The 144,179-nt window shown below is 41.7% G+C and overlaps 1 protein-coding gene across 9 annotated transcripts; it reads right to left on the reverse strand.

Annotated features, from left to right (window-relative positions):
• Nucleotides 1-16,661: 16,661 nt before the first annotated feature.
• pbx3b (pre-B-cell leukemia homeobox 3b) lies at nt 16,662-72,985 on the reverse strand. 9 transcript variants are annotated; one of them, XM_029439740.1, is made up of 11 exons: nt 71,577-72,985; nt 70,902-70,975; nt 28,676-28,920; nt 27,565-27,755; nt 26,387-26,522; nt 25,588-25,617; nt 21,561-21,726; nt 20,882-20,959; nt 20,338-20,450; nt 19,422-19,502; nt 17,665-17,881 (listed from the first exon to the last, which is right to left on the reverse strand). In XM_029439740.1, exons 1-11 carry the CDS (start codon nt 71,822-71,824, stop codon nt 17,789-17,791), a joined length of 1,455 nt encoding a protein of 484 aa, XP_029295600.1. In that variant the 5' UTR covers nt 71,825-72,985; the 3' UTR covers nt 17,665-17,788. The 9 variants fall into 9 exon arrangements, with proteins under 9 accessions (XP_029295604.1, XP_029295603.1, XP_029295605.1 ...); XM_029439739.1 differs by having other exon boundaries at nt 70,902-70,981; XM_029439744.1 differs by lacking the exon at nt 20,338-20,450 and having other exon boundaries at nt 16,662-17,881.
• Between the last annotated feature and the right edge of the window lie 71,194 nt (nt 72,986-144,179).

Raw genomic sequence — 144,179 nt, forward strand, 5'->3', positions numbered from 1 at the left:
GGGAAGGAGGGTGGAGGGTGGAGATCAGAGGGTGAAAGAAATAGAAGGAGAGAAAAAGTAATTGAATCTTTTGGAGGCACATTCAGATGAAAGCCATTGGCTGTGTGGGAGATGCTTTTCAGTGAATGACATTTAGATTACAGAGGTGCCCTGTTCACCATCACGGTCAATACCTCCTTCTCCATAATAGCACTCCTAAGTCTCGGCAGCAGGTGTTTCAGCAGTGATGTGGATTTTGGGGATACAGAGTTCTCAGGATTTAGGAGGGAAACACGGGCGCTGCATTAAAATACTGTTCGTTATCATTTCTACAGTAGGTCATCTGTTCTGATTGCAATGTATGATCATCATCATCATCATGCATCTCCACTACCCGAAAGCATTGTTACATTCACTCTTCCTGCTGCGTACGGTCATTTGAAATATTCATTGAATCGCCTCCACAAAAATGTAACCCATGGCAACTTTCTCCCCATCACCCCCACCCGCTTTTATCCTTTCTATCTCCTGTATTGACACAGACCAGCATATTCCTAATATTAGAGGGATCACATATTGCCCCGGTGACACACTTCAAATGTATCTCAGATTAATGATATATCACGGCAAGGGATCTACAAAAACCATTAGTAAGCCTGACACTTTGACATCAGATTTTAAAAAATTTCCAAGTAATCTTTTTGATTTATGAAAGTGTGTCCAGGTTCATCGGGAGTGATTCCAGATTTATCACATCCTGGTTAGAATTATTAATGATTTTCAATTTGTAAATCTGATGCTGCCATGTTCGGAGGAGCTCTGTGGAATCACCAACGGCTGATATCAGAGTCCGAGCTCTGCTCCCGAAGCATGATTACTTTATCAAAAATATTGCTACATATGACTTACATTTCACTTATTTTCCACTCCTGCACAGCCTTTCCCGCTGCCTTCATTTCTCTCTCCTCACGTACGAGTGCCACACACATTTTTCAAAAAACGGCTTCTAAACACCAGAGCAGCCACAGTTTACGCCGCTGCTTGGCTAATCTTCTAAACTTAGACATTGGGCTATTAGTTCCGAGTTCCTGACACATGCACTTTTAAGGACCTACTATGTCAACATGTCAAATGGATGTGGCGCGCAGACAGCTGTACATTGCAATCTTTCTCACTGTTGATGAGAAGCACAGCGAAGATCATCATCACTTTCCAAAGATAGCCAGATATGTGTTGATGTCGAGGTTTGCTGTGATGTCACGGCAATGCATCAGTACAACTACTTTAGTTCTACTTACGCGGTGACTAGAATCAATTCTGTGTGAGGTGCCCTTTGTGTGGCATATGCCCAATCAGACATGAATAAGACTGGCACTTTGCAAGTAAGCACTATGACCACACAACAAGATGTATTGGTGTGACACCGTTTGCTGAAATGTGCTTTTTCCATTGAAGCCATTTAGAAACAAACCAGTTGACGTGGACAATAAAAATGAAAGACCCTCGCAGACTGGCTTGTCTTGTGCTAACACCTCAGTAATTACTTCAAATGCTTTCCTCCATAAATAATTACAGGATGACCATTTTGTTGTTCCTGTTCTTACGTCTTTATTGTGCATCTCGCTTCAAAAGGAATCAGTGCATGTGTGAAGCTGTTGATAACCCTTTTCAGTTCCTGTCCTGTTCTCAGATAAATACAGCTCTCCGCCACATCCATGATTAATTGCTGATAGTGCCAACATGTGTTAGTAATAGTGTCTCTTTACTTATTTAACAGACTCCGTTGCATTGTTTGCTCCACTGAATACCACAGGCACTGGCAATATCAATACTTATAAACTATGTAAAATGAAGTAATAGCTTAAAAAATGTCGATGGGAAATATGCTTGTTCACATTCTTGCTGAGTGTTAGGATACCGCTCTCATATCTGTCCGCTAAATACAAAGGCTACAGCCAGGTTAGCTTAGCGTAGCTTAGCAAACAGCTAGCAACAAAACCGTAAATGCTGCAGGGAAACAGCAAACACTCCAGAGATTACTGTTAATAGTCTAACCCCCCCGTTAGAAACATGTATACATGTTTGGTACTCTCGTGTAATCAGTGAGCTTTAGCTTTAAGTCTTATTTACCGTTTGACAGAGTCAAGCTAGTTTCCCCTGTTAGTATTTGCACTAAGCTAACAGTTGGTGTTAATCAAGGACGGCCAACCTTTCAATTTAGTTTGGACTGAGATTTGACATGACAAAATAACAGCAAATTTGACATGGTCATAGTCAGGGTCATCCTGAACATGACTCCATTGGACATTTCAGCAAACATCTGGAGTAAAATATGTATTAATTTATTTTACGAGAGTTTACAAATGTGTGTTACAATATCATTTGAGCTAATCTCCACCGTACAGTGGAACTAGATATGGTCATCTTGACAGAAGAAAGCGAAAGCGAAGCGTATTTCCAAAATGACGAAGTACTACTTTAATCAAGTAGTTTTTAAATAAAAACTTTACATTAACTAAACACCAAACTGTTCTATTACAGTCATACAAATATTACAGAAGTTTAAAGCCCACATGACTCCATTATTTCCTGTCTTGCTCAGCAATTTACACACAATATTAATGCTTTAAAACAGCGATTGAACTGGAATGACAAGAGTGCTAATTAGTAAACAGACAACTTGGCATTTATTTCTCTGCTGCAGTGCTACCACAGAAAGCTCAACCAGAGCGCGTTGAAGTTGGAACAAATTTACTTACAGACTAAAAAGTACACAATATTCTCTGTATTAGTCGCAACGCTGCCTGCTGGGCTGCTGGTTGGGTTTCCAAATGATAGAAAACAATGAAGAAAATCTGCCATTTACTTGAAATGGTCCAGGTCTTTGTGTTCTCCTTTCACATGGCTGCTTTTCGGCTTAATCTCGTTAAGATTAAATAAAGCGTGCACGTATGCAGGTGAATTTGTTGTAAACAGTTAGCAAATGATAAACTATTTCCAAATAACATAAAACAATAAGTCTACAAATGAAAGCAGATACATGCAACACTGAATTTGTTTCATTGCTCCGGAAACCATTTTCCCCCCATAATGTAATAAACGATGTGTGAGATTTTGCACATTGCAATAGAGTCGGAGTGCCAACATGTGTAAAATTTGAATCTCATGTTTTTCTCTATTGCCTCTGTATTAAATTCCCTAAATCTAAGACAAAACAGCAACCGTGAAATGTGAAGAAACTGAATCATCTAAAACTCGAATTTGAGGAAAACATAATAATTGTCCCCTACAGAGTTTAGACTTGGTTACATGTCTAATAAGTTAGCTCCAGATTGCTAATATAAGGGAAGAAATAGCCTTTATACTGAGAAAGAAAACTGCAGAGTTATTACTCAGAGTCAATAGGGTTCTCGTATTTGTGCAAGTTACACTGCCAGTTGCACACATACAAAATGCTCTTAATGATCTTAAAGGCATATTTATCGGTTGCTGGAATTAGATGAGAAGATTAATAATACTCTGGCATCTGTCTGTTAGCTTGGCTTAGAACAAAGACTTTGTAGTAACAGGAGGAAACAGCTAACCTGACTCCCTGAGCACCTTTATTCTCACACAATTGCATATTATGAGGTGTTGAAAACGCACCAATAGCATAGAAACCTGTAATAGCGTGTTAATAGATGTCATATATACAACAAACAGCCAATATCGAAGCTATTTTCATAAACATTGTTGTTTTGCAATATGAAAATGAAGCCATGTAGAGCATTTATTTGGTGTCTTGAGGTCAAATACAGTCAGAAACCTAAAAGTGTTACCAATTAGGGCAAATGGGTTTTCTGGTTAATTGGTTACTTTTATTTTTGTTTGGTGAGTCAGTGTGTGATACAATGTTTATTGCTTTTTGGTATAAAAACCCCCGGGGGAATGTGTATATTGCTGTGAAAGTAATTAACAGAGATAGAGGGGGCAGCACAATCATTTCAAGTGAAATGACGGCTGACTCCACACCATCAGACATTTAAATCTTTTCTTCTCTGCTGCTCGTTTTTGTGTTTCCTCTTAACGCTGTCCTGTAGTGCAGAGTATTATTTTACCTGCTTTATTATGTGCAAAGCTATTTTTAGATGCCATAGGACTTGCATGTTAATGCTCTCATATGTTTCGTGTTGACTGTGTCAGTTCTTTGGTCAGGATGCAGAGGGGGTGATTGTACCAACCCTCTCATCCCATTTCCATTATGTGTGCTTGACTGAGGACATATGGCTGTTAACCCTGAAGAGCTTCCCACAAGAATCATAATATGTGTTACTCGGCTTCACTGTGTTAAAGCTTAAGATAATCTAGACACGCTTAAGAACATTTATATTTGCTCATTATGACCCAGGCAAAAGGAAAAGAGTGTCCGACCCTTCAGTTAAACCTAAATCTGCATATGTTCTGTGGATAAAACCTTCGCAAATCACATCTTCTACAGCATCATCAAGCATTTTCACCCCTTATTCAATTTTACTTGGTAAGCATCAAAGTTGTATTTAATTTTAATTTGCGTTGTAAAAGCCAGATGCTCAGAGAAGGAACAGAGACAGGTTGATTCCCCCCAGGGGGAAGGGGGGTGGGGGTGAAACATAGAGACAGGAAACATGTTCTCACCATCAATAAAATCCTGTTTCGAAACAGGGTTTTAAAGCCCAAACAGCATCCTCTTACATTTGGTATCATATATCTAGTCTTTCCTCTATGGCTTCCTGAGAAATGTAGGAAGGGAGAAGGTACAACAAACATTTGCAAGGACTGTATTTTACATTTTGGCTGAGAGGCAAACAGGAGTTTTGTGGGGATTGTAGGTGGAATCAGTGTGTGAAAAGTGTCTCTCTCTCGCTCTCTCTCTCTCTCTCTCTCTCTCTCTCTCTCTCCGCCAGTCTGTGCAGCCCTGACAGGCTTTGACAAAGAGGCTGCAAGCTAACAGACTTGACAACAAGTGCCTGCGACAACCATACAAATTAAGGATGACTTATGATGAAGTATTGTGGTCGGGGAGGCAAGACAGAAAGTACCAGGACTTAATTTGTGTCAGACTAGCAATGATGGTAATGAATTCCTGCGGTTGGGTTGGAGTCAGTGCCAAGGTTCCTGAAATTCATGCAGTGAAGATCCTGCATGTAGATGCCAAACACACAGAGCAAGCATTTATTGCATTACATGTATTCCCTGTGTTCTTTTACGTGAATCATTTCTTCGATTTTATGTTCTGGTCAATTTTGTAAATATTGTGCAATTTTTGGTCGCAGGTCTGACCCTGATTTTATACTATAAGGCTCTCAGGCTCATAGAGGCTGATCATTTTATCCATACAGTAAATGACCTTTTATTGAGAATGTCAATAGGAGGATCTGGTTACCTATGTTGAGGGAGAGGGAGGAACTTAATTGCTCCCAGTGAGTGCAGTCTGAGGACTTGATTAGACCTTCAACCACTTCTCATGTTTTTCATTTGTGTGGTGACGACCTTCCTGCTGACTGAAATCAGCCCGGGCTCATTCCATGTCCACTGCTCTCTGGAGATTCATGCCCCAGTGACTCCAACTGCCTGCTGAACTCAATATGTTAAAAAAAAAAAAATAAGAATCTGTTAACTCTTTAAAAAGCACAGAGAAAAAAACATTTTATTATTCTTCCCATGACCAGTTTGGTCTGTGCAGCACAGATACAATCTAAGTGCCACTCAAGCGCTTAAATTACCTAAAATCCTTCCCTAATTTGGCACAATTTGAAAAAAATAAAAAAATAACTGTGTATTTCAGTTCGGAATAAAAGTCTTTAATCATAAAACCAGTTCAACCAAATATGTTTGGCATTGGGAAAACACTGAACTCTGAATCTTGACAATTTGTCATTTTTTGCTTTCAACTAAAAACACAATTTAATTTGCATATCTTCCTAATGATATGATAAAACATGTTGATGGCAGGTAGAGCTGTCTGCTTTTAAAGCTGGTTCTGCTATTTGTATTTGATCAAGGAAATACAGCTGCAAAGAGAGAGAGAGAGAGAGAGAGAGAGAGAGAGAGAGAGAGAGAGAGAGAGAGAGAGAGAGAGAGAGAGAGAGAGAGAGAGAGAAAACGGAAATCACAATTATAGCGTTCAACTGACCCACCTGCCATTAGCAAGATGAATTAGCTGGGTCCATGCTAGTGACAACAGCTACAGAGGGAAAATGATCCTGGTGCCTCATAGACCTGGGCTCCCAGACACCACCAGGAAGCAGACAGGGGCCGCTCGGACCCCTGAGACCCAGAGAGAGAGAGAGAGAGAGGGAGAGAGAGAGAGAGAGAGAGAGAGAGAGAGAGAGAGAGAGAGAGAGAGAGAGAGGGGGAAATAAACAAGATAAACACATTTACTAAGGCTGCGATTGTGTGGAAGAGTGATAGGGGTTTACTTCTTGTGCAATAAAATAAATTATGCAGCACAGTGGTGCAGACTGTAGCACAGCTCTACACAGTAGCCACACTGGTTACTCTGCCTTCTGAGGTGATTCTTGAAGCACGTTGAAGCTTAATGCAGAGAAATGTGAAAAGTCCCAGGGGATTTCTGATGAATGCAAATGTACACAGTGTTGTTTGAATGCCACTACCTGGTTTACCAGTAAGCTTACAGTTATTCCTTCTCTGGTTTTCTTTTTTATAATGTTATGATGATGTCAGTTCCTCAAAGGACTGCAGTGTTGCTTTGTGCTGCTGTTCGTTGTCTGTGGCGATAAATGACGTTTAATGTGAGCTTGCCTGAGGACTGTTGTCTGATGCTGTACTCTAATGCACAGGGAACTGCTTACTAAATCAAAAATAATAATAAAATGTACAATTCATAAACAATGTGTATATTTAGATCACATCTACGGTGTGTAAGAAAACATGAATAGTTCCAAATTTCTCCGTCAAACAGGAAGTTATGTCAGTGGTTCATATCTAGATGGTTAAATTGCATTTTTTTTTACTTGTTGACTTTTAACCTACACTTCCCATGATGCAGTTTGTTAAAATCTTTTGTTACACTTGCCCTGCCTGGTGAATGCACATTTATAAGGCAGCGTTATCCTGTAACTACCACTCGTGGCCATAGTGGCTGATTCGCAGCAAAACACATGTTGTATACGCTCACCTTAAATGAGCCAATCACACGTCTTCTGGTCACATATTGTGCACATGGTTAGGATTAAATCATACACTTTGTAATCCCAAAGCAAGCACACACTGAGTCGCTGAACAGGATGTAGCCCAAAGGGTCGATTGTTGCTCATCACTGGATTAAAGAGACAAAAAGGCCAAACGTCATACTGGGAAATCTGTCATACTAAAAACAAAATGTCCGCATAAATGCGTGCTCATGTTTCCTCTTCATGATCTCAAGTGTTCAATATCTGTATGCTCGTCAGGTTTGATGGCCAGAGGTGGTAGAATGACTGATGGCATGTAAAATATGACATCACGCCAGTGGGCAGCTTCTCCGAGCGCTGCACCAGTGAGGTCACTGGTCTCCTAATGACTTCCTCGGGGTTCAGAATCGGCCTCCTTCCCTCCTCTCCCCGTCCACTCGGAGCATGGCGCTCCACACTTCCGCTCATTATTCTTAATCAATATTTGAGAACAGAAAACAAGACGTATTTATGAAGTAATAAAATATTACGTTTTCTCTTTAAATTCCACATTTCACACCACGTAGACCTGAATTTCAACATGTGTGCTTTTATTATGTTAACTTTGTAATGGCGTGTGTAATGATGATTTATATAGGATTAAATGTCCCATTCAAGTCCCTGTGAGAGACAACTGCGTGATGGTGCTTGCTCGCCAAAACTCTGGTTTGCTGGACAAATATGTCCTCAGTATAACCGCCTCACATCTGTATTTGTTCTGCTCTGAATCATAGGTGGCCCAAAGCTGTCTTGATAAATAGCTACTCCAGGCAAGTATGGTGTATGCTCTCTGACACTATAGGTCACATAACCTTGTTGTCGGGACTAAGACTAATGCAATGTGAAGTGTCAAGTTATTATACTGAAACTAGACTGTGGAGCGGAACCTGAGCCACTGTGGTGATAGCAAGTAGGTGAAACAAGGCAAGGTGAATGTAAAAAGGTCATAAAAGGAGTTGATACTGAGCAAATGAGGGGGTATGGAGTGGGAAATATTCAACACTAAGTGGGTCTTGTTGGTAGTGAAAAGGGGCACTGAGGTTCTCGGTAGTCGACGTAAATCATAATTGGCTGCCTCCGAGCCGGAGCGATGCAAAACACAATGCTGACTTGGTAGTCGCACATGATGCCAGGAAGGGAATGTGTTTGTTTATTTCAGGAGAACTAAATAATGCAGTAATAATCCTCCTCTCCATGTCTCCCGAGCAAATGCCTCAGCACCTGTCAAGAATTTGCAGTATGTTGTCTATTGAGAGAGTTGCAAGAAGAAAACATGTTATTATTACAAAGCCAAGTAAACTAAAGTAATTGTCTGCAGATGGCAAAAACAAGCCACAGCTGTTAATACAGTGTGAAACATAAGATATGAAATATAAATGCAGCAGCGAGGGACTGAGAACAAACTGCATCAGACCAAAAGCTAATGACTTCCCATTACACAATGTAGCCTATAGCCACACTGCACTAGAGAGGGCATGGAGGAGGTAAAATGTGCTGCAAAAATTAGTTTTCATTTCAAGTAATTACCAGAATCAAAGCAGCTGGGTGTTGGCTTCCATGTTTGGATTGGTTTCAGTAAAATGAACAATGTTCCTTTATGTTCTTGCTGAGAGATGAAGGATAATATTGTTACCACTCTCCTTGCTGTCCTCTAAACAACCAGCAGCAGGTTAGCTTAGCATAACCACTTGAAAAACAGGGAAACCGCTCGTCTGGCTCCGTCCGAAGGAAAATAATCACCCTACCAACAAGTCTGAAGCTCACGTATTACCGTTTTATATGTTTCCATGTTTGTTTACAATGTGGTGACCAATTGTCATTTTACTGGGAGTTACTGCTGGAGCAGCAACTTCCTGGAGTCTCCGCTGGTTGCCCTGCAGCTACACGAGTCAAGAAAAAGACCAACATGCATCCTGAAACCCCAACCTAGCGTCGGACATAGCCAGGCTTGCTGTTTCCAGTCTTTATGCTAAGCTAAGCTAACTGGCTGCTAGTGTAAGCCTCGTATTTAGCGGACAGAGCGATATCGATCGTAAGCAAAGCTCATTTTTGCCGTGCGTCATTCACGCAGGTGCTGGTCTGTTTCTGCAACCCGTGTTTATCCAACCCAAACATCCAAAGTAGCAGCTGCATATTTACAGTTTTTAATTTGTGCAAAACGCGAATTTCTGATATATTCGCCTCTTTCCATTGACTTTGTATGCTATGACGCCAACCTCTACAATTCGCCTCACATGAACACACAGTGAAACAGAGCTTTTTGCAAATTGTTGGGTGTACAAGGAAGTGAGGCAGAACGGTCACGAGGATCAGCTTTGTGAAAGACTCATTTCTTAACGTAAAGCTCTTTCCGCTGAATTGAATTGATAGTAGTTGTGATCTGATGATGCCACACACTACAGCACAAAGAGCAAAGCACACGGTGCACTGCTTACGAAGAGACGCAGGAGAAAACATACAGAAGCGTACCACGTTGCAATGATCCGTGCTGCTGGAAAGAATCAATGAGACGATAGGTTCGGTAAAACTCCATAGTGTGCTCATTTCAGAGTCTAGTTGCACTAAGAAGAAATGACAGCTCTCTGCAGACTCTTGCAGATGTAAACCTGCTGCTGGAACAACTCCTGTGTTGCAGCAGCAAACAATGATGAAGGTGAACAATAAGGTTCATCCAGGTTCTAGCAATCAAATATAAATCTCACTGTACAGCTCAGAACTACTGTGAAAGCACGCAGAAGCGTTTGATAATCTTTCTCAGCATGTTGTCATCCTGCTTTGAATCAATCTAAACGAGAAAAATGTAGCAAGGATATTTAACAGGCCATTTTATGTTTTTATTAAACATCAGAGGCATCCAGTCACAAACATGTTGTCACTTTAGGTAGACTTGTCACTTTATACCTTTTTTTAAAGCCTTTACATGAATTTAGTCTGTTGTCTGGTGTACTTATTCAATGACCCACTTGCCAAATCTTGGATAACAAATTGGTTCAGCTGCTTTATCTGTTTTGCAGAAGTTGACAACAGGAATCATTTGTTTTTTGGATGTCAGGATGTATATACAAGCAAAGACAGGGAGACAAGACATGCTGGCAGAGAGACCAGGTGGTATTCAAACACAGGACATTTACATGTTTTGCTTGGATCTTTAAGCCACATGGAGAGTAACCTTTTATCACTTTACTGTAAGCCGATAGTTACAATATTATTTAGGAATATTTATTTCTCATGACATATCCGCTACTGTTATGAAGCAGGATTCTGTAAGCGCCGTAAACTCACAGATATATCCATGCGTCCCATTCTTATGTCGTCACCGGATCTTTCTCTAAACATGATTTGTAATACATTTTTCATGCCACAGCCGCCGGCCCATTCACAAGTTAAGGCTGTGGCCTTGACTCAGCAGTCGTTTTACCGCGCACTGCCAAGCTAATCAAATTTTTCCATCAGCCTTAACAGGTATGGAATTGTCCATGGGCATGCCCTGCCAACTCTTAGCTGACATACCATGCACCAAAACATTCACAGTTAATACCCACGGCCTTCCAGCAGTGTTGTTTTCTTTACACAACACTGTACAAGACATTTAGAGCCCGGTGAGAGCATTGGAGTTTAGATTTTAAACAAATGTTGAAAGGTATTTGATCCACTTATGCCAATTTAAGACCATTGCAGGAATATTTTGTGTAACAATATACACTTTTTAATCCGTTGTGGACATAGAGATGAAAGTGAAACGCTTGCATGCCATGATTTGTTTATTAAAGGTGCATTGCAATTGTCTTGAACCAACAATGAAAACACATGTTTACAGTCAATGTTTCTCCCCAGAATGCATTGTGTGCAGGTCTAACAAACGCACTGAATGCATCATAAAATGCCATAATCTTAACATCATTTTAAATTGCACATTGTTTACATCCATGTTTGCCGTCCTACAGTCGTCTTCTTCTTTGCCTTTGTTGGTGCATTGATATGCTCTCGGTGTGTTACCGTCAATCGGATAATAGTGGGAATAATAACCTGTAAATTTACTCAGAATAAGACACACAAACTACAAACATTTTCTTGCATTCTTCTCTTCAAATAATAACCAGCATTGTTTTTGATGCAAATATCAATTGTTGTGTTTTATTTCATGTTTTACATTTAGTAAGCAGTTGAAACAGGACGATGGAAACATTATGCGTGTTGAGGGTAACTGTAACATGACCCACATGTTTGCATTATGTCTGTATTATGTGCTCATTTAATGCTGTGTGTGTTTCTTAAATAACACTAAGGATTAACTATGAATGAAAGACCAATTTGAATCAAAAGCAGATGCTGCACCACAATCAGTTTCATGTTACCGTACGTGAAGCTCTAGTGGCTTTATGTGAAACTGTGCTTCGTAATGTAGGTGACATCTATCATGTTGCGCCTGCTTCGTAAGTTGTGCAGTTCAGTGAATGATGACGCACTCGGCTCCGTAATGAAGTCTTTATGAAGCCAAATTACAGCAGAAAGGTCCACACCTTAAATAAATGCAGCTATTGATTTAATAGAGTTACATGATATAATTATTGAATTTGTTTTGTGCAATGTGTGTGTGTGTGTGTTTGAGAGATAGACAGACAGATACCGCTGCTGTTTTTGTGGCTTTCTATTTTTTTTGTGACTTGGTGTCAGTATATTTGAGCAGCACAAAGGCAGCCCTTGCTTGCTGACACGCGTCTGCTAAGAGGTAAGGCAAACATCTGTCTCCTGTCACAAGCCTTCACATACTCGCTTTTGCCCAACAAGCTACGATAAGCCTCCATTGGTTCAGAGATGAGGCTGCGTGTGATCGTAAAGCAATCTGCGAGGACGGAAATGGGCTGAAATTAAATTGAAAATGAACTTGGTAAGATGTAAGGAGAGGTAGGATCAAATGTTAATTAACTCTACTGTTTTAAGCTCAAAGGCCACTCAGGACTCATCTGGTAATATAAGTCAGTGCTGCTGAAGAGATCAGTGCAGGCAGTCTGCGGTCCATTATACTCCTGCTGAGTAAATCAAATGTACACTACTCTCAGGCTCGTGGCTTTGTAAGAGTCTCATGAAGCAAGCTGTAAGAAAGTAAACGATCGTTATGCAAAGGGGGGGGGGACGAAATAGCATGTTAACCACATCTGTTGAATAGAAATGAATACACAAATATACTCACGGAAAATGAACACAACCACTTTCTTTGATTCACAATTAAAATGAGGTTTGTCATTTTCGATCGCCGTCACAATAGCATTCTCACCATTAACTCGTATTCAGATGCAATGTGGGCTGAGGAAGAAAAATTGGAATTTAAAAGGGCAGACATCCAACGGCGAAGGTTTATTTAAGTCATTTCCTGTCGCGTCGCTGGTAGTTCACACAAATCATAAAGCACTGTTGCATTTAAAGTTGTTGCGTTAAAGTGTTTTGGTTACACTTTACTTTAAGAGATACAGAAAGATTTAATAAATGGTTTATAAGCAGGCTGATATATTAACATATATTGAATGATAATATAGTAAAACACAGTTGGTACAATAAGTCACAGGCGAATGTTAAATGCTCAACAGGGGGAATTAAAGTAAAAGGTTAGCATTTAATATCTACTTCTTGTAACTTCCAATACAAACCACACACAGAGGATCCAAGTAGTAAGACACAAGGCTTTACCTCATGTCTGTTCTGTCAGATCTGACCAGAAACAATATCAATAAAACATTTGTCTTCTTCTTTAGGAGTCGGTGTTTTGTGGTTGGCATCCCAGATGTTTCTCAGACAACAGCCTACGTGTTTTGAAACAGGTGTGTAAGCGTTTCGATAATGTTGCAACAAATGAATCAGCTGTTGTACTTTACCTAACCCTAACCCCTAACCCCTAACCCTAACCCCTAACCCTAATCAGCTTTCTGATTCTGATACCACTGAGGCTTTTAGAAAACAGTCATTATTAAGTAAGTGAAAAACAAAGTAGTCACAGACACTAATGATGTTTTTAAGGGGTTAGTGTGTATATAGAGTCACATTTAAGAATGAAAAATAGATATGTGCCAGCTTATGAATTCCTGTTTGAACCTCCTACCAATTTAATTTAGCGATGGTAATGCAATTACAGCTTTTTACATTTTAATATAAACAATCTCTCTATTGAAATCCAGAATAACATGGGTCTGTGAACAATGCACCACAAGCTATAAATCAAACCGTGAAAGAATTTCATTTTATATTTAATCTAATATGAACTCTACCTTAATAATATAAATGATATCTTTCTCTAATTTAATTGGCAGTAGCTATGTGCATATTGCTAATATAATTCTGGATTTCCATATTTAATGATGCATGCTTTTCATGGAGAATTTTACTTAGAAAATGTCGTCTTTAATGAACCTTAGGAAAAATCTCTAATAGGCATAATCTCAGAAAATGTAACTTCTTTATTTAAAAGGTTCTGGGGCCAATTTTGCTGAGTGCAGTACTTAAAATCCTATAGTTGAAGTCGTGGGGAAGCAAATGTATCTATTTGTAAAGGAAGAATGAGCAAATAGATTGGAATTCAAATGGCAGAGTACAGCAGTGCTTCAAACTCCAAATGCTTTCATTCTTCCTACGAGAGGAAATATGCATGCACACAGTATGCACACTCCATTTTATTAGGAAAAAAAGCATTAAAATGTAACAAGCTAGCTTAGCAGAGCCACTAAATGTTAAATAAAACAACGGTGCAAAACCTCCCTGCAATAGAATCATTATTAAGAACTATAACAACAAATATCAGTATGCTAAGCTGTTTCCATAAAGTTTCTTTATTTGATTTACCTCAAAGGCTTTTAATTGAAATTGCTTTGATGCATTTGGACATGTGTGGCATGGGTGTGTGATATCCGGATGAAGATATGATTTTCAGAGAAAGGTGTTCAATGAAGTTCTGCACTGGTTGAGTGGACAAATACGCTCTCTTGGGAAACCGTCTGTGCTCTGCGCTTGAATTAAACTCATGCTAGGCTGTTACATCTCTTTTCTCTTCGTCCTGTCTATCTGCACTCATATGTTGAAATCAAAACAAACACACACGCATGCACACACACACACACACACACACAAATTAGCTGCACATTGTGAGTGGGGATATGCAGCAGTGTACAGACACACTGTGCTTCAGGAGTGTCCGTGAGAGATGCAAACACTGGACACGAGCACAAAAGGAAGACAGGAATGAAGAACTCGGCTGAGGAAAATGAGAATAAATGGATGTCAATCTCCATGTGGAATTGGTAACCAATGATCCATTTAAGGGAGCCTTTCCACAACAGACCGACCAAATAGCCTGAATTAGAAGTGCCTGACATTTCAGTTAATTGCGCTAACCATGTCAGCTCCACAGTCGCTGCAAACCAGGTTAAGTCGTAGCCTTCTATTCACCATATGCAGCCGGAGCAAAGGTCTTATGTAGGGCTTATATGTGCAGGGATCACTGCAAGCAAGTGATGAATAAATTACTTTAAATATTAGAGATTTATATTTGATAAATAATTAAATAATTCAAATGCACATCAGCGCACAAAGTTGTGTCTTTCAACACAACATCATTTCTGTCAAATGTTGTATTTGTACTATGTTGTTTATCCTGTACACACGACATCTATTGCACGTCTGTCCGTCCTGGGAGAGGGATCCCTCCTCAGTCTCTCCCTGAGGTTTCTAACATTTCTCCCCCTTTAATTATGGGGTTTCTTTTAGGAAGTTTTTCCTTGTGCGATGCGAGGGTGTAAGGACAGAGGGTCTGAGGACAGAGGGTCTAAGGATAGAGAGTGTAAGGACAGAGGGTCTAAGGACAGAGGGTGTAAGGACAGAGGGTGTAAGGACAGAAGGTCTAAGGACAGAGAGTCTAAGGACAGAGAGTGTAAGGACAGAGGGTCTAAGGACAGAGCGTGTAAGGACAGAGGGTCTAAGGACAGAGGGTGTAAGGACAGAGGGTATAAGGACAGAAGGTCTAAGGACAGAGAGTCTAAGGACAGAGGGTCTGAGGACAGAGGGTCTAAGGACAGAGGGTCTAAAGACAGAGAGTCTAAGGACAGAGGGTGTAAGGACAGAGGGTCTGAGGACAGAGAGTCTAAGGACAGAGGGTGTAAGGACAGAGGGTCTAAGGACAGAGGGTCTAAAGACAGAGAGTCTAAGGACAGAGGGTGTAAGGACAGAGGGTGTAAGGACAGAAGGTCTAAGGACAGAGAGTCTAAGGACAGAGGGTGTAAGGACAGAGGGTCTGAGGACAGAGAGTCTAAGGACAGAGGGTGTAAGGACAGAGGGTCTGAGGACAGAGAGTCTGAGGACAGAGGGTCTAAGGACAGAGGGCGTAAGGACAGAGGGTCTAAGGACAGAGGGTGTAAGGACAGAGGGTCTAAGGACAGAGGGTCTAAAGACAGAGAGTCTAAGGACAGAGGGTGTAAGGACAGAGGGTGTAAGGACAGAGAGTCTAAGGACAGAGGGTGTAAGGACAGAGGGTGTAAGGACAGAGGGTCTGAGGACAGAGGGTCTAAGGACAGAGGGTGTAAGGACAGAGGGTCTGAGGACAGAGGGTCTGAGGACAGAGGGTCTGAGGACAGAGGGTGTAAGGACAGAGGGTCTGAGGACAGAGAGTCTGAGGACAGAGGGTCTAAGGACAGAGGGTGTAAGGACAGAGGGTCTAAGGACAGAGAGTCTAAGGACAGAGGGTCTGAGGACAGAGGGTGTAAGGACAGAAGGTCTAAGGACAGAGAGTGTAAGGACAGAGGGTCTGAGGACAGAGAGTCTGAGGACAGAGGGTCTGAGGACAGAGGGTCTAAGGACAGAGGGTGTCGTATCCTGTACAGTCTGTAAACACTGAGACAAATGTATAATTTCTGATATTGGGCTGTACAAATACATTTGATTTGATTTCTCATAGGAACAAGCAGATGTAAATGCATTGGCAGCGATGGAGAACAGTGCCAAACTTCTCCCAGTGACTCAACAAAAAGAAAGCACAACTTGCTGTCATGAAAGCAAAAGGTTTATTCATGTTTGAAATTACACAACTACCACAAGGAAGACTTTTCAGTCCAGGGTGTAGTCTGGTTAGAAAGTAACACTAAACATCTTTAATACATTAGAATCACTGCCACAAATCATTTGTCATGACTTTTTCAGTTTCAGAATCACATACAATAGAAAAGAGAGAAAAGAAGTTTTGAACCCTGTTGAACAGAGCTGGAAATGTACAGTTCTGAATACTGAAACCTCTATGCATTACGCTTTTTATAGTGAGTTTTTTTTTTTCCTCTTTTTTCCCGCGCATGATTTAGTAACAAGATGAGCAACATTCAAAATGTTTTTTTTATTCAGTATTTACAACAGTTTCACTGTTTGGTGTTAATTTATCAACAATGTTCATCGCACACCCTCGTAAAAGCCACAGAGCAACAACTTCCTCTCCCTCCCCCCCCCCCCCCCTCCCCCCTCCCAACCCATCTCTTTTTCATGGTATTAATATTATCATTTTCATTTTTTATATTTTTGTCATTTTAAGTTGCGGTACAGCAACGGCATTTTATTAAAAGATTAAAATATACATTAGATTACATAGAGGATGAAGAGTTACACGATGGAATCAAAGTAACTACAAAAAGAAACATGAACGTGGTGATGTTGTTTAGAGGTAGTAAGTGAGCACTCTAATCTACTGAAATGTGGGAAATTATTGTTTTTTTATGAATTTGAATGAGGTAATAAAGCTGTGTATTGATTGGTGGGATGTATAATTACTCTTAAGCTATATTATGTACAACTTTTCCTGTGTAACGGGGGCCTGCTCCTGTGTGCCGTGACGGAATGATATACTGTGTGGGATCTGTTGATAAGCAGTACAAAAACAATTGTTTACATATGTACATACTAAACATCAAATTATAAAATATGGAACAGTGTCATGTTGTAGTCGAGCAATCAATTACACTTCTTTATGTTCCCGAGTTTGAATAACCATTTCCTTCTACTAATGTATACGGCTGTACGGCGAAAATAAATCTTGAAAGTAAATACAAAGCTGCCATTGAGCTGTCAACAGTAGCATTGTTGAGTTGCTGGACAAGAATGCGAGCACATTAAAGTCAAAGAAACAGCTGCTTTAATCTATGTATTGTAAGAACTGAAAGAGAACCCAATTATCAAAATGGGAGTCGTAATTAAATCAAGAAACAAACGAATGGCCGTTTAAAATGTCACATGAAATGCGCGGGTGTCATCCAGTGTTTTGAGTCGAGCGGAGCTAATTATCCTGAAAGTTTACCGAGTGTCATCTGAGAGCTGTTTTTCTGTTTGTACATGTGTGTGCTTACCCCTACGACAGACAAATAAGAGCATGGTGATTACATCGGATTGGTGTGGACGGAAAGTAAACACTGAACGATCAGCAAACACTCGGTGTTAATGATGGAGGGTGTCGTTCGTGGTTTGAGGGACATTTTAAGGTACAGGAAAAACCAATCTGTCGTGAAAAGTGTTTTTTTTTTCGTCGTATAATCCTCTGCAGTTGGTGTAGCCAGTGAAAAGAGTCCATGCCCAGCTTGAGGCGAAGATGCATTAATAGCGGATCAATTCGAGGTCTCGGAGTGCACACTTCCGGGTCCTTCTGTCGGAGATATTACAGAAGACGGAGTTGTTGCATCTTGCCACCCCCCATTAGCCTAGGACACACATGGGAAAGGTTTGAGATTACAATCACATTCTCTGCAATATGAGCTTGGTACATTTTTATCTCCAAAATTGTAACACTTCAAAAATGGAAATGAGACTTCTGAGATTCTGGTGGCGCTAACGTGTCAGCTGATGTCAACATGTTTTACATACGACGATGTTGTTGCGATTAAGTCTGTGCGTTACAGTAGCATCAGCATCTTGGAAACAAATTTGTCTCGTGTCCCGACCAATGGGAAGCAGTGCCTGAAATCTGTGTCTAAGCAGATTTCGGCAGCGGCAGACAGCTTGTCGCTACATATTCTCCTGTCAGTCAAGAATAGGGAGGGCTCGGGCCGGGTGAGGTGGGGGGAGCTGAGCGAAAGTGACAGGGCAGGGGCTCTCCAAGAGAGCCAGTCTTAGCCAGCCTGACTTTGCTTTGCTCCAGGCGTGACCTAGCCTTTACTGGATCCTTCTACGTCACCACCAAGAAAGCTAAAGGTTAGTCTATACTAATATATCTATGTGGAACTTTAAGGTTTGTCTCTGCAAAATAGGAGCTTTGCCACAATTTGACTTATTCGCAATATTTGCATTACTGTGTTTTGTTCCTATGCTCTCCTGTCACAGGAGTTCAGTGCCGTCAGTTGCTGTTTTGGTCGGGATCACGCTGGGCTCTGGTGAGCCAGTAGGCACAGGTCTACACTGCGCACTGGAAGTGAGAAACCTTGTGAGAAAGTGAAAAACTGCTTGATCCTGGTATGAGTTGACATGTCTAAAGAGCTTATAGCAATACAGCTTCAGCAAAGCTAAAATGACACCAAAAGCATTGAACGCTGGCAACAGCCCCCACCGTTTGTTTGCATACAATGTGTTATATTTTTTCAAATTTCAAGCTGTACATCTAATACCTTATTTTCGATGCTTAAGCTTCGAATGATATTAAAGTGTGATGATGTGTGCATTTCACCCAACAGGCGTAACAATATGAAGAGAACACATACTGAGGTTCTGATACAGTGCAGCTGTCTGATACTACTTCTCTCCCTCCTCCTCCTCCTCTCTCCCCATCCTCCCTCATCAACAAAATTAATCTTTACTCTGATAGCTTCAGATTGTGGCGCTGCTTTACAAAAAGGAGCCATATCAAACCTCATCAAGGAAGAGGGAATTTGTGTCTGGGAAGGGCTGCGGGCGATCACATGTTCATATTTTATCACAAAGATAAGGCTATGGAAAATTCTGTGAAGCATTTCAAAACAGCTAAAAGCAACATTGTCGTGAAAAGCCCCTTTTTTTTTTCCTCCCCCATCTCATTTCTGGTTTGAGTCAAACAGTATTAAAAGATGTTTATTAAAGTAAAGCTGGAGATTGTATTCCCCTGCTGTGTAATGTGTTTTATTAAACGCGACTTTTATTCATCTCAGGTGACAAAGGTTATGTCTCTCTGTATCTGCCGTGCGTGTAATGCAATATAAAGTTCTGCACATTAAATATAATTAAAATATAACCTGTGCAGCCTACATGTAAGCCATAGAAAGCTTTACTTACATGTGGACTATACATCGTGTTCCTCCCGAAAGCATCATTGTATCCTGCCGTCTGACTGATAACATGGCGCAGAGTATCCACCTGAGGGGACAGACAAGGTGGACAAGCTGGTCAACTCAGTGTCTCGTCGCAGGTCAACACTAACTGTAAACATGCTCAGTGAGGCAACACATACTGACTAGTGTGAAATCACAAAGGGAGTCCTGAGACAGCGCATTTGTAACACAGCTAATACATTTCCTAATGAAACAACAAAAGGCATACCGACATTACTAGCATGCTCAGATTACATTTTCCGTTAGCGGCTATGGAATCGTAAAACAAAAGGCATAAATAGCCAAAAATGTAACAAAATACATATGTGTGTGTTTAAAATTAGCGTTTATTTTTTGACTTTAATCAGGTTTAATCATAGATTTGTTTGCATGTCGGGTGTGCAGCTGCTTTAAACTTACAAAATGGAAGACAGCAACAACAAACAATAACAAGATGAGACAGGAAGAGAGCAATAGAGAATACAGAAAAAAGGGGAAAACACAGTACCAAAGACCCAAAACCAACCCAAGAGTTCAAGTCAAAGCCAAATGCATTCACATAATGTTTTATTTAAGATGTTTGGAATAGCAACCAGGATATTGTTTTGTGGCATGATAGCAGTGGGGTGGATTATATTTTGGCTGCCAAAATATTCCATCCAAAGCGAAAAAGTCAGCAAACACTTTAGTCAATGGGAGGTTATAGGACTCCTCGCTGTGGTAATTTGAACTGTCCCCTCGCATGGGCAGCGTGTTTCTCTTATTTTCTGCTTTTGTTTGAACGTGCTTCAGACTGCACTGTGGATGGCTCAGTACACAGGCAAGACAAGGACAGCTCTCTGCGCTGGTAGTCAGGAACTGTCCCTGATTGTTGATCCTACCTGTGACTGTACATTGGCTCCGACTTGTGCCCCTTGGTAAGAATCCCCATTCAGACTCTGCATGCTCAAGAACATGTCCCCAGAGTTTGGGAGGTTAAAAGAACCTGAAGAACCTGGAAAGGGAGGATGTAAGTAGCTGAATACATGAGAAGGCTATAAAAAAGGAAAGCACACGCACAAAGTAACGCACACACACGCACCACGCACGTGTCTGCATACACAGACCCAAATCAAGCAGACAAATACACAGAAGACTCCTATAAAGCAGGCAACTACAAGGGTGAAGGAGGGGCAGGAAGGGCAGCAAAGAAACAAACAGAAAGGGACGATATGCAGAGGGACTGAAGAGGATCTTTTTACAAATGCAGTCGACTCAAATGAAATGAAAATCACACGACACAAAGGGGTGGGGGCCAGTTCTATATGTGGTTGGTCGCTTAAGCTCCCAATTGTTCCACATCACCTACTTCCAATCTAACGTTGGCAGGGAGGTATCACATGGTAAATGACAAGGACAATAAGAAGCTTATGAAAAGACCAGTACCAGTAAACATGTTGGTTAAAAGAGTGTTTTTGCTCTCTGCAGAATCCAGCTGAAACTCTTCATCTTTCATCTGGAATCCTGGGTGCAAGAAAAAGGGACCACTTCATAAGCTTACCACATCCCGACGCAGGTCAACCTAGTCCAAACTCAGCATTACATCACTCACTAAACATGCCCTCCTTTTAGGCTCCGTGTGTTTACATGACTCTCATTCAATATGAACTGCATATTATAATGCCATGTTGATGTACTACTAATACTGTAGGTAAACATGCTCCCAGCAATTATGTGTCATTTTATTTAGCAAAAAAAAACACAAATCACTGCCAGTCAGTGGGACTACATACCATTACATTACAAATGACAGGAAGTTGACACAAAGTCAAGGGAAAACAAATCCCACTGGCATCCTTCTGAATTCTCGTTTTCAAATGTTTTTTTATTTTGCCAAAAATACATGTGTTCTCGGTTCACAAGTCAGGAACGCTCTCTTTATGCATGAGTTTGCTTGGCATCAACTGTCTTATAGACAGGAGACACTGTGATCCCCAAGCTGGGAGCAGAGCCTGTCACTCTCGGCTGTGTGAATCGTGCATGAGAGAGTGAGGCAGGTAGGCAGTGGGTTAAGGGCTGAGGTAAAGGGCAATCTTTTTGTTTGTCTATATGCAGGAGTGCCTACCGGAGTTGGGTGTGGTAGGGGAGTTGGCCTGGCTGTTCTGCACTGCAGCGGCTGCAGCGTGTGCTGCATTTACAGCAGTCTTGGCAGCATACAGGTTGGCTTCTTCCTGAAACTTGCCGATATTTTTCTTGTACCGGATCCTTTTGTTGCCAAACCAGTTGGATACCTGTGTGGTAGAGCAGAAGGAGGAGGAGCAGAGGAGTCAGACGTCAAGCAGCCACAGCACCGTGCACTGAGCAGTGTGATTGTTTCAAGATGTCATGTTTGGGTCCATCAAGTACCCAATTCCCAGCCCCTGCAGTAATGTCCGCCGGGTACACAAGCTAATTAAGCCATAATCAGGAGCCACTTGTGTCTTCTCATGGATGGGAGCATGACATGCTCTTGGTTCTGTCTCCTGACAAAACTAAAACACAAGGGGCTCCTATTGCACAGACACTTAAGTCAATGTATGATATACATTTATCATATCAGGGCTGATATGATCCTGACGTTTCCCTCCGTGAAATATATGAGCGTTAATATTTCACCTTCCAAAGAGTGCTCACTGATTCCAGATCATTGAGTCGAGGTGATCGACACCTTATATAAATACAATTAGTTAATTAAAGTGATTTAATATTAAAGAGCAAATATAAGGTAGCATTTCAAATTTCACATGGACAGAAAAATGGAAAACATGTGTGTTAAATATTTATTAGAATTAAAGCAAGCGTACCACCTTATAATCGAATAAACAGCCGGCTTTAATCAACGGCTGGCTGAGCGCTTTAACTTTGAAAATAATGAAACATTAATACAGCAATGAAACACTTGTGTGTGTGCGTGTGTGTGTGTGTGTGTGTGATCAATGATTCAGGTAGCAACTTTTGTTTGTAATTATCAAAAACAAGAGTTAGAGGGTAAAGACCTGCAGACATGTGAAGCAGTAAACACAGATTATCGGGGCAATCAGTGTCAACTGACGCGTTAAAAAGAAATACATATTACACCGAAGTAAAATGGAACTGTAAAAGGCAAATTCAAATTAACGTCTGAAATTGAGTATATTCAGATTTAGAGCAGTTGGACATTTTGTTGAATTGAAATGATGACATCCAACATCAGTCAGACGCTGAGAAGTTGCATGAGGGGTGAACCGTATGTGTGAACGCTGGCTCTGCAATAACAGTGGAATAATAATGAGATGATGCTTGTTTTTAATGCTTCTATAAATTAGAGTGTCTTGTCGCTGCGCTGCTGCCCCCCTCTCAGACCCTGCAGCCCACGGCTGGACCAGCCAAAGAGCAGCTGCCCCTAATGACGCTTTATTTAATTTCCACACATGTGCTTAAATTTTAATATCCCCAGCAGCCCGCCAATGCTGTGGCGTAAAAACTGACTGGATTTGCAGGACATCAGATCATTTCTACCCTGCACGTCTCTGTGCTCTAAATCTTTAATATCTAGGCAATTAAAATTAATGACCATTCAGGCGAGGCCCACTGTTGGCAGGGTTTCCTTGACATCAATTGTTTGATGGGTTTACCTAGAGGTTAAACTAACAAGCAAGGTTTAATTGGAAGCAATGAAAGCCCTGGCCATCATCCTTTTTACTTAACCTGCTTACAGAGGATTGCAGAGCCAAAGACGATGCAATCCTCTCGCTCTTTTAGACAGCCCACAAACCGCTCGGAATCATACAAAATGTTTGGCTGAAGCTCATCAGTCTGTTTAATTTAACCGAAAGGCCTTGCAAACAGTGTATTACACATAACTACATTTATGAAAACGTCAGTTGCGGTGTTTGCACATGAAGACAGATCTGCATCATTAAGTCTGAAAGTTGACCGTGCTAGATCGACACTAGTTCACTTTCTTTTTACCCAAATTCAGCAGTGATGCATGCTAATTCTACCGTTTCGTATTAAAACGTGAGCATTTCATAAGTTAGGAACAGTTGAAAGATGAACTTGAATTACTTTAATCTCCTGTATGATTGAGTGTGTTATGACTGTATTCCACCACTATATGGTGTTACAAGCCTGGACAGCGCTCAGCAAGTGTCGCTATCAAATCCTCCGCTCTACACACACACATTTTTCTCCTGCCCACTGAACTCTGGCTTTAGTGATTCTCGGGTTCAGCTAAATATTGAACAAATGCGCGGCACTGTGAGGTGTGGAGCACAACCCAATCTACAGAACTAATTCCCTTTTATCTTGTGGCAGGCCATGCATTCAATTGACTCCTATGTGTGGTGAGAGCCAGGTTGTGAGATTGAATTACCTGACATCAGCAGCCTCAAAGGCAGCGATTGTATAATGACCATGCAGACTCCTTTCAAGAACACGATACCGTTGCCTTCATTGCTGCCCACTAGAGAGGCCGTGGAGCTGCGGTTAATAATTCAAACTATTTCACCCTATTTCAGGTCAATACACCTCGCGAGTCAACGTAAGGCAATGCATGATCTGTATATGATGGCAATATATCTGAGATTACAATGCCATGAGCCTTAAATACAAATACAAAGGTGGTCTCTGTAGCTATGATACCATCAATTATACAGGACACATTAATAATACATAGGAGCTCAAGTCTTCTCTAAATTCACTATGATCTGAAATATTGAAAAGTGTCACTCAGAAGAGAAATGTAAGCAATGAGTCTCTGCGCAGGAACCATTCGGACACGTTATATCAAATATGACCTCCGTAAACTCTGACACACACCACAGCCATCCAATCCCATGCCTTCATTCAGGACAGCGCATGCACAGTCACAGAGGGAACAAGACGGCATCCTGGGTTTAGGGTAATTGTAACAATGTCAATAGCTCATTGTACATTCAGGACTCAGTATTAATCAAATCAGACACATTGACACAGTTTTTCTTTTGTCGTTCAAGGTTATCACTGCAGCATTTAGATATAACTTAACAGATGCAGGGATCTCCTGAGGTAAAGAGGCTTTGCTCTCAGGGAAGACGATGCATTTTAAACGATCCCTGCTGAAATGATGCGGGTGTGGGGGGGGTTCGGGGGGTTTCGTCAGTGATGATGCATCGAGGACGGCTGAGGACTGATATCGGCAGACCGTTCAGGACGGATGGTTTCTACCTAATGAACTGCTCGTGCAAATTAACGAAAAAAAAAAAAGTATTCTGTGGGTGTTTGAAAAATTAGAGTGGCCGCGGCGAGCGGTTTTGCGACTGTGAAAGGCCAGGGCACGGTGAGGGATAACACACTTACGGCGCACTCGGCATCACGTCGAGCCTCCGACTTTGTTACTCACTTAAAATGAGCCAAAGCACTAAGAATAAGTCAATAAGAATGTCTGCTGTGGCCTCCGCCGGTCGAGGAGTATGCCGCTAATGGGGCCTGAGATGAGTTCAAGTGAATTTTTAAAAGCTCTCTAATTTCTGCATAGACTGATTTGTTCTCATGGGAACTGGAACGGTGGCCTGTTTTTTTGTGTGTGTGCGAGGCACTCAGAAAAACAGAGTGGAGCTCCATTCGTGGGGGTCGGTGGCCATTCCTTTAACCGCTATAAAGCACACAGCGATCACGGAGCCGGTGTGTGTGTGTGTGTGTGTGTGTGTGTGTGTGTGTATGTGTGTGTGTGTGTGTGTATGGGGGGGGGGGGGGGATAATCTCAGAGCGCAGTTTAAAGATTCAAAAAGACCACACAGTTAGTCAACGCTCTACAACAAACAAAAAAATAAACAAATCATGTGGTAAACAATAGCCAGAAAGTAATTCATGTGACACATGTGTACACACATAATATGGTGATAGCATGAGTAGAGGTTAAAAAAATGTGAACATAGTCTAGTTCTTGTGTGACTTAAAGGTGGGATATAAATGCTGATTATCCACTCTTTAAAAATAAAAATACAATACTGTAATTCATGATAACATTAGCATGATCCAGTACGTGTAAGGGAGGGAGGTTCTGTGCAGTGGAAAACTGTGAGGCTATCACATACATGAACAAAGGAGGTACAAAAAATGAAAACAGTGGATCAGGAGAAGTTATGACATACCTGTGATACTGTGATGGTGCTTCCCACCCCCTGAAGGCAAAAAAGAATGGGCTTTTACAGTATCTGACTCTTCAGGACTACACTCAATATACCCCTCAACACCCCCTCCCAACACAGAGAAAAACACTGCAGATTATTGTATAGATTCATGTTTCTGTGATATGTCTCATGAGGACAACCATAGAACAATAGAGTATAAAAAAAATCTAGATAGTAGTCACAATCACAGCAGAAAAAGAGAGCACAGGATAATAATACTCTGGATGTGGGGGTTAGGTGTGAGAGATATTGCCTTCAGGTTTACCCGACAAGGAGGCTGTGCCATATATAAAGTGGGAAAGTCTGAAATGGAACTGTGAATTAGTCCTGCAAGATTGCTTGAACAGCAACATACACGTAAATAGCCAGTAGCATGTAAGTGTTTCGAATCACCAGACTTCTTGTCTTAAAGAAATGGATGGTGCCATTTTTTCTTCTTCTTCCTAGCTTATGACCTGAGCAACAGAGAGAGCACACATGGTGGATGGGAATGAGAGGGGGAAATGGCAGGGGACCCAGCGTAAGGAAGGACAGCATAGTGCTTTGATTGAGGCCAAGATGATATAGGCCTCCCCTCCCTGTGGCCCTGCTCTGACTGACTGGGACCAGCCTTGACTGAAGCATCATTAGGCAGCCACAATGTCAAGGTTAGCTAAGGACATTGTGTCTTGGTGGTGTGACCTACGGTAACTATCCCTCTAGGCTTTAGCCTTTCCCCCCCTGATTACCCACCAGCTACTGTTAGATGAGGACTACCCACCTGGGAAACTGTGATGCTGCACTTCTTGGCCAGCTCCTCTTTAGCCTCCTCGCTCGGATACGGGTTGCTGAGGTGCGAGTAGAAATATTCGTTCAAAATTTCCGTCGCCTGCTTGCTGAAGTTTCTCCTTTTCCGCCTGAGTGGGGAGCAGAACGAGAGAAAGGCAGAGGAAGCCTATTAGCAGGACCAGCATTAACTCCTCCATTTGGATCGCACAAATTGCACAATCAATCTCACACATAAATGGTGAAAATAATGAGGAATGGGCTCTAAGGGCCCTCAGGAGCAGAATATCGTGTCCTGCTCCAAGAGTCTCGTCAACACGCAGAAGAACAGACTCCAACCAATAAAGTGACAAGCGCACGCACGCACAAACAAACACACACACACACGGTCACAAAACACATACAATGTTTAATTTGGTCTGTTGGTCTCCAATCTCCAGTCCAAGCGTGTAATGTGTAGAGTTTAGTGCAGCGGATGGGTGGGCTTCGTGATGGAGCGCAAAGCCCAGTCGGAGTGCATCTCGGTACATTATAGAAATCACGGCATGCACAGTTGAGCATTGTTCCTGAAGTGCCACAGCCCCGGGAACCTCCAGTAGAAACAAGCCAACTCTAACTAGATCTGGGTCCCCCTTCCCTCCCAAGGGCAATACTTAGCATGTTGTTGAGCATTTGCTTATTTTGCCTTGTTTACTGCGCTTCACGCAGGCAGTGGGCAAGCGAAATGTGCTTCCACTTGGCTCGTTTGGCCCGGACTTGTGCCGCTCTCCTCCGAGTGCCCAAACTGCACCACACTGTCAGTGATTAGAGTAATCCTCAACACCTGCTGATGACCTCCCCTCCATCCATTACACATGCCTCGGCCCCCCCCGTTTCATTTGGTCTTAACTGTTCTCAGGTGGAGGGGCCATGCTTGTCTTGGAAATGGATAATGCGTGGAACATGGACATAATTAAAATCATGCATCTTTGCAGCGCTCATACTGTGTGCCGTGCCAGACGATTGAGAGGGAAAACAAACTTCCGACCTGCACACAGCCAAAACAAATGACCTTTCCCACTCAATTTGCTTATTTGGGTCATACGGAAGCAAAACAAGTGTTTCTACACACACACACACACACACACACACACACACACACATATATATATACACACTACACAATCCACTGACCTGGCATCAAGGAATCTGGAGCGCAGGATCATGACAGCTTCGCAGGTGCTCTGCTTCAGTTGCATCTGGATGGAGCTGAATTTACGGTGGATGATTCCCACCATGCGCTCAATCTCTTTGGGAGAGATGGGCCGCGTGCGAGACTGTTCCCTCAGCAGGTTCATCACATGGGTAGTAAATTCGTTACACGCCTGCCAAGTGACAGAGAGACACAAAGTGCAGCCAACGTGAGTTCTGTAAATGTCCCAAGTCACAGAAGTGAACTTGACTGATATTCCAAAGTTGTGCACAGGAAGTTCATTGCGTGCCATCTCTTTTTCTGCTAAAAGCTCCAACAGAGTGCACTTGTTTGCATATTACTTTGATGACACAAGAGGTGAAGTCATCTTTGCATATAAATGCACATTTGCAATTCGGCTTGGCCCTAATGCAAGGAGAATTTAAACAGCTTTTCGTTAAACCAGTAGTTCATACATGATTAATTAGAATAACTCATTTACGTAGTGCACACTTTAGCTCATTACTCTGAGTAAAATTCGTTAAGTATTTACATTTAGATAATTAAAACCTGGAAACACCCTTAAGAAAGATGCATTTACTCCAGGCGAAGTGGTGTGTGCCCCCGCGTACCCACCTCCTCTCTCAGAGAGCACGGAGTAAATTAGTCTAAATTACCTCACTGGCTTGCTGAGGCATCACTGTTACACCTTCTATTTCCCCTGTAATGCGTGTGTTTAATGGCAGGCTCAAAGTGCTAGGTGAAGGAGCTGATCATACTTCCATTTAACACAGATGAATCAGACTCTCCTTTGGATCTTTATAATCAGCTTCAGTGAATGATACTGCAAAAGGAAACACACTCTCCCCCATCACGCATATTCTCTGGAATGTTCTTGCTAATGCAGGGAATACGCTGTTCTGGGTCTTATAAAGCCATGTGGCGCATAAAGAATGACTCAATGGGTCTATTTGAACCAAAACATGTCATTTCAAACAGCTGTGCACATGGTTACTTAAACCTTTTGATGGTGAAACTAAATTGTTCTTGGAAGTAGTGCACGCAGCGGTGTGGGAGATCTTAACTTCAGGATTGCAAAGCGCTCCTCCTCACCTGTTCGTATTTCTCCAGCTCCGTGTGGTAGATCTGTCTGATCTGGGTGAGTTTGGCTCTGTAGTCGGAATGTTCGATGGAGTTGTCTCCCGCCGCGCCGGAGGCCGCGGCTGCCGCTGCTGCGGCGGCAGCAGATCCGCCGCCTTTCTCTGGCCCCGCCACGCCCTCTGCCAGCAGCATGTTGTCTAAACGCATGAGCTGGGGGTCTGGGGGGTCCTCCTCCTGGGAACCACGGATGCTGAGACCTGCAGCAACACACACAACACAGACAGAAGGTCAACTATAGGCATCCAAACTGGGAAAAAACAGCACTAATAATGACAAATGAAACCGATCAAATAGGTCCAGACTGAATTGTTAGCAGCAATTAGAAGCATTATGTGTGCGTCGTCTGCTACAGTGTGATGTTTCCCCTGCACGTATGAACTGGGTGCCTCCTGTGTACGTGCTGTGTCTTTGCCTGTTCCCTTTTATTTACACACTGCGCTGCACACTGTGTGTACGGGGAGGCTGACATGACAGCAACATCCATAAACTGACAAATGCTCAATGGTGAAGTGGCACTTCTACTCTGCCAAAGGATGCTAAACAGAAAACTATACCTCCAGTGAGTGTCTCCGTCGTTGACACAGTGAATGCTGGGAACTCCAAAAAGTAACCTCATTTCTATTTTGCTTATACGGTTTGAATCTTGTATTATCTTATTATCCTGATTTTTTTTGCAATAGTCTAAGAAGTAATACAAATGTGCTGCTGGAATAAAAATCTACATACAGCAAAATGAGTGCAGAGTCAATTTAATGTAAAGTGCTCATTCATAAATTCTGCTCTCGCTCTGAGACCCTGCTGTTTATTTCCTCTGGTTTTCTGTCTCGCCGGTCTGTCAGCAAGTCGTAATCACCCAGCAGATAGCACACATGCACACCTTGATGCACTGGCAGTGAAATTGCAATGCCAGGCTTTACAGAGAATAAACAAACAAAAGAACACTGCGGGTCAGAATTACAACACAAACAAGCTCAAGCGATCCACTCTAATAAGTGGATAGAAATGTGGCTCAATGGGCAGTAAATACTGAGTGGCTACTCGAACGTTATGATTACCAAAGTTGTTTCAATTCAATAATCCCTGCCGCAATTCAGGGATTTTCAACAGCTCATTACAGCTTCATTAAGATATGGCCGGCAACTGGATTCTAAATAAGAAGATTAGTGGCTCTATTGTGGCAGCCAGTAGGCATGCAATCAGAGGAGCCCTTTCACCACGCTTTGACCGACTGACCCAGCACGCCATCCACGGGAGGAAACACTTTTCTTCTTTCTGCCTTTCTTATCAAAACATTCCCGACTAAAACTAAATGAGGACATCATATTGTAGCCGCTGCTCAGACGTTTTCATCTCTGTTGGTGTTTCGTTCGACTGCGGTGCCACTGAAAAACAAATTTGCCTCTATTTATGGATCGGCTGGCTTTGAGTCTTTTAGGTGTAATGGTGTGAGAGGAGTGGATGAATGTGGCTATTTGTGTTGGAGACATTGAGATGCTGGACAAGGCTCCATCAGGCTTACAGAGCCAAGTCATCCATGTGGACAATATGCCGCTGCTCCACTAACCCTCATTCACATCACACTGCATCTGCGCTACTCCACCCAAAGCTCTCGTTCTGGACGGCCTCGACTGTTTCTATTCCAGTTTGTGCAGCAGGAAAACAAAATGGCACATGATTCAAATGTTGACTGACCAGATGCCTGGCTACATATCTCAACTCTAGCTCTAATAGCTGGTGGTTTGTCTGCCACTACACTTCATATTTTCCTAATTCAATATTTACTCCCACTCTCTGATTCGACTCCAGCTCAGCAGGCTGCACTTTCCTTTGTGTGGTGGTGGTAAGTAGGTAGGCATGTTTTTCATGTCAGGTATATTAAATATAACTCTGGGACGCAGCGTACATTTCCACACCAAACCCAGTTGTCACTTTCACTCCACTCACTCTATATCCAGGGGAAATGCAGCTGAGGGAATTTACAGGGCTTTTCAGCTAAATGGGCATAAATCACTGGCTTCATTCAAACTAAATAATCACAGGCTATAAAGAGCTACTAGTCTCTTACCATATATTACCTCAAAAGTTCCTGTGTGCAATAATGTGGCCATTCACGGCAAAGGAAAACAGAGCGAGACATTAGAAAGTGACATGTAATCCTGTTAGTCCACTGACATGCCGAGTGGCCGTGACATTTTTATCATACATGTCCATTTCTATTTGGGAAATCAGCAGGATAAAAATGATTACTGTGCTGCTCCCGAGAAGCAGACGGCCTCGCAGGAGTCCACCAGGGGTCTATTTGTGCCACAGCAGCTATGGCTGGACATTCATAACGCACATGTCGGAAAGGATGATGCATCCGTCTCAAGCACACACACACACACACACACATATATATATATATATATATATACAAAGAAACAGAAATATAAGAACACATAGCCTACGGTAAAGTCTTTTAAAAACAGGTGCAGTGTATCTCGCTGTGCACCTTTGTTGGAGGAGCTAAAGATTGGGGATTCACTGTCTAAGCTCGGCATCATCACAAGACTTCCACAAAATAGGCTGGAGCCAGATAATATCTTTAATTTGCTGTGTGGTTGACAAATCTGTAGAGTAACTTGCAAAGCCACAGTCACATTGTAGCGCTGCGATGCTGCTTGCCTGCTCAAATCTTTATCCTGTTTTTGTCTGGTGATATGGGTATTAAAACAAGTTTGGGCACCCGAGTTTAGCTCTAATCCACCTCCGCAGTCAAAGTGGGATTAATCTCAGAGCAAAAGGGAAAGTGCGGGAGTCGTGTCACCTTGGTAAAGCCTGCGAGCAATTGAAAATTTAAGAATGAAAAATCTATATATGGTCTGGTTATTTCACATAGCTCTGATGATGCCGGCTCACCTAATTACCTGAACCAATTTAATGATGTAAAAGAGAGGAGAAAAAAAAAAATCTGGAATTGTTATAATAATGTAACATGTCCTTAACCTGCCTCATTTGTCATTCAAACAATACAGGTGGAGTAGCTGGGGAAAGAGCACTTGCCTATATGATTGTTCCTCATTTCTCCTCTGTTGGCTGAGACAAAAGCAGACACTGTGATTAATCCATCCCTATCAGTCAGGGGTGCTTCTTCTTTTCATTTTTTACAGGTGTCACCGTCCGTATCAGATCCCAGGAAGTAACAAATTTGACAGATAAAGACAATGCAGCCCTTTTCTCTCATATACTCTCCCCTGTTCTCTGTTTATAATCATTTCCAGTTCTGGGCTGTTGTCTCGTACATCATTCCCTGCTTGAAGACCTGACAGTGATCTGAGCACTGCCTCGGGCCGCTCTCCTTTCCTCCCACCTCTTTTTCCCCCTGTGCCCTCTTTTATTCTGTGGGCTTAGCTGACCTTTGGCCCGCTGCTTGTTTACTCTCATCACTGAAGTGTGAGCAGGAGAGCCATAAAGGCAGAGCCCTGCTGGGTTAATGTGGCCTGCTGAAGAGGGAAGGGGTGGCTCTGGGCTTCTTCTCCACCTCATTCTGCTGCACTGAATGCACTGTCAGATGCCAGACAATATACTCAAAGAGCAGCGCTTTTCTGCAGATAAAGCCAGAGACTTCTCTCTTTTTTCCTTCCTGGTTGCAATTTCTCTGTGCTTTTGTGAGTTGCTCAAATGTTGCCGCTTGCAGAATGTGCATTGCGGTAAACTGTGTTTGACGATACACACTGTGTTAGTTCCACCGTTGTTTCCATAACATCCTGTCCGTTACAAGTAACCCTGACCTCCTGCAGCTCCTCCCCTGCCCCGGTGCCTCCAGTGAACGTCTCCAGCCACGTATCGACACTCTGTTCATCTAATTGCATTGATCTGCAAAGGTCTCCCAAAGCTAACAAATCGAAACAGAATTTATTTTCTGTCAATATTTGCAAAGGTCATCTCTCTTAAAGCCATGAAGTAGACGGTGTGAACAGAGAGGCAGCTCAGAGGAGGAGGAGGAGGAGGAGGAGGAGGAGGCAGAGGAGGACCGTGGCATCTAGCCTGTTACTGAGGCTCGTCCAAGGTGAGCTTTAACTCTGACTTGGCACTCAGGATCCAAGGCTTCTAATCCACCGTGTTATTAAAACCCGCTGCCAAAGCAACACACTAGAGACTACAGAGGGCTTAGAGTATCCATTTCACAAAGAGGCCAGTGTCACTACTGCCGCGTTCCACGTCTCCTTTGACTTCATATCATCTCCTTTGTCGTGGCGCCTGGATCAGTGACTTTCAGCTCCAGAAGCGGGGAGCTGGATCAAATTACCATTGAAAATCTTTTGTTCTGACAAATGAAACATAAGGATCCTCTTTCATCGACGTTCTTAAAGGCTTTTTTAAGCTTGGCCTACATCCACATGGCACAAAGACTCTGAGAGAATGCCTGCGGGCTCGCTCTAGCATGTACAGTAATTAACATGCCATTAACACATTAATACACATTAACTATTCCCAATGTTAATGGCAGAGTAATTACCATACCTGATACCGCACTGTGGGGAAGCCAAAGCACATTTGCCACTTTGTGTTTCACTTTCTTTGTTGAGTGAGCTGAAAAGAATCATTTGGGATGATGGCTCATTCTGCATTTCCTGCACACAGAACATATAGCAGTATCCTTGCATGTAACCCTACTTTTACACACATAATGCAGCTGTTCTGCTCTTACTTCAAACTTACCTGAAAGGTATAAAGTTCTCATTGAAAACAGTAAAGATTGGCTTTAGAGGTGAGGCTGAAATACTAGGAGGGGACAGAGCGTCTGGTGATTAAATGCAGAGTAAAGGGAGGCAGGGAATGGGCCCTAAACTGGGGAATCCCTGTCTAGAATGATGATGTATTTCCTCCCAGTGCGGTGAGTGATAAGCTAATCAGCCGCGCTGACAGTGAAGTGTTACAGCCCCTCAGTGCTAGGTCAAGACTTCTCCCATCATACACCACCAGCACACCCTAAACAGACAGCGGGATGGAGGTGGTGGTGGGGAGTGGCTTTGGTCAGAAAAGAAGATCTCTGTCAGTTCAGGTAGCCTTTGTCCCTCGATGATGACGAGCCCCCCCTTCCCCCGTGACAGTGGGGGCGAAGAAGAAGAAGGAGAGGAGGGGGGGGGGGGCTTGCCACTCTCGACCCCACGACTCCAAGACATGCATGGTGCGGGGGTGGGCGGAGGGGGTGGGAAAAGACAACCCAAACAAACATCTTGAAGACATTTTGCCAAGCACACCAAAATTAATCACTGTCCCATGGTGGCAGTGACATTTGTGGGAAGTGACACACAACATGACAGACTAGAAGGGAGAGGATGAAAGGAGAGCGAGGGAGGTGGGAGGGCCGGGTAAACAAGAGCCACTGTCACTCGCTGTGATCATGCGTGCATGTGTGTGTGATGTGTTTTTATATGTGGACGTGTGACTGCCCGCTTTGTTTCCTGCCCTTTAAGACTCAATGTGGGCAAACGGCCAAGTGGTGTAGTGATGGCTGACCAGGCCTGGCGGTAGCGGCCGCACGCAGCGGTTGGGGAGACTGGCCAAATGAGTGGACAGGACCTCCGCTACAGATCAGCACACTGACTGACCCTACAGGACACATACAGCATGGGGCTCCAACATAGGGCTCACATGGTTCACATGGTCTGCTAGTCACAGAATGAGCCGCAATCACTGAGACGCTTGTGTGTTATTCAAGGCGGGCATCCCAAATCTAAGCTGAACATAAACGCAAACATACTCAACAGAAGAGTCAAAGCATATTTTAATATCTGTGCTGTAGGTAGACATAGACCGACGGAGACAGTTATTGTGTCTCAATATTTCACGTTATCCCTTTATATTGTGTTAGCATGTTTTGCTTATTTCTTTTCTTCACTTTCATTTTATATTTCATGTACTGATGGTCTTTAGCTGCTAGCCTCAATTTGCTGCAAAGGTAGGCTGATTTGTTATTCAGACCCCAAGCAAATAATGCAAATGTGGCACTGAAAGCCACTTATGAAATACCCAAAGGCAACTAATCACTCCTCCTCTCGTTCCAGCCTTTCTGCAGCCTCCTAATTAGAAGATGGAGATTGCATGAAACCAGGTCACACAGCAGGTCTTGTACACACCGACAACCATGCAAATACACAGGCAAAAATTCATCCAGACAGCAAGCCAAGCATGCATTATTTTAAAGGCTAGAGGTGAAAAAAATAATGCTGTTCACGTTATTAATCCCATATATTTCACTGTATGCTCCCAAAGAAAGGATTTAGGCTTGAAGCACTTTGTGTATGTGTTCTGTGTGTTCTGTGTGTTTCTCTGTGCGTGCGTGCATATGTGGGCATGTGCATACGCTCATGTCTGCATGTGAAGGCTACATGCTCGCGTAAACAAAGAAACGGCATTGGGAGCATACAGCCAACCATGATCCACTGCCAGAGAGATTATTCTTTGCAGTGGCATTTCTGCAAGAGAGTTGACAGTCCATCATTTAGATTTTGCAGTGTATCCACGAAAAGGCTGCATTGCCTGAAGCAGAAGGAGCTGCTCTTTCCTTCAGTGTCTTTTATGGAAGAGAATTCAGCTCCAAATGGTAAAGCCACAATCCTTTACTAGCTGTGCTAGCGTGTAAGGACTGAGGTTACACGGGAATAAGAGTGAGCTTGACGTGTTGATTCTCTGAGCATCTCTTGGTGACGACTGCTAAAGCTCACAAAGACACTCCAGCGTCTACAGTTGCACACACGTGAGCAGGAGAGCTGTTTCTGCAAGCATCCAGAGCCTGATGTTGCAGGTTACTGCTAGGTCTGCAGAGTGCAGTGCAAGGAGAGGCTGTGCAGATCAGGTCCGGGCCAAACAACAGCTTGTGACAGAAGCAGGCCAAAGAGGATGTTGAGACGCGCGGTGACTTAACAGGCAGCCGGCCTGCCATCCACTCTTTTTCAGCTCTCCTTATTCTCAACACATCACTTCGGATCCATCGCGAGTGTCTCTCAAAGAAACACGGCAAGAAAGGAGTCTCACATTTCCATAAGAAGGGAGTGAAATAACAGTGGCGTTTTCATAGCAAATGATGCTAGAATATCTTCTCCCTTATGTCATCTGACCAGCTGAATCCTTTTATTGTACACCTACAGATGATGCTCCACTTTTTTGTTGTTGTGCGATAACCCGCGAACAACGTAGCAAAGAGAAAAAAAGGTTATTTGGTGCTAATTATTCCCAGCATGTACTTTACACACCATTTAATGAGTTAGACTGGAGGCGTGGCCATCGGCTGTGACTTGCTCGCCCAGTTATCCAAGATGAACCGTGCAATCTCCCTCACGTCACCCCTGTCATGTGTACCAAGTCCCCCTCCGCATCCAATTCCCTGCTAGGGCTTCACTGGAGCAGAGACGAGGCGCTACTGAAGCAACACAACAGCTCCCGTAGCGTCTCCGCACACCGGCAAGGGAGGGGCGGGAAGGAAGGGAAGGAAGGGGGGGGGGGGTAGGGCTGGGAGCTCGCTCTCATAATTACAATAATTAACAGTTGCAGATTTAATTGGAAGGGAAGGCATTAACAGGAGGAACATTGTGGCTGCGCGTGCAGAGGGAACCTTTGCTGCAAGAAGCTTTTGTCTTCTCTGTGCCTAATGGTGCCTCGGCTGCGGTCGGCGAGTGCTGACACAACACAACACAACACAACACAACCGAGCTGAGGGTTCAGACGGTGGGGCTTGTCAGGACTCAGACTGGAGGCAGATAATTAGGTGCCAGGTTAATGAGAGCACGGGCTCTTGATGGCATTTGGTTACTGTATGTGGGCAATTAATGACTTTGTTTGTGTGTTTTTATTGCCCACTTGAGTGGAAAACATAATACATTATTCACCTCGGGCCTGCGTGCGTGGCGTTTGATGGAGTGGCAGCGACTCTGGCTAAAGAATTCATTGTGGCGTATGGTTTATTCAAAAGAATGTGGTATATGGACTTAGCGAAATGAAATCTCAGTGCAGTTCGTGGCTACTGCGCCGCCGGATGACCTTTTCACGGCGTATCGCCTCATGTCGAGCAAACGTTGAAGGCGCAGGTCAGGCGCAGGACGGTGTCGTCTCAAAAAACACAGCAGAACAAAGAAACCAAACCCCGTGGCCATAAGTGTTCAGTTAATTCAGCGTATCACATTTCATAATGTATTTGCGAAATTCCATACCCCCCAGAAAAGCCCTGCTTTCATTCGAGAGGATTTATTGGCAATGAATCCACTGAGAGGTCTTTAGACATCCTCTTCTTTAGCCCAACCACTCGACGCCTCCTATTTTGGAGTTAGTTGTTCTCTTGCCTGTGGTGGCCAATTAGAGTGCTATAAGATAAATGGGCACCCACAACTTTGATGTCCATCTTTTTAATAAGCTTTGGTTAAGATGACATCTGTGTGAACGAGTTCAATATCTTCACAGTGGGAGAGAAAAGAGGTTTATTCTAAAATGAAATATCATCTAAATACTGCTGGAGGTTTAGGCTGGGTGTGTGAGTGTGTGTGTGTGTGTGTGGGGGGGGGGGGGGGGCATCGTAGTGTTGGCTGTGACTCTGGTGCTGGCATTCATTATCTTCCGCTGCAGTTGTGCAGATTAGTCAGCGAAAGATGATTTTTTTTCCTCCTGAAATCTTTGCTTTTATACAAACTGGATCAGTTTCAGCCGAAGAAAACAGGAAAATGTGTTTGTTTTTTTTAAACTAGTTTTTCTTAATTCACTTTTAAATTAAAGAAAGTTATTTAATTAGCATAAACACAACCTAAAATGATTCCACGTTGGGCCGTAATAGGAGTAAAGTACAGTGTAACAATATCTAAAATGGTGGGGTAATAAAATGGTGCATGAGTCCGTATGAATGCGAGAGAGAAAGAGAGGTGGAGAGGGAGCATATATCTAACCTAGCCTGCGGACGTGCTCCTTTATACGTGTGTGTAACTCAGTCAGGAATAATGTAAATGTCTGGAGAGTCTTAAGACTGAGCAGGCCCGTATAAAAGCACCCTGTTTCAGGCTAGTAAAACAAGTCAATAAATACAGCAGAGAAGCCGCTGCTGTCTGCTGCACTCTCCTGAATGAAAACAGAGGTGAACTGCTTATTTTCAGTCTGGCACCAGAGGTTGACAGCGGCATAATGGGCTCTCATACATTCTGACTATCACTCGTCACAAGCTATATCTGTCAACATTACACTCAAGTGCATTTTTGATGTAAAACAAGCGTTCCCCGGGAGGAGTATTTACGACTCGATGTGGTCAGCTGCTTAAACGAACTCAACGCTTTCCCGCAGCGGCGACTTGACCACATTATGATGTTTTTTTGTTTTTTTTGAAAGACTTCTCTCTGTCCAATCGATTCGTCAGTTTGTCTTTTTTGTTGATTCTCCACGACAGAACAAACAGTGAGCCTCGCTGGGGCCGGCACTTACTGCGTGAGAAGGCAGATCCTTTTCTTGCCTGAGCTCCAAATGGGAAGCCGATGACACAGACTCACACAAAATGGAAACACCATTAGGTAGGCAAACACTTCGCTGCGATAACTGCTACCTGATTACAGCGGGGGAAAGCACAGCCGTGGTTCTCCTTTTCTTTTTTTTTATACTGTGTCAACACTTTGGGAAAGCAAATATTTCAGTGACTACCCTCGCTGCGCTTTAATCCATATGCTGCATTCTGTTTGTCACCGCAAATGTTACACTCCCGGGATGGGGTTTTTCCCCCCGAATAGGAAGAAGTACTCTTATACAAGCGGCGCTACACAATGAATACACAGAGGTCACACACCATATCACACCGGGGCCAGCGTCAATCCTTTATTAAATTACCTAGCTATCTTATTTTCTGTCACCACACTGATATCAGGGTTATCTTTTTCATTTATGTTGTGGATTTTCAAGGGATTATGCATTAAAGATTAAGGGTGTGTACACCTAACACCTCAGCACAATAAAATGCAATACCTCAGCCGGCGCATTGGCTGATGTGTGTAAAGGCAAAAGGAGGTGCTATAAAACAAATCTTCAGCAGCCAGAAGCAGACAGGGTTTATTCTCCTCAGACAATACAAGCTGTGACTATACAGAGTGTTTCAACCCTAAAATACTGTGGTAAGCAATACAAATCCCTTGGACAAAATGAAATGTATTAAACATGTGGATTTCATAAATCTCCCTTTCCTGGGTCAGAGGTATATTCACTGTGGAGCTCAGCAGGCACTTTTCCCTCAGCATTGTTACTGAGAGTTGCAAGTTGCTCCGAGTGGTTTCAAAATGAATGTCAGCAGAAGCTGCACGTGTATGGCAAGCAGCAGATCCTCACAGTAAAATGGTTCAAATCACTTACCCCTGCTACTTTATGAGAGTATTACAGCGGTGTGGGGATTTAAAGGTCCGCTGTACAGCCGGAATAGGTAAACCAGGATCCGAAGATGAACAGTCGTGTGTAGTTTTTCAGGCTCCACATTGCAGATAGTGTCACAAAAAAAAAAAAAAGGAAAAAGCCATTGGGATCCGAAGCACAACACTGTTAAACACCCAACTGGGATGCCTTTAACCTTGAGTAGCATACCAAAGGTAGAGGCAGCCTGGGGCTGTGGGGGGGACTGGCTACCACAAGTCCCAGTGCCATGCTGTTCCACAGTGGGGGCCCAACATGGCCAGATTGCCAGAGAGGCCGGTAGAGAGGTGGTGCTACAGAGTTAGCAGGAGCAGATCATTCATCTGCTGCAACGTTCATTTATGTCGCTCCATTATCTATTTGTTTTTGTTTTTCCACAACAATTCTTTTCCGGTCACCTCGCTGAGGAGAGAGGTCGCCCGCGTTCACCTTGCGGGTGTCGGAGCATCTGTCGGCGGCTCGTTCGTGAGACATTCCCGCTAATTATTCCGCTGCCGTGATGGATAATCTGTGATCATTAAAGATCAGAAGAGCTAAGAAAAGATTGGGAGTAATTATCATTGCTCTGTGGTTCCCACTAATAAGTGAAGGGCTTTGGAACGGCAGCAAGTAGCATGGAGACACAATTAAATGTCTTTTTAAATACTCCACCAACAGGCTGTGGTGTTTTGATCTGCTTCAAACTAAGAGCTAGTAAACAAAGTATGAATGATGCATGAATGTTATACATAGCCCTGCCTCGTGTGGGAGGCCCGGGAGAAAAGATGAATAAAGATGGAAGATAAATTAGTGTGTGAAAGGATATTCTTTCCCTCCAGCTCACGTTAGAGCCGAAGCAAAACAGATAATGAAGCCTACAACCTATGAGTCACTTCGATACCATTGAATAATTCAATCATTTGTGTGACAGCTGACTATTACTTCATCATCGCATAAAGACAGATTAAAAAGTTGTCAAATGAAATATTAAAGAGGGACTGCAGGCAGCCTGTGTTAAAGGAATAACACAGATTGGAGATGAAATGAGGGACCTATATGCATATTTGATGCCATAGGGAACAAATGCATATATTTTCCTCTAGGCCACCTACTTTGTAATAAAGAATAGCGAGTGTATAGATGTGGTAATGCAGCACAGCGGAAATGATATGAAAGAGAAATTGGTTTTACATAATGATGTCAAAAGGAATATGGCTCCGCATGGTCATGCGGAATAAAGATAAGATTCTCTTTCTCCGTGAGTGAATATTTCGTTAATGGTTTCTTCATTTCCTTAAAGAATAAAGAAGTCAGGCTTTGAATGAACCTTGAATGAGGTTTCTATTGAATGAAGTTAACATTTATCTTTCAGCAGCATAAGAGATCTGTTGAAAATACCCATGTGTGGAGCAGAATAGTGAATGTAAAAGCTTTGTCATCTGTTGAAATAAAGAGAAAGTGACAAGTGACAGTAATGCTATCACATTTTCAGCTGAAGAAAGGTTTGAAGAGGAGAACAAAGTGGGGAATTGCGACGCGAAGAGGGTTAAATCTGTGCGAAGAACAGAGAGGACGGTGCATTTCGCAAAGTCGCCGTCGATTGGAGTAAACAATGACTGATCAATACACACATAAAGGCATCCGTCTGACAAAGACTCGCATGTAGATTTCATATATCATATCTCACCAGCAGATACTGCGCTCACAATGTTTTCTCGAGCCTGTTGAATTAGCCGCACTGACCCTTTTTATTAACACCGTTCTATTCAGCACAGATACACTCCTGTGTCCATACACACTTACTCATGCAATAAGCATCATTGTCACAGAGGCTTCCTTTCCAAATGGTTCAGCCTCCACCATCTGCAGGCGTTCCCAGACACACCGCTTTGAGTCTGCCATAATGATGCATGACTAAGTACAGTTAAAGTGTTGCAGTCTGTTGGCAAAAAGCAGTCAAGCACTTTGCTATAGTGTCACTACGGATAAACCATACAGCTGAAGGTTGACGATGGATAAAAGGCAGTGACAGGCCTGGTGATGTGACTCTGTGTGTGTGTGTGTGTGTGTGTGTGTAGGTGTGTGTGCTGCTGCGGATTCACATGCCTATGAGAGGTTAGAAACCATGGCACAGCAGATTTGTAAGTGTACTTAACTAGGATGTGAAATAGGGTTGGACACAGTGAAATAAAATGATGGAGTCTGTTGGAAACTGGGACACGGTTTAAAAGTTATTCCCTCTGCCAATAAGCAGGCGTCTCCCTCTGCTGCTGTGGGGTTTTTTTTAGGGGAATCACAACCGCACGGATTTGCTAATATTGTTCGTCACGCACGTTTTTCTGAAAATTCTTGTTAGCCGGCAGGAAATCTTCCAATGCAGCACATTTTCTTTGCTGCATTTGAATTATTTCTTCTGAGAACATCTTATTTTCCTAATTTAGAGAAGCTTATTTGACGTTGAGTGTGAGTTCCCTGTCAGTCCAGAACTGTTTATTTGGCCTTGCACACACACACACACACACACACACACACACACACACACACACACACACACACACACACACACACAACTTCTTTGGTTGAATTCAGCAATAAGGTACTCGAGCCTCCCTCTCAGCTCCAACCCAGTGTCTCTCCTCCGTTCACTGTCTCCTCCACTACTCTTCAGGGTTGATATTCAGCGTACAGTGAATACAGAGGAGACAAAGAACTCTCCATTATACTGTACTCTGTTTGCCAAAGTCTTTAGTGTCAAAAACGCTCCGCAGACTTTGTCGAGTTCACCGCTTGCAGCCCCTTTCATGTAAATGATCTTGAATGTTATTTTCTAAAGAATGCATTTTAAAGAGAAATTCTCATTTCTGCCTCTGCATCTTGTCACAAACCCTTTTCTCTCCTATCTCCTCCCCTCTCTCTCTCTCTCTCTCTCTCTCTCTCTCTCTCCCCCCCCCCACCCCGCTCCCTCCTGCCGCAGCTGTAGACTGCATAATTGATGCAAATACTGTCACATGTGTCAGGAGTGGAGGCTCTTCTAGTTTACTTCTGTGCTACACTTTATCGGAGAACATTAAGTGGAGAAAGCAGCCTCATGCCAGGGGTGGAAAATCAGCTTGTCAGTGGTCTTATTCACGCAGCCATTGCTCCGGGATTGTTTCATCAAGGTGATTGAGAACAAAAAAATTCCAGCTTACGTTTAGGAGGCCTGCCACATACATTATTTATATTTGTTGCCCACCCATAGTCTCTCCAGCCATCTGAATACATCATTGCCTAATCCTCAAATATTTCTTCAGATTTCCTCCTATTTGCGCTACATCCTTTCCACATCAACCACGCCGAACCATTAGGCTTGTAGAGCGCGCTTTTTGTGTGTGACACAGACCTGAAATTATAGATAGCTGCTTTCAAGGAGTGCTAGGGTCTGATGGGAAAGCTGTAATGGCTGTAGAGTAACTGGAGTGCAGTCAGAGACAGAAACAGGATTTCATTTACAACAACGATACAGGAGGAATTATGTAAAATGGCAACATTCCATGCCATTTAATGAGCCATATTCACTAATGTCTAAGTCTACGGTCTCGCGGTAATAAAATGCACCGCCTGCCAGAGCTCGCCTGCGACACTGTTTCTGTCTATTTCGAGCTCTGTACGAAACAATGGTGCATAACAGAACAGGCAGACATTTGCAGTTCTTTACCCTGCACGCTGAACACTCTGCCCTCAGACAGAGTGAGGCGCTTGTCTGCTACCATTCCTCCCCCCCTCCTCCTCCTCCTCCTCCTCCCTCTCCCATGCTCTCCCTGTCCTCTTTTTTTCTGGCCTTAGTCTGTGCTACAGATTAAGTGACTTGATCCTGCAAACATCTGAAGAATTCAGCTCCACAAAGGGGTCAGACAAAGGCCAGGGGATAGCCTTACAGGTCCTCCTCCATTAGCAGATCCACAAAGGTGTCATTAGGAGGGCTCTGCAGGCAACAAAGACGCCTCAAAAAGAGCAGATTGCCAATTGATGTTTATCTCTGGACTCATTATTAAAACACTCGCAGTCTGTGCCTTCTTGGACATTACATCTCTGAAATTAATAGGGAACATTGATTAGCCTCGTACAGTGAGCACGCCACGTGTGATGGGTTGCATTATTGGACTGGTAAACGGACTCCTGCATCTTCGCCGTACGTCGAATCTTCACCATTCTTTCTTTCGCGAAAAACAAGTTCTCGCTTGTGAACTGCGATACTCACGCCAAGTAAAGCGGCAAATGCTGACTGTCTCTTTGTTCAAATGTCTCTTGATATAGACAAACAAACAAAAAAATACTCCATATTTTCCAGCATTCACAAAGAATATTTGGGGCTCCTAGAAAAACATTTCAACTGTAATAAGCTTTCTCCACGAGAGTCTGAAACACTTCGGAGTGCTCCTTTGAAGATCTCACTGTGTTGACTGTTCGTATATAGACAGTGCTTGGAAAGCCTGAGCGCCATATCACTGTAACCTCTCAGTGCTTCTGCATTAATAATTAATTGCCAATGTGAGTAAACACCACTGTAGATACAAGAATGCCCCTAACAACACAAACCCTGCTGCTCCCACTTAAAGCTGTATGCTCAATAAATGTGGACGAGTCTCCAGATACATGCTAATGCTGCAAATAAACTGCATCCTGTCACATTCATCATGGGGGGGGACAAATCTAGTGTATATATTACAATTCAACCAAATATGTACTTGGAAGGATTTGCTGAATTCTGCAAAAGAAAGCTTCATGCAGGACACATGTGATTCAAGCAGGTGGCTCTATCTTTCATTGTGCAAAGTCAGACCTGCTCAGGAGGAGATTTGGAGGTGTTGCTGTTGCACACTTAGCCATTAGCTTACAGGCAACATGCTGTGAGTTTACGGCTAACACAGCCTCATTTATATTACTTATAGTGAGGAATGTATGTGCGGGGCCTGTAGAACATGCTGACCTTGTCACCGTTAGCAGCATCTCCCCTGTGCTAGTGAGGAGCCTTGCTGGTGTTCAGGTACTGTTACCCCAGCCGCTCAGTGGCTTCCTGCTCGTGTTATATATAAAGGAGAAGCTAAGGGCCTCTGAGTGTGACAGCAGAGCAGTTGCTTATTGAATGGCTGAGCAACATAACATGCCCATTGAGCTATGATTAAAAGATTTTATTACATATACAGCGTGAGTGCATATCATAGCAAAAGGCGATCGCTGCTTGTGTTTGAATACAAGAGGCAATGCAATATATAATATAATGCAAACACTAATCATATCACTGTGCTTGTGTATGCATCACCAATGAGCCTCATTTAGCTTTTGGGGGTAGAATATGACCGGCTATTCAGAATTCAGGAGCAATGAGAGCGTCTTTTATCTTACTATAAATCCTCATTATTTCTAATAGCACTTCAGAAGGCTAAAGAGTAGAGCAGAGCATGTTCTCTTTATTCTGCAGTCACTGACAGACATGGCCAAGCACTATGGGTTAATGTAATATCACAGTTGGATGCCTCCTCAACTCACTTACATTCCCTGTTAGCTTAAAAGTCCTTCCGTGTGAAAAAAAAAAAAAGAAAAAGAAAGAAGAAGTATGCAGTGCATGAAAGGAGGTGACGAGTGTGGTTCCCTATAACGAAGGACGGCCCACAAGAAGTCTGTATGATTTACTCAAACAAAAAAATCTTTCATGAGGCCCAATGACAGAATAAGTGTGATGGATTAAAAGCATATCATATTCAAATGTTTTCAATCAAGCAGTACATAATTATAATGCTGTAAAATAACACTGGAAGACAACAAAAGACCAAAAGAAGCCTCACATCTGTGATGTCCACGCTCCCATTTTGTCATGGAGAAACGTTCGTCTAAGAATAGAAAAATGGACTGTAAAAAGTCCATGGTTCATCTACTGAGACTGGCATATCAATTAGGATTGTGAATAAGAGTGTAATTGAAAGCAACAGGAGCAGAAAGAAGCGGAAATTCATCAAGGCAAGCATGGAGAAGCACAAATGAGTTCCGAGCGAGACACGGAGAGCCTCGTTCCCTATTCTTCTGCGCCGTCTCTACCCAGAACAGATCCACCTAATCTCCCTCGCCATTACCAAACAATGAAATCGCCAACCAAACAACTCTGCCTGCCGTAGTTTCCTTTAACAATTCTAAGCAGGCTAATTGTTTTATTAGAGGTGCAAACAGATATTTCTTGGAGTGTCTCTCCTTCCGGCCAAAGCAGATTCATAAACTTGGTGTTAACAGCACGTCGGGTGCTAAAGTGAGCAGCCTCGGGGGCCCCCGATAAGTGGTACATCTAGCTTTATAAAAGTGGAGGAAAAAAGGGGCTGGATGTGTAGCATTAACCAATTACCGTTAGCTCATCAGTCACAAGCTGTTGAAGTGGTTCGCTACCTCTTAGCATGTAATTTTGAGCAAACTAGGAAATTTAAGCGGTGTTGAGGTCAGAGGTCACGCTGCTGAGACATTTATAGTTGGCTTTTATTGGGTGTGTTGGTGCTCTGTGCCTGTGATTGCTTTCCAGGCCTGGCTTACCATTGAAAGGTTCACTGGCCAGCAGCATCTGTGTCTTCCTCTGCTCTTATCTCTGCTGGCAAGCGAGCACACCGGCGCAGGCCTGCCACACAATCACTGCACCGCGGCTCCTCTGTCACTAAATGGCACGTTCTCTCAGCCTCAGTCCTCCCTTTCCTAGGCACGGGCTTCTCCAGCTGCAGCCTAATTTCCTGTGACTTGCCTAATTACTGTAATTAAGGATTAATTGCCATTAATTATTCACACATAAGCTCATCGCAAATCATGGGGTAAATGTCTTATGAAAGCTGCCATACAAGCCATGTATAAACACACTAGGATGCTCCAGGCTGCTGAATCGATCACTCAGCCCTCCAGCAAATCTCCACGCCACACTTAGGAAAACAGCGATAACTCTCCCCAAAATCAACAGCCTATCCAGGTGATGGAGGAATCAATTCACATGCTTTATTCGTCTCAGCTACATTCGGTTGCTTCCAGTAGCGCTTCCAGGATCTCCGAGACACGAAGCAGACGGTGGGAAAAGGTCTAGAGAGTATGCTGTAAAGTTTTGATAAAACAGGGTGTGACGTCTTGAAACACAAGATCGTGGATGAGGATGAGGATGAGTAAAAGCTCATTCTAATCTACCCCCGTCATCTCATCCCTTCTGTTAGCAGCATAAGGATCCGTTCAATCTGCTTTCACAGCAAAGAGGTGAGTAACATGAGACTTTGTCACGATTAAGGTCGTTCCCTGAGAACTGGGAGGAAATCTGTTCACGTGGCACTTTATTTTTCATTGTTTCTCTAAATTCTGGGAAGTCCACTTAAACCTGAAGGATTGATTTTGGGTCAAGGAGAAACATGTCATTAACCCCCATCGGGAGGGAAGCTTTTATCTCTTTGAAAAAGTGACCGCTGATATCTGAGTCTGGGACCTTCCGGCTTTTGGTGGGAGAAAAACTCAGACGTAGCGTAGGCAAATATTTACACTCGCCGATTCACAAGCATTTTTTAGGGAAATGGTTTTCAAGGCTTCAGCATCATAAAATCATAATAATGGCCATAATGTAAATCTGCTGAGTATGAAATGTCTTCCAGGGGCCCGCATGCAAACAGTATTTAAAAATGAGACATTTTTACAAGGCTTTAAATCAGCAGTGGAGCCATGTGTTGATAGAGAGAGAGAAAAAAGAAGAAGTAAACTGTCTGGTGCTTCACCCCAGGTCTGCAAGACCTCACAGTGACGCCACAAACTCCATTAAAATATACATGACTGACAATTATTTTCTGAATCCTGGTGGGCTCTCTGGAAGCTGCTGCCTCATTGCCCACATATCTGCTACTCCTATAAACACTGGTCAGCGAATGAAATGTTTGGATGGGGACTAATTGTCGGACCAAAGGCAGATGTGTGCAGATTAATGCAGGAAACATCTTCATTTCGTGGGCGCATAAGTTTTTGTGTCTGATTTAAACATTTATGTTAATGGGCCTTCTGGCAGCTCTTTAATGCTCTACACTCTCTCTTGTAAACAGCCTCTTTGCAAATCCATCATTGGGCCATCCTGCAACAAAAAAACTCCAAGCTGCACAAGGAGAGGGGAAGAGATAACACCATTGCACATCAAGACAAGGGGATAACAAGACTTCAGACATACACAGGCGGCTTGAGCCAATGCTGGCACAATTTCCCCTGATCAGCATTATTGCAGCCAAAGTTTAATTTATAGAGCTGAGCCAGTCCAGTTTTATGCATTTGTTAGATTAATGTGCAGAGCCATACTTTTTTTTATTGCTATAGTCTTTGATCAAGTTCAATTTATCGGGATTAACCTGAGGTTCAAGCACGATCCATTTCAAGTCCTTATAAGAAGACTCTACTTTCTCCAGCTGCGATTGACTTTCTTGTCCTTATAATTAAACACAAGTTTAAACTGTCAAATCTGTCCTCCATTTATGACGATTCTTTAATGACCCTTCGCTGTAACATATTCATTTCTTCCTGTTCTGAAGCAACTTTTATACCTTTTAACTTAGCAGCAGGCGCCTACATTAGCATGTGGTAATTGTTACCTTATAAGCAGCGCAGCGCTGTGATAAATACTACATTTCACTGAGACAAAAGGGAAGTGCCTGATTGTGCTGTGGTGTTAATGTAGAAATGTGTTCTCCAGTCAACGTGTCACCACGCTGCGTGAGTTACAAGACCCCACGGCCTGTGCAACTTTCTGTGGACCCTGCTGCCCCCACACATTTCACACTCCCACCTCCCTCTGTGTGACACCTCCCAGTACGCACATGCATCATCACGTCATTGATGCCTAATTGATACTTCCCTATTTATTGTCACCTTCCCTCTCTGTCAGCTGACTCGGTTCTCCGTGTCGCTTTGCATTTATGGACTCCCGGCTGCCTAAATCTCGGTAATTAGAGTTTATGTGCTAATTGGTGTAAATACAAAGATGGGAGTTGCAGGCGAACACTTCACACCGCAGCTATAAATTGTGGCTCTGATAAGTGTGGGTTGTAGTGCTGAGGGGATAGAAGTGTCTCTAGGAAACTGATATTTCTGTCACCAGCCCTCATCTTTCCTTACACATTCAAAGCGCAGTACAGCTTGAAAAATATTTGGACAACTTAAGACATCTTTGCATGCTCTGGATCTGAAAGTCTCATTTACCTCTGAATGTTAAGTGACACAGTTACTATTTTAAGGCCAAGTGTGTTATATATATTATATATATATATATATATATATATATATATATATATATATATATTATATATATATATATATATATATATATATTTATATATATATAATATAATATATATATATATAAAATATATAATATATATATATATATATATATTATATAATATATATATATATATATTATATATATATATATATATATATGGATATATAGTTCTGCATTTCTATCAGATCTGCAACTACTTCATTCAAACAGAGTAATATTAAATATAATGCATGCAACTATACATGACAAACTAAAGTAATAGCTTGTGCATCAACATCACTGGCAGTGAGCCATGTACAGGTATATGTATGGTAACAGATGAAATGATTCAAAATTGTGCATGATCATAAATTGTAATGAATATTGACCAACACCACCAATTATTTCTGTCGTTTTAAGTCAACAATAGTGGTTATAGTACAGATTTCATTCTACTTGTTAAGTATTTCTGTTAAATTCTGACTAAATGCAAGCTGTAAGTATAACAGAAGACAACGGTAATTAATTATCTTAAAAGTATAATTGCCTAGACAACAGTGCAATAGAACTTTAGATGGAGTACAGTTGCTGACAGTGAAATGTAATGTTTTGTAATTATATCCTTTGACAGTTCACATCCAAAACACAAAAACCCCCAGTCTCTGCGAGTCTTCCCATTACTATATAATATGTTTCTTAAGCCATCTGCTTCAAAATGCTCCATTTCACTGAAACATAAGAAACAATTATGCAGATATCAAACAGCAAACTTTTTCGCTGATTAAAACCGCGGTTGAACCATGTGCTTTTCACATGCAAAGACGCAGATGCATGTTCTTTCCCCCCCTTTTCATTTTCAACTTGCTTCTTTTTAAACTCCGTGTTGTCAGCAGATGTCCTTCTAACGGAGACAAAGAAAATGAGAGGGGGCTGGATATCATCAGCATAGAAATGAGCCTCCTCTCGATGCCCCTTGTAAGGCACAGCCACAGCGCCGCTCCAGCCATTGCACTACCTTTTCAACTTGCAAATGACAGTGTCACCAAATGCTATCCTTCCATCAATCAAGTCGAGGGGGTCATGAATATACAAAAGGCAAAGCGGAGACTGGCTGCCTCCCGCAGCTCTACTTGGCCCAATTATACAGGCTCAGCTTTCTCCTGTGAGCTTCCACTTTTTGTTTCAGTCTAAAGGGTACAGTCCTAGGCAGCCCCGGGCTTAATCAAGGTAGGTCACGCATACTGGACCTCTCAAGTGGACTGCAAATGCAAGTTAAATGTGGACACCAAATGTCATCTTTCTTTTACATCATTACTGCTGGGGGGCAAAGACAGCAGGGGTCAGTTCTGCACCCCTTTTTTTGTGTGCACACTCTGCCACATCCCATGTACTGAAGTCACTTTACCCAAACACAAGACCAGACCACTAGGCCTCTGCAGCCCCCTCCTCTCCTCTCTCTGCGGCAGCCTGCTTGCCCCTTTCTTTACCCCAGCTGTCAGATCATAGTAGTGAATTAGCATTCTAACGGATACGCCTCAACCCAGGGATGAATTAGCACACAGGAGTAACTAATGACCTCCCTGCTGAAAGTGGACCTTATAGTCCATGGCACAGCTGATCGATACCACGGATTGAGCTCAGCTTACCCTCTCTTTCCTCTTTTTACAGTCTTAGAAAAAGACTTTAAAGAATTAAAGCAAAAGCATCACAGAATTCACACGTGTTAATGCTTATTACTGTAAAATAAAATGAAACTCATCAATGCACCTGAATGGTGACTGTTGAATACAAAGCATTCTTCAATAAAGTCTGATTGTAACGTATTCATTGTGCTGGAGAATGTAAACAAGACAAATCCATGTGTTAATGTAAGTAATGTTACCTGATAGCATCAATCACTGAATACAGTGATTGTGTTCCAGCTCTGTGTTGACAAAGTGTTGCAAGAGCTGACTAATCAATCATCTCATTATAAAACTGATGATTCTAATTGTTTTTGATGAGTGTGGCACTGATGCAAAGGTTAAGACCATTTTGTTACATTGAAAGCCGGCTCGTTGAACGGATGCGTTATAAATTTGTCACATAAAAGTGTGACACTGATGAAGCAGGACTGGGCTTTCTCTCCACAACACTTTAAGAATGACTTATTTCTGAATAAACTAACTACGTAATGGACATTTTCTGCCTACGACAGAGTAGCCAGTGACAGTGTGTACTGTAAAAACATGAAAAGAACTCGCTGTCAGTTTTGTTTATCACAATTTAAGACCTTCTGAAAACAAATTTGCAGATAAAATACGTTCAAACCCGAAATAGATGCGACAAGCAGTTTTCAACAAGCTTTGATCAGCTTTTTTGATGTGTTAATGTGTCAGCTGAGGCGCAGCAATCAAGCCACAATAAGTCTCAGAGGAGTGTGAGAAAGCAGAGGGTTAATGTGGGCCTACGGCTGAGAAAATAAATTACTCTAAATATGTAAGTGGACGTTGGAATGGGCCCTGCAAGAGCAGAGTGGGTTTGGGTAAACCAACAGTCTGTCTGCAGTAATTTATAGACGGCTATGATAAATACTATTTGTCCATGACAGTCACATGAAATAATAAACCATGGATGGCGATAAACATTGCTAAATCCTGACACTATTGATTTATAATGTCTAACAGTGACATCAAACCAAACAACTGACAGAAACAATGCCAGGGCTTTAGGAGCAGTTTGTCAACTATTAATTCTGTCAAAGGGGGTTTCGCTCTAAGCTGAGAGAGCTTGTCTTGCAGTTGTCAATCCCTTCGCTGGAAACGACTACAGCACGTCCGCGGGTAAGGGCCCTAGGCACTGCTCCGTTAGCCCTAATTACCCCCATCCCTGCTTTGGCAACGACAAGACCAGCCTCTATTTAAAATGCATGTTAATTATGCAAATTATTAATTGGGCTGGTGCTTGAGGATTTGTGTTTATGCCCGGATTAGAGTTAATAACTGTATCAAGCTACGTTTTAAGCCTGACCTATGACAAGTAATGCTGAGGTGCTGAAAGGGATATTTTCCAATACATTACCCTCTCTTCTCTTCCAAGTCCATTCCCCATTACAGCAGGCGGAATAAATGACACACAGATTCTCCTAACTCGGAACAAGAACAAGACAGTTTGGATTTAAACCGTGCGCTTTATAACATCGTACAACGCTGCCTGCTCCACAGTGCTTTTGTTGAATGGAAGTACAGCAGTTTATATGTACTGGTGACTATGCACATGTACACACTCAAAAGGCAGACCCCTGAACACACACACACACACACACACACACACACACACACACACACACACACACACACACACACACACACACATACACACACAGGCACATAAACAGTTGAGGGTCTTTATTCACGGCAATCCAGGGTTAGCTGTCAGGCTAATTGCACACACCTGTGATGGGGCCAACACTTGCTCTGTCACCACCTGCCACGGAGAAGAGTCAACAACAGTCTGCACTCTGGTCATCCAGTTATCATCAAACTCAAGTAGAAATCACAGGAGAGCCAAATGTCTTGTGGTCACAGTGGTCATACCTACTCATACCTCCTTCCTGAGCATATCTCCAATGTTCTCCTTATATGTACTTTACTACGCCCTGTGTAATTGTGTCTGTATGTTCATCATGGATTAGCCTCAGCTCCACACAGTCCTCCACATCCTGTCTGAGCTTGCCAAAAACCTATGGGAGCTCTGGGAGCGCTCGCTCGATAGGATTAAGCTTGAGTTTGTGTGCCGACAGTCATGCATGAGCGAGGAGCTGCTACACAATACCCAAGAGGTATGAAAGGTGTATCAACTGCCAAAAGCCTTGGCATTAGAAGACCAGATAAAGATTCATTCATCATTTTTAGGTTGTTTCTTTTTTTTCGCAGGTCAAGGCACAATGTATCGACATTTCACCCTGGTTTGATGGTCGGTGAGTAAAAGGCTAGCCTTGTACTGCTGACAGTAGCGCTTGGTATACTGAACAGCTACAGGTGACGTTAAATAATGTTAGCGAAACGTTTTGCTTAGCTAGATGTACCCAAACTCTGTGCTCACGTCACGTCTGTGCAGCAATGTTAGCTAGCTAAAACAGCAAGCTTATGGTTTGCTCACTAAAACAGCTTACGTTAGCTTAATACAAGTTAAACTCTGTCATTTCCATCCACCTCAACAATCCTCATTCCGGAGTATTTTTCATAAAATCTGATGCAATTTGTTAAACAATAAACAGACTGCAGAGGGTGTCCTAGTGTCAGCCAGTCAGCAGTCTTTCCACTTCCTGCCATGACTGAAATGGTTAAGGGCGCATTAAGCTGTTTTGCTCAATGGCCCTTGACCAATATAAAGAAGTACTGAGATAGCATGTTCTGATTTATGCCCTGTGAAGACATTATGAATGCATGCAAGCACATGCATGAACACCAGAACACACAGTTGCTCAAAAATAAGTAAATGTAAAAAGATAGATAGATAGATAGATAGATAGATAGATAGATAGATAGATAGATAGATAGATAGATAGATAGATAGATAGATAGATAGATAGATAGATAGATAGATAGATAGATAGAATAAAACATAATATGTGAGGCTAAGAGGGAATAGAAAGGTAATAAACCTGATAAAGGACAAAATATGTGCAATTGCAAATACAGTCGACTTTCCATTTATGTTCAACACAAGCTTTTGTTTGTTGCATCTAAATTATAGCTTGATTAAAGTCTAACAGAGGGCTACAGTAAATCCTGTGTGAATATTTGCTGCAGTTCTTCTAAAATGGGAAATATTGATCAGTATGATTTCCCTGGGTGCTAGGGAGCTGTAGAGGAAGAGTGAGAGACGTTATTTAAGGGACATGGAGCCTAAGTTGAAAAAAAAGGAAAAGGGAAAGAAGAAAAAAAGGTGACATTATGGTCTGTGCCTTGAAACATGACTTAGTCTGAGTGGCCTTTGATGGTAAGGCGAAAAGGTAGTTCATCATTGTCTGCATGGGAACCAGGGGGGTGGTTGTCTTGTGTTGATTTTACATTATTAATTTGAGGCACACAAGGTCATTGGGGCCGCTATAGTCATGAGAACCAGTTGTTATCTTAACACAGCTGTCAGGCTGAATCTGCATTGACTGATTATGCCATTGATTGGTAACACTGTGCGAAGGGAGCCTTTAGGACACGGCTCTGAATTCGGAGCCTTTTCAACGCCATGATTGCATTTTGGTACAAAAGACATCCCCTCAAAAACAGGCCTTATTATTGTACTCCACAGTCTCTACTGTGTTAACTAGCACTGTAGCTCCAAGAGTATTGTATAACCATGTCTCAGACACCTTCAATCTGCTGTAAGCAAATCAAATGCAAACGTCAAATTGTTGCAAACATATGCTAATGCCGGAAAAAACCTCATGTGTGGGGGAAAAGGGGGGTATAAACTAAATGGAAAATAAACATTACAAAAACTGTGAAATCTTAAACAAAGGGGGTTGAATCCTGAGCAGCTGGCATGGAATGAACTCTTCTGGAGAGGGAATGCCAGTTTCTGAGCGCCCCGAGCATCGATTTGGAGCCAAGGCAGTAAACAGCTTTTATCAGCAATAATGATGGCATAATCCCAGCTAAAGAGGAAAGTAGCATATGGTGCAAAGCTTACAACTGCAATCCCAACAAAGTAGGGGGGATTTTCATCACTTTGTCCACTTGAAAGACACACTGCCAATTCATTTTTTTTTCTCCTACCAAGGATGATAATCTACACAGTAATATTAACATAACTCGTGTAAAATACACACATTTTCTTTGATTTATGGATTTCCACAATGTCAAATTGTACTGCAAACACCATAATCATATGTACACATTAAATTACATATAGACTTTGCAAGGTGACAATAATTGCCCTACAAGCTACCAGGGAGTCATTGTGATTCTGCATTATTCTGCATATATGTATGAAGTATCGCTGTGGAAAACCATCCCACAGCAGCAAATTAACAAAGGATGTCAAACAGTGCACGTGGCTGCCACCTATGTTGAAGTCAAACAATGTGTCTGCAATGTCTATATTTCCATTGTCAGTTTTATCCTCCTTCATTAAACCTATCAAGTCTTCCTTTTGATCGGACAACCAAGGCAGGAAGACAGCTCTTTTCCAGGACGAGTGCAAAGCTGCCAAGTAGCACTCTAGACTGGCTTCAACCTCTGTCATTGATTTTCCTCCAAGCTGTGACCATTCATTGTTTGTGACATTCTCCTGTCGGCTCTTTAACACCCTTCAACCAAATCAATTTCATATTTTTGTCAATGCCTTGCAACTGGATGAGCCAGATGGGAAGGGACGTCACATGATTTAGGATGTCGATTTTCTTGCAACAGTTTTATCTGCAGTTTTCACAAGACTTAGAAAAGCTGGCACGATGGGTTTATTTAAAGACATATAAGACAAATAGCCTGGAGCGCATTGTGGTAGAGCTGGAGCGATTTGTCATGAATTGATTAGTTAATGGACAGAAGATTTAAAGAAAAATGTTTTACCAGGCGATTAATCATTTTAGTAATTTCAGTTTCAAACATTACCTCACTGCAGCTTTACCACACTATTTTATGACATAAAAACAAAAAGTCTTTTTCCTGCTTCCCAATTTTAAGTCTGCAAACATTAAAGCTCAGATGCACATTTGTTGGGTATATTTGTTAACCCATGTGTATTATGACATCGCAATTTGAATCTGTCAGTTTGACATGAAACCTTAAAATTGCCTCAAATAGGCGATGTGAAAGAAATGGCAGTTATATGTCAGAAAATGATGATGATGATGATGATGATGATGATGATGATGGCTATTGGTGCTGAGTGTTTTTGCACAACATCTGTATAAGCAGCAGTAATAGTAAAGTAAAGAAGCCAAACAGCAAACAACTTTCTTTCCCTCAACTCTAACAAATGACGAAATGTATTCTCTGCATCTTCATAAGCCTTGCAGACCATATGGCTTTGCCCTCTATTATAGTCCCAATATCACACACTAACAATGACAACAATAATAGCACCAGTGACCTTGACTTCCCGTCTGGACTCTAAGAATAATATTTGATAGCAATATTAAGTGCAACAATAATGAGATGAATATTCCCCCATTTAGTGTAGACAGCTTTAGGACAAATTCTGAAGGGAGAGCTGCCTGCTGCAGCTACATGCTGGTCACTCTTAGTTGTCAGGGCTGATTTATTGCCTCCTAGCTGTTCAATTTCACATTTTGTCCTCGTCATATCCCCGACTCATGATCATTCTGCACTGACCCTTGTAGGGCAGGCAGGGAATATTGATAAAACAATTATCTGCTTGCCGTTCATTTGATTTTCCATTTCAATTACGGATTGGAGGAGGCAAAAAGAAAAGATTGCGGAATTGATTTTTTTCCCCTACCTTACAACAGGAAAGAGGCAGGCTTTGATGGGATGCTTTGGTGACATGGAATAGAGGCAGAGGAAGTGCGCAGTAGCTTTAGGCGCTATGCTTATCTTTTGCTGTTGCTTTGCTTTATGGACCGTTTGTGAATTAAGAATGATTTAGCACGGCCGACTATTAGTGTTTCAAAATGTACGAAAACGTAAACAAACACTTTCATTATGTTATTCCAGACACATGCATCTCATTTCAGTGAAGGTTATCTGACTGATTATTGATTTTGCTGATTCAAATTGCAGATAAATGCAATAGGCTGGGCTTTCTCTCCATGTGGGACCAGCATGTTCACGCTGCTGCTGACCTGAGGTAAACACTGCATGTGCCTTACACTCTGGAGGCCAAAGGACCCAAAGGTCATAGCAGTTTGTCAGCGACACCATTCCACTCTCTCCCCCTTTCTGATGGTCTGCCACTGTCTATTTGTCACTCTTAAATGACAACAGAGTTGCATCATACTTGTTTCTCCTGCAGCACTGACACAATGCTCCACCACCTCTACGATGGAAAGCATAGTGTGGGGACGATTTGAAGGCATACGAGACAATCGCCGATGTAGCAGATAAAAATAAACCAATTGTAGAAAAATACAGAAAGGGATTCAATTGGGGTAAAGTGCACGTTAAATGCTGAGTTTCTTTAGAGCAAGCCATGTCAAATGAATCCATTACCACATAAAGTAAATAGATTCTTCTGTAAATGATTTGGAACATTGGTAATGGGTAAGGACCTAATGGGAATCCTGGTAAAATAGCCTTTGGGGAGCCTGGGAAAATCTGCCTCAGTAAAGTGGCCGGCTCTTGGCCAAAAACCCTGTGTGGAGGGGAAAGGGGGGGAGGAGAGGAGGGGGGGGGGGGGGGGGGGCATAGACTTCACAGAGATGACAGAAAGTGAGAGAGTGAGAGGAGGACAGACAGAGAAGGGTAAGAGAGAGAGAGCAAACTTTCAAGGAATCTCCACCCATGGATGATGTTAAGTTCCACTGTTGAGCATAATCGCGAAAAAATGCTGAAGACTTGAAAGGGCTGATGATAATGCTATTGCTGTCCAGTGATCCAGCACGGTCACAGGCAGCAGCAGCAAGGCACAGTGCTGTACTACTTCCTATACTGCAGTCCGCTTCGGCGAACACGGCGGCTCCCAGGGGATTTCACATGGCTGACCTTAAATAAGTTTGGCTTTGATCAAAGTTTAGCACGATCGGCCTGCTTGCTACAGACCAGGGGATCAGGGAGATGAGACCTGGGCTCGGAGGTCCTGGCAAAGACTCCTTCCCAGAGCTCCACTGCACCCTTCCAACACCGGATTATGTTAGGCAATTAAGGTAATGAACTGGCTAACGTAACAGCGCATAATGATCCTTTTTATCCTCGTTCTCCAAGGTGCCTCTTGTCGTCTCTCTGACACATCTTTCTCTGTATCACTAAGAATCACTTAGTATCATTTTGTGTCCTGCCGGTCGGTGTTCCTAATACAGGAAATGATATCACAGCTAGCTCAAGACAAAAGATAAAAGGTACGTCTGTGAGTAAAACGGACAGTGATCAAGAGTACAAGTGGAACAGTGGAGCTCTTGTTCGTGGCGTAGGCACCAAGGAGAGGCCAGAAGAAGTGAGCGCAGGCTTGGTTGAAGAAAGCACCTGTGAGGACGTGCACTGGTGTACATACTGTCTATCTGTGTGGCAGTGAAAGCCTGCATTCCAGTTCCCCCAATCAACCTCCCACCCCATCAGTGCACAACTTGTCTGCCCCGCTCCCTTTTCATTTGAACACATTTTCTAGCCAAAAATTTCACTTCAATCTCACCTCATCTCTCCATACTACATTAACCCCTGGCAATTGCCTTCCAAATGACCCCATTAAGCTGTAATTGCCTCAGCAGGCCTGCTCCCTCGCTTGTAATTCTGTGCAGCGAACCCACCAGACGTTCCCCCGGCATTGTTTCATGTTCTGGCTCCCATCAGCCAGTTCAGACGCTGACCCTCCCCCCCCCACCCCCCCCCCCCTTTACTCTCCACCTCCTCTCTGTCGTGGCCGGATCTGTTGATGCTCACCACTAGCAGTGCCACTGGCAGACTCTCCTCGTCTCCACAGTGAGCTCACACAGGAGGCGCCGTGCCCTCACTTCCTCCTCACAAGCTACACTCACTGTCAATTACACGAGCACATACACTCACTACGAGAGGCCCTAAACTAAATAAACCTCATCATGGCTTTTTATTATGTCATTCTCCCGCCTTCGTAAACACAGCACATGCACCGAGCACTTATTATCTGTGTGACTCGTGATAAACACCAGAAACAAAACAAGATATTTGCTTTTGCCGTTCTAAATTTCTCGCCACGTGTCGTTCACAGAATTAACTGTGGCATAATGTTTGTATGTGGAACCTTCATTCCTCTCTTCAGTTGTCATTAGGATGCTGTTGGGTGCATGGAGTAGAGCTGGCGATGACACCCGCCGTGGCACCTCCCAGCACAACTTCACCTTTCCTGTTCCCACTAGGGAGCTGATGTCAAAACTGCTCATCTTTTTGACGAAGGCCTCCGCGGATAACTAACGCACAAATGCGGATAGGTGGAGAAAGCGATCCTGACAGTGATGTATTGCAACTAGTTGCAGGTGTCAAAAAGAAGACGCTCTGCCAGCTAGTGCCGTGCATGCACTGTATAAATGCATGCATGCACACGTCCGTGCCCCTGCATGTTCTTTCCTGAACGTGCGTCCCTTTGCACATCGTGTATGTGTACATGGGTATGTGCACTCGCAGACGTTTGATGTGCGTGTTCACACATGGCTGTTTATGATGCCTTTAAGCCTTTACATGTGACCTGCTACGAGGGGACTTGGACTAATAATCCTTTCAACACTCCCTCCATCTCAAGCAGCACATCCTCCCTGCCGCCCAGAACAGATTGGTTGGCTCATAAAGACTCTGCTCTGCCACAGATTCACACACTGCCTCTGTCTGCTCGTCACCCTATAGTATAATCACACCATATACTTTTATAGATTTAAAAATAAAAAAGGCTCTTTAGGAATACGCAACAACGTATCGACGTTATACAGATACATTGATATTCCCTTTTTGCACAGCAGCAATTTACCGAGATTTGAAATGTGGTTTTCTAAATTAATTCTAAGCCGGAGATACACAAGCCTTCTCTGAACACACAAACCTTCAGAAGTGCTTTAGATCATTTCGTTCTATCGTTGCCCGTTTATTTAAATTCATTCTTTTTCCTAAGCAAATGTTCCCAGGAATATCAAGGTGTTTTTGTTGCAACGCTCTAACTGATCCAGGGGGATTTGCTTCCAACAGCCTGTCTCTCCCTCGCCTTTCAACACAAAACTCTGCGCTCCAATCAAAATGAACCACCAGGGACCCCCCCCCCTTCCCTCCCCCCTGAGCTACGCCTGCTCCGAGTGCTGTGATAGCAGCCTCTCTGCCATTGATCGCGGAGTTTAGCACAGAGCATGCATGCCACCGTTAGCAGAAAAACAAAGACCTCTCTTCCTTTAATAGTGGCGCACGCCGCTAATGCAGCTAACGTCTTGTGTTTTCCTCTGCCCTGAAGAATGAATGAAAGAAAGCAGATAGCAATTAAAAAGGTTAACTAGGGTCCACGTCGAGTCACTACTCATCTTTTTCACACAAATCTTTTTACCTCATAAACAGATTGATATCTTTTTGGGAGCGCAACATTTACTTGCCACAAGTGATAAAAACACGCATTCATGTCTTACTTATAATTGTGTTCCATGTTGCAAATCTAATTGTAGACACTGAATTCAAAAAGGAAAAACACAGCTTTATTGATCCACCTAACACAGACCAGGAGGATCTCATGAATTAGGAATGAGATAAATCACCATTAACCCCGGAGAACCCAGCTCGTGGTCGACCACTGACATACCGCACTGATTTTTTTTTTTTTTTTTTTTTTATAAATCGGGATAATTCTTCCTGGCAAAGTATAAATATAACTCTTCAATGAATACAGCATGTGTCTGTTTATTTAATCAAGGGCTGATTTACTTGTGACAGAGAATAAATTCTTCTATTTTCTGTGAGCCTCTATAAAATTGCCATCATTTTTAATTAATTCTTAATTAAAATATATTACACCACAGCTTCTACCCATCTCTCTTGATATTCTAACATAATCAATTCAGAACCATTTACATATCATTAATTAAAAGCTTTCCTCTCTCATCCTTAAAATCATAATGAGGGCCGATTCCTCATTAGTAACCTATAAGGGAGAAAATAACAATACAGTAGAGAATGGATGGCGCATTCCACAGTGAGTCCTTTGTCTCTGAGTTTCTGAAAAACGCTTTTTTTTTATGCTTCTCAATTGGATTTAAGAATTAACTAAGTCAATTGTGTCGACTTAATGAAAATAAGTAAAGCAACACGAGCTCCTTTAGTATTTATCTGTGTCTCCGTGCTGCTTTAAAAAAAGTCAAACAAAGTCAATCAGTGTCATCAGTCGCACCGGATCTGACTATTCTATTAAATACTGAGCACTACAGTAGTAGTATTTATCATTACGTGTTTTCAGCTTATTTCCCAGCGAAGAAATTCTAAATGAGAAGTTTTTTTGTCATTTAAAAAAAAAGAAAGATATGTTACACATGAATTTGATTATGTTCTCTAAATAATACACCTGTGAACAATGATGCTGGACTGGAATAAATACATGTCCTAACCTTGGACGTTGTTTACAATGAGCCCGCAGAAGAAATAATTAATACACAATTGTACATGAATATAAAAGCCAGCTCAGTACTTGTTGATATGCCATCAGACTGCAAAATTAAATGCATCTATGCAAACGATGGACTGAGATGATTTATTATCCAGACTTTAGCCAACACGTGCGTGCTATCTTTCCATCTTGAGCTCTCTTTTAAAGAAGAGTAATAATATCAAGTAATGATAGGTATTGTTATGCCGAGGATCAGGCATATCCTGATTTGTATCGCCTGTCTCTCACAGGTGCTCCGCCGTTACTTGTCAGGACTGCATGTCTGGGTCTTCCACATGTCAGATAAAAATCGCTGCACTTGGTGTTTCGGCAGCCTGACAGCAATTTATTTGAATGTTTTGTCACACTGGTGTTGGTGCATTTTGTGTGGGCTGCTCACCAGAATGGCAACAGCTCGTAGCTTCCTGACACTTGTGCAGACACACACACACACACACACACACACACACACACACACACACACACACACACACACACACACACACACACACACACACACCTGGACTAGCACAAAATCACAGCTGCATACTGCATGTGCTGCATTTGGATAATTAAAACCTGTGTATGTTAAAAAAAAAATGGTGGTAAACTGAAAGTGTTCATTAATATTTACCGCCCAATATAGCAGGTGACACTACTTCATTATCACTCTTTTAAAAATATACATTTTCATTTACACCTCCATGACCACACACACAGTCCCCTGTATGAACCCAAAACAAAATGTCACACCAGCCAGTGAACAGCCTTCACTGAATGAATCATAAAAAATATACATTTAAATGCAAACTTACTTTTCTACCCATTTTAAATGGCGTCAAAATTAAATAACGCACTTGAGCACGTTAAACACAAACCTCGATGCAATCTTGTGATTCTCTGAGCTGACATGGAATATTGAGTAAGTTAATGAAATCCTCTCAAAGACAGGAACTCTATTTTTACACCATGATAATTAAAGTACGACACAGTTATAATTTACAGCCCTCGCTTAATTGCATAGGAAAAGTAAAATGGGAGAGGTCTATGAGAGGAGATTAAATGTGTGTGTGTGTGTGTGTGCGTGCGTGCGTGCAAAAAACCAATGTGTGTGCGTGCCTCTTCACTCAAGAAGAGTGAACGTAAAAGAGCTTCCTGTGCATCTAAACAACGGGGTTGTATCTTTTAGCATCATGGAACGTATCAGAGATTAGGTAATGAAATATGCACTGTCCTATTTCTCTGCTAGCAGGCCCTTTGACAAATCGAGTACAATCCAAAATCTCCATAAATCACTATTAAAGACAAGTATATCATCACCAGCGCATATATCTTCCCCAGCCTGACCTGTAGACTAATGAGAAAAGGCCCAGACTATCTTGTCTGATTAATTAATTCAAAATGTCGGCTGTTATTCAAATGTGAGGCTGGTGTTATTTGAATAACACTTGACAGCGACGCCTGAAGAAATCATTTCTGGTTTGTGAGGCTGCTGCGGCATTACTGATGATGGCTCGTGGAAATGTTAGAAGCCGAGGAGTATTTCTTTCCCTCTCTTCGCCGGGTCCTCTCGCGTTCCCCGCCTCACCTTCTCAGTCATGATAGCTCCAAGAAGTATTTCATTACTTCAGCCACCCCACCCCCCTCTTCACAATTATGGCTCTTACCGTTTTTTTCCACTGTCTGTCCTTTCTCTGTGTTTGTATTCCCTCCCACAGCCAGCCCAGATCTACAGGGCAGAGCTTTGGCTCTGCAAGAGACATGCTGGCAAAGAGGAAGGTCATGGTTTTTACAACTGCAGCTCCCCAATGCTGACAGCCCGTGCTGCCAAAGTGACACACTCTGTTTGGCTTTCCCACGTTCATAGAGCTCCACAGCACTTCGTCTTTATCACGGAGCACGCTACACACACACACACACACACACACACACACACACACACACACACATGCACACACACATGCACGCATTTAATCAGCCTCAGAGTTGCATTTCCTGTCAATGTTCAACAAAATGATCACACGTAAAGACGTAATCGCAAAATATCACAACAGACAGACGTGGAAATGATCCTACTCGGTGGTGCATTTTTCCTTTTCCTTTTTTCTTCTTTTTAAAAGCGGCTGAATTCATGGAAGGGAAAAAAGGCACTGGAGAAAGAAAACCATGAGCGTACGTGCTAGGGCCTAGGGGCAGTGCACACCCCTCTATCGCTTCCCTCATCAAGCATGGATTCTAATCAGGGCTGGGGAGATATAAGACGCTCAGTCATTAAATAAATTAACTCTGCCACTCCATGCTCTCCTTCAGCACCCGCGAGAGGCCCGCCGTGCTCTGCATACTTACAGAGGCTCCGAGCATCACGCACCTCACCTTCACACCACAACCTAGCAGGCCTGCCACTACACGCGCACACACACACACACACACACACACACACACACACACACACACACACAACCAGGTTAAGAACTAATCTTAAATATTTAGAGAAGCAGAGAAAGCCCACCTCCTGTCTCTCAACAACTGATGTTCACAGTCACATGGGAAGCTTTTACATAATTGCATTAAAAGACCAAAAAACAACCTTCGGGACATTTCCTGCAAAGAATGCAGGTTTGCATGAAGAAATGTAAGCGTGCACGAGTGATAAATAATCTCTGAAGACCAATGCTGATTCCCAGGGTCGGCGAGACGGCGTAGACATGAGCTTTTTTTTTTTTTTTTCGAGGATCTGTGCAGTGTGCTGCCATTTTTTCAAGAGGAAGCAAGTGCAGTGACGAACAGTAAGAGAGCTCAGTGTCGGCTCGGATCACTGACACAAACAATCAAAGCTGACACAGTCTTCGTACAGCACCTGCCACTCCGGCAACACAAATAGATCAATATGAGGGGAACTCAGCCACTGTTTAAAACTCATATCCTTGCACCCACATCATCTTCCACATGTAAAAAAAAAAAAAGTGCATGCTTAATACATATCAATCACTCTGACAGAGGAAATGCTTATTTGAGGAGCCAACGTCAGGCAAATAAGCCATGTCAGCAGAATGTCCGTTGTCAAAACTTGTCATTTGAATTTTCACCCGCATTGTGCGTAGACAAATGTCCTTAGAAATCCCTCACATTGCAATTTATATCATTTAATGCGTGCTTTAATTCTCCATTACTAAGAGGGGACGTACCTGGGAGGGTGGAAGCACATTACAGAAAGTAAGAAATGAACAGAAGGGTCTGGGGATCTCTCTAGCAGACACAATTAAATATTCATGTGTCTCCTCCTAGGACACAACAGATACAGATCATTATCATGGCAACAGCACACCACCATTTTGTTCACACGTTTTGGCTCCGAATCAATGTGTGTGTATGAAATTCCATATGAAAAGAGGACACCGGCAGAACGTCAGATGTTAACTCCATTATTAAAATAAAAACTGCTTTTTTTTTTTGTTATCACTTGGAATGATCCTGCATGAGTGATGATAAATGCATCTGTAATTATCGGCGGTATATCCAGCCTGTTAATTATTACAGTGAGAATTATGAGTAGTGTGAGCGTGATACGCGAGACAAAACACCGGCTACACAATTTTAGGGAATATTTCCAACGAGCGCTCGGTCCTCTCCCGCCTCCTGCTTGAGGAAAAGGCAGGAGAAGAATGTACTCTGGGTGACCTCCACTTTCTAAAGAGAGGAGAAACCTTTTTTTTTTTTTTTTTTTCCTCCGCTTTTCAATCCCCATCAAAGAGGAGCAAAAAGGAGGGACAGCATTCCCCTGCTCGCCGTCATTAATCATAGCTTTCTGGGAGCAAGCGCATATTAATTTCTGTCATCCCAAACATCATTTGGTATTGTTATGGCACGGCTTAGTCCTCATTCACCAGCAGACGCCGGCCGTTCCTCCTGGTTTGAGGGAAGACAGGGCCTGTGTGGCTGTGTTTCAGAGCAAGAGGCCTTTATCCCTGGGGCTCTGACACCAATTAAGCCATTTCACCGAGAGACGAAAACAGGGCCCGCCGTTTCACTGTAACATGAGCCAGCACCTAGCTGCTGGCCCCTCGCCATCTTTCCATTACTTAAGACACGAGAATATACTTCAAGGACTTGAGGAAATAAAAAGATGTTTGCGAACGGTCCTACTTTACTGACCGTTGGGAGGATTCTTTTCAGGTGTCTTGCAGAAGCAGCTTCTCTATCATTAGCTCCACTAACGCGAGTATTTAAAATGATTGTAAACTTATAAATCCACAAACAATATCAAAACAATGGGGTAGTATTTTGCCATGAATTATTAAAATAAGATGCTCGGTGTGCAGTTCCCTTTATATCTTTCTTTTCCCCACAGTAGCCTCTTGGCAGGCAGCAGAGTGGAGCTTGTCTTAGGGCTAAAGCAGAATAATGCAAGCTTTGTTATGAATTAAATATTAGAAATCTTAACACAGCAGCCAATAAGAATTATTTGCCTTATTAAAGCAGCAGAAGACGCTGATTAAAATTTCATTGCATTGCAGTCTTTTTCCCATTTCTGCCTTCAATATATCATCGTAATGTATGAAACATGTGGAACAATGGCATCTGGAACAATGGGAAGAGGAGGCTTTCGTTTCCAAGCTTGCAAATGAGGAGAAGATTCCTTTTTTCTTCCTGTTTTTGGAAAAGAAAGGTGACAACGACGTATCTTTCCGTCCTTGTCAAGTAACAAGCCGCAGACCGCTGCGCTGTCAAAACATTACAAACGAGATTAAAAATGTGTACATTTACTGACTTCTGCCTCTAATTCCTTTATCGCTTCATCTACAGAAATCCATCACCTGTTGGAGTAACAGCTCCACACACACACACACACACACACACACACACACACACACACACACACACGTGACAAAACAGTCTAAAATGCAAGCATTTAACCGCCTACTGTAAGTAACAGTACGTGTGTCGAAAAGATTAAAGGTTACTGGAGTAAAAGTGAGGATTGTGTTCAGTGTTCTTGCACTCACACATGATAGGTCATTTAGTTGTCCACGTGTAATGTGTACAGAGTAAATGAACATCATGGTGTCTACTGTCCCATGAGGAAAACTCTTCCCTGAAACACTAGAGCTAATGAAATAGGGACCTATAAATAGCAGAGTCATTACTGAGAGAGGACTTGCTTTGCACCAGTCTTTCACTCTAACCCTTTTTACACTAATAACCGGCTCTATGGCATTACATGGACTCGGCCACTGACACAGTAATGAACATCATGATACGAGAGGCTCAGGGAAAAGTTCATTTTTATATATATATATATAGCTGTACATAAACAGAGGTTGTAGCTGGAAGCTGAAAGTCTCAACCCCATCAAACACAAATACAACACATTTGTTTCTCATCAGAGCATTACACGTTGATTTTATCTTGTGCAGCTGCGCCTTTCATTAAAACAGGTTGATGGCTTTTTGCTTTTCTTTCTGGTGCCAAAAATGACAAAGAAAGCACTTTTTATTTGATCGCATTTTTTGTAGGTAAAACTGCTTCATAATATCAAAAGGGTCACATTTTAAAAGTGTGTGTTTATTTAAAGCAGGTTTCCATATTGTGCGCGAGAGAAAAAAAAAAAAAAAAAGGAACATTTGCTTTAACTGCGTCTGTGAGGTCAAAGGTCTTCAACTGTTGCGTGTGACAAGAGTGCCGCCCCAGTGATGCATGGAGAAAAAAATCCTCGCTAACTCATGCCGACAAGACAACAAGTTGTATCGTTCACGTTTAATCTATTTCTACAGGGGGTCATAGTTTGAACTAGCTTCTCCCTGTCTGCTTCAGGTTTATATTTTTACACTCAGTGACAGACAGACGCTTCAAAAAGCAAAAGGGGCATGCAAAGAGTGTCAAACAGCCTCGCTGCTGCTGCTGCTGCTGCTGCTGTAAACTCATTTCAATCAATCCTTCCTTTTTGCATCCCAAGCAGCCTCTGCTGGCTGCCACCGCCTGAAGATAACTATTTCACCACCTCTGTCATGCCTAATTAACAACTCAGATGTACAATTCAGAAATTTCGCAATTAACCTACTAAAATATTGTTGGAGGATGCTAATTGTTATGCCAGTTGCCATAAAGACTCATTTGCATAACGTATGTGCAAAAAACAATTACGAGCTGTTGATCGCGCCGGAGCCCGCAGAAAACCGCTTGGAGCGATGGAGGGGGAGCGAGGGAGACGTTTGCAAGATGGGTGCTTGTGTGTGCAGATGGAGGGACAGCACTGGATCATCGTACAAAAAAAAAAAAAAACAGATTTGAGGAGCCGTGCGCGCAGACACCAGGCAGCGCCGGTGCAGAGGCATCTATCTCCCCAGCACTAAAGCGTTTACCCTTCCAAATGAAACTGATGTGTATTCTCTTGTTTTGTTTTTTTCTCCCCTTTCCTCTTTGTCTGGCTCTCCTTCTTTTCATCTTTGCTGATGGGGAAATGGAGGGTATTTTGGGAGCTACTTAGATAATAGCCACATCTTCCCCGGTCCCCCTCGTGCTTTAGAGGAGGAAGCACTAGTGGCCCTGCCATTGAGCCAGTCAGGAACCCAGCTGTGCGCGAGCCATTCGGCACAACACTATCTAGTCACTGCAGCCGCATCACTGGGGCTCTCTGAGACAAAAAGCAGCCAAAGTCAATTGTCTCTCCTGCTGAATAGCTTTCTGTTCTCTGTCATGCATTTACTGGAGCTGGTTTAGCCCCAAGAAAAACCCACAAGGTAGAAAACTCAAGTCAAATATATTTTTATGTTCCCTGGATTGTAGAACAGATTATTTTATTTCAGCTCCAGCTGCTATAATATAATAAATAATAATAATAATAATAATAATAAGTGTGTATTAATAATAACAACCCAATTGGAATGAGAGGGGTCATTAACTTTGTCAGGCAACATTGAAATGAATGTTTCCTGTAGATTTCAGAAATGCTTACCTCCTCTGTCCTAACTCTATTTACTCCAGGTAATGCTTTTAGTCGGCCTTGCATGTGGTTAATTACAGGCTCATCCTGAACTGTATTTAATTAACACAGTTCTTTCCGAGCTCAACATTGCACATAACGCAGACAAACCCATAAACATACATGAAAGCAACGTCCGGTGCTTTTTCAGAAGCCAAATCAAAACGTGTGCAACAAAACGACCGACATCGGTTTGAACTGTGAGTGTAGTCCCTCCCTAATCCCAAGCTTTAAACACTAGATCAGAGCATTTATCATGCTGAATCTGCCACGCGCGCTGCCTCTCTCCCTCCCCTACCTCTCCAGACCCCCTGTTTCTGAACCTGATGAGTCAAAGGTCAGGAAAACAACAAGTCAATACGCAGCCAAAAGAAGCGCCATGCAGCTGAGAGAGCTGTGGAGAGGGCTAAGCCTCTCTGTGGCACTCTGTGATTTAGCCTGTAATAGTTTTCTGTAATCTCTTTCTATTGATTAAACCTCACATCAAAGAGGAGTCTTGCTACAGAACCTCTCTTTTCCTGGTCAGAAATACCATATGGAGGTAATCTTTCACCTTTGTTATTCTTGCCGCTCCCGCTGCTGCTGCTGTGAGTCTCTCTTCCAAGCACGAGAGCAAGACAAGGGAGTAGCCAGCAGGATAAAACAAACCCAGCACAGAGGAATAACTGCAGAACTCATCTGTATCGCAGGCAATTTTCACTCAATGCATTCATTGTCTTCTCACGCAGCCTACGTGGAAAAAAAAAAAAGGTACATGAATGTATCCTTTGTCCTGAAACAGTTGGAAAAATGACAGTAAAACATTTTAATTGCCGTTTTTTTTAAGTATGTTCCAAAAGGAAAGCATCACACGCTGAAAGACAAAGAACTACATTTGCCGACCGAATCGCAAATTTAGCTTATCTAAATGCAAAAACCAAGGAAATTTAGGGGGGAAAAAAACCCTCCTGCTAAAAACACTCAATTTAGTGACAGGCAAATGACTTCATGCTGCCACCTAATCTCATTTCTTGCATAATGCTCTCTAATTAGCATATCAAAGTGAATTAATATTTCTAGGGCATTAGCAATGCAGAAATATGTTGTGGCTCTACAATAACAAGTTAGACGAGTGCTGGAAACTTCCAAACACACTGTGTCGCTATTACAAGAAAATCTTCTTTACCTCCACAAGAAAATCAAGAGCCCGTTCGCACCACTTTGATTTTCTCTCTGATTCGCAAAATAATACTTTAAACACAAACACGAAAAGCTTTGAAGCTGAACCCCGAACCCGCTATTCATCTGCACACTCGACAATATGTCTGGATAACATGATACATGCGCGCAGTGATTACAGCGATGATTCTTGGACCGCTTTCAAATGTATTATTAAAAGTCACTTCTAGCCAACGGTGGTGGATCTCATGGCTGAGAGACAGCGGCCCCTGTGCCATCTGAACGGACATGAAAGGGCCAAGGAAGTTACAGGAGCCAGTGAAAGGCTCACTGTGTGCTGGAAAAACAGGCCGGTCAACCAGGCCAGCAGACCAGCTGAGCTCTGTCAATGGCTAAGAGGGGGAGGCTGTGACTCTAAACCACAGGTTAACCATGCACACACACACACAAACACACACACACACACACACACATACACTCCTCCTCCGTCTCATCTCTTCCTCACACACACTCATTCCTGGGCACATACACTCTCTCTCTCTCTCACACACAACACACACACACACACACACACACACACACACATGTATATTTTTCATTTACTTTTTCTTATTTAAACTTGAGTTCACAGCAGGAACATATGAAGTTTTGACAAAAAAATAAATAATTAAAATAATTAAAGTAACTTGCAAAGTAATTGGAACAGTATTTTTATACTACTTGAGGATTTAAAATAAAATATTTTTTTCCCCCACTGAGGACTGTGTTGTACTGATGCTTCTGCGCTGGCAAACACTTTCACATCACATCACTGGTCGCATACAAAATAAAAGCTGGCATCTTGTGTGATGTACAATCTGCAGCCTCTGTTTTTTCTCACTGTCTCTCTCATTGTCTAAACTCAACAGGCACACACACACACACACACACACACACACACACACACACACACACACACACACACACACACACACTGCAGAGCACCTCGGCTAGACTGTGGACCCTCTGCCTGCCCCTGTGGACGCCACCTGTGTCGGGGAAGTTCATAAACTTTTATGATCTCTCCCAAGCCAATTTCCTCATAAACTGCACAAAGGTCACAAATCTGACAAGGCATCAGGCTCGCTAAATTATACCAAACCCACAGCGTAGTTTATATATAGAAATATAACTCATACTTAGAGGATAGATATTTTTAAATATTTGAAGCATCTGTTCAACAGAACTTTGCTTCTAGTTTCAAGAACAATCACATAAATATAAGGCATAATAAACACCGTCTGTAAAAACAATTATGTCTTCAATTAAGAACATAAAGGGATGAAGTCCTTGTCCCATAAACATTATGGGGAAGGTGTAGAAACAACAAAGGTGACGTAAAAAAAAATACTATAGCACAGTTTGAGCTATAAGAAAAGTTATAAGACATGGAAACATTAGTTGTCATTTCAGCCGTCTCTCACATGTTTATATGTGCGCACACACCCTGAAAGTTTTCAACCTTGGTTATAAAAATCTGCAGACTTGATGCTTAATAAATGTAGTAAATATGCAACATTTTGTTTTCCAAATAAAATAAAAAATCATCTTCTATAGGCTGGTTCAATTATTTGCATTTTTACCAACATGAGCTGCCCTTATTTCAAGGACAGGCGTCTGCATGCAATTGCAATATAATTATTTATTGAGAGTGTGGTTGCCTCTCATGTGTTGAAAACGTGGCAAATTGTTGTCAGGTTATAAAGCATGAATTCATTGTGATCTCAGCTATGTAGAGCATATGCTCTGGGATTTCCTGATCCAGCTCGCTGCCAGAGGAGTGAGGCTGAAAGCTGGAGCTTCACTTTCTGTTTAAATACAAACAACCAGTGCTGGAAAAAAAAAAAAAAAAGATGCTCCGGCAGAAATAGTGCAACAAAAAAAATGTCACCTCTGCTTTGACAACGGGTCTGTTTCTGTGAGGCACAATGACATTTGTTTTTTTAAAGATTGATTAATTCATTTGGGCAGAGGTCCCCAGTAACCTGGATGCAGGCTGGGAGGTAAGAAGGGGCTGTTTGCTGTTGCAATGTACTGTGTGCACTATTCTTTTTCTGTGAGTTGATATTAAAATATTATTCACACAAAGATCTTACCTGTCTTTTCTTTGATTTCACAGAGAACGCTGAAGAGTGCTGGTTTCATTCTGTGACAGTTCAGCCCATGTTTCCTGTTTCAGTATAAGACAAGATACAATACTGAAATAAATTCACTGAAAGAAATCACATGTTAGACATTAACAAGTAAATTGATTATTTAAGATATTAATTGTAATGTTCCAGCCCACACACACACATCTCTTAAAAGTTGTCATTTTCTACTTTACAGACAAAAAAACCCAAAGTAAAAGTATCTGTAAATGTTGTTGGACTAATGTAATGCTCCATTATAAATACAATGCCCACTGACAACTCATTTATATAAAGAGCCTACTCACAGGAATTTAATATTTTCAGCATCAGTTGTACTTTTGCACATATATCAACGTTTCCTATGTGTGCACACAAACTTTTTAAACAACACAAGCTCATTCAGGTTCACGTTGGCACACAAGCAGTTTAAATAAAAATGCTGTTGTTCCCTCAGTGACAACTTTCTCTTGTGTTAAATCTTTGCGAGGCAGTAAATACACCTCGGTGTATGATTATCATTAAAGCCACTCCAGCCTATTGTTATGCATGGGGAGTTAAGTTAAGCGGGCCACATCTCAATAATGATGCGTTCAGCATTTTGGGGAAGGCGAAGTTAATAAAACATATAAATCAACCAACTTTGCTTGCGCCTCGTCCAGACTTTGATCAGTTATGGTCATTATTTGATGGAGAATGTCACCAATGTCTTGTTTTCTTCCGTCTCCGTCTGAACCGTCGTGTCCATGTGGAGGCGGCAAAGCCATGCCTCCTTGTACCGAGTGACCAGCCAGACTGACACCGCCGATCGACTGCATGATTCGGGCTTGATCGTCCATAGTAGCCGCTAAAGAGTCTGTGCACTGAGCCACACAAATTGAAAAACTCATATACGAAATCGGTTATAGCATGTGCCGCAGACAAGAAGGGGTTTCACGGCTGAGATTCTTCAGCGATACAGAGCGCACACGTTTAAAAAAAAAGCCAGTGAGATTTTTAGCGTAAATCTTGTGTCCAAGTTCTCGCTGTCCTCTCGCTTTTTTTTTTTTTTTACGCGCGGTCCAAAGTGCCAAAACGCGTGTCTATGTTTGTAGAAAAATGCATAAATCTTGTTTCTTCTTCTTAACACTTCTTTGTCAAAATTGACGGTCCATCGTATCCCGCACGAATCCTCATGCCAATCTGTCTTTTCTCTGGGACTTGACGGGTGGTAGAGACACAAACGCTCCTTGATGATCTCTCATTTATTAGCGCTCTTCATGGGATTCCCGGCGCATTCCTTCTCCAAAATGTCCAAATCGTCCTAGTGAAGCACCGGCAACAAAAATATCCAATGTGGAAACGTGTAAACAAATAAAAAATCTTGCAGGTGTTGCCAACTATAAATGTGCAGAAATGATTCCTGCGAGAACTGACAATATTAAAAAAAAATACACAATCTGCGGCATAAGGTGTCCAAATGTGACTATAAAAAATATGAAATGTACAAAAAAGTTGAGAGATTTCTGGTTGGAAAAAAAAAAAGCAACCACGAGAAGAAATTAATTAGGATACAACGCTGTATAAAGGCGATGCGGAAAAAAAATATCTTGCCCTGCTGAAATTTATGAGCTCCAGCCTCTGCCTGTGTGTGTTTTATGTTGTTTGATGGCAGCGGTAGTGAGCGATTGACAGTGTGCCAATGCCACTCACTCAGTGCAGACGTGTCAGAGCAGGGAACAGGGGTAGAAAAAAAAATACAAAATACAAAATACGAAATGAAAATGCACGCTCCGCCCTGCAGAGGAGGGGTCTATATTCTTGTCACTTCTCGCCTGAACACCGAAAAACAAAATGTTAAGAGCTAGTACTTAGGATGGTGATTATATTGATGAAAGCACGGCAGAGTCCCCTCTCTCTTTCTTGCAGCAGTGGCAGCAGGGTATCCTCGTTTCCTCACGCGTGCACGTGCAGCTATGTGCATATTCTCTACCAATAATAAAGATTTAGCTCTGCAACAACACAGGCAAATGCATAATGAGAGTTTTAATACAGTTTGATGTAGAACTGCATAGTCCCTTGTAAGCCTTGGTTCAAGTCAGGCAAGCAGTAGACATGTTTATATTATTGGAAAGTAAAGCTCCTCGACCAATCGCAGGCCAGAGTGACGAAGACTGACGACCCGCGTGTCCTATTACTGGCAGATGCATGACGCTGAAAGCCCACCCACTCCATCCCTCCATCTTCACAGCGCTCGCACAAAAGGATGGGAACTTCTGATTGGTCGTTGCTACGAGTGACATCCATTGCACAAGCAGGCGGCGCTGCTCTGTGCTCCTCCGCAGTTGCTATGGAAGCAGACAAGTTGTTGGTCTGGATGCAAGGCAGCAAATGTAATGTGCACCTCCACGATGAGCGTCCAGATAGTGGATTTAAAAAGATAAAGAAGAAAATAAAGGTTTGACTTCATTTGGTTGCTGCTTTTTATGATAAACTCTTCATGATGAAAGAGTGTGGAGTTAAAGACAGGTTTGATTTACGGAAAGAGGGAGGGCTTGTATTATACACAGGTCTCGAAGCTTAACTTTTTATTGGATATGAAGCCTCACAGTCAACATGAAGAGTATGCAGGGGTTATTATGCAGCTTCCTGTACGGGAGGCCTACTGTTTGCAGACATAAGATAACCCATTATACCATCCAACAGCCAAAATAACCTTTCTGGATGTCATTTCTCCCAAAACTAGTCATCAGGGATTCAATAAATCGGTTTAAACTGCATAAAATTCCACTTGAAGAAATGCTCAAAGGTCAGCATTATCCCTGGAAAATCTAGCTGGTAACTGCAACACTTTATTCCATATATTGGTTTTTAATTTCACTCTCATTCCTCTCTTTTTTTTTTTTTTAAGTCGCATACTGACGAGCCAAACAGAAGTCCTGACAAACTCCATCCTCATGGACCGCAGCTTATTCTGAGGAACCTGATCCACTGGGGGAGAAATAACTTCAGTGTTTCAGCCGTCACTGATGAAATCTCCATGTTTCAGAGGTCGGTTTGTTGGGGGGTAGTTTTATTCAGCCTGTTGATTACTGTTTGTGGAAATGATTTAGGGTGTAATGCTTTAACTTGTAGGGTATCACTGGCAGTCTGTAACTTATATGTTGAAATATACAATGGCTGCCTTCGGCTCAGAATCTCCTTGGCTGCTTTACATCAAAAAAAAAACAGAAAAAACACAAACAAACCAGAGAAATATTCATAGGATTGGGAAATTAGTCAAAAAAATACTCTATGTTTATCCTCTTCTACAAAACTAAGTAAAGAGAAAACACCCTCGCAAGGTGACGCTGAGATTAAGCGCCAGCAGAGCAGAGCATCATCTTTATGACAGAAAGCTACTGGTTTTATGGAAAATGTGGGTTTAAATGTGATGAACACAAACAACATCTCTGACATGGAAGCTCGTATTTCTTTATGCTAATTATTCCAAGTTATACAGTGTTTTGACAGGGAAGTATAACCCGGGTGAGACTTTAACTCACTTTTCTCAGTAAAGAACAGATAGATCTCCTGTTGCGATTTATAACGAAATACAATTTCTTAAGACTTCAGAATTAAATGTACCCGTTATAATATTGCTCTGATATTAGTCAGTGATCCTCTTAAATACATACATGTGTGGTCAGTACAAAGTAAAGATAGATCGTGGACCACCAGCTCTTGGGAAATGATTCATCCACATGAGTCAGAACCGAGTGACCGGATTAATCTTCAGAAACGGAAGCAACTTGTACAAAGAAACCTAAGATACAGTGAGTCATTATTAAAAATAACTCTTCAACATGTATATGATCTAGAATAGGGAAGAGAACATCCCCCTGCTGCTCAATCTGCAGTCCAGGAACGAGATGAGGATGAGTCAAAGATGTCCCAAAATAGATGAGCAATAGCACACTGTAAATGTGTCGCACTTCATTTGATATTGGATAAAATGGGAAAAGAAATTCAAACATATAGTTGGATTAATGAAAATATCAGCATCACCGTATTAGGATTAAGGTGTTCAATTTGTTAAAAGAGAATTTGAGGGCATCACAATGAAGTTTATATCACATTTTTAAGTTAGAAATCTCATTATCACACAATTCTAAATAAATAAACACTGATTGTGTTTAGCAGTCTGTGTGGTTCTGCTCATTCGTTTGACCTTGAAGTATTGGAGCAACACACTCTTGAGTTTAGTGAATGGGAGTCCCAGGACTACTGCATTTATCATTGAAATACTGAGCTGTCAAGTCACACTACATACCTGTCAAGAGGGGCTCAAAGGTACAGCTCCGGCTCCTCTCCTCTGTTGCAGTGCATGATTCTTCATTGCATTGCATAGCAAGGCCTATTCGCCGTTGTTTTCAGCCATATGTCAACATAATTCATTTCCGTATGTGACAGCTCCCTACAGTGAGACACTGTGGCGCTACTAGTTCACAAAACCTTGTTTACATAACCAAGAGGCTGTGCCATCCACTGTTTTCTGTCCACTTCATTTTGTAAATCATAAAAATGCTGCGGGTCAGTTTCCTTGAAGGGAAGTAAATGACATGTAATTTGACAAGTTGTGTCCACATGCACCGTGCAATAAGTTCAACAAAATGACAATATTTTTACAAATGTGCTAAGCGAGGCATAGGAATTAGCACCTATGAGTGTAGAGACAACACTTTGTCATCATGCTTCTCATTGTGACATCTGAAAAGACCCACAGGTGCTGTAGAAAGTGACTGTGTTGTCATATTTCATTTAGGCATCCTTCTGCAAAGCTGTAATTGCCTAATTAGCTTGTTAATTAGGAGATTAGCATTTACTGATAGAGTGGCTTGCTCTGTTGTGATGAGAGTAATACAGATTAAGTGAGAAGTTATGGGTGCATGATTTCACAATTTCGCTGTCCACAAAGAGGTCACAAATCATTCAAAGATTTGTGGAATCGCTGCGTGTTTTACATCCGAAGATGATGTTCGTCTTTTCTCTGAGCTTCCTCATTGGTGGAGACGGTGAAAGAATGTTGGAGCCTGGTGATGGCAGCCTGTCACGCAGCGGCAAGTTACCTCCTGGTTTGAGTGTCGCCTGTACGATCCCCTGTTGCTCCAGGAGATTGGAGGAAATGACCGAGCAGACGGTGCCAGAGACATTACTAACCCAATTATGAACAGTCTTTCATTTGGTTTGGATACTTTATTCTTATTTATTTCCTGGTGTTTGTCGCTGGTGTGCACGCACTTTGTCTTCGTTACGATTGCACATGTGCAAGCAGAGAGAGAGGGAGATTAGATATTTGTTGAATCTGCTTCTTGGTTTCATGTAATAAACTGATATCCAACAAATGGTGCCTATAAAAATACTAAATATCAAGTGTTTTGTGTTTAGCGACAGCAGTGGAAGAATTCATACTCATGGATAAATACTGTTATAGCGGTAATGAGCTAATTCTTAATAGTTTGAGCACTGCTGAGTAGTTAAATCTAACGTAATGTGTCATATTTTATGAGCTGCTAATACATTTTGTATGTCAAATCTAAATGATTAGCTGTCAAAGACATTTAATGAAGTAAAAACTGACCGACTTGTAGTGGAGTAAAAGTATAAAGCAGGAGAAAAGTACCCTTAAATTGTACTTAACTGCAGTACTTGCGTAAATGTACATCCCACACAGTAATGTGCATGAAAGGTAGATAACTATGTAGGAAATATTGCATCTGCTAATGAGCGTAACTCCCCATGTGGTTATTAAATCATTCCAAGTGTTAGTGTGGGAGGTAAACTAATAAACTCTTAAGAATGTTAAATGCACAATTACAGAGTTGATACATCTCCAACATGTTTGTTGGACAGGAAGTGAATTTAGCGCGGGACATTGTTGTTAGTTGCTCCGGACCAGCTGGAAAAATATGGGCTGAAAATGGAGAAGCCTCCTTCCCCCTTTATCCGCTAACGTCTAAAGGCCCTCGATCGATACACTAACAGCTCCTGTAGCTTCAGCGTACACTTCATCCATGTGCAGGACTGCACAAATGTAAAGCTGGATGTTCCTTAAAAACATTGACCTTTTGACAAAGTTTTAATCCCGAGAGTGAGACATATCATATCTAAGGAATCTGCTTCTTTAGGAAGTCAAGACAGATGTGAGAGATCAGGAGCAGGCAGTAATCAGGGGGGGGGGGGGGGGGAGGTGAGAGGTACACAGCTACACTGCTCACCACGATCAATCATACTATACTTGTCCTCCCTTGACTCTCTCGCTGTTACTGTCTCCACTGAATGCACTGCTCTCTTTGCTTAAAATTATTACACAGGCCATAAACCCAGAGAGGTGAGCGTCCTGCTAATGTGGGTGCATGTAGTGGTCGCAGTAACCTTTAAGATTGGCCAGCGAGTGGTGGTGGCTTGGACACGGGCCATATATTGTGGTCAATACCGGAGACACGGGAGTGACTTGAAGAGGCGTTTAAATTGTCAACCAGGCTGCAGAGCAAATTCATTCGGAATAAAATGCGACCTTGATTTTGTTGCAAAGTTCACATTTGTTTGGCAGATTTCTAAGATTTGAATTAAATATTTTAATTTTAATTCATTGTGAGCATAAGCTGCTTCATTTTCCTTCTTTCTTTTTAAGTCAAAATTAAATCTTAAGATAAACTACGTGCCCATTTGTATCTGAAGTCTTCATCAAACCGCAGCACTTACTTTATCTCCTTCATATATTTAATTGTAAAGATTTAAACATTAAATTTTACAACTTTTTCTCTCCCTTCGACATCAATTTGTCTGGTAATGAAGAGAAAATCTCCGAAGAGGTCAGAGTGTGGCGTGTCTAAATCACTGTGGCCAGACTGCCCTCAACTCAGCTTGAGTATTGACATTATGCCAGCTATGACACCATAACTCAGCCCACTGCGATGGTCATTTGATAAATGGTATCATAAATTGTTGACAAAACAATTTGTGATGTATTATGTTACCGATGGGTTGTACTGCTTATCAAATCAAGTAATCTGGCAGGGCTCTCAATTCATCAGCAAAATGCAAGCGCTCGCTGTAGATAGTGATGACTTTGTTGCTTTGTCGACACACGGTTCAAATGTAGTGTTGCGGGAAGTAGGGAGAGCAGTTAGCATCAGAGTTTCATTAGTTTTACGAGGCTCTTACGGAGGTTCAGAGTTACTATCTGTTTTTCTCCATTGAAAGAGTGTAGTGCGAGTAGTATGTCGTGCAGTGTTCAGAAATAGCTTGTCTTATCTAAAATTGTCATTTTATTGAAAGTGCAAACAAACATCACATTCTGGATAAAAATTAAATGTAATTAAATAATAGCAAAAGGAGGCATTTTGCATATTTTGCATGTTTAAGTTTGACACTTTGAATTATTGGCTTTGATGCAGAGGCTAGTTTATTTGTAAAAACATCTTTCGAAAACAAGGCCATTGAAAGTGCTTAACATAAGACATAAAGGGTATAAAGAAAAGAAACACAAGATAATATAAAAAGATATGTAAATAAATGATTTGACACACTTGAAGCCAGTGTAAAGATCTTAAACTGGAGTAATGTGATCCACTTAGTGAGGACTGAGGATAAAAACATTTTCTAAATCCAGCTAAAACTATTGACTTCTTGTTATTGTTGATGATTATGTAATTGTCTTTACGTGGATGTTATCATTTAGTCCATATTCATCTGCAAAGTTATGCCACTTTGTTGTTTTCCAGGTAGATGGTGAACAGAAGAGGCCTGAACATGGAGCCTTGAGGAACTCCTCATTTATGTAGGCTCAGATGTGTAATTACCAAATAAACGCAAAGTCCCCCACGTCCCCCAAGTCCCTGTCCTTCAAACAGCATTAGAGTAGAGAAGTGCAGACGGTTTCCAGAAGATCTGATTCCATGCATTTAAAAAAACACTCCGATGCCGGATATGGAGGTACTGACAGCTTGTCTGAATTTCATCATTTTGCCAAGAGTTGTATGAGAAGATTGATACCACTCTTGTTTGTACAGTAAACATGAAGCTATCGCTAGCAGGCGGTTAGTGTACAGTAGCTTACCACACATACTGAAAACAGGGTGAAGCCGTTTTTACCATTTGGTTTTTGTAAAGGATCAAACAAACGAGATATAACGTGAAGTTTAGAGAAGCTGGCGGGCACATTTTGTTACCGTTGGACGGAGCTGAGCGCTCTGTTCCCCTCTGTTTACAACCTTTGTGCTAAGCTGAGCTAAGCTAAGCTGAGCTAAACTAAGCTAGGCTAAGCTAAGTGGCTGCTGGCTTCATTTTCACCGTGAAGATCGAGTGGTATTATTCTATTATACTGTGTATATATATATCATTCAACTTTGGGCAATAAGTTGAATATTTTACCAGTATCACTTTAAATGGAACAGATCTTGCACACATTTCTGCAGCATGAAAAAGAGCCATCGTAAAATAAACAGCCTTTTTTTTTTATTTTACAACGTGATCCAGATTCTTTTACAGTGATAACAAGGTTTACTTCTTAATTGTTCTCATCTTGACATGCTGACACACATGAAGACAGTTGTTTTCTCCAAACATTTGTCATCTTCATCCTATTGCTCACGGCAGATAGAAAATAATCCTATTGTACCTTAACAACTCAACGGTGAGTTCATTAATGTTGGACTAGTGACAAGCAGTAGTGTGGATGTGACCGTACTCACCAATAGCTGTCTCTATTTCTCTTAAGTGTCCTGGATGGAGAGCTCAAAGACAAGAACAATGAAAACAAAAAAGAAAGCAAGAGAGAGAGAGAGAGATCAGGTGCATCTCAGCAGTCAGCCTGGTTTGTGTAATCAGGAGCATTTCAATAAATGCTAAAAGCAAAATTCTTTTATTTTTAGCTTCTATGAAGTCACATGATTACATTTTTTATTGTCAGCTTTCTTCAAACACCTCCAGGTGAACATGTCTGTATGTGTCCCGTTCGTCTTGTTAGCAAGGCATTCATGTGAAACATACGGTGCAATATTTATGAAGCACACCGCCGTACAGTCTGTGCCACAGCCAATTTTCCGTTGAAATATTTGATCTTAAAAGCCAACGCTCAATAGGAGCCTCACGCTCTTGATCAAGAAACAATACCGTGTGTCTTTTCATCATGTCGTGCTTTGCTGCGAGTCGCTTGTCCATCCTTACTCTGACAGTGCCATTTCTGTTTGGTTGGCAGTGAGCGACCCCTGGGCTTCAAAGATACATTGAAGTTTCGCAAATAATCTGTCAAGCATTGGAGACCAATGACTACGACAACATCTGTCCACCACATCTCAACAAACCTATTCATGAATGCGCCGTTTGTTGTTGACATGATGGAAAATGCTTGTTGTCATCAGAGTATTTTAACACGGTGAAGCCCTCCAACACAACCGCTACTTATTCCTTTATCATTGTTTTAATGCAGGTTTGTTGAGGAAAAGGGATTAGATGACCCACTAGGTTTGTGACATTTAGTATCCACTATCTCACTGAGGAGGCGATGGGATTTATGAAATGGGTCATACACATGCACATGAGTCTTACTTAAGACTCCCGTTAAAGCCACATGACCTTAAGAGAGAGGGAAACGTATCACTGGAAAATGCTAATGTGATGCATTTGGTGCACATTAATTCTGAGCATGAATACGACACATATTTCACTTCAGGAAAAATAAAAATGGAGCTTAAGAGTGATGCGTTCTTTTCCCTATCTTAAACATTAAAGGGAATCTGCTCTTTAGCAATTAGGACCACAGGTAATTTGTTAACTGGTGATATCACCGTGGCTATAATTATTTATCTTGTGAGAATATGCGAATTAGAGAAAATTGCTGATTTCAGAGGTTTTTCAGTGTGTCAGCGAGAGCATCTTGAAATTAATAAAAGAAATTATGCATGTCAGTCTCCTGCAAGGAAGGTGGAAAGTGTAAGTGTGCTAGAAAAGCAGCTCCTGGATTTTTTTTCCTCCACAGTTTATCTCAATTTCATCTCAGAGTTGCAGCGCTGATTCCTCTGGAAAGTGTTTCCGCACCAAGATATCAAGGTTAGTGCTTCTCAGGAGCCTTTACCTCTGGCCCTCTGTGCAGATCACCGCAATTAGGCCTTTCACGTGTGAATTAAAACAGTTTGAAACAAAGAGGTCAGCTTTCATCATCTGACCGTGTGCCCTCAAAGAGGAAGATAACACAGAGGTCAAAAGGTGCTTTAATACTGAGCTGGGATTATGGTGAATTCTGAGCGGTGAATAATTTGATGTACGTCCTCTGGGTTTTGACTGTTTTTCTTGCAAATATGCGCAGATATTCGGTGTTTAACAGGCCTTTCATTCTGCACTAATTAGTGGCCTTGAATGCAACCCTGTCCTCTAGAAATTATCTATATATATATATATATATATATATACTGCTACTTACTTCTGAGAGAGAAACATAATTGCTGGCAGGATTATATTCAGTTGGGAGGAATTTTTTTCGTTCAGTGAACAAAATATATTATTGTACAAAGGTCATGGGTAGGTGGTGGAAGTTGGGTTTATGACACCAGTAACCGCTCATGTGGCAACAAAAGCACTTTGGTTAACGTTAGGAAACGAAGGATGGTCGGTCCAGACCCTAAAGACTTTTGGAACGGTTTAAAAAAGAACATTGAGGAAGTGAGGAATAAAAGGTAAGAGTGACTGCAACAGAGAGAAAGTGATTGATGAAGACAGCGTTAATAAGATTGACTTCAGTTGCAATTAGCCATGCTAACCATGTGTCGATTGATATTCTGCGGAAACGGTGCACATTGCAATTCAATGTATTAGGAGCTTTGGAGCTGAAGATGGAGGAATGTTTGTGTGTGTGTGTGCGTGTGTGTGTGTGTGTGTGTGTGTGTGTGTGTGTGTGTGTGTGTGTGTGTGAGGCGAGATAGCACAAACAGTTCTGTTGATCAGGAACAATTTTTTGCCATTTCATTGCACTGTGACATATCTTTCATTAAGGTTTAAGCATTAGATTAAACTAGATCCAGGATCCAATAGTAATTAACTAGAGTATATCGGGAGGCCATTATTCACATTAAAGTAACCTTTTAATAGCTGAGCCTTTAACTCTACTGCAGGTAATGACTTTAAAGAGTGCTTATTAAAAGAGAAATGGTAATGAGCTTTAATAAAGCAGAACAACTTTGAAACGAAGAGCGCTTTTCAATAGAAAAGGATGGAGGGATTGGACCTGTGATTCCATTAACGAGACTAATGATTCTTTATCAGACCTCTTATGTGTACATGGAGTTAACATTAACAGTGATTGAGGACGGGTTTCAGTGAAAAGATGGGTCTTTTCATTGCCCTTTAAAAGATCAGATAAGAGAAAAAGAACTTTAGTAATTTAAATCATTGAGAATTGATAACACAAGTCCTACGACCTCAAACTCAGCGAGCGGAGCCGAAATCTCCTTCAGCACTTATGGACTGTAACAATACAGTACATCCGTAATTATAAAATGAATCTGTCTCATTATGTGTGAAAATGAAGCGGATGAAAGGAAGTAGATTAAGTGATACAAGAGTCAAAATGTGGCTTTGAAAATGGGAGTTATCAAGTGTTTTTCAATTTAAAATGTTCCGTGTGCTTTGAAATGTGAAGAGCAGAGTGAGGGACGCTTCACATTTGCATGAAAACCAACGTGCGGATTTAAATATATATCATGCATTGTTTTGACAACAACAGACCTTTAGGTATTCGTATCATCATGGAGAGAGAAGCTACAAGGCAGAAAGGTAGAGAAGACAAAGAATTAAAGAAATACAGGGACAGAGGGAATGGGAATAATTAAATCAATCTTTGGCGAGCAGCTGCAGCAGGACTCCAGCTGACAACAACACCTGGGTGTGCAGCACAGGCTGCCGGGGGCTGCTCAGGCCCCCTACCCTGCACCGCTTCCCAGTGACCCCCCCCCTCCAAAGCCCCCTAACGGCCCCCCGGCCCCTGCTGGAGCTCTGGCTGGTACCTCCAACCCGTCTCGGTGTTCCAGACAGAGGAAGCGTCGTCACTCTGACGCTCGCAGACTAATTAAAGGGATGATTTGTGAAACGCCATCTTTTTATTCAATTAATCAGCAACACAAAGCCATAAAACCCCATCATCTAAAAGTATTCCTGTTGGTTTGCTGTGTACCTAATAGATTAAGGTGCATTAAACAAGTGACGGGATGATCTATATTTAAACATGGCGCTCAAAAAAAAAAAAAAGGTTGGCAAACCTCCCAATATTTTGAAGGCCCGTCGATCCGTTTGGTGTGTCAGCACCGGCGCAACAATACAAACGACTCCCTCTCGCTATTAGTGACAACGACTCGCTCTGTGTTCGTACATCACTTTGCTTTCTTTAAACAGAAGCCAAACATACGTGTCTGAATGAGTGACTGTGCAGTTCTCAAACAAATGCTTCCCTTCTTCCATGTTCCTCCTCATCGCAACATGTTTTAATTAGTGGTGAAAAATGAGTTCATTTGGAAGACAAATAACGTGAGCTGTGCTTGTCTGTTTTTGGTTGGCAGGGCTAAAAATGGGTCTTTTTCACCCCAGTGTCACAGAGACACACTTTGCACAATAATATAACATTATAGAGTAGCCTGCAAATGAAATGGTAGTGTTTATAGAAAGGATTTATTGGAAACATTCTCAAGATATTGCCATATGTGCACTGTAATCATGCCCACTGCCTCTTGATTAATGTGGGTAGATGTTGGTTAATGGCTCTACGCAGTCACACACAGTCATCCTTTTGCTAACTTGAGTTAATATATGAGATGTCAGAACAAACACATTTGGAAATGAGTTTTTAGACTTTTCTGTTGCCACATTGCAGCATGAAGGTAAAAGCTGGAGATAAAAGACATAAAAGACTGTCTTAAGAGGCCGGTTCATATTTTAATAATTCATAACTCCAACATCCAGTATGGTCAAGGCACAGAGCAGTGTTTGAGTTTTTAATTGTTCCAGTTTCAACTTGCCTTCAGTGAAGTCTTTCAAGTTTTCCACCTTGCGGAAATGCCCTTGGCTCTTTTTCTACATTTCTTTCCTCGGAGCGTCTTCTTCATGAGTTCAACCAGCAGACAAAATATTCCGCTTCTCATTTCACCCTTATTTTCTAAAACAACTTCACCACATGCACGAAGAAATTACACATATCATCAATAAATATTTATTCAGCGGTTGTGGTGAGCAATGGGTGTGAACTCAGGTGTAATTTGGTTTCAGTCTATCAAGATTAATTTTGTCAGGAACATGATGAATGCAGTGCGGGGCGACGCTCCGATGCATCAGTGTCATTCCAGATGAGATTTTTCACAGGAGTTGAGAGTTTCTAAGATTAAGTGCAGTATTAGTCAATGTTTTTGGGATAAGACTTCACACTAATTTAGTGAAGAGCAACAACCTGCAGAGGAGGCTCCATTAGCAATGACAATGAACTACAGCTCTGGTGGGAAAATCTGATTAACGCCGCTTGCTGGAATTGTGAAGTCGTTTCGCTGGTTGGGCGATAATTCCACATTTGCAGGAATACCAGCTCATAAAGTGCCTTTGTCCATGCCAAAGTCTCTCTTTACTGAAGTATTGTGATATTTCACGAGTCCCCACTGTGGTTACTTTTGACACTAAATTTATAGATATGTCAAGGGACTTTCTGCACGGCAACATATCTTAAAGAATCCTCTCAGAAGAGAGGTATTCGTCCATGAATTCAGAAACACGCTAGATCTCACTTGTGAATCCGTGTAATGCGCCAAATTTCAAACAAAAACAAGAAGCAACGTGGAATGCCAAGTGTGTAAAAAAAAGAAGAAGCATGCTGTAAGATCAGTGTGTTTTCTTGAAATATCTATCATCATCAAGAGAGTACTTACAGCACCAGTGAATCTTCCCTGCCCTGTGTTTTAACTTTATTCACAATGTAGGATTGACCTTTCTCTAGGAAGATATCTCTTCCTTATTCCCCCCTTTTTTCCCAAAGAAGTTTCTCTATTGAGATCAGATGTTCTGAATATATTACACTGACAAGCTGCTGTCAGCATTGATTTCCATTTCTCCCAGAAATATGGTGTTGAAATCCTCTCCAGGCAGATAAGTATCTTTACACATGACTGCCAGATTTGATTGCCTTCTGTAAAAGGGGGCCGTATTGAAGTCACTCTCAATGCATGCCACAGTACATTGTATTCTTCTTCTGTTATACCACACTATGCCCCTCACAGAGCCCTCATATAAATAAGAATATTTCTTCCATGCTTGGCTGTTCTTAGAAGGACTGGTGTGCAGCAGCAAGGTTGAGTTTGTTGGGTGTATTGGGGTGCGTGTGCGTGTGTGTGTGTGTGTGAGGGGGGGGGGGATCCACTCTCTGCTCACTGTAACGGAACATGTGACCTTACCAAACTGGAGATGTCGGCTTGTATTGCCATAAGAAGTGTTTTTTTATGTACTGTGCACTTAGGATGTCTGTTTTATCCTAAGATATGAGAAGCGGCCCTGTGTGAGAGCCAAACCACGGATCATCCTTTTATATGAATCGCGATGACTACTCTGTTCTTCTAGTTGGATGAGAGGTTTATTTTTAGTTTTCTATCCGCTCCGTGTCTCTGAAGTTGAATTGAGGTAACATGTTTACTTTTTAATGCACAAATTCCAAAGATCTGAATACTACACATGACATTTATGAATGAAGGCTACGACGTTATTGATTGAAACCAAAAAAAAAACCCCAATGATAGACAGCTTATTTGCCGTTTGAAAGTGATTACATCTCATGATTATTCATTTTCAATCCAATTTATATTATAATTCTCATAATAATCTCGTTTTTCTCATGGAAAACATGTGTAGTTAACAATACGAGCTCTCAATAACAATTGGTTAGACACTTTATAGACATTAATGAGCATGCAGTTAGCCATCAGACAGAGATCTTGTTGTTGCACTGCATGTGCATCATGAATTATACATAATTATGTATATATGTATGTATATATATTGCATGTGTGGGTCAACACCGACTGCTTAGATACAGTAAGATGAGTCAGAGATGTTGATATGTGTTCAATGTGAGAGCTATGTATGTGTTTCCTCGTGCGAGAGCAGTGGTGAGGGTGGTATGATGTGAAGAGGGGCACTGGGTTTGATGGTTGCTGCTTCACACAGTGCAATAATAAATTTGGGGCTATGGGGGTCTGACATTGTCTGCGCTCAGTATAATTAAGCGGTGCATTAGAAAGAGGGCTGGAATAAAACATGAGTATGTAAATGCAGCCTGGAGCTGATGTTCTAGTGATTATTACAATGCAGATAAAGCATTTCTCACAACTGCCTGTGTCTGCTGAAGCCTCCGAAAACATCTGGACCTTTTAATTGAAAAATGGCGTGGTGTTTCGCTGTGCTGCTTTGTGCTAAGTGAAGTCAACAATTAAGACGAAAAATGTAATTGATAAGAATCGCATTGCTTCATTATTTGGTGTTCTAGTCAAGAAAATTGATTTATCAATTATGTACAGGTCACAGAGCAGAGGCCGTGCTTTTCTGTTCCCATTGCATCGTCACCTTCAAAACATGCAGCACCTCTGGAGTACATGAAATCCCTCGTAACATATCATGTTGAAAACTGATGACTGTTGTTGGTGGCGTACATGTTGAAGTGGGGTTCATGCTTTTACTCACGTAAGTGTGACTGAATATGAACTGATGAGAGAAAGAAGCAAAGATAAATGCATAAAGAAACTGCTCTACACAGAGTATGCAATGTTGACAGCATGTGTATGTGTAATATAAATGCATAAATTAACTGTAATCTGAGTTTAAATTCATGTTTTGAGTTTTATATTAATGTGTTTCATAGTTAATATGTAAGTTTGTCATAAAACAGATTTCAAACTGAAGTTTAATTCACATGTATAAGACAATTAATGTAGCAATAAAGCGTAATCAAACTAATCACACTGCTTACTTCTATTTATCGCCACATATTAAATTAAAACTATTAAACTATTAAAATCAACCAAAAAAGCATCTTTATGTGTCTTATGGCTGCAACATCCCATCAAATGCAAATATTCTCAGAGATCTTGTGCATCATTTCTTAAAGATTTTACAAATGTGGTGTCTTTTGGATCTCCCCTTAGAATGTACCATAAAGTCCTGGCGGTGATGTTGACGTGGTTTTACCGACTGACAGCCGACCGGCGTGGCTTTATAAAGTTATCAGGAGACGCCAGCGTTTTGCACACACCTGGATGTCAGGCAGTTTCTTTGGACGCCTCACGAATCACTGAAGAAAAGAAACGATTGCAAAAACAAAACAAGACGCTAATCATGTGCTCTTCATTTGAACTGTAACTCTTACACGTCGCTCCCTTCTGATGCTGAGAACTTCACAGTTGATCCGAGGGAGTCCGGCGAACATTCCTTCATCCTCCCTGTCTGAAGTCTCTAGATTAGTGGGCCCGGGGCAGAGGCTGTTCATCTGCCAATATGGCACCAGCCTGAGTGATGGGCATGTGGCGATGTCACTAATGATCAGACCATAATGATTCGCTGACAGGGAAGGAGAGCAATAGATTGTCACTGGGGGTTGAGTTAAAGAGGGGCCCTAATGATCTGCCTGCAAACACTGCCGCAGCGCCTCCTATATCACTCCATCTCTTTACTATATACCACTCATCAGGTTCCTCTCCAATGGAGGGAGCCACTGTGTTGTGTCTCGATGCCATCTCGCAAAGCACTGTAAACATCTGTCACCTCCGTATCTATATTTCATGCTATTACCTTTTAGGCCTTGGGCTGCGAGCTGTAAGCCTCGGGGTACTTGATTTCCGCCAGCGTGAGCTTTCAGCGGAGGAAGGATCAAGTCGTAATCATGGTGCCGCATGCCGGTGTTTTAGCAGCGGGTGTCCTATATACCAACATCCCAAGTGGTTCCAATTCTGTAGCACTCAGCAAAATGAAGAATACCTTGTGACCTCTATACTTTTCAGATGCTCTGTTTCTCCCTGTTCTGTACCTCCTGTACTTCTTAACCTGCTTGATAATAAATCTGACGGGTTAGAATTCATGCAACGTATATTTTAAGAATATTTTACAAAAGGAAATCTTTACAGCCTCATCTTTTTTTAAAGGATGTTGTATTGATTTGGAGCAGATGACTCAAAATCGCATCGTCTAAGTAATTTCATTGTATAGTTGAAGTTATTATATCAGTATGATCGTCTTTTTCAGTCACTAATCAGGTAAATGCAGGTTTTAATTGATAATATCGGTAATAACGGTTGAACAAAAACCAACTGTAGCTCAATAACAGTTGTGGTTATTGACAAACCTTCCTCTGCTCACTGGGCGGTGCAACTCCAGCCCAAATTACACATTTCTCCTGTACGTAAAAAGAGATGTATAACTAAATAATGTATTTTACCCTTTAACCCTCGAACGATCTCACTGTCAGTCGAGATATCTGGAGCTCTGGTCCGAGAAGGGAAATCAGCCATCATGCTAACGTGTATCTCGTCAATCAACATGCTAGCGTCAAAGTTTGGTTGTTTCCTGTTCCTACTTTTGTAAATAATTGACCAAAGAATTGATCACATGGTTAAAGAGTTTGATACGTTTTGGCAATTTACAATGTTTGACCTTAGAATGACTTGTACTTTTACAGTTAATGAACATATCTACCTTTTAATAGAGGCGCATAATAAAACACATTATGGTCAATTGAAGAAAAACATAGATTTTGGTTGTTAGGGCCCCGAAAAAATAAAAGTCTGACCATTAAAGGGTTAACACCAGCGCAAACTTAAAATAAACATTTTTTTTTTTACCATATTTCTCTTGAAACACACACTTATCCATCACACTCCCACAGACAGCCGTGTGGATTGAAGTGCCTCGCGTGATCTTAAACTCACAGCAACATTCTCAGCACTAGAGAACACTTTAACCCCATCAGTGTATTTAATTATGGTTGGACTTGATTCAACGCTCATCCTCTCAATATTATTTTATCTCATTTAAGGGAAAATGAAAGGTGGAGAGAGAGAGAGAGAGAGAGAAAAAGTGGCAAGTACTTTCGTAATTTAAGAGAGTGTTAATGAGTTGGTGCTAACCTTTCTCAGTTATCCATCATGTGGTAATGGAGGCAAGGATCCCTTTTCCAATCTGCTTCATTAAAAACTTTCTATTAAATCTAAATATGACGCCACGTTCTGCTGAAATTAATAGAGTTTCTGAATGTCTAATTCATCCTTATGGTGCTAAAATCCTCCTTGAACATTTTAACCGCATTGATTTTATATGAATATTATTTAGGAAGACAGAGGTCCTTAAAAGCATGTCTGAACAATAAAATGCTCCACCAGAATTACTTGAGACTGAAGTTGCATCATTAGCATTACATTCATCACAGCGGCCGTATATTACAGTGGATTGTTTGGAACTTCGTCACTTGATGCGTATAAGCTTTATGGCTGAGGAGAAAAACAAACCAAAGTACGTGTTTAACTCCTGTTTGAATGGACTAATGGCCCGAGGTTACAAGGACACAGTGTTCCTCTTTAATGCTACAAATCTGTTTTATTTTATTGGGCAGATAAGGAGCTCTTTGGCATCACAGGTTATGATATTTACCATATCTTTATGAGTTTGAATACAGCACTCGATCCAATGTACACATCTCTCTCATGACTGTGTTTCCCTCCTTACAGTATCGTCAAATGAATCACAAAGTAGAAACTACGTCGGGAAAAATAAATGTCTTTTTCTAATAATTGAGGACTTGTTGTTGTTTGTTTTGTGTCTTTTTAAAAGGCAACCTTCTATTCTTATTTACCAGTGGGAAAAGTAGATAAGAAATAGTGATAGCACAGCGGAAACATATTCTCCAACTAAAAGTCCTGCATTCAAACCTTTACTCAACTAAAGGTTTAGATTCTTTTTCAGCTAAATGTACATAAAGTATCGCAAAGTAATAGTCGTTACAATGCTGCAGAACGGCACCAAATAGTGTTATTACACCTTATTAAATCTCAAAATAGGACTTACGTGCAGTACTGGAGTAAAGTAGGAACTTCTGTACGAATCAACAATAAAAAAAACGATTAATTTCAATTGATCTACTTATTAATTTCTCAGTTATTGAAAATTGCCTTAAAGTGTTATGGGTGGGAAGCCGGAGAAAAAGGAGAAAAATCCTTGTTTAAACTGCACTTTATGTACTTTCAATAAAACATATGGCAAAAAGAAAAAGTGATGTTACTGCTTTGCTTAAAAAAGAAAAGAAAATGAAAACGGAAAATACAGTTGATTTAGATTTAGACCATAAATATATCACGTTTTGACATGATTTCCATCAACGAAATAACAAAACAGACTTAAATCTTCCAGTCAGTCAGGTCGCAGCAATATTTCACATGACACACCCTCCAGAAAACCTGCACTCAGCAGAGTTCTTTGAATCACCAGTCAGCATCCAATATGTCTGCGTGTGAGAACACATGCTGAAGAGATGTATCCTCTGCGTAATCTACGAGCCCACGAGCACATTGTTAATAATCCGAGTTAAGAGAAGACAAAACTCCTGAAATCCAACAATGTGGGATCTTTTAAAATCTTCGCCGTGGATACTTTCGCCACATCATATTTCCATTTTCCCGTTTCCACCAATTTCTTTTAAATGGTCGTTGGCTTTGAACAGGGGGGCCTGGCTATATCTCCAAACCAGATGTGTGCAGTTGCTGTGTCAATCCTCTACCCCCAAACTCCTCTTGGACGATATGGAAAAGTGCAGGAGGGCAAATGGTGAAGTCAGAGATCCCCCCCCCCCCCCCCCCCTCCCTTTCTTGTCATAAATCATGCTTGGCAGCACAGAATAAGCTACTTCTAGAGACATCGCTACTGGCACTATACCCATTGCCATTCATCACCTCCAAGGAACTACAAAAAGCTAAAAAAAAAAAAAAGATCACCACGAGCTACTCATGTAACCTCTGGACCAACACCACCAACATTAGCAAAATTGCATTCCTCTCATGAAGACAAGGCAATGTTTGCCACCTGTACAATCATTCCTTTTTATTGCCATTGTGGCCTTTTGGAGAATTTAACGGAGCTAATTGCTCTTCATTTACTCGCAGGGATGGATATAATCTAATGAGGCATTAGAGACGGAAAATATGACTTTCTCACGAGGAAAAACCTTGAGAGTAAATCTCTTCTTAAGTGTCGAGTGTGAAGTTGAGGACACGTTTGCTGTGGTAGAATATTATCTTTTGGTCATTTTAACTTCATGAACTAATCCTGACAGCCTATAAAATGTAATCCCAAAGCATCCAGAACTGTTTTTTTACTATTGTCTCCATTCTTTTTTCCAGTAACCTTTTCCAAAAAACCCAGATGCCAAATTAAGAGGCATTGTATGAACTTTCATTGTACTTTTGCTCCGGTATGCACTACATAATATTCCAGCATTGGAGAGATGCATGCAAGAAATGATGTGCCAGACTCCCTCTACATGAACTAACCTTTAGCCTGCACCGTAAAAATGACTGCTTTTTCATTTCCCTCCAAGGGATCTGACGGGCATGGCAGTAATGGCGCTGATGAATGCCAGAATAAACAGACGGTGGGAGACAAGACAAAGACGAAGATGAATGTGTCTGAAATGTAGGATTCTTGGCAGTTCTGAATTCAGCGAAAAAACCTGGATTTCATTTTTGGATTTCATCCGTTTGGATGAAAAAAGACTTCCAGTGTTTGTCCAGACAAACATGCACTTTTACGTGATTCATACATAGAAGTTTTGGCTGTGGACCACAACAAATTAGCCAAACTGGTCATGGACAGTGGAGTGTCTCTCTCTCTTTGAGCATGTGGTTTTTTTTTCATCATCTTTGGTTCACATGCCAGCTTCAGTATGACACAGCTTGGGCCACCATGGATATGGAAGGTGAAGTTAAAAAAGGCATCCATTTGTCCAAGTATGAGGATTTTATTGTTTGAATAATTGTTTTGGATAAAATAATTCTTGCGATGCTCGATTAGTGGATTGAAATGAATTTATATTTCCTCACTGAGTTCAGCGTTGGCCTCCATCTTTCCATCAAATCAATAAATGTAATTATAATATACACTTAAAAAAGGAAATAAATACAATTAATGTATTTAATAAATAATAATTTAATTAAATAATTTAATTAGTTGTTGAAAAATACATAAATAAACATTTTAAAATGGCCTTATATTTGCTTACAACTGCATTACATGAGTTCTAACCAACACTGGCACTATACATGCAAACCACTGCTGAGAATAACAGTTATTATAGTAATAATAATATTCTCTGATCTGTAGTACCTGGAATCAGACGTCATTGGGTCCGTGAGGTTGGAACAGAGAGTCACTACATGTAAAACAATCCCCCACTATCACGCCTAAAGGGCAGTTGTGTTAGTTGCCATATTTCCCAGCATCCCTGAACGCCTTTCAGCCCCCAAGAGAGAAAACACAAAAATGGTAATTCACAGACAGGAAGTGGAGTGTGGCGTGGTGCAATAGTACCGGACTACAGGTGATTGTTTCTGTGGATTTGTTTTATGTCATTGAGAGGATCAGCTGTAGACGGCCGGGGCAGTTTTACATCCATCATTGTAGGAACTTCTAGACAAATATTGATAAAGATGAGCACACTGCGTTTGGAGCTGTGTATTTCAATGTATTTCATCAGTATTTTTGTTTAATAAGGAAATAGTTAGACATCTTGGGGAACACGCTTTCCTTTATGCAATTGATGCAATGCATTCCTTTAAGAGAGTGTTCTACAAAGTGTTGCACTTTTCTACCGCAAAAGAAATGCAGCTTAATCATGAACGTTTCCTTAAAATTGCCCTTCACATGTCTTCCCAAGATAATTCACCTGTAGCTCATTGAACCAAAAAAAAAAAATCAGATTCCTCGCAGATACTTGACCTTACTGGGGACTTCCACTTTAATTTGCATAAATAAATGTGAAATATAGATGGATTCACAATGACAAATGTTCTGGGATTGGTCTCCGCAGAGCAATATAAAAATTTACAGTTGGCATTAATATTAATGCATCATTATCAGCTGTCTGATTTCATAAATAAGTACAGCTGTGTCAGGTCTGGTGTAGATCACTTTGAATAGGGCACACTTTGCAAAACCACACTTTGTGAATTTAATTGGGAAAATTGCAAATCAGGTAGTCAGCTGTATAACTCATTGTCACATTTAATCAATAAACTTTGCAAATCAACTCATTTCATTTATAAATGATTTTATATAGATCAGGCAACCAATTAAACAATTAGCATACATTTAGCAATTCATTAATTTAACCATTAATCACGTCATTATAGTTCAAATTTTAAGCCAGCAAATTTGGGAGCAGACGTGCAGGCTGGCGTTGGAGCAGTACATCATGCATGGGGAGTGCAGATTGTGACACAGCTAGATTTACTGTGCTAAAAATCAATGCAATTAGGAAAGAGGCTGGAAGCTGGCCTGGGGTCCAATGTGGTCTTTAGGAAATTTTTGACACACACACACTTCAAAACTTTTTTTTATTCTTTTTTATTTGGGACGTACAAGGTCATCATTAGCAGCAGTAATTCAGAGCGTCCACTAAGTACTCAGCACAATATCTGAAGCACTGCTTAAAGGTGCAGTGTGCTGCCTTTTTAAGCATCAATATGTCATTGTCAAATTAATTGTGACACCTTAGTATAATTACCGCAAACAAATGAGACAACGGTCCAGATGATTGGTTGCCCCTGTCTCACACCACCTTTATTGATGTGAGTGCTTATCAAAATTAAGACCAAATTCCCCATAAACCCCTTTTGCTTACGATACCTCTGCTGTGGTGCAAGGTTTCCATGTTGCCATTAGCATTTCAGTGTACGTTATCAAGAGAAAGCTTTACCTCTATCTGTGTTGGAAGAAACCTTTTCGTGTTTAGTTCTCCTGTATAAAGGGCAAGAAACTCAAGACGTTCTGTTAAAGACATTTAATATATTTCCTATTGTGCGGTGAACAGAACGTTTAATCCACAAAGATTTGTAAGGCTAAAGTGACGGATGGGGGTGCAAAATATTTTTGCAAACAACATTAAAACAGCAATAATTGTTATTTTTTTGGGTGTGTTGGAGCAGCAGAACAAGCTGAAAACTTAGCATTAACCTATTACCTTATGAAGATGATATAACTAATGTATTATTTATACACAGAGTCACATGACCATTGATTGGAGTTGTGTATCCGGCCAATATTGACTCCTGAGAAGCCACCGTGCCAGTTGCTAACTTTGACTGCCAGCCGTTTGCTGCCAAGCCTGTAACCTACAGCGTGTTCATCTGAGACGTTTTAGCTTGAAACAGCTTCCTGTTGAAAACAAGGTCAATGAGAGCTGTAAGACTCAACCTACACAGGAAAGTTGTGTGACTGAAAACTAATACAATGAATGTTAGGACATAATGATTTAAACAAGGGCTGTTTAAGTGTTTGTACTGGGAAGTTGATGGACCTACCTTGTGATTGACAGGTGGCTGAACGTTCTGGCTGCTCTCCGTGTTTTGGTCTAACAGCTGTAACCCTTTTCACAGTTTCTATTCAGTAAAGGTTTTTAGTGAAAGTCAATTGTAACATTTTGGTCGCCTAAAAATGTCTTGTTCAGCATTTGGTTGCACCGTGCACGACCCTCTCGTGTCACTTCTGGTTGCAAAAAAATAAGATGGCGACCTCCAAAACCGTAGTCCGCAAACCAATGGATGACATCATGGTGACTACGTCCACTTGTCACATACAGTCTATGCACAACATGGATGGATGTTGTAGTTACACGGTTAGGCCACTATGCAAAATTGGCTTCAAAGCCCGACGCTGTTCCTGCATCAAGTTCTCCTCTACATGCACAAACTACACTTACTCATTTGTTCCATTGTTATTTTTTAAAACAATTATGCAGCTTTAAGAATTAGCATTAGCATCACCAACATAACATGTCTTTTAACAAGACTTCGAGAACATTCCCGAGCAGCAGCCTCACCTCCACAGTGGAGGGAAAGGTGAGTTCAGCTTTGAGATGTTGTGGAAAGCTGCCCTCAAACACAGGATGCGGACAGTGTTGAAGAACTGTCCGGGCCTCGGGTTGCTGATTGTCTCATCTGTCTTGGCTAAGTCAGCAGGATGTGACAGCCGCCCTCTCTCTGTTACCCGCTGACCACTGGGCTTGGCATCCTCTCCACTCACCTGCCCTATCACCGCCTCCGCCATATCTCTATTCCTCGCCTCACTCTCACCTCAAAGTCTCTGCAGCAAGAATGAGGATCAACGCCTCGGTGTCAAAGAGGAGGGATGTAGGCTAACAATTTCTGACTGCGGACTTACAAGTATCGGTTCCGGATGCTGACTCCTGTTTGTTTGTTTTTGATAATACTCCCAGACTGACAAAGTGACAAACCTTCACTTTAAACGTAAGTGACTAATCAGGTATTTCCTTTAGTTCACAGAGAATGCAGGTTTTTCTAAAAGTTTTGGAAAAGAACATGTGTTTTTCTTTGTGACTGCATGCATTGCATAGCCATGTAGTTTAAACATAGTATAACAGTTGGGAAGTAAGTTGCATTCATTGAGTTTTGCAGAATATGTGTGTAGAAGATGGAGCGCCCTCTTCATCCACACTAAGCTGCAAATCCTCATTGTCACAGTGATTGTCTTTCAGGTTCACTGTGTCATCTTGTCTCTGCACCTGTCACTCTTACAGGAACTGTACATCATATAAACGCCTGCCTGTGTTACTGTTCTCTTTTTTTTTTTTTTGCAATGCAGGATGTCAAAATAATATTATGGTGTGTCATGTATGATTACTGTACAACATAAAATATCATTTTTAGGAAGGTTTACCTTGTCAGACGCCCATATGTATCAGCTAAGATTACATTATGTGTTTGATTTTATCTGCATGTGGTCTATCAAATTTGACAAAAGTGTACATCCGCTGGTACCCGCTGTGTTTTTATGAGATATTATGGTTATGAGCTGAATCATATTCTAGTTATAAGCGACATAAAAGCAGCAAATTGTCTTTGAAAATCAAATTCAAAGGGAGATTTGATATTTCACATCTAAGATCCCATGTTCAAATTTATTTTTTTTGTATTTCATTACAGCTCCTTTTTACTCACTTCTCACCACAGTCCTGATCCCAGACTTGAAGCAGCGACAAAAGCGGTGCTCGTCAGGGATAACAGATGAGCGTAGATGAACAGTGTCAGGTAAAGTGCTATGAAAGACATTTAATGTGTTTTATATCAGTGTGTCTGAATTGTCCAGGAACACTTGAATCACTCAGTGTCAACCAAATACGGCGTAATGAGACTCGCCTCCTCTCATCTGAAGACACATGTCTCTCTGCTGTCACTCAGGCTAACACAGGGAAAAGGGCTTTTTCTAGCCTTTTGAAGCACACGGGGCTATATGATAGTGCTCCGCTCTGCATTAGGAACCGCTCATGCGGGATTATTTCATTACCAAGTCTCCCAGAGAGAGGACAGAGGTCACACTCTGGAGCTCATTCAAACATCTGGAGTTCAGGAACATAAATTATTAAATGAGGCAGCAATCTGGATAGAGACACCTAACTGTTTTTCATGGTGCACTTGAAAGTATTCTATTTCCAAAAGGCTGAGAAACATTATATTTAACTTTTTATGTCTGCCAAGCTTGAGCTGTTTTGAGCATTAGATTAGTCTTGGCTATGAGTCCCTCTGCATGTGGTTTCTGCTGTGCTTCTTCCACTGCTATGACACAGCCTGGCCTGACAGGAGAAGGTCTGCTAAGGATGTTTCTTGGTGTGTATTTGGAAAACTCTGAGTTTCCTCCATTGTTGCCAACACAAACCATTGGTAGGCAGGGTCCAGTTGTGTCACTAACTATAAAGGAGAAGCTGAATGTTTTGTAGTGCTTACCGAGGCTGAGATGGGGGTTGAGGAGGTTGAGGATGGGAGGAGCGTAGCCTAGCATCTTAGCCTCCTTTCAGTTGTCACGACTGGAAGAGAATCGACTTTGAACGGAGCGAGATCTCTAATTATCCCCACCTGTGCCCGGCTACAATGGGAGGGTCGGGATGAAGCCATTAGCTGTCTCTCCACTGGCACCACCAAGAGTTTGTATACATCTGTGTCTTATTTTCTTTTCTGGCACAATCAGTCCAGCAAGCTAAGCAGGCATGACCGGATTTGGCAAGTTCCAAGGACTTTGGCAAAGTTAGACAAGGAGGAAGCGGTGAGATGTAGAGAGGGGGATGAGCTGGCAAGGACTCTGTGTTTGCTTTCTCCCCTGCCTGTTACTTGAGCAGGGTGTGTTGCTCGGAGAGGCTGCTGTGTTGGTCAAAACAATCCACCGAAGGCTGAAGGAGACAGATACGGAGAAAGTTGCACAGACAGGGTTGAAATGTAATTAAATGTGGTTCCCGTTACACGTTAAGACTGTGAAACTGTTCCTGTAATTTAGGTAACAAGCAGCAGAGTCTTTCCACTTCCCAGGTTATCTCTGTTGTGCGGGTGCTGTTTAAGATTATTGGGATACTTAAGCTCATCTCCCATTTGACTCATAGTGCTTGATAGAAAAGGGCTCATTGTGATTTCAGTATTGTCAGTTTTGATTAGCTGAGTCAAGCCTTTGTCCGGCCCTGCAAGTGTGCATGTTGTCAAAGCTGTTTACGAGCAATGACCAGATATGAAGCCCAGACTATTGCGCTCATGTAAACAGCCACATCTGTTTGAACCCACCTGCTCCCCAGTGTTTACCGGCCCTGTAAATAATGAAATAAGTCCTGCATACAAAATATTACAGCAGTATGGACTTTGCATTAATAATAATAGCAATACAAATATTATTTAGTTGAAATGATCATAAAACAACACACAGCATTAATTACACATTAAAAGCAGCAGTGTGTCAAGTAAAAGTAATCCAAGAGGTCTCCGCATCTATATGGTCAAACCTATTGTTTTCTCAGGTGCAGCTATTCGTTCATTTACGGCTTTATTTATTTATATATCTCCCTGAGTGTTTGTTTTCATTTTAGTCCCTTGAACCTTGCCACCCTGCGTGTGACACCCGGGCAGTGAGCGAAGACGAAGAGGCGGGCTGGTTCAGAATGATCACTATCATTAACATTCACGGGGGGTTCACTTATCATCCCTGACTGGAGGGACATGGCAGCCATTATGAGACGTCCGCAGGTGGAGCGCCATGATACATATTGCATCTTGCCACAATGGATTTATGTATTCAGTAACAAAAGAAAAGTCTAATGAAAAAATACAGAAGGCAATCCTTTATTCCTCGCTCGACTTCAAGTGAGGCCACCATGTCCTGCGATGAGGAGGAACGCGGGGGAATTCCTGGGCTGTACGCTGACCTGTCACTCAGTGCACAGGCCGAGTGCGAGGGGGCCACACTGTGCCTCACATTGGCCCTATGTTTTATCAGCAACACATTGGTGCTCATATCTCTTGTCCTAACTCTTCAGAACAAGGGCATGGACGGACTACGGCGTTAAAGATTCTTTATTTTCGACAAATCTCATGAAAATACCAAAATGAATGTGTTATATGTTGTTTCTTCGTAGGAACAAGGTCCCATAGACGTCCATTGTTGTCCAAACACTATTAAAAACACATCAATGAGCCACGACGTTGCACTGGGTGACATGTTACTTTATTACCATGAACACACACACACACTATAGTCAATCCCATATGACTAGCCACTAGTGTATTCATCCACAACTGAAAAATAATCCCAGACAAATATTTGAGAGACATTTACTAAAAGAGAGTATATATTTGTGTCTTCAGTAAATAATGGGCTCTGGACTTAATCGTCAGGTGATCTTTCCAAACTACAAACACACCCTAGCAATGACCACCATAATGTATGTCGTACAATATCCCACCATGAATGACCTTTCAGGAATGAAACTGTCACTCATACTCATTTCAAAGCAAACAATCAATGCATGTAAGTAATATGAATCAGTAGGATATGTTCCTAAATATAACATTAGATCCTACAGTGGATTATGATAGCGTAAAGAAGTGCTTAGATTCCAAATAAAAGAAACTGCATTAAAAGGCAACTACTCCGTGACAGATTTCCTTATGCTTGATTAAAGACACAATTTCTATTCTGAAATCTCCATGAGTGGAAAGGCTCCCAAACCAGTAATAACCTAATTGGAGAGAAGCCTCTAACTAGTGTTGCTCCTCTGTGTCCCTGTGTATAAATAGAGTCTATAATGGACTGAGGTGTGATGCCATCATTCATCTCTGCTCAGAAACACTCCAGGTTCAGGTCTTTGCTCATTTTCCTAATGATGCTCTTGTTGTAGGTATGTTTTCACTTTAAGGTTTGTAAGATTCAAGCTTAATGGATACTATTCATCACATGCTTCTGTATACAAGTCCAGTTTACCCAGGAAACTTATTTGACATAACAAATTGCCAAAATGAAAGGCTTTTCAGCCGAGGGGGGAGGATTGGTATATTTTTCATAGCAATAGGTAAATGTGTTAAGGTCAGTCTCCATTTCCTGTTGACTGTGTTGTGTCTCTGCTGTGGTTGTACGATGGAGGCAACATCACTGACAAATTAATCTATTGTTTGCTAATTTACTTAACATGGCTATGTAAAGTGCTTTTTAATTTAAAATGTTAATTGACTAAAAGAGGCTTTCAGTGCCAAATTCCACTGGCACCGAATAATGAGAGGTCTCCTAAAAAAGAAAATTGCGTCTTTTGGGAAGCATATCCCGTATGATAGCCCCCGGTTATGCCATGCCTTTATGTGCTAGATTACTCCTTGGCTGGAGCCCAAAGAAGCCTGCTTTTTAACCACTGCTTCTCCCATTTGCCTCAGGATGCTCATGGGCTGGCAGGTTGCACAACACATTACCATCCTGCAGCAGCTCTTAAAACACATTTTAGTCCTGAAACACAGCTGGCATCTTGGCTAGCACTGCCGCGTTGGGCATGGAAGGACCAAATGTGGATGTTAGAGCGAAATTAAAATGGAACCCAGTTGGAATGATGAGAGTGGATCTGTGCCGTGGTGTTTGTGCACTTCCCATTTCCCAACACATCCCCTGTGCTGAACTAACAACTCTTTGCAAGAGCAGGCTTTGATTATTCTAAACTCATTTGAAAGACATTATACATTTGTGAAAGAGGGACGTTGACTGGAATGCAGTGCGTAAGAGAGTGCTCACATGCATGGCTGCTCCGGTGTGCACAAGTGTGTGCTAGCTCATGCCAAATTCAGGGTCTATGTGTAGAGTTATGTGTTGCTAAACATCACTAAGATCCAACAGCCCAGTGTGATGCCTTTGGTTTCCAATCTCATGCTTCACGCCTGCTGCCCCTCTTTCATGGATTCTTATTTACAGGCAGGACCCTCGCCGAATCCCCTGAGGAGCAGATGATGTGCAGGTCTAGGTAGAGACCATATCCCATGAATACTGTCCCTATCACTATGAATACTATTCAAGAGTTCCAGTAACTGATCCAACTAGCTTCACCACGAGCAGCGCGATGAATGCTGTCAACTAGAAAACCTTTTCTACTTCAGAATGAGATTATTTCACACGTGAGTAGATTGTTAGTTTCAGGAGCCACAGTCAGATGAAACCCTGCAGATTATTAATCTCTGGGATATAAATGAACTAATGGCATTGACTGATTCTTTTTTTCTGTATCCTGGAGCTGCTGTGGTTTTATTTAACAGAGCGTACAACTCTGCTCCACATTCGCTCTTTTTAAATGCATCATAAATTATGTCCTATCTTTAAACATGCCCAAAATGAAATGTGCAGGAGGAGGAGACAGTAAATATGAGCTGTCCAGTGCTCCTCCTGTCCATGTCATCAAGTTGAGTGCATTCAAAAGCGCCAATGGAAAGCTAATTGTGGATTTCTGGCCGAGAAAACAAAAGCCTTCATAAATATATTTTATTTATTTCGTGCTTTTAATGATTGCACAGCTCATGTTCTCAAGACAAAGATAGATCAATGCTGAGAAGTTCATGCAGAGCCGCTCAAACACAAAATAATGATTTTGACATAACTAAATAAGTCACTTGTCACCCGTCAACCATAAAAACTGCTCTTGGTTTTTACTGGCACGCTGTTGTAGAAAGCATAGAGATGTTTTATCCTGCAAATAATACACTGATATCATTTTGATTAGTCACCATAGATGCATAACGTGGCTTCAATTGTGTCATGAAAAACACACTTGATACATAATAATGTTTATGATAACAAGTAACTGTATATGTTGTTTTTAAATGTGCTCTCTAAACATGTCTGACTACTGTATAGAATATTTGACCCATAAATTAGGATTTTTACAATAAAATGACATTTCTTTGAGAGAAAAAGATCATTTAAAAGAATATTTTGCAGTTCATTTTTCAATTTGGTACTAAATCAAAAAGAAAAAACTCAGTCTGGCACCTGGTTGTTGAACACACATGTGTGACTGTGTGTTAATTAATCCTGCATGAGATTACAGATTAGAAAGTGGCGCTGCACTGATGTAGAAGAGATGCACAGTGAAGCATTTCTACAACGGCAAACACTGTTTTCAGCATTTAGATGGATGCAGGGAGTTTGTTGAAGTAACCTGATGTGGTCGGCTGAAGGTGGATATCCCACAATGCTGCAGCCCGCCACCTCCCATTGTCTTGATAGGGAAGCAAGAGATGTACAGCGGCCTCAAATGGAGGTGGCATCTGGTGCCCAATTTGTCATGCCTGAATTACCCAGGAGCTGATAAAGGCTGAAGTTTTAATAAAAGTTGGAAGCAGCAGATAGCAGGGTGAAGGACACTGATGAAGTGTCTTGGGGCCTATTTCCAGCTAGAGATAAGAACCTACAGAGAGAGGTGGGTCGAGGGTCTAGCGCGGTGTGATAATACGCTGATGCTGAGGAAAAAATAAAAAGTGCTGTTGAAATGCAACACAGCACACATAATGGAAAAAATAATAAATAAGCAAATAAATAATGATGATGATCTAAACGAGGAGAAGCCAGGGTGGAGGCTGTGGAGTCCTGAAGCGTCTCTGCCTGTAATTTGGCCACCCGCCAGCAGCCATTGCTCACCCTCAGCTGCGACGGCAAGCTCCAGATGTGCCAACGGCACGTTTTGGATTTTGCCAGCTGACTGCACCGTTTGATAGCCCGCTCTCTGGATGCCCATCACCGGCCGCAGAGATAGAATTAAATGATGATGATCTTCCCACAAGTTGGGTGAGGAAACAACGCATATAAATCTTGATTTCATCTCAGCGTGAGAAGTCTTTATCCATCATCACTCTTAATGAACAAGTCATTAGCCGCGATGAATGGCGCTCTGGGCTCCTGCTCGCCACTGCTGCTTTTGTTTGCAGCTTTCAGGGGCAACTTCCTGTGCCCTTTGAGAGGGTCAAACTCATTTCTCCAGATGTGGGGTAACCTCTCTGCTCCTGGGGTGGCTGCACACCCATGTACTAAACAGGGCCTGGAAAAATGAGGATATACTGAGGGTTTGTCTGTTTCTGCCACATTGTCTGTCCCTCAGCAAGTCTCTGCGTGCGCTATCATCCAGAGAAGCCCATTAGCAAACTCGGTGGCCGCCTATTATGGTAATTATATGTGCACAATCTTCCACTTGATGCAAGCTTGCTATGTAAACAGAAAAAGGCTTTTTGTTGTACTGTAATAGAAAACTAGTGAGGAGATGTAAAAGCCCTGCTGTGCTCTGCAGCGACTGCTGTAATACAAATGTATACCATCAACACTGACTACACAGGATTCTTTCCTGCATCTGCAGACTCCATCAGTCTTTTATCTGAACTGATAATTCCGGTGTTTGAAATGAACGAGCTGCTTGGTGAACAAGATTTCTAAGAGACAAACACTTCCTGGGAGCCTTGGGTTTTTTATTTACAATCATTGCGCCGCTAAGAGCATTGTTCAAGAATTGAACAGCGTGCACCATATACCCCGAGGCTACCGCGAATCTAAAACACCGACATAAAAGTTAGATGAAAGTGTTGTGATCTTCTCCTCTGAAGTACAACAGGGCTTGAAATATGGAAAAAAAAAAGAAGGCATCAATCCAGCTGCACGGCAGTAAATATGAAGAGATAAAGGTTGACACCAGATAATTGAAAATATCTGGCACTAATACACCAGAGTCTGTGTTTGTATTTGAACATAAAGGAGAAGAGTGGCATGTGACTTTCCTTGTTAGTGACAGCTGCCATGTTCCCCAGTCTGCAGGGACAAACTATACTGGAGGATTCATCTGACTTGTACAGTGTGTCTGAAGTTCCTCAAATCCCCTGAGACACATCTTTACATGTTTGATGATTTTCCTGAAGAGAGGTTCCAGTTAAATCTTTTCAGAAGTTTTTTTTGCCTTGAATTCCCTGAACGTTTAAGTCCTAGAAATAACAGAGGGACCAAACACAAGTGAATTTGTAGCAACTGTTTTTTTTTTTTACCCATGGGATTATTTCTGCCCTTTTTAAAACAACCTTATAATTTCACTTTCTAACGGCAGGGGCGCCCAATGAGCAATGCCATCGCGACACTGTGGTTTCCACCGGTGATCAGTCTAATGCTTCAGTTGATGAAATAGAAATTTACTGATGTTGTGGATACGCACCATATTTATCTGTGTTTCCAGTTTCAACACGCGCTCAGTATAGGTGCAGAAGTGAAATACCCATTACTGCATGTGTCAGTGTCATAAACAATAGCGTCGACTCCTCGGAAGGAGGCAGGGCGGTAATGGAGGCAGTGCATCAATGTTCAGCACAAGGTCTGCAATTCACACCAGGAGAACACTCACCTGAGCATCAGCAATGCTTGCTAGGAGACGACATTACCAGCAGTAGATGTGTGGAGCGGGATCGGTTTGTAAAACAAGCTCTGGATCCGCACGTGACTTAAAGGGTCAGTTCTCTCCAAAAGAAATCACATATTTTCTCAATTACCCCTGGTGGTATCTAGTGATGTAGATAGTGTCAGTTGCATTAGCTGAGGTTTTGAGATAACTGCCACGGACACATTAATACAGAGGTGGTGAATGGAATATCATCTGTGGGGCTCACGCTGATAAACTCAACAGACAGAAGAATGTATCTTTCCTGAAATGCTTGTTATCTACAGACCTCACTGTGAACTGTTTTGTTTTTTTTTACGTTCGGTATAAAATCAAGTGAGTGGGAATTAGAATAAGAGTTCAAATGAAATGTTACTGGTAAAAACAGAGGATGTGTTGGGAACGTGTGAAGTCTCAGTGTGCAAACTTCAGCAAGTACAAGGGAAATGATCTGCATTAGATTAGAGGGTGAACTGGCCCTTTAAACAGAAAACATGGCAGGGTTTATGTTCAGAGTTTCTCTCTGACATACATTGAGAACTAACATAAGCATTGAATGCATGTCCTTCCTCATAAAACATTGTTATATTCTAAATCCTGCATTGTTTGTATCCACGTTTGCTCATTTGAAGTCTCGTTTTTCTATGTTTTTTGGTGCATTACAGCCACAAACTAGTTGGTGTGTGAAACTGTCTGAAGGCGTGTGTACAGTGTGCATGTGTTACAAACAAAGTGGGGCCCCATTCATTAAAACATTGCTCCATAGCACTTCTAATGGTCAAAAGTCCACAGGGTACCTTAAAGGATCTGGTACTTACAATGAGACTGTACCTGTGATTATTGTCCGAGTGCAGTTTCTGTTATTTTGAATGAAACTTTAATAGATTTCTTATAAAGATCACACGTTCTATCTTGCACATTAGTTTCTTTCAGTACACGTAAACAGTGCTACACTAAAAATGACGAAAAGAAAAGTATTGTGAAACTTTAAGAGGCTCTACTGCATGCACGGTATTTTGGACATTTATTTTGATCCTCCATGCAGCAGGTCAAAAGGTCTTCGTTCGCCTTTCTCGCCGTAAGTGCATCCACATTCAGCTTTGATATTGAATAATAGAAGAGCTAAAGTCTTCAAGGAGCTTAAGTCTCTAAAGCGGTTACATCCTCTCGTGACCTGCTACGTGATGGTGGCTGAGGCAGAAAGTGCAATTACTTTATAAAGAAAACACAAGCACAGAGGGGCTTCCTAATCTATGGGAGAACATATGTAGAAGCTGTATTCAGATTACCACAAGTAGAGAGACGGAGATACATTTCGAAAGGAGTCCTACATTATGAGAGAAAAAAGATTTAGTTGAGGACAAAATGGGGGGGGGGGAGGAAAGGGATTTGTTGCAAAGTTTCATTCAAACTAATTGTGACTCAAAATGCAAACTGTGGTTGTAGCTGATGGTGCTTCTTCACCCAAATCTTAAGAGGAAAAGGAAAAGTGTCTCCTGGACAGTAACAAGGAAGTAATCCATCCAGTGAAAGTCATTTAGCATAAAGCAATCACACAGCAGCAGGTAAGTAAATATGAGTTCCCACACTGTCTCTAGGAGGTGCACAGTAACCCAGTAGTGATGCTCTTAATATGGCAGCATTGTACTGAATGATGAGAAGCCTAATCACAGCAAAGAACTGTACCACAAAATGGAATCTCTGCAAGTAGTCTACAACCTTACCAATGAGCAGTGAGAGTGCTGCCAGATAATGGCACCTCTTCTATTAAACTGTCTGTCGCTCCTCTACCCCAGTGGTCATATCGGCAACCTCTCCGTGCCGTACTCGGTGTCCTTGAGTTTTGTTGGGTAGCGAGCTTGATATGCTCCCGGAGGACTTCGCTCAGCTGCTCTGCAGCCTCTGGGACCAGAGTCTCAGGTGAGGCTGACGAATCTTTCAAAGAATGAGTTGTGGGTCATCTCGGTCTTACCGCTGCAAAAGTGAGTTAATTCCTGCTGACCCAAGTAAAAACAAAAACACAAATGTAACAGGGGTAGTGATTGTCTACTAGCTCTGCTCATGTACACACAGGCAACAGGCTAGTTACACCTGCACACAATGCAGTACCATAAAACACCTTTCAATACGATGCAGTCCAATACACCTGCCGTGCAAACTATGACCTCAAAAAACGTCAAAATGTATAAATAAAGTAGGAAACAGGCGGAACTGGAAGGACACTCGTAGCAGCGCAGACCTCAGACAAGGCCGTCGCCATGAGAGAACAATTAATGCATAATGTATCCGCCCTGTGATTCGAGTCTGCACCAAAATGTAGTGGGTTCTTCTTTGGCCCGCGTTACACCCGTCCAACAACTTTCATGAGATTGGGATGAGCAGTTTTTCTGTAATCCTGCTGACAGACGGACAAACAAATCAAGAAACTAACAAACCAACAAACCTCCTTGGTGAAGGAAACTAGAGTTAAGTTACAGTCTACTGGGAAGCTCACATTAAAGACATGTTAAGAACATTTAAAATGGAAATGCTTAAAAACTAAGAAGCAAACTAAAGTACTTCCCGTTGACTGAATAAATCTTGCTCCAGTAAAGTAGTTTGTCATATGTGCTATTGATATCTTAACACATATGTTCAGGAACTGTGAGCTAAAAGCAGTAAGCAGAAATGCAGTCCTCCAGATGAAAGACACTGCACTGAGAGTTTGTTGGCAAACTGGATCCAAGCGGCTGCTTTTTTTTCTTCTTCTTCTTCCACAGAGCTGTTATTTCCCTGGTTTAAGGTGAACGTAATGCAGCTGCTGATGGGTGTTGTTGGGGAGAGAGGCAGAGCGATACGGTGATGACTGTGGCCTTGTCAGTAATTCAGCAGATCAGATGACACTTCAATAGAAGAGCTAGAGTGTGGGCTGGAATTTGAAAATTGAGTTGACAACAGCAACTATAAAGGCGTTATGGTCTCTGGTATTGGTCTTTAAACGGCTGGTGATTCTGTTGTTGAACAATGTGCTTGTGAAAGATTGCTCTATGGAACGGCAATATTGCCTGTTGTACTTAAAAGTTTCTGGCTTTAATATTTGTGTGTAAATTGAATAATGGCACAGCAGGGAGTCTTCAGTAGGTGCAGATATATTCTAAAGGTTGCACTTCAGCTTGGCCTGTGTGGCGTGATAAATGCTCGCGTTATGTATTCACACTCTTACGAAAATAAGTCACAAAGCGGCATTTATGTTGTTAAGACCATCAAAGAGTGAAATTGCGTAGAGATTATAAAAGCAACAGTGATGCAATACTTTTTAAGAGGTGTGAATGTAGTGGGTTTAAACAAAAGCAGCTGTGGTGTACCGCTCACGTTGCGCTGTCCTGTCAAGAAAAGTGTTATTTTTCACCCCTGCAGTTCCGTCTGATTTAAAACGGTTTGGAGAAACAGTCTGCAAATCCTCCTTGAGCGGATTACAGCTGAGGTTGGAAAACTTAGGGCAGTTTCATGTACTTGCTAAATTGCATAGTTATCAGTGAGTCAGACACGTATAACAGCACATTTTCTTAAAAGCGTCACTGGGACTTTGTGGCCTCCTCGCGCTGAATTCAGAACTTCATCTTAAACTTCTGTTGTTATTGACAGAAAATGTATTTCATATGGAGAATATTGTATTATGTGCGTCCTGTGAGCGCTCTGCATGTACAGGGAGGCGTGTGGGGTTTTTTTTTTTTTTTTTTTCGAAAAAGAAATTGCGTCAGCTCCTGAAGAATGCCTTTATGTTTTCAAACCCGGCTCTTTAACACACATTTCAGAGGAGGGCTGTCAGCTTATGGCATATTAGCTGGATGGGTCTGTTTCCCCGTGGGACGCGAGAGGCTGGCTTGAAGGGATCCCAGGGAAGAAATGGAAGACACTCTCTGTGAAATGCTTTGCTCTGTCATTCCAATTCAGCACAATAAAAATCAAATGCTTGGCCACAGACCACAGCTTCACCTGGAGCCTCCCACAGTACAACCAGCCTCAGACTTTAACAGCTGTTTGTAGAAATACTGCTGTCCACAAAGGAGTTTAATTAAAGAATACGCATGTTCCTGTCCATAACACACATGCGTCCTCCACAGCAATGTGACACATAGTAGTGTTTATAGTTTAAAGAGCATAGATCAGAAGTAACGCATCATTATGGTAGGAAATGCTCCTTTATTTCGGATACTAAAGGCGTAACAAAGGGGTAACTTCTTGTTTGTAGCAGTGAAGCTCTCGTGTTGCTCTCCACATTGTTTGTCTGCATTGCTGACTGAGTACAGTAAAACAACCTCCACTACGCTACTTGCCCTTATGGACCCAGAAAAAACATGAAATCAATACTGCATGCATTTCAAGCAGGAAAATTCTGTTATTGAGTATACTGCTATATAATGGTTTCCATTATTGACATCTATGAGTTATGAAATAAAACCTAATGCAATGAGGATGAGGAAAATAGTATTTGAGGGTTTTTATTGGATCAATTTGAAGTCAGAGCAGTGCATTCTGATGACAATAAAATGCTAATCTCGTCCCGTATGTACAACGTCAAGAAAAAGGTTAGAAAAGTGCAGAGGTATCAAAAATGTTAACGCGGGAGAGTGTGAGAAATAATCTTGTCTTTCTTGATTTTTGGAGGGAAATTCTGATGTAATTTAACTTGACAGCTGTGAATGTGATTATTTCACCAAACATAGAGCAAAGGGCTCCATGTTTTTACGGATTAATCAGGAAAGTTGATGTTGATGAATGTTCGAATAATCTTTGGGAAGAGAAACTTGCTTGTGATAAAAGAAGAGTGCAATGCTTCTATCTTTCCCCTGCACTCAATCCTTATTTCCTTTACTATTATTATTATATTTGTGACACAATAATCAGGAAAATCCCAACGAGTGTTTAACAGCCTCTTCATAAAACACAGCTTTGTGCATACAGTAGTCAGAGGGACTGTGCTATTGAAGCAGCCCTCTGAACATGGCTGATCTCAGATGACCCTTCCTCTTCTCTCCCGCATCGCCCCCCCATAGCCGCCCATAGCTGCCCCCCCCCCCCAACCCCTCCCCTTTCTTATCCATTACATGGGAGCTGAATGATGGTGATTTGGTTGAGGCCCAGTGAGTGCCTGTAGAAAATTGGTTGGTTGATAAAAACCCTCCTATCAAAGGGGGCTACTTTCTCATTTACATTTAGATGAGTATTGATTATTTATTTACTCAGTGGAGTGGGATTCTTTTCCAATCTTATCTCTCGTCTGTGCCTGTCACCTGGAAAAAAGAGATAGAGTTCTTGACACCGCACTAAGATAACGGCATTTTGTAGAGCAGATAGAACTTGGAATGGTGGTCTCTGCCTCGATATCCCCCTTTTTCCTTCCACCCGATTTTGACGGAAAAGAGAAAGTTCGGAAAATTAAAACTGATAGCCCTTGTGCGAAAGTGGGGGGGGGGGGGGAATGGGGAAGGGGAAGGGGGGCGCAGGTGAAGGAATCTCAATTTGCGGGGGGAACAAGTCAAATTGGTTGTCCAGATATAGTCAGGCTGTTTCCACCGGGAGAATTCTTATCTTTAGTTGTCTCAATAGATTTCGATCAGATGTAATATAATATTCTTTGATAATTGTGATGTGAATCAGTACTGTACATTTAATCTGATACCCCCCTGTAATCGTACCACACTGCATGCTGAGTCTACATAGGAGCCCAGTGTTTGCAAACTGTGTGGAAATGAAGCCCCTGGACGTGTCTGTCATGTTCTAAGTGCTAAACTCTGGTGATGTTTGGGTGGTTGAGCTGGGGATTGGTCATGCATTGCCAATGAGTCTGGAGGCTTGTGGCAGCGTGAAGAGCTTTGTGAGACTGACTAAAGGTGTTTAGGGTGGGAGGTGCAGCATGTGGGTGCTCTGTAGGAATTGGGAACCCCTGACAGACCCTGCCTCTTCTTCTCAGCTCTTTGATGGAGAGTGAAGAGTCTCTTGAGGTGGCCTCTGTCAGCTCTACTCCTCCTCAAAGCAGACACACGGCTTCAGCACAACACTGCCGCGCCTTCTCACCCTTCACCCCCTGGGCCACTCCCATCCTCTCATGGTCACTTTTCATCTCCTCTGTCTCTCCGCGGAGGATGTTGCCACATGCAAATTGACTTGTAATCACTCTATTTAGACTGAATCTAATGGGGACCTTGCATATGCTTTGACCCCAGAGTAGATGAAGGTTGGATGTATACTGTAGGCTGGCACAGTGAGCAGAGCTACATGGACAATGACTATTCACTGCTGCCTCACAGAAGGTGACTTATTAGGCTGCTTAAGGATTACAGCCCATTTTTCTTTGTTAGCCACTCAGTCATTAGCCTAGTTACACATCTGGATCCCCACAGCAATCTAAGGATATGGAAGGTTCCCTTAAAAAAAACCTAATTAGTCCAACTGGAGAGGAGCATCTTGTTTTCCTACAGCCCTAATGGATTGGACCAAGGTCCTTTGAAATGCAAACCCATCAAGGAGATGGCTGAGAACCACCCCCGACCACCCCCACCGTGCCTCAGAGCAAACATCCTTGTTGCTAACCGAATGCTTTCTGGAGCCAACGCAGCTTTCTGCATAAATATCATTTCATATCTATCAAAAAGCCAATTCAGAAGCGTAGCTTAGCGCCTCTTTGAGAGCCAACACAATCACTTCATTTGCTAAATAGCTGCTTTTGATGGACTCATGATACATTAACATCTTGATACTTGATGCTTTGTTTCTATTGTGTTTTCCAGCTCTTACCTGCCAGCTATAGACATCTTCAGGCATCTTTTTCAACAAAAACATTCAGACGGAGTTTAATTTCTTCAAATTCAGTATATTCAGACCACTATTACTCAGTGCCAGAAGCACTTGGAGTGATTCTGACTGCTTTGCAAGAACAATAAGAGAGTTATCTTTTGAATGAGACCAAAACATGCATCTGGTGCAAATGGTTGAAGAGCAGCTTTTAATGTACTCTGGGTATGTTGTTTGTAGGTATCTTTGGGTAAATTCACCCACACTGTAAGAGGTTAAAGGTATTGTGTTTGGTGTACTTGATTGGTCACGTGATATAAAGACACTTCAGCTGCATGTTTATTCTGGAAAACATTTGAATAATATGCTTTTTTTTATCTAACATCAAAAAGAATGAAGGAATATACTAATAATAATAATAATAATAATAATAATAATAATAATAATAATAATAATAATAATAGCTGCATAATCAAACACAGGATGACTTCACATAATCATATACAGAGAGAATAAAATGGGACCAAGGACAGAGACTTGTGGAACACCACACTGAACTGTGTCTGTGCACATAATGATGCTTACCTCCCAATGCTGACAGCTGTCGAACAAGTTCACACAAAGAGAGTAAACTGTGACCACAACTTGAAATGCAAACCACATTTTGAAGGAGTGATTCAGAGCGTATTCTTTTTACTCAACCTTTGAAAGGGAGAAATTATCATTTTTGCAAAAATATGTTTTAATTGTTGTTATGTCATTGTTGTTGTTACGTCACCTATGATGAATGCAAACACTTGTTTATGTGAATCCAAGTATTTATGGACTCCACTAAGATTAAGTCATTTGGGGGGCCAGAAAAAGGGAGGGTTATGTATTCAAAGATATGCTGAAGGAAGGCTAGTCTATATTTCTTGGGAGAGGGGGTTCACACATCCAGTGGCTGTTATAGCCTAACCCTTTATCAGCTCTTCATTTAAAAATAGGGAGTTGCTGTATATTCACCATTTTGTTATGTTTGCCATAAATATATCGTCCTCGGGTATATTGCATTTGTTTTGCAGGGGGAGACTCCAGAGACAGTATTAATAACACTGAGCAGGGCCTTGATCTTTTGAAGAAAAATACAAATATTACATTCAGGCTGCTTCCCCCTCCCAAAACGTGTTGTACAGTGCTTTAGCAAACAATACACAATAAAAAAATAAAATAAAAACATGTCTATGTCTGGATTTACAACAACTATTGCAGAGGTAAAAGAATATGACGCATGCACATTTGCTAAATAGTTTCTCTTTACAACTTGACATAGTCAATGAACGTTATGCCACGATGTAAATATGCCAAACAGCTGTGTGCCTTTGTTTACATATAGCCCATTGCTGGGTGTAATAATGTTAATCAAGGTTGTCAGATACTTGCCGCATGCTAAAGGAAGGGCCAACAAAATTCAGAAGCTCATCGTCAGTCCGCCTGTCATATCGCTCACATGATAAGCAAACAAGAGTCTCTTGTAACTAACACACATTATACTCACTGTTTCGCCCACAGGAGGAGACCCGGCATGTGACTGCAGCTGTATGCCACGACAAGTTGCCATGTCTTGAAATCCAAATGTAAGTGACACAGGAAGCTGCACTAAATTTCATGACCACACACATTAAGATCTTGCTTTTTATTCTTAATATTTTGAACTTGGAATGATAAAGTGTGCACACATATCAGTCCCCTTTCAGCGCACCGAGTCCTCCAGAGCTCTCATGTGTGCGTTGCTACTGTAGCTGCGAAGGAAGAGAAGTGAATTGGTCTATCAGCTTTCCAACAACAACACAGAGTGAATGTCAAGGTAAGTGCAGCCGAGACTTGGTGAGCTCGCTGATTAGATGACAGGCTGTGAGGTTCGGTCAATCAAGCACGCTTCAGAACTGCTCATTTAAGGCTCTCGGTTTGAAAATGACGTTTTCAGCTATCCCCACAGGAAAGCACAAACCCAAGAAGAGATCTCATGTTTCTATCTTGTTGTAACTCAAAGACGAGACCAGGGGAATGTCTTCCTACTTGTCAAATTCAGCTGAAGACAACAAACACAAACCTACGTGTGTTTATCTAATGCAAAACAACATATATATATATATATATATATATATATATATATATATATATATATATATGTGTGTGTGTGTGTGTGTGTGTGTGTGTTTAGCATTGCCAGTACTTTATTGAAATAAGACAATAAATGGGAGAAGATAAGATCTTTCCCTATTTAAAGAGATGAAATAGATTTATTCTCTTGTATTTATGAGTCTATATCAAGTCGGTCATGTTAATAATTGACAAGGATTTATAATATTTATTTAAATTATTTTTATTTTTAGTCACTTTGCTGAAAATAAAGTGACTTATGTTCATGTACTCCTGTTAAATTAGGTGTACAATTATGTAAATGTTCTCAACTTTTAAAATACTTGACATTTAAACGTGTTCCCTTGCTTTCTGCTGTATAATAAATAAAGTTTGTATTTGACATTCCAGTTTGTCTCTTTCTTGTATTTGTGTTCATAGCTTTTCACTAGCTCCTCTTTCTTGCAACCAAATACATTTTGTTCTTTTAATTTTATTTGTGGGACCAAACTCTTGACAGGCGGTACTGTAGACTTGGATTCCTGCTGCCAAAGTTTTGTGAGCGCCAGAAATCTCACCTTTGTCTCAGATTCCCACAACCCTTTCGCTTTCTGCCGAGTAACAGGGCCAGAGGTTGGGAAGAGGACCTGTCTGAGGCATCACTACCTCCATTCCTCATGGCTACATCTGCCAGAGCCTCCTCCCACCTGTCTGATGCCGCTGAGAGTTATGTGGCTGTATAGGAGGAGGCCAATCCAGTGTGCCAGGCCATGTGTAGGCTTCCTTTTATACTGACAGTTGTGTGTATGATACTGTAGCTCGCTCCCAGTGAGGCTTGGCCCAGTGTATCTGAAATCTGTCATAAGTGAAAGCTTGAAAAGGTTAGGACAGTTCAGGGAAGATAAATGGTGAATTGGGAGGACAGCTGATGTAGGAACACAAACACTTCAAGACGATGGAGTGGACTGAGGCCAATCTCCCTATGCCGCTACACTATGACGTGGGCTCCTCCTTGGCTCACCCTCGTACCTGCTGCAACCTCTACAGATGGGCCGAATCATCCATCGTGTGCTGCACAAGTTTCTACCGAGCAGGCCAATCGCATGAGCCACTTTATTACTCTCATCAAAACAAATGATAAAGAATGGTTATTGGGTTTTCACAATGTCCTTTGTATAATAAAGCTCGTTAACTGCATTGCGCAAAACAAATGGGCAGAATAATCAGTATACTTATTGACATTGTGTCATTTCTAGTTAGAGCAGGAAGAGGACTCTCACTAAGGCTCCGGGCTTCGCCTTCTATCTCTCAAGAGGAAGAGCGCTAATGGCTTCTGAAAGCAGGGATCGAAGGAACTCATAAAGCTCTGCAGGATCAGACGAGAGGAGGAAGAGCATTATTAATCCTTTTTCATCTGAATACACGAGGCTTCGTGCGGCACAGCAGCCAGGCTTGAGACCAAGTATTGTGCTGCATCTCATTAACTGAGGTGCTGCATCTCATTAACTGAGATGCAGCACACTTCAGGAGTCAGATGGAAGAGGACTTTAACAGGACACTTTGAAAGTTTTTAGAGACGTAGGCTGAGTTTACAGCGTGTCGAGATGAAATTCAACACTTTTAGAATAATGTACGGATCGGTTTGATCACATGGAATTTCAAAACTCCAAGAAGAAATGTCAAAAACTCAATATATATTACGTCAAACACAAACAACACAATCAAATTGAACACATTCAGAAATGCATCTCATGTTATGTTATGTTATTAATGTATTTCTTGCCTTACAGTACGAGTGCGCAGCCAATATTGACGTGCAGTGTTAACACAATTGTCAGACAAGAATGAAACTTCTCACATATAAACAGGACATTGCAACAAAGAAGCGTGTCTCCTGTTGCGAGCTCTACACAAACAAGTCACAAAATAAAGGTGCCATCTGCAAAAAAAACACAAGATTATTTTATTATCGTCATAAAACGAGCAGTCTTTGCCTTTAATCTGAACTAAATCACATCGCAAACAAAGCCTTTCTCTTCCGGGAAATAATGAAAGCAGTGTGTTTTTCAGCTAATGATAACTGAACGACTGTCCACTCAGTATGTTAGTAATTTCCTTTTGTACCAACGTACCATCTTTCCTTTCATATAAAGAACAATTAGCACTGACTGAGTATCATGAACATTGCACTGTAACCTGAAAGATTAAAGAATATTCAATTAACCAGTTTAAGAGCTTTCTAGCGAGACAAAGACGTTGTACCTAAGAAATAGTCTGTCACATAAATCCACAATGTGTTGTTTTAAACTTCAAGTTGTGTACGGGTTAAACAAACAAGATGTAACATGTTAATGTATAAGCTTAAGAGGTGCTGGCACTTTGTTACCTCTGTACAGAGCCAGGCTAGCTGCTTCCACTCTTTATGCTAAGCTAAGCTAACTGGCTGTAGCTTCATGTTAGCCGTGCAGAAAATCTCTCATCTAACAACTATTTGTGTTGCAACACATTCTGAAGATTGTTCTGCTCAGGGAGTATATCATGTGATATCTACGCTGCTGTTTTAAATATCACTCATGTTTCACCCCCTGCTATTTTATATTTGCTAATAAAATCTGATAGATAGATAAATCAAAGTGTGTGTGTAGTATGTGTGTCTACGTGGCCTCACGGGTCAAACTCACGGCGAGTGAAGCTGCTCTGCTTCCCCTTTATTAGGAGATGATTGACAGCTGTCATGTCTTCATCACTGCAGACTGATATTTGTCAGAAGCCATCTCTTTGACAGAGGATCTGAGGGTCTTCTCAGCCAAGAGACGGCTCCCTGTGCGACTGCTTCAGTGCGCTGCGAGGCTTCATCTACAGCAGAGCGATGCCTGTAATCAGCCTTCGCAGATGAAATTATGCCCGTATTAATTTACATTACATTTTGTCATATCAAAGCACAATATATCTTTTTTATTATTGTCATTACGCAATGCACTTTATTGTATCATTTGATCATGATGTTATTACTGCAGGAGCAATGTAGCATGAACACACTACTGGATTTACAGTGATGATTATTAAGTTGAACTACATTATTTGCAAGGAAGACAATATACATACCTGTAATCTGTTTCTGCGTCAAGCTGTTGTCTGATTTTTAATGATGCATACTTTATAATTTATTTAAAAGTCTATCGTTCACCACTCGGCTGTGCTCGGTGTTTATCATCATTTATCATCGGCATCAATCTGCGCGGCTGTAAAGAGCCACGCTGGGAGAATGAGTCTTTGCTGTTGCTGTTGCTTTGTCCTGCTACCTTAACAACCCAATCAGCTGGCCCCCGCTCTCACGTCCCTCATCAATGCGAGCTTCGTAATGTATGATAGAGCTATGATTTATAATCCACGCTCAAAATTAAACAGCATAAATTACTCTTATTTACTCTGCAGGTGATAAAGATCCCGTCAAATAATGTCACTTGAGCATAATTTTTATAGAACAAATGAAATTTGTTATCAGGGAGAAGCAGGTCAAGTTCATCAATTAAAAGTCTGCTCTTTTTTTCTCCCTTCACTGTAAATGGTCCGGTGCTATTTAAAATGATTGATTTTTATTATTTCTTCATTTATTAAAGTACTACGTGAGGCTGTAGCATGAGTAATCAGGACAACAGGGACTGACTCAGCATGAATGTCTAAAAGTGGCACCTCACAATTCAACTTAAACTCTTCTCTTCTCTATAAATGTGATCTGACCACAACACACAACTCAGGGTTTCCATGACATTTAAGATACAAATTCAGGAAAAGTGACATTTTGTGTTGAAGCTATTTAAAGAAACATTATTAACACTATTTCCACTTTGAGTGGAGCACAGTTAAGTGCTTTTATGTCTGTCAAACCTTTGGGAAATGACTGTGTGAATAATATATACAGCAGAGAGAAGTGGAAGCTTTTTAATAAATGTCTTGTCACTTACGCAAAGCATCCCATAAATGAGACAAATCTCATTTCACGTGATGTGTTTTAAATTTTCATTTTGTTATATTTATGTGTGCACAAGTGACCCGCTGCCATCGAGACCTGAAGGGGTTAAAAGCTGTGCTACTTGGAGTGTGTAACCCCCCCCCCCCCCACACACACACACACTCCCAGAAAAGGGATGAGGTCCCGGGGAATGTTTTACAGATAAAAATAAAAAGAATCAGGAGAATGAGAGGAAGAAGAGAAGTTGAATATATATTTCATGTGATAAGAGAAAGATGAAGCGCGAGAAAAAAGATTCCATTACAGCTGCGACAGTTACAAAACTGCTGCTGTGTGGAGTAGCCTCTGTTGAAAAGATTGATGCAATAAGGACTGACCTTGGCTTGGAGCAGGAGTCGGTGATGTATGTATGAGCATCTCCCTGCTAAATGGACCCAGATTTGTAGCACTAATATACATGGAAGCCCAGTACCAAACTCGCTACGGCTATAAATCAACAGCCACTTTGTGTGTCATTTCTGGTTTATATTCTACTATTGTTCTGTGCTTTTAATTCGTGTCACTGCCATCTGTTCATTTGATGCAGTTTCATACTGTATGATTTGGCTGTGGAGATACTGCGTAGACCATCAGTGGAGATTAACTGCACTGGGTAAATTCCACTGAGGCTTTTCTCTGAGTCGTATGTAAATAGAGTCTGAATTGAGTGAAATCTTTACACGCGCAGAAAAAAAAATAGAAATGTAAAATTAAAACTTGTATGGTTTGTCAGGAACTCTGCAGGGAAATGGGAATAAAATAAAAACTCCTACGTACATCTATTAAACATGCAGACTTTGTTTTGTCTCCTCCCATTAAAGGTTATTTTGGGAGTGTCTAAGGATGTGTCATGTGATGTACATATTGTATCGCTACTGCTACACAGTATAAATACAAGTGACTTTGCATTTACAGTAAACACTATAGGAAACAAAGAGGACGTCAAACGTTCTGTGTGGGGTCGAAAGTCCAAGCTTAACATTGTTTTATCATCTTGATACTTCAAGACTTTCCCCTATTTTTTGAAAACTGGTGAATTTTGCTTTGTTACCATTTTTTACACACACTGGCTGTGAGACCCCGAACACTTTACTCGTCTTTAATCATCTGTAAAACTCTATGTGTTTTTTTTGTTTTACACTGAATCTAGATATCAGCAAGCAAAGTCCCCTGACGGAAAGAGAGAGAGCGGTGCAGTGTTTGAACAATGTGACTGATTAAGAGTCATTAGCAGACTACATTAGACACTGGTCAACCCTGTCCTCATCTGCGACTGTAATATGGCAGGAAGACTGAGAAGGAATCTGCCACGAAGGGGACAAAATAGGACTTGATTTTAATAGAGTTTCACTCTTACTTTTGAATTATGTGACACCATAAGACCTAAAGAGTTAGTTCCCAAACATGGTTGCATCAGAAAGTAAACCATGGAAGATGTTTATACCAGGAAAAATAGGACTGCGACATTCAATTTGAGAAAACAAACTTGTAATAAATAATAAAAAATCAACAAGACTCTCAAGAGCGACACTTTATGATGTTATAAAGTTCTCTGCAGAAACTTTTAACTGCTCTTTTACATGTCCCCTAACCTTAGATTTATTTTCAATCCCGCCACATATAGGATAATACTTTCCGTGTGTGTGTGTGTGTGTGTGTGTGTGTGTAGGGGGGGGTACTTTGACAGAGGTCAAAAAGGCCATTTCTGTTTTCTTTTTTAAATCCCTTGGCAGTGTTGCAGGACATTGTGTCTTAAATTGTGTACATCACCCTAAACCTAAAATCATACTTCGCTGCCTTTAATAAAGCCCCCGATAAGTCCCCTTTCATCCCGTGGCCGCTTCAATTTTAGTGTGCCACCAAAGTTATTTAATCAGCGCTGCAGTCTCCCATTCACAGTGTATTACCAATTCTGTCTGTGATCTTTATCAGTGCAGTGATGTATGTATGAGGCAGATGTTCCAAGAGGCAGAGGAAACAGAGGCCATGAATGAATGAATTATTGGACTCACGAAAAGGAGCTATAGATATAGAATTTTGAGCCCTGTAATATGTTTGCTTTCTCTCCCTTATCTTGCCCGACAAAAATATACCTTATCTCAGACTGCTGGGGTCTGCATGAATGTGGAGCCTCTCCAGATCATCCTCTTGTTCAATTTCTTTGTGTTGCATCTGGATGGGTTGTTGCTGTTTCGTCGGGGGTGTTTTTATTTTTGTGCTTGTGTTGCTCCTCTGCATGTAATTCAGGATGGGATCTTCAGCTTTGTTTTGTGGAGGAGAGGAGAGTGTGTGGGGAACTACTTTTGATACTGACTGTATTGGAGTTTATGCAAACACAACGTAATCACAAATCCAAACACATAGTCCTGCAAGGCCACACCCTTCATCTTGCCACACACACATAAACACACACGTCCTCCCTGTGCCCCAAATTCGGGCACCAAGACAACATTAAAACCCAAAGATGCCAAATGTTTCTCCCCATGTTTCCTGTTTTGTGGATTTGCATTGAGTGTGCGTAGAAAGGAAAGGGCATCCGCACTCACACACTTACACACACAGCTGCGAGCCACAAATACACTAGGCTGCTGGATAATGAGGGTGGACAGGGCGGAATTATCACTTCACATCACAATAATATTATCCTTCTCACAACTCCCGCAGCATCTTCCATGACGGTGTGACATTTCCATTTTACTTGAGTTTAATCTTGGTCCTCTAAATAAAACCGTAGCCTACAGGCCCTTCCCAAACTGACCCAGTCCCATTTTAATCACATGGAATTAAATAACTACAGTTTAACACTGTACTTGTTCTGACAGCAGTCATGACAAGTAGTTTGCACAGCAAACTTCCCCTCTAGACAAATAAAGAATAAAAACAAAGAAAATAGAGGCTGAGAATGACAGGAGTGATACTTACTATTACTGAGAACTGTGGGGAAAGAAAAAAGACATCATGAGTCATGTTTGATGAATACAGTTACAATATGTTTTGTTTTGTTACCAAACTAAACTGAAAAACATTTCAAGCTGGTTCAACTTCCTGGTTTCACTGCTGCCTCAAACATGTGACGTAACTGAAGTGTTGTTAATACTAATTCTCAAATAATACATGCTCGGAAGTCTGCTACTCATGTTTCTATAGCAAGTTAAGTTCAACCTGCTATAACTGCTTCTTTAGCCGCATGGGGGCAGCAGGGACAAGTTGTGAACGCTACGGTGTAAGCTAACAGTTTATTCACAAGCATACGGAGCGACATTAGCATTTATTTGGTAGTCATGTTTCAGGCCACCTGGCACATAAGTCTAACACTCATCATCTTTTAGCTTCGTATTTGGTCTCCTGAGGTAAAATATCCGTCTCTTTAGCTGCTAAATGCTACACTGTGTTCACTAGCTAACCGCTAACTGTGTAGCCTATAGCCTACCATTGGGTGCTGAGCAGGTAGTGTACAGTGATTACTTGTGTTACAGTGTACAAAGACAGTGATTATTTTATAATGTGACGTCTGAGAGCATCTCTGCTGCATTACAAGCTTTACTAACAGCTAGTTTATTTGGCTAATCCCCTGCAAACAGTCCACTTTTTACCAGAATGCATCAGTGATGTGCACATTATGTTGTAGTTGCTCTAATCATCACCTCTGGTTTAAACATGTGATGTCAAATGTGAACGTCAGACCTAGCCTGTTAGTTTGACATTCTGTTAGTTCTATCATTTCTTGCAAAGGAGTGACATTAATATATACTTGCATGATATTTTTATTGCTGGCTTTGAGTTTTTTTCAAGTCAAATAATACCGCAAGAACTTCCATTTTGCATCTCTTGTCAATTCAAATGCTATGCCTCTCTCCCTGTGAGCCAGCTCTCCTCCTCTATCTCATTCCTTTGTTGCACTGGGGCTGAACACTATGTTAACCTAGTAATTGGCACTGGGCCTTCCCCATTATACGGCTTTCTATTGAGCCGTTCTACATGACTAGTTAAAGAAGATGGCATGAAGATTAATGAAGTCCAGCTAATACAGGAGGGGGGTACCTCTCCAACGCTTCCACTGACGAGATAGCAGAGACCAACAACAGTCTGCCCCCAGCTCAGCCGTCTCTCTACACCTTTTTTTATATTGCCTGTTTTAATCCGTGAACTCTGGACCTTCCACTTGTGTAGCAAAGCCAGCGCAGCGTCTTGGTTTGATTGATGTCGCTACAGCAGTCAGTCTTTTTCCCTTTGAATTGAAAGGCCCTGCTCTCCAAAATAGATTTTCCAGCACAATTCACACTGGCTGCCAGTAGATAGAATGGCAGGGCAAGCCTTTACGCAGTTTCATTTAAAACCATGAGGTAGCTGACGTGTTCATTCACTTTTGGCAAATGCCCCTTGGATAAGGTCTACGGTCTTCTCATACTGTCTGAGAGGGATTCATTGCTGATTTTGAGCCACCCAATAACAGTGAAATAATAAAGCAGAAAATGTGTCCTCAATGGGAAAGCAGGAGTAAAAAACAACCGAACTGTAGAGTCCCTTAAATTCAGAGAACATTCAGAGACGTGTGTTAAAATGTCCTTATTCTTTCATTTCTTTCTGTTTGTGATTTATCATACTGTATTTCCCTGTAAAATGGGAACCGTTGTAAGTGGTAGAATATTATATTTTTATTGAAATAAGCCTTCATATCTGAATTATAGATACCTCAAAATGTACAATTGGACTTGCTGGAGCATTATTTGAAAAACATTTTAAAGTGGCCAAGCGACCAATACAGACATCTTATCACCTTTTAACCTAACATGCATGCAAACAGTTGCTTACAGTGTTTACATGCATCTATGAGCTACAGAGAAACATTACCGTTCATTGAGAGTTGTTTTCCAGGCCATGTGATGTCTTTTAGCTCTGTTTTGGTCTCCACAATCTCACAACAGATATTACTTTGTCCACGCAGTATTTGTTTTAGAGGGTTTATTTGCTCCCTGATGAGAGACTGGAGCAAAACATTAAAGTTGCGATCCATAAAACCAAAACAGTGCGTTAAAAGCTACTAAAGCGCTTCGTAGAGCGACGCCTGTTAACATTAGTCGACACGGTCACAAGATCAATTGTTAATGTCAGAATATTATAAAACTTCTGCAGCGTTGGAGCATTTAACAAAGCAAGATTTCCTTTTCCTAAAAGCAAAAGAGAGAATGTCTCACCTCATAGCTAACCAAGTCTTCGCCACATTGATGGCTAAAACTCCAGAACTGCTTACATGCAACACTTGAGGTTTGCCTGCAGCTTGTTCTTTGGGTGCTCTTGTAATCAGATAAATTAACCAAGGCTATCAAAAGATTGCAATAACACTCAACGCCGCCATAAACCTAAGAGCTGCAACTGTGGCGGGAGCTTTATGACAGACGTCACTAGAGCATGCTGATTTATTTGTGCACCCCTGTCCTATCGATCTTTTTTTCGTACGGAGGCCTTACTGCCTCAAGAGAGACCTCTCCAACCAGGTTCTCACCAGCAAGCATCAAAATCAACTCTAAAGCACCAGGATATTGAATGTACATGTGTGTGTGTGTGTGTGTGTGTGTGTGTGTGTGTGTGTGCATATGTGCGTGTGTGTGTGTGTGTGTCACTTTTATGACCCCTGGACATGTGACAGCGAGTGGCTTATGCGTGCATGTATTCCTCTGGTGTTTGTGTAACATTAGTACATCAGGAAAGAACGCCGCTAATGAAATTAAATAGAAAGCATGTGTGGGTAGCAAAGTGACCCGTATCCCGTTTGTTCATGTAATCAATATTATAGCTTGGCCTCTCTCGGTTGTTACTTTAATCAAGAACAAGCTCTACCTCTCTTAATCGCTTGGTCCCAAGATGAATGTTTCACAAATGCTGCTGAACATATGCTTTGATATATGCTTGTGATTGGTGTGTATAATATACGAGGGCTTTCTTTTTCAAATGGTTCCAAGAAATGTTATAATTTGGATGGCAAATTTCATTAATTATTCTTATATATTGAGACCTTTTAAGAATCTCTCTTTTTTTTCTCCACAAAGACACCTTTTTGCCGTTTTAATCATAAATGAAAAGTATGACACATAAGGGCACCCAATCATATGGTACATATTGCCTCATCCTTTTAACAAATATGTTTCATAGCCCTATTAAAAGGGGTCTTCATCTGTCCTGTCAAAAGGCAGCCTAGCAGGGTTTTTTAGTTTAATTACACTATCCAATTAAAAAAAAAAAAAAAAAACTCAGTCGCATTCTGATCCGCCTCTCCTTGGGTTTGAGTGGATATGACATTTACAAGGCTCGCCTTTCAAGCAGACAATGGCGTGATTGATGAGGTGCAGACGCTATGAAGGAGGCGATTGCCATGTGGAAGCAGTGCTTAGTGCACTTTGATTTATTTATCATCTGTTTCTAAAGCAAGGCTGGCTGCCGCAGGTCCACACACACTGCTAGGTGAGGCTGTAGGTGGACTGTAGCCTTGACGCTCTGTGCTCGGAGTTTTAAACATGACACTTTAACATGAGAGGTACCCCTGTGTGTCTTAAAGAGAATCAGGCCCCTCCAAATTGTTGTCCTCATTGTGCGGTTGGTTTTGAGTCCAGTAAATGTTGCTGTTATTGACATTGACATGCTGTGGTCAACCAGCAGGGGCCTCTTGTTAGCTGACTCTTGCTGTTTTGTGTGTTTAGAGAATGATTAATTCATTGGGTAGAGAGAAAAGCTGGATTCAGTCCACAGACAGATGCTGACGAGTGAAAAAAGAAAGGCTGTGAGCACAAGTATACATTGCCGTTAAGTCTTTAATATAATATTTAAAATAATGTTGAACTGTTTTCTTTCCGGGTCATTGGATTTCTCCAGAATTATACCAAAGCGGACAGTTAGACTCCTATAAAATATCTTGTTAGAGTCGACTTCAGTTTGACTTCTCAATAGGCTTTTTATGATATATGAATATTTTTTCCCAACCACACTATCAGGACTTTTTTAGCACAAATACAGGGTACTGTATTGCGTTAGAAAAACTCACTTTTGTAAAGGAGACGGTTACATCTTGATTGGAACATGTTGAAAAGCGCAGCTGCATTTAAACTCAGTGAGGCGTGCTCACTCGCTACAGCAGCAGCACCAACCTCATCAGAATCCACTGATGAACTTAGCCTCTGACATCTCTCTTGTCTTCACACTTGTACAGCGATGGAGTCAGAATAATTTAAAGCAATATTTCATTTTTCAGCGCGCATACCTCAGTTACGGGTTCACGAACAGTTAACCACCAACCTGAGGTCTCCAACAGCGATGTCTCTCACTTTGAAAAGTAATTACATTAAAGTCACACTTTTCTTTTTACCTAAACAAAATGGCATCATGTGACTGAGAAAACAAATCTCTTATTGTGTTGATCTTTCCCGAGCGCTGTAAAAGACAAACAAAAAGAATGAATGAATGTGTATTTGCACTTTACAAACTACAAGCGTAGAAAAATACCTCAACATCATCTCCGTCATCGCAGTCCGACTCAGCGGTGATGGGTGGCGCTGTTAACTCAGCGTGATGATGGTCAGCCCTTGGAGAGGGAGCAAGGGTGAGCCACCTTTGTTGTTTATGTGTTGCCTCCCTGGCAGCCCCCTCCATACACAGACTGAAGGGGGGAGTCAGGAGACAGATGCTTAACGACTCCCTCAAGGCCACGGCTCCGGCCCTTATCTCATCCCCAGTTTGTGCAGGTTGCCATAGTAACTGACCTGAACACTACAGCGTACACTGGCCCACGAGCTACTAGAAGAATTTATTGAACACATATAGCAATAAAAAGCCTAACGTAACGTTGGGTTAATGCGGTTATAATCTTCACTTTTTAGCCCGGGCTCTTTTTACAACTACAAAGTGTATTTGTTCCTCTCAGATAGAAAGTGCCCCGGTGTCACTGTCGTCTCACACTCCCCGTATCCTGCTGTGTTGTACTTTTTAAATTGTACAGTTTCTTTTATGGGAAATATAAAAGATGAAGAGACGCAACATGGAAGTCAACAGTTATTAAGAATATTTCTGTATCATGTGATAAAAAATAAAAAGGGCAATGCAAGGATTTCTAAAAACAACCTGATTTAATTTAAATAAATATATATAAGACATATGTAAAGAGACAACTGACTTGAAGAATATTAAATTAAATTAAATCTGACATTTATTTCAATCAATTCACGTACAGAGAAAAACACTGACGACATGCTGGTGACTTGTTACTAACTTTAATTACACCGCATTCCTATTTACAGTCAATAACCAACTAATGTATTCAGTGTTAATGTGCAACTACTATGGAACATCAGGACGCAATCTATTTATTATGGAAGAGTGACAAGGACAAAGTCACACAATGAATTACTCTATACGCTGTCACCATATTGTTTCATATCTAGTGTCAATTACTGCATCACAAACTCATAAAGTACATTTAGAAGTGAGAAACTCTGTATGAATGCGAAACTGTTAGATGAAACTCTTGCACATGTTCAGTAATGTTAAGAAAGACTCTGCAGTGTCTCTGTCAGCAGAGGTTTGCATGGTGTAGCCACAGACTGGACCTTGAAGAGGAGACTAAACTAACAAGGACCGGTTGCACGAGCATGAGCACCGTGGTGATCAGACAGGTGTTTTGACATCTCCCTCTGTCCTCTCACAGAAACATCTGGCACTGCTGCCAGGCCTAATTGTAACAGTATTTTGCAGGCTGTCAGTAACCTGGACACTAACAAGCAAAACAAAATTATAATAATGATACAAGCAAAGCCTTTTAGAAGACCTATGCTAAATATTTTCCGGAAGAGGTAAAAAATAATTTGGCTTTTAATTATATTTAAATCAGGTCTGCCTGTGTATATATATATATATATATATATATATATATATCTGCGTATCTTACTTTTTAAAACAGCTGGTACAACAGCTTTTCTTTCTCACAGTAAGTACTCAACTATTGTCAAAATTCTTTATTCAGCTTATTTAGCAAGTATATCTTTTACCGTATTACTGTTATATATTCACAAAGTAACATAACACACACAAGACATCTATTTAAAACTTCTTGTAAGAAATACTGTGAATATATTCCAAATGTTATTTAAATTAACTGTTGAAGTGACTTTACTCTCCAAAGTTAAAGTTTTCTTTTAACGTTGATGCTGTTTTAAGGACAATATATATATATATATATATATATATATATATATATATATATATATATATAATTTTGCTACAAAGAAATGATCTGCCAAACTGCATGTTGGTAAAAAAAAAAACTATTTCATGAGATATAAAAAGTGAACATTGTTTTAAAAACTGGATTATTATCTAAAACTGGATTTTGGATCTGATTCATTATTTTTATTGCTTAATTATCAGTCATTTAATTTCAATTTGTAAGCATGCCTAATGCCGGTATCAAGGCTGAATGAATGATGGCACAGTTAAATCAAACATTGCCAGTTTACCAATAAGATCTGACGCTGTGTAGTCATTACCATATGCTGTAGAAATGACAACATGTCAGTCAACAGGTGTTTATAGCAGACTGTAAACAAAGCTCCACTTCTGATTGACACTGCACTCTGTATGACTTTCGATTATGCCATAATACCGCAAACCCTGCGTGTGTGTGTGTGTGTGTGTGTGAGTGTATTCTTTGACAAATAGAGAATGAACAGTTTTATAAATGTAGACAACGGGTGTTAAGTAGAACCGTGCCAAAGAAATTAAATGAGTACAATAAAAATGGTATGAGCCATTTTACGAGTGACAAAAGATGCTTACTTTTACAGCATCCAGAGGACAAATTCCTGTGGCAATTGTAAGGAACAATTACTTAAATAATTGGGCTTTCAAAGAAAAGATTGATTGTCTAAAAGCTGTTTTCTGTGGAGAATCCATTAGGGGAAACCATTTTTTCTGGCTCCTTGACATAGTGTTTTTATTAATTTCTACTCGCAAAGATGCATGATTCTTTGGTTTTTCGCAGCTCTGTCGCTGGCCTGTATGATGAACTATGCTGCGTGGGGAAAAGTCATCAGATGAACAATTTAGATTCAACCTCTGATTTACTGTGGCTATATACATATATATTTGTCAAGAAAAAAGATTATCTTTCAACTTAAGGAAATGCACTGAAATGTGTGTAGTGCTCCTGGATGTTCTGAGTGAACTGTGATGTCTTCACTGAAGATTAAAGGTGGTGTGTGTGTGTGTTACTGTAAGTGTGTTTGTTTTGGTTCTGGTTGCAACAGGCGTCTTCTTGATATTCACAAAAGCTTAATTAGCACCTATTCAGTAAAATGCTCTTCACAGAGGCGAGGGATGAGAGGCTGCTGAAGGTTATCTCCCAGACAAGCTGCTTATGGACGCTGCAGCCTCATTCATAGTCGACCACGAGACACGTCAAGCAGGTCGTGCCCCGTCATCTTATTCCGTCTTTTTCTGAGGAATATATTTCCTCACCTAGATCCCATTTTTAGGCTATACGCGATAGGCTCTACCCTTGACTTTAATGTAATACTGTAAGTACTCAGATGATTGATTTCAGCATATCCAGTATAGTGCGATGTGGGGTTGAGGGGGGGGGGGGGGGGGGTTGGGGGGTGTAGGGGTGTTGTTAAAAACGTATCACGCTGGCGGGATGATAAGGCGTCTCCCTGAATGCTGTTAATGTGAGGGGGGCCTGTGGCCATCTTGAATCCCCCTTCTGTTGTGCTGATGGGACGGAGCCACTGCCATCTGCTTCCAATCCTCCCCGTTCCCCCACCCATGGACGCGGCCGCTCTCTGATGCCCTTTCATCCAGCACGCTCGCATTGTCTTCCATCTCTCCTTCGAGGTCATGCGGTGTGCAAGTACAATAGTCCAGAGCGGCGAGAGAGAATCCGGGCCTTCAGCACAAATAGTGATACATTAGGAGCAGGTACTGCAACACCAAAACATGTCAAATGCATAAAACGACAAAATGCATGGAAAAAATAAATGCAATAAACATGACGTTTTGAGTTGTTCTGCTAATGTGTATGAAGCTGATGTGACCAATGACTGGCCAATCCTGCAGCTACGTGCATCATCACATGACTCCATGAACCTTGGGGCCGATAGAAGTGATGGTGTGCATGGTAGAGTATTATGTAAATGTGAGGATAGGGAAGTGTATTCCAGGAAGAAGAAAAAAAACGCTTTATTTATGTGTCCTACATCTCAACTTCTATTTCAATCATCCCAGCCCCCCCTCCCTCTGAGAAGGGACCCGCAGCTTTGCTCCGGGGCAGTCTGGTCCTCCTGTGACTGACACCCTCCACTGCTGCCCCCCCACCAGGATGCTTCACACACAACCTGGGGGGCCCGTGTAGAATTAGCTTTAAAAGTAGGGCACAGATAATTGTCTGGACAAGAAAGTGTATCAGTGCTCTGTCATGTTCAAGTTCCTGCCACTCAGCCTCAGAAGGCTAATCCTGGGGAACTACCTCGCGCTGTAGTCGCTCTGCTTTTTTGACTTATTTCTCCACGCCGGTACATACATGTTAATGCACTCCTTAGCCCAAGGCAGCTGAATATAATTAATATGTATGAAAGGTGAAAAAGGGAAGAAAAGAGTTGTTTTTGATTAATTGTTCCTCTGTGTTGGCTTTACCATATTAATAACCAAGAGGATTAAGAAGGTCAGGACTGACCTGGTAAACATTAAAATTTCATGGAACTACTACACATAGCTGACAGTAAAAAGACAGTAAGCATACACACGCAGGCTCTCACGCTGGCATGAATATAAATTACTCACATAGCGTAACACCAACTAAATCTGAAAAGTGTGCTGGGATGTCATTAATAATAAACAGGCAGGCTCCCATTTATTAGAATAGTGAAAAGTCATGTTTTCTCCAATGTGGCCTATTTTAAAAGTGCGTCTGTGGGAATAGAGGAGGCGCGCTGTGATTGTGTCAGAGCAGGCTCTCCGGGTCCCCGCTGGGAGGAGGTATGGCTCGCGAGCAGCTGAACACACTCCTCATTCTGGTGGGACAGCACTGGGACAAATAGCAGAGGGAATATTTCACAGAAGCTAGATTTCCTTTACACTGTGTCTCCATTGTGCTTATCATGTGAAGATCTGGGATTTTATTAGCCATGAAAATGTTCTGTATATTTTTATGCTTTAAGCTATAAAATGTAATGAAAGGGGAACACCCCACGGTGCATAAAAATTGTTCGGATTTTTAGCACGGCACTGTAGGATCCAGCTGATACAAGGCCAAAGGGTCCATTTTTATCTTTTGATTCTCACATTAACCTTCCATTAAAAATTATCTACGTTATCATCACCCTAGATTTCGCCTAATAAATTCCAGTTTTATGAGCCATCTTGGAGGAGAATTATCATGATGTTATAGTTTAAGTAACATATGTTCCAATTTACTGACATCTACTGGATTTGACACGGCATCAGCCATCCATTCACATCATCATCATCATCATTTCATGGCATGAAACTCCCTGCAATAAGTCGCCTTTGGATTTTGGTGATCAAGCAGCACATGGAGCCAGAAATGAACAGGCTGCTGCAGAACCAGGAACAGGACTGGAATAGAAATAGATGAGTTTTTTTATGCTTATTATGATCATGCAACATAATGTAGCAGAGTCTCTTTAAATAAGAAAGGAGACAACCACTGCACTGAATAATGCACCCAATTTTCTTTCTGAGAATCCAATTTATCTGTAATGCTGAATCCTTATATTTAAGCACCTTATTGAGTGGAGCCCTATTAGCATGAAATACCAGGAATTTCCCAGTGATTAATATTGAAAAATTGTTTTAAAAAATCCTTTCAGTTTGTACTATATCATAGCATTGTATTGCCTTTGTCGATGTACTGGGCAGTGTGCAGCAACAGTTGTTGTATTCAGTGATTCCTTTTGAATTAGTGGTTGATATATAACCACAGTCAAATATGTTCTGAGGTTATGGGAGATGTTTGAAGTCTCTAAGGTGTTTATTACCAGGTTTACCCGGTGGAGGTTGACAAATGTAAATCAACATTTTTTAAAGGTTAATGCTTTCGAGAATCATAAAAAAGGAGTTGCATTTATTTTAAGTTTTACTTTTGCTTCTGGAAAGCTGATGAACTTTCCCCCACGCTCACTTGAGTCATACTTTTGTGGCAAAAGAAAAGTAATTTAGTATAATAGTATTTCTTTTCTTGTGTCATATGGTATGAAAGAAAGTGGCACACATGCATTAGATGCTAAATAAATTATCATGTTTTTAGATACTGGCGATGATTTAAAAAGTCTTTTTTTTTGTGACGTATTTCACGCCAGTAATCCGCTGTGGTGCTGTGGAGAGATGAGTCATACAACTCTGACAAAGCTGGAGTGATATCACTGAATGTCTGACACCTCTGCTCGGTGCGAGCGGTAGCTTTTCAGGAGGTCAGTGGGAGTCAGATGGTGGGAGGGAGACTCTGGGGCAAAAAATTAAGCTTTTCTGGACAGCTGCTGCAATAACGTGAATAGATGCCTTCCCCTCTGCAATTAAACCCTCCCTGATTACGTCTCTCTGGCTATCGATTGAAAACTTTCACTTAATAACCACTAACATGGTCTCTTATCTTAACCTCAAGGTCTAGCCTTCAAGGACTGACTGCGCAGAGATTTATGGCCGCTTCCTTAGTGACTCCTCTGGGGCATTGTGTCATTTCTGTATTCCAAAGTGAGGAGAGGTCTGTTGATTTCTTGTTAAACCACATTATTAAACACTGTGGTTTGCAGGTCAGAGCTGTTGGTAGAAGTGCAGTGAAAATGGGATAGAGGGTGTGAAACAGCTGAATATAGCTGTATAACTTCCTTTGATTGTCATTGATGATAAGTTAGGTAGTAAAAAATCTGCATTAAAATTGTATGACTTTATTGCTGTTCAAAATGATAATTCCAGTTATGTAGCTCCAATTCACTGAAACAGCTGTTCGGAAAATCAACCCGACAGAGGTAATGGAAACTCTAACACAAATGTTTAACACATTAATGCGCAGGTCAATGGCTCTCTGCAGGAAACCTTAATATACTTGGTAGGTTACCTTAAAACAAAAAAGGAAAATTGTGGTTTCATGCAACTGGGTCTTATTTTCTTCATTCTGTAATCATATTGTATTAACAAGGGTTATTTAAAAGAAATCCAAAGGGTTAAAAAACAATTATAATCCTCCAGGTTAGCAAAGATTTATTTCGAAAAGCAAGAAGCAAAATGGTTTAATGATCACCAACTGGTACCCACTATTACTATCCGTTATAAACATCCATCACAAATCACAAACTGACATCCTGGACCTCCCAGGGATCAACATTACGGCGGCGCTCATTTAGATAACCTAGCTAAACTGTTAGCTTGTTTACAACTCAATTAGAGTTTGCTGTAGCAATGTGGACGTGTTTCCAAATCTCAGCAATTCTTTGGTGAGCACAAAGTTATCATAAGCAAAAGAAACGATGGCAAAAAGTCAAAACACAAGTTGTAAAAAACTGGAATTATCCTACAAGCCTCTACAAGCTAACTAGCTAGCTAGTTAGCTTGTAGAGGAACCAAGGGCTGTGACGCTCCTGTCAGATTTACTTTGATATTAAGTCATTTCAGGTAGGGTGTATGGGAATGTATTACAGGTTACAGAGTTCAGCTAGCTCAGATTGTAAACACAGCAGTTAGTGCATCAATGTCAACTGTCCAAGGCTAAATGAGTTTTATTTATGTTAATAGCAAACATAAACACATACTCTGCTCATAAACCATCGTCCACACTTAAAAACATGCAGCTACCTCGCTAAACAAGTAACTCTGTGAGCAATGTTCAAATGTAAATTCAAATGTTGTTTGATAATTGTGTAATCAGAGCAATAAAAAGATGAAATCTGCAACCTGCTACAATGTCGCCTTTACACTATAACAAAGATGGCGGAGCATCTAGTGTCATGATTCTCACGTTGCTTCAGTGATGTTCAGATGCAGCTGTGTCGCAAGATGAAATCGGACTATTGTTGAGCGGGAAACCTGCGCTGTGTTGGTCCACACACGGGCAAATTGTTCATCAGAATAACGTGGCAACATTTATGCTTATAATCTGTGACATTCTGAAAGTGCGATTGAAGTTATCCAGTATCCAGTGCGTGCTAGAGTATATCTTCCCAAAGAATAATACACCGATGCACAGGAAGTGATGAATTTTTTGTCAGCATGAAAAAATAAATAGAACTGTGACAAAATCAACAATATTGTGTGTGGCTAAATATAGAGCCCCACCTACACAAAGTGAGAACTCATCTAGAGAAGATCACTGTTTGAAAACAACATGGTACTGACGATTTATTAGCGGGAACTGCCCATTGGACTGAAAGCCCATTGTTCCAAAACCCCAAAGGTCCCATTGGACTAAAAGTCAATTTGTCCAACTGTCCGTTACCCCAAAAACAAAGGTCCATTGCTCTGAGAACACAAACTCCGCTACTATGACGAAGGTATGACCCTCCCTACTCTGCATCTGATTGGCTAGTACTCGTTGCCGTCGTTGGTAACAGCGTTTGTTTTCGGCGTGACAGATGGGCTTTCTGTCCAACGGGACATTTATGGACTATTGGGGTTTCGGAAACAATGGGCCTTCGAAACAAAGGCATGGCACCCTTATTAGCATCATGCAGATTATAGGCGCCATGTCATTTCTTATATTTTATTTGTCATATTGATGAATGTGGGCAAAGCCAATATTTACTTTAAATCCTTGTGTGATAATAAAGTAAGATTCTGCACAGCTTTTGATACGCTCGCCACGAAGCAATAGAAGCGCATTCTGGCTTACGAGAGGAAAAAGTCACAATGCATGTAAATGTTTCCTGGGACAGCTCCAAAAGCAACATTGACTTGTATAAAAAAAATCACCCTTCACAGCTCACGCCTCTGAATCATACACCTGTTTGGTTTCAGCGTGCCAGTCTTCCTCACTCACTCTCTGCTCAGCCATGTGAACACAGCGCAGGTTGTCCACAGTACTGCCCTCAGGCCCCGCAATGTGTTCATAGCCAGGCTGGCTGGCTGGCTGGCTGGCTGGCTGGGTGCAGGGGAAGAGAGAAGAGGGGGAATTAAATAAATAATAGCATGGCCTTTCTCTGGGTGAGTAAGCAAAGAGGGAAGCATAGTTTCCAAGTGGCAGACACGGTGCCCTTTTATTTTCCGGAGCTTAGAGCCCATGCTCTTTATGGTAAACACAGAGCTTAAGATGATACAGTATGTTTGCTGAGCGCAGAAAAAAAGCTAAAAGACAAACCGCAGGTCTACGACCAAGGAGAGCCACCTCAACTATGCTTTGCATTTATCAAGAAAATTGTCAATAATAAATTTGAATTGTGAGTAAACGTGAAATCGGCAATGGTCATTTGAAGATGTTGAACATAGTATTATCTTTTGAACTGCATCTTTCCGTGGGAGAGACGGTGTGTTTTCTGTTCTCTATTTCTAGTGTCTGATCTTCGGCTAACTGCTGCATTCATCAAAGGCCTAGTCAGACACACAGAGACAATAGCTAATGAGTAGAAGCTCCCAGTTGGGCTGATCCGGGATTTGGTGCTCCAGACAATGCAACAACATCTGTGCTGCTGAGTGCTGGTGTGCGCTGACAGAAGCATCCCCAGAGAGAGAGAGAGAGAGAGGGGGTTGGGGGGGGGTCTTCACATGTCCTGGACATACAAACCTCCTTCCCTCCCCCAATCCAAGACCTCTCATCACCCATCTGTACAGGGTCCTGACACACAGAAGGGATTGGTGCCGTGAAACCATGATACATTTCTCACCCAGGTGCACCACTTGCACAAAACTGGAAAGCCCAAACTAAAGAAGCATTTGAAATGTCAAGTTTTGAATTACCACTGGAAGAAAGAGAGAGATGATTTTTCCAGAGTGAGGAGGGAGGGGGCGAGGAACCAGGTGTGGACCTCCCTGTGGATAGAGCTCCTCAAGGGGAGGGTTAGCACTGACTGGGACTGCATGAATACCTCCCCACAGGGAGAGAGGTGCACATAATTCAGGGAGGATGCCGGTCTCTCCCATATAAAGAATTAGTGGTGTTGAGTGGTGACAGGCCAAGCATGAACAATAAGATCCCTATTCGTGCTCGAGCATTACTTTACAACGTTAAAGGGAGTATCTCGTTGTAAACATGCAGGTAGAGATAAAGCAGGTCTGAAAACAGGCACGTCTGCACACTCACTCCCACCAAGGCGATGACCCATCAGGAGGACAAGGTGTACCTGGTAATTAAAATGCCATCTCTGCTGCTGTGCCCCCTGGAGTTGCAGTGGCAGCGGACTCACCCAGGAGCCTGGGGGCGAGAGGTGCCACCTGCACTGCCACACCACCTGCGCCACCACTGCCTCCCTTCATTAAGCCTGGTATTTATACGAGCGTCTACCCCCTCCTTCCCACCCCCCCACCCCCAACAGCCCTGGTCTTCATGGGCCCTGGTAAGGCAGCGCTTTATTAGAATTAATGTGCCACTTCAGAGGAGATTGTCAGTGTGGCGCGTACCGGGGTGCCAGGAGAAAGAGTCCCCAGCTCTCCTCTGTCACATTGAATAAAGGCGGTACAGCCAGCCCAGAGCTGAGATGAGCGTGGACAGCACATGACAGAACTGTTTTCCAGGGCCAAGGGAAAGCAAAGTATTCTTTATTCAATCTGTTCTCATGTTTACAGGATGAGCTATTATATTGTACACGGAGAACATCAAAGTCTGGAAGAGAACGTAATAGCGCGAGACGGAACATCGTGTCAAGCGTTTAACAAAAACCGGACATTCGACAAACACATGTGACAGTTAAAGAAAATTAATATCAAATGGCATCGATGGTCGGAAGGTATAAGCGGAGCCTCCCTGTCATTCTGTTTTTGAATGATGTAATTGTCAACTGGATTGGGTGGTGTAGATTTAATACATCACACGCGTGACACCCAGCTTTCTTACTTTACATGTTGCTTCTTGACCCGTTCCAAGCGTTAGAGGGCAGCCAAGACTCTACTTCCTGGGAACTGATGACATACGTAGCACATTATAAACCAGCACTTTAATATTGCCAGTAATTAGAAACCAAAATTAATCTGAAACAAACATGATTTAATAAAGCTCCCACATGAGTCATAACACTGTATCTTTGGCAGGATTGTCACAAATATTTTTTGCACGTCTTAGATTGCCAGGAAATGAAATAAAACTGCGGCGTTTAGATGCATTTAGCATTTAATATCTGCATGTTGCGTCGCCACATTTAGGAGGGAGTTTGTAAGAGTGTGTTCCAGACGTTGTTAGCAGTATGTTTGGTCATTTCTGCGAGGATAGATGGAAAAGGAGGGGTGGCTACACTGGTGCTACTTGTAGTCAGGCAGCAGGGGAGGGCATTAAAACCTAGTTTGCATCACTCAGCGCCTCCAATTAAACACGAATAACCAGATACAAGTTCCTGTCTTCATATGTGTTTTATGAGCTCCTGTGCATCAGGGGAATTCTCCAGAATATACTGTACATCTCCCCGCAGTTTGGCGATCTCTACTGCATGCCTCAGTTCATTAGTGTTAAAAATGGAAAGCATTTTAGAGCCAGATGTACTTTCTTAGCTTCAGATGATGTTGTTTAAGGGGCATGTGAGGCTTCCAATTAAATCTGTAGAAAACTAAAACAGAAGTTTCTCTAATATCTTTTTTTCTTCCTAGAGTTAGATGCAACTTTTCTTCTCAGCCATGGGCCTAACTGTTAGCACCCTCTTTATCAAAGGCAGACATCAAAGGACATCTGCAGCTTCTGCACATACAGCTATATTAATCCTTAAGACACAATCTTACAAGCTGGACATGAAAAGAAAAGCAAAAAGTTCAGTCATGATTTGTTGACGTCGTCCATCCTCAAAGTTGCTTGGAGGTAGCGTAAGTCGAGATGGAAACACAGTTGGACATCACAATAATGTGGCACCGATGCTGAAGCTTTGTAAATGTTTTACAGGATCAGTGTCACAAGAGAGGTTGGAGACTGCAACCGATTGAATACCTCTCCGCTCACCCCTCCCTTTTCGGAGAACCTACTGTGGCCTTCAGGTGATGTAGAAATGCCTTCTCTAGAGCCAGAGTTTCTGTAAAAACATGGCGGTGCAACATGGCGGACTCCATGGGAAGAGGACCCGCTCCCTATGTAGGTATCAAAACTCAACGGTTCTTACTTTCAGGTGATTATCCACTAATGAAAACAAAGTTATGATTATTAAATTCCATTTCTGCAATAAATCCCCCGACATCCCTTTAAAAAGCAAAGAAGCGAAATATATACATTTACACCATAACTTCTTGTCCTGTTTCGCTTGCAGTGGGTTCAAGCTGTTTCCATTTGTCAGCACGACTTTTGGAAAATCAGTTTCCTAAACTATGTCCAGCTCAACCACGAAACAGCTCTTTTGGTGCTCTAATTTTGTGTTGGGCCCGTTCTAATGGGTTCATCCAGAGCAGAGGCAGAGGCAAGAACAAAGCCCTTCAGCATCTCCCAGTACGGGGAGGTGTACCGAGGCCGGGCCACGCTGCACTCCCAAGCCCCTTACAGTGCTGTCACTATTCATTCACGGTCTGCCCTTCCTCCTCGCGCCACAACCTCAACAGGGGCATCGCTCATGATAGAAAACAATGAGCATGATTTGTGAACTCTCGCCGTCTTTGTAATTTCATCAGTGTAATGGGATTATATTTCAAATCACCACTCCTTTGTTCATTACACATTTAAACTCCTCTGACAGACAAAAACTTAAATAAAATGTGCATGTCAACCCTGGTTGACTTTGCCTGCTCCCGCACTTGATTAGACAAACAGCGCACCGGGGCTGCGGAACGGGGAGAAATAATGTGCTCATTTATTCATTTTTCAGACAAGTCACAATAGATTTTTAACGACCAGTGTCTGACCTCCCTTAGGTACTTCTTGCTTAGGGGGGTTAATAAAGCCTAACGCTGTGGCGCTCAAGCACCACGGCAAGGAGCAAGCTGAGAAGATGCCTGTGATGAAATAAAGACAGGCCCAAATCAAGAGTCTCCAAATGCCCGCTGCAACCCCAGAGAGAGCAAGAGAAAGAGGGTGTGTGGGGGGGGGGGGGCTGGTGCTGCTGGTGTCGGGGGTGAGGCTGGAGAAAGAGACTGGTATTCCACTTAGATTCCAATTCCACAGGTCTCTGAGGGACAATTAAACCAAGTGAGGAAGAAGTACTCTCTTTTCTCAATGCACTGGGGCGTGCATATTAGACGCCGCAACCATGGTGATACACTCACACACAGAAGAGTCTGCCAACATTTGAACTGGGAAGCTTGCAAAAGACGTAAAGACTGAAAACTTCACGTTGACATTTCAGAACACAGATAGAACTCTCTGTATAGTCCTCAGATTTAATGTCAAGCTGTGCAGCTAAAGGATCTTCTCTGAGTCAAGGCAACATTAAAAGAAATGTGTGTTTGCGATTCGAGACATTGCGTAATTCCGAGAGTTTTAAGTTGCATGTATGCAAGCCTTATTAAGTGTGCATGCAGACAGCTTTAGATGTGGTGCGTCTGGGGAAAATGTCAAAAAGTTTGGGTTTAACAAACACACACACACACACACACACACACACACACACACACACACACACACACACACGCGCACACACGCACACACATCGAGGAAGAGAGAGGGAGCCTGTGCAGATGTGCTGCCACTAGACATCCATCTTGTTTTCCCGCTTAGCTCAGTGCTCTATTTGTCTGAATCTATGTCATTTTAGCTCACTCAGGTCAGCGGCAATTCAACCTCCTCTTTCGTCTGAGGCACTTCAGAATCATAATGTGATGCATGTGGGATAGGAACCTGCTAAACACAGTCCCTGTCACTGCTCAGACATTGCTGGATATAAATGACACACGCCCGCCGCTTGCCTTCCCCATTCTGAGCCACAACCACATCCTGTTTCCAGCTGTCCATGATCACTACTGAGCAAATGTGCTCTCCCACACTCTCTCAGGTACTGTTCGCGATGTGTCACGGCATTAGACTATAATCCCACCTCGAGAAGCGGCAGAGAGAGAAAAAAATAAGTCTGAGTGATCTGGGAGAAGAAATAGTAACAAAAGGATTTGTTCAGAACAGTCAATATTTCATACTTTTCTGGGCTCAGCCTTGTTTCTCTCCTTTTAGTTAGTGCAGCTCTCTGCTGGGCGCCTCTTGGGAACGGAGGAAATTACATCCTACCTGATAATTAGCAAAGTTCAGAGCAAACTAAAATATGCCCCGCTCTCTTAGCTCCCCACCACTGGCAGCTTTCTCTTAGCAACTAATTAAGTCCGCCTCTGAGGTTTTCAGACAGCAATGGTGCTGGATGCTGCAACAGCAGAATTAAAAAACAAAAGGAAGAAGGATGGAAATGAAGAGTGAGAGTTCTTTTTTTATTATGTTTTTCCTTTTCATCTTTTTATACTGACAAATAAAATATGACAATGGTATTCCTGGAGGGAGTATTATTATTTCACACATGGATGCATTCTTCAAATAGAAATAACAGTGTTGGCCGCCATTACGCACAGTAGCAAACAGCGAAGCGCCCTCTGTCCATAATGTTCTTTAATTATTATAATGTCATCATCCATATCTGGCAATGTTGCATGAAAAGAAACAGCAGAGCACACCAGGTATTAAATGCAAATCACTAATCTCCCCACAGTTGAATGAAATCCCACTACACAGACGGCATTATTAGTGATGTTATCGTCACTGTTGCAAATCATATTGGAGAATTCTTATGCGAGACTTATAGAATGGGATTTGATGCGTGGTTTTACTTTCATATTTACTCGTGGTTTAAATACTCTAATAAGCCTTGTAATATTATATTTTTTCTGAGTCGTGCCAATCACCTCGGATGTTCAGAGAGGTGCGAGCGACGAGAACAAACACGAGATGAGAATTAGTAAAGAAAGTCTTCGTTTTTGTTTAATTATAATCTGTCATAAACCTTAAGTTAAACACTTGAATACAAGTTGCTCATTAGAGACACTTGAGCCACTGGGCCGCTGATGACGAGCGGTGTAAATGGAGTCGGCTTTAAAAGGCAACCCAACAGCCTCCTTGATAAGGCTCTTGGTTGCACTGAGACTGTTTGTGATGTGCAATCCATGAGAGACAGAGGAAGCAGGCAGGCAGGCAGTCATTATTTTCTCCACAATTACCTGAAGTCCTTGATAACGAGCAAAAAAAAATGCCATATAATTAGAAAAACACCAGCAACACCATTATTGTCAGGAGAACACAACAGTATAATGAAGCAATTATAAATGAGCAGCTTTGTGCTTGTCATTAATTTCTGCTTTTAAGGATGTGGAGATGAAGCATGGCTAAACGTCAGAGGGAGCTGGGATGATGTCGAGGTGGGTTAGGCTACGAGGAGAGCACTCTGGGGTGTGTGTGTGTGTGTGTGTGTGTGTGTGTGTGTGTGTGTGTGTGTGTGTGTGTGCGTGAGGCGCTGCGGCATGGACAGAACTGCTGGTGATGAGTCCACTAAGTCTCAGCATGGACAAAATGTCCACTGGGGGACACTTTAAACACGTTATAATAACCTTCTATCATGCAAGTGCAGCTAAAGCTTTCAGTCTGATATGTGTGTGTGTGTTTACAAATATGCACAGATGAGGACATGCAGGTTCCACTGCGGCCACAGACAGCAGCCGGATATCATCACACTGCATTCACGTTGTTTATTTTGTATCAAGTGGAAGATGCTCGGTTGCCAAATGAGAGGTAATGAGGAAGAGTACATGCTGGGCGAGGAGCTTGCCCTTTTCACATATCATCACAGAGATTGATCTCTCCTTCCCTTCCCCTCACTCGTATCTGCTCTCAATTGAGAGATTCTACAGTTGAAATTCATGCATATCTTCCCTTTGAAATGTATACTGTGCTCCTGACGCAGTCGCGCAATTAGGTAACGTGTTGCATTTCATTAAAAGAATTTCCTCCCAACCACTGAGTGGATTAGAGACACGTCTTTTTTTATTAATGAGCCTTTTTCCCTCTTTGATTTCTCAACATATTGAAATGAGTGGAGACAAGCTGGAATCCCAGTTTCCTCCTGATATGTCAGGGCTGCCGTGAGCTCAGTCGTTTGCCGCCTCAAAGGCATCAAACGGTAAAAAGGTGAGCAAATAAGAAAGACAGTGAGTGAGTGAAGTCACTCCACTTGGTGTATACAAGGAGTGCAACTCCAAAGCATTGTCCTCCTCAGTTAGAAATGCCATCTTATTAACACATCCTACAGCACACTTCATCACATTGTCTTGAGAAGGCAATTGTATGGAAGGGGCAATTAGGACAGAGAAGCTGTGAGGTTGCCATTATTTTAGAATTTAATGACCACGCAATACGGAGCTAGATGTAGAAATGAGAGCTACAATACTACAATTATGCATAATCTGGCAGATTTTACCGCACCCCCCACACTCCTCTTCCTTTCGCCTTGAATAAATTTACATGAAAATGCATCTCTGCCTAATTTATTCAGAAAAATTAGAATATACATTACAAATATTTCCATAGACGACATCGGCAACATGCAGTTGGGAATTTAATGACTTATTTCTTTGTATTTATGCTTATGGATTAGGTCGGGAGGGCACACCCTCCCCAGGCAGGTTTTCCTTTTTTTGAGAAAAAAAAGAGCAATAATTAAAAGCAGGTGTATATATTGATATTTATGTTCACATTTCTTTTCTTTCTCCAGCTGCGCTGCCATTCATTCTATAGGAACATGAAGCTTTCCGGCCTATAAGAGAGAGAATACACACTGAGGAAATGTGTGTTCTGCATGTGTGTGTGTGTGTGTATTTATGTGCTGTGAAACCAAGTGTGTGTGCCACTTGTAGTGGCAAGATGCATGAGTCTGGACACAACCCAAAAGCAGGGATTATTGACATGGATGCTCCACCATTAATAAGCCGCTGTATCCTTTGTGTTCGGGGTCGCCATTGCTGCAGTTAACTATAACTTGTCAAGGCTGCTCCAGCCGCACAATGCGTACCTCATGCATCTCCTGTCAGCAGGCATAATTCCTGGATGCTGGCACGCCGCTGATTTCTGCATAAGTGATGCGAGCCTTCTAGTAGAGTTAGGAGCACGAGTCTTTTGCCATTGAGAGATGTTCATCATTCTTGATCTGGCTCTGTCAAGACCTGGTGTTTTAGTGCCTCTCACGATTAGGCAGAATTGACAGGCCAAGAAGGCAGTGAATAGCAAAAATGTGTGGAACTAAGGGGGTGTGGTGTAGGCTGTAGGGTGAAGTGGAGTGTGGCCGCCATTTAATCTGCAATTTATCAGTTTAGGGTGCACCATGTAACATCAAGGAGATTACATTCTGGAGAGAAGGAGCTCTATCTCTCCTCCATCCCCTCCTCCTCCCCTATCTCCTCTCAAATGCTTCCTAATGTTGTCTGACGGCAGAACGCGGAGGACAAAGAGGGAGGACTGTCTTTATTGTCACCATTATTGTTTATGAAGCCCTTAATTAATATATAGCATTGTGGACTCCTCTGTGAGTAAGCAATGAAGTGCCAGCGAGAGAGAGACGGAGCATAAGAGGTTTGCTGCAGCGAGACAGGCTACATCTTTTATAGAGGCCGTTTGTCATCAGAAAAAGTTGGGCCAGATTTAACATGCACAAGCACACAGAGACTGCACGTGCATTCAAACACACACACACACACACTCACACGCTGCCATTGATGTCTGCACATGACCTCTGACAACACTGATCACGTTGGGCCAATAAATGCTTAATTGCCATTTTTCCGTTGGGCTGCTTTATTGATGTCATTTCAAAAGTGATTAATATGAACTGTTAACTAGCTGTTGCATTTAGGACTAAACAAAACTGAACTGGCATGTTGAATTATATTCATTTCTTAGATTTTACTCATATTTTTGCAGAGATAAAATTCATTTAAAAAATGTGATGTTATGGTACAATGACATTAAAATATACATCTTTGCAAATTTGCAATTTGAAGTCGACAGGCTGCAGGAAATAATGTCCAGTGTTGTGGGCTCGAAGATAAACGTGTTAATGCTCGGTTGTAGGAAACCTTTGTGCATGTATGAGCAGCAGGAGGACACAGGTGGAGGGGTTTTTTTTTTATAATTACACAAGTATCATAGTCAAATGAATCCAAGATATTTTCTCAACATTTGTGCTCCTTGCACATTCTCCGTGGTGTTTAGAAGGGCCGTTAACAAGGTCACTAACTATTAATATACACTGGTGGAGGAAACCAACGGCGTACTCAGTACTCCTTTATCTCGCGTTCTGGGAGGCAGAAACAGAAATATGAAGACGCTGGCTTACAGGAAGGAAACCCATGGCAGCCTGATATTAAAATGGTTCAGGAGTCAAGTAGAACAAGTCAAGTAGCTGGAGGGCAAACAAAAGAGAGCGAAAGAGGAAGGAAAGAACAGGTCATTCTTAAAAGCTAATGGACTGTCAATGGTCATATTGTAATATATTGAATATTATATTATGTTTGCTTCATGTGAAGACTTTGCTATTAGTCATTGGCTGTCTATTATTTAACATGTTTTTATTATCGTTGCTCTAAATAGTTTTGGTTAACCGAACAGAGATGTTACATATCATCATTTCACAACAGTGAGTTTTAAATTATAATGTTGCTTTTCTTTCCAAAAATAGTTTTTAGTTTCTAGATGTTTTTTTATTTTTTTTAAATAAACAACCCTCCACACATTTTTCTTTTACGTCGTGTTCCTACATCTCGCTAACCTTTTCCAGTGTGGAGTGTGTCTACCAGCTGCTGAGATCAGAGCTCGCCTCGCTGCAGCTTACAGTGCTGTCCACCAGATGGACTGTAGCCTGAATACCAGGCCATGCAGGGCTCATACCAAACACTCTCCTGTGTCTGGACACACAGAAAAAAGCATCCAACACCTGAGTAACAATATACCCGACAACTCTCCATTAGGGTGTGTATTTGTACATTTAAAATCACACTGTGGTGCAATGTATTGCTTCGTGATCACCGTTAAAGCAGCCGTTATTAAGCGCGCCTGTATCCCAAGGGTTTTTTATCCAGACAATTCAAGGAGGAAGTATCAGCACAGCCTCTCTCCAGCGACAGAGAGCTTGATCCATCCTGAAAGGGGGATTGAACTCTCACAAGATGAAGACATGACATCGTGGGCTTACTAGATGTCAATGATAGGACAGCTCACTTGTAGATCGGGCATGTTGCCAGCCAGCTCTCCCTGGGTCCTGAATGCTGCCTCTGAACAGGGGCCAACGACACAGATGACATCCAGGGAAGCCCGTCACCTGTTGCTTAAGGACAGAATAATCAAAGTGGGTCATACTGGGACGCTGGTCTCACAGTGTGCAAGGACTGATGTGTTCATCTAACGCATGTGTGTGTGTGTGTGTGTGTGTGTGTGTATGTTTCCTAGACTTGTCAGGGCAGCAGTCAGAGCTGAGCCCTGAAATCCACCCCAGTGACAGAGATCATCAGCATCAGCAGCAGATCTTCAGCCTGGATCATGTTCACAATGAGAGCTGTGCCAGGCAGTGACACCACTGCACTGTCCAGTTGTACAGAAAAATGCTGCCTGCCAACACATTTCTGAACATTGATTTAGAAACGTTCAAATTAACAAACGTGTGCAAGCAATATGAGCATTGCTCCGGGCAATAACAAAGGTGGTCGTTTTAATACAAACTATTTTATTGATTCACATGCATGCAGCTGAAATGTGTTATTGTTGCCCAACTCGCCCTTAAGGGATTTAGTTTTTCTTACGATCCACGCTTGACACTTCCCTAACAATATTACTTAATTGCAACCTCAATGAAACATGCATGCTTAATCAGGGAGGGAGTTTACTGTCGAATTTATGGAAATGCATGAAAGAGGCCTGTGTTAGTTGTAGGGTACACCTGCACTTGTCAAGGTACTCAAGTACGCTGGGTAATTGGCTGTTGATTGCTGCCATTAACATGTGATGGCTAAGTGCATCTAATTCCTGTTCTATTTCCGTGGTTCAATTTGATGTCACCACCCACTCTTTCTCTCGCAGGTGATTAGCTGTGCCTTTGAAAATTGTTCTTTTTCTAATGATATAAGCACAATATAAGGAAGGAGTGGTAGCCTCAGAAGCACCATTGTAACTGACACCTTTGCTTAATTGATATCCTTTGTGGTAAGCAGTAAAGGAAAACATGGG

This window comes from Cottoperca gobio, chromosome 9 (genome assembly GCF_900634415.1).
Source record: "Cottoperca gobio chromosome 9, fCotGob3.1, whole genome shotgun sequence".
NCBI classification, from domain to species: Eukaryota; Metazoa; Chordata; class Actinopteri; order Perciformes; family Bovichtidae; genus Cottoperca; species Cottoperca gobio.

Excerpts from the sequence above, each read along its gene's own strand:
- pbx3b (XM_029439739.1), bottom strand. The coding sequence starts at position 71,824 with ATGAGTTTTTCAATTTGTGTGGCTCAGTGCACAGACTCTTTAGCGGCT. Across the intron at positions 27,756-28,675 it reads AGCTGGAGAAATACGAACAG|GCGTGTAACGAATTTACTAC; the intron begins GTGAGGAGGAGC and ends GTCACTTGGCAG. Across the intron at positions 21,727-25,587 it reads GCACCATCACAGTATCACAG|GTATCCAACTGGTTTGGCAA; the intron begins GTATGTCATAAC and ends TCTACCACACAG.